We start from the raw sequence: 121,896 nt of genomic DNA, 5'->3' as shown, positions 1-121,896 counted from the left end.
GAAGACACTAGCAGGGTTTAAATCCCAGTTGTGCAGGCGGGGGCATGTTGTAACACTGCGTTACAATGTGCCCCTATTAGAAATATGCTATTATATTCTATACTTTTATTAATTTTATTGGGAAAACGTGAGAAAAAGGTGAATAAAGGTGAATGAGAGTCAATGTTCAGAAATTACTAATTATTTATTTGTTTTGAACTATGTTGTCTAGCTGTGTTTTCATGTGTTCGTAGTCAAAACTCAAAAATTAGTTTATATTTAATTATTAAAAATTGCCATTATTTTATATGAAAAAGTTTTTTAATTGTATTTTATTTAGAAAATATTTTAGTTTGTTTTGTATATTTTTTTAATTAGATCAGATAACTTTTTAAGCTGTCATATGGTCATGTTACAATGTGCCCCTGCACATGTTACAATGTACCCCACCTATGGGGCATGTTGTCACATTTCACTTCCATTCTTTCGGAGTATGTCAAGAAAAAAGTATATACTGTATTAATAAAACAAAACCACATAATTGTAGTAGACATGTGGGAAATTAATGTGGAAAAAAATAAATACTCTGAACCATAATTTACACAAACTGAGAAGGTCAAAAAGCGTTAATACTCTGAACCATAATTTACACAAACTGAGAAGGTCAAAAAGCGTTAGGTTGTGCCCCGCTCTCCCCTAGTATCAGGACATCCTGGCTAGTGTCTGTCGCACACGGCTAGGGGCGAATGGCCGGATGATGGGCCTATTTGGGAGAAAGTCCAGGGCTGTTTTTTAGCCTCAGTCCGTCCTGACCAAAGCCGGAAGTGTGAAAAAAATCAATTTTAGGAGGAGCTGCTGGATGTTTACCCGTCTCACAGTGAAGTCGAAAGCAGTCGATGACTCTAAAGACGCCATTTCGGAAGATCGAAAATCAGCACAGCATACATTTTTCATAGCTGTAATATCGATAGAGTATTTGCGTCTAAACAGACATTATGCCGAACTAAAACACAAACACATGATAAAGTTGAAAGTTACTTTCGCTACTTCACGACACGTCAACTGTAACACTCATAAAATGGCCGAAAATGGTTAAACTTGCACTTACTTTTTCCTTTAACAGGAGAATATTATTTTAATGTTGAAATCTTCGGTTGACTTTAAATACGTATTTAATTACTGTTTATAATATTGTAATGCGTATTCAGTGACGCAGTAAGACTGGGGAAATAGAGTGGCCATAGGATAAACACATAACAATAATATCATATTTGCTTAATGCGAGATACATTATACATAATACATTAATTTTGAATTGATGGAGTGAATTATTTGATAATCAGCTAAAATATCCTGAAACTTGATAGCCTACATTATTAAGTGGATAGGTCTGTGGCCATCGCAAACTGTAAATGGAATGAGAATATGAAAGCATTGAAAATGTAAACCAATGTTTGAAGTTATTTATATAGGCTACATTATAATGTAATAGGCCTACCCAAAGTCCTTTTAGGCAAGTCGTGCCACTCGGTCGCCATCTTGGCAACGCCTCCGGGCAGCTATTTCGGACTAACAAGACCATCTAAATGAATGGGCAGAGAGTCAGAACTGCACTTTCACTGGTCACCGGGACATAAAAACTGCATGTATAGAAACAGCAGTAAAATATGATAAAAATCGCTGAAAAAGTTTGATGACTTTGCCCCAAAATAAGGTTTCAAATGCCTTTTTCCCCACAGGTTATACTTTACTACGCATGCACAAGAGTTTACGACACCAACTTCATTTACGTCTCTATCCAGAATGCCGGTGTTGTGCAATAATCCATGTCAATATTGTTCTCCATTATTTAAATATAAGCAGGTTTGCACTTTATCAGTAATAACAATGTATTGTATAGATAAGTTGTTTTAACTATTCATTTACATGAATCGGTTCAAAAGAGTCATCCATCCATCCATCCATCCATCCATCTTCTACCGCTTATCCGGGGCCGGGTCGCGGGGGCAGCAGTCTAAGCAGGGATGCCCAGACTTCCCTCTCCCTAGACACTTCCTCCAGCTCTTCCGGGGGGACACCGAGGCGTTCCCAGGCCAGCCGGGAGACATAGTCTCTCCAGCGTGTCCTAGGTCTTCCCCGGGGTCTCCTCCCGGTGGGACATGCCCGGAACACCTTCCCGGGAAGGCGTCCAGGAGGCATCCGGAAAAGATGCCCGAGCCACCTCAACTGACCCCTCTCGATGTGGAGGAGCAGCGGCTCTACTCTGAGCTCCTCCCGAGTGACCGAGCTTCTCACCCTATCTCTAAGGGATCGCCCAGCCACCCTGCGGAGAAAGCTCATTTCGGCCGCTTGTATCCGGGATCTTGTCCTTTCGGTCATGACCCACAGCTCATGACCATAGGTGAGAGTAGGAACGTAGATTGACTGGTAAATCGAGAGCTTCGCCTTGCGGCTCAGCTCCTTCTTTACCACGACAGACCGGTACAGGGACCGCATTACTGCAGAAGCTGCACCGATCCGCCTGTCAATCTCCCGTTCCATCCTTCCCTCACTCGTGAACAAGACCCCAAGATACTTGAACTCCTCCACTTGAGGCAGGAGCTCTCCACCAACCTGAAGCGAGCAAGCCACCCTTTTCCGACTGAGAACCATGGCCTCGGACTTGGAGGTGCTGATTTTCATCCCAGCCGCTTCACACTCGGCTGCAAACCGTCCCAGTGCATGCTGGAGGTCCTGGTCTGATGAGGCCAACACGACAACATCATCCGCAAAGAGCAGAGATGAAATCGTGTGGTCCCCAAACCCGACCCCCTCCGGCCCCTGGCTGCGCCTAGAAATTCTGTCCATAAAAATTATGAACAGAACCGGCGACAAAGGGCAGCCCTGCCGGAGTCCAACACGCACCGGGAACAAGTCTGACTTACTGCTGGCAATACGAACCAAGCTCCTGCTCCGGTCGTACAGGGACGGGATAGCCCTTAGCAAAGGGCCCCGGACCCCATACTCCCGGAGCACCCTCCACAGGCCGCCGCGAGGGACACAGTCGAATGCCTTCTCCAAATCCACAAAGCACATGTAGATTGGTTGGGCAAACTCCCATCAGCCCTCCAGCACCCTGTAGAGGGTATGGAGCTGGTCCAGTGTTCCACGACCGGGACGAAAACCACACTGTTCCTCCTGAATCCGAGGTTCTACTATCGGCCGGATTCTCCTCTCCAGTACCCTGGCATAGACTTTCCCAGGGAGGCTGAGCATTAGTTCGCGAATTGGACTTGTCATACGGTTGTGTGATTATCCCAACAGTTAGGACATGGACATCCCACAAGGTTAGTGTCAACACAGAAAACATTACATCACTGGATAGGTTTTTTCGTTTATTTAGAGAGTAATTTTATGTCAGCTGAATGTGCGGAATGCATTTCAGAGAAGATAAGGCAACGTATTTTAGCACAAATCACACCCAGCGGTAATTCAGGAAAAAATTTGGTCTTCCGACCTTTTACCATAATGTCGTTTTATTTTGATTAATATGCGTGCGGGAGAGAGAGCAAGACAGCGCTTAATTTGGAGACGGTGAAGTCTTGTTTACACTTTTGCCTGGCTCTGAGGAGAGAGAGAGAGAGAGAGAGAGAGAGAGAGAGAGAGAGAGAGAGAGAGAGAGAGAGAGAGAGAGAGAGAGAGAGAGAGAGAGAGAGAGAGAGCGCACGCGCGACCGGGGCGCTCTCTCTCTCTCCGCTGTCGCAAAACCTCAACTGTGCGCATGCGCCAGTGAAACCAGACGATAGGCTTAAATGTTTCCTGGCTTGACTTTTAAAAGCAGATGATTGGCTTACCAGCGGGAGGGGCGGGACATGTGCATACAACCGCCATCTTTGCCGTTACGGGTTTTATTGAGGATTAAGGAAGTGGCATGTCTCTTATATAAATTGTCTCTGGCCTACCTTTAGAAATGGTAAACGCTGTGTAGAAACAAAATAGCAAAAACTACATGATATAATTTTAAACATATTTTCTCATACACAAATTTTTATATGTTGTAACTAAGTCTTTTTTAAATGTATTTCAAATATACAAAATGTATTTCAATATATTTAACAGTGCTTCACATATACAGTATGTGAATATATTAATATGCAGTTATTAGGCTATTTAAGTGCTGTTGTTTCGGTGTTTAAACTACTGTGATGTTTAATGTTTTTATGGATGCATTATAGGCATATTTAATATTTAATTGTTAACAAAATGTTTAGAAATAGGTGTAATAATATTCAGCACAAGTGTTTTCTACGAGATATAAACCACTAGGGAGCGCTTTTTGCTGGATTTATGCCATATCATGTAGGTATTGCGAACGTATGATATTAAAATAATAACCTGCAGAGAATGTTCCCAGAACGTTCTCTTTAGGTTATAATAATAACCTGCAGGAAACGTTCTGGGAAGGTTCTCTTTAGGTTATAAAATAATAACCTGCAGGGAACGTTGTTCTCTTTAGGTTGTAAAAATAAAACCTAAAAATAACCTGCAGGGAACGTTCCTATAGGATATATATACCTCGCAGTCACAGACCGCATCAACGTCAGTGAGCTATACTTATTGTATTTCGCCACAGGGTGTCACTGTGGCCTCCTCAACCCTTCGCCTTCGCTTACTCTGAGCTCGATTGCTATGTCTGAGGTAAACCACCCCCTCCTCATTACCCTACGCAGGAAGAAATAAATGAAGAAATAAATAAATGTAGAAATACATAAATGTAGAAATAAATAAATGTAAAAATAAATAAATGTATAAATGAATAAATGTATAAATGAATAAACGTATAAATAAATAAATATGGAAAAAAAATAAATATATACATAAATAAGGAAATAAATGTATAAATAATTATTTATTTTCGTTTTTTTGCTTTTCTATTTATATTTATTTATTCATTTTTAATTTTTTAATTTTTTTACATTTATTTGTATATTTATTTATGTTTTTTTATTTTTTTTATATTGGCAGCTTTGGCATTCCATAGTGCAATACGAAAAAAAATGGGAAAACCCAGACTACTTCCGGCGAATTTTAATTCTCTCTTCATTCAGTTTCAACTGAGAAGGGTCTGGTTTTAACCATAGACTGTAAAAAATAGGTTTTAACCGGCTAGCCAAAGCCGGAAGTGTGAAAAGAATCCATTCGAGGAGAAGGAGGAGCTGCTGCTGGGTGTTTACCCGTAAGTGAAACCGAAAGCAGTTGATGACTGTAAAGACGTACGCCATTTCGGAAGATAGAAAATCAGCACTCGCTTCACATGTGACAGTAAGTTCGTTAAACTTTTCATAGCTCTAATATCGATCGAGTATTTGCGTCTAAATCGACCTTATGACGAACTCAAACTCAACACATGATAAAGTTGGAAGTTGCTTTCTTATCTAGGCCTAACTTCCTTCACGACACGTCAACTGTAACACTCATAAAATGGCCGAAAATGGTTAAACTTGCACTTACTTTTTCCTTTAACAGGAGAATATTATTTTAATGTTGAAATCTTAGGTTGACTTTAAATACGTATTTTATTATTTTTCATAATATTGTAATGCGTGTTCAGTGACGCAGTAAGACTGGGGAACGGAAGTGTGGCCGTAGGATAAACGCATACCAATAACATCATGTTTGCTTAATGCGAGACGAAAAACGGATTGTGAAAAACACCTGCAAGAGTTCAGCAGTGTCATTAAACTGAAGGTGAATCCAGTGTTTAAACGCTGTGTTTGAAAGTGTGGCCGACATGTTGAGATAAGGTCTCACTGCAGAACCATACCTCATAGCAGTGTGAGCATAGATATCAGTGAGGACGACAGCGCCAGCCTGTGCCGGAAGTGGGCGAAGCAAGGCTTTGCGCTATTTCCATGTTTTGGAACGTTTCAAAGTTTAAAACAAAGTTATTATAAAGATTGTTTTAAAACGATTTAATTGAAAAGAATATATATATATATATATATATATATATATATATATGGGCCATTCTACAGAATTGGTGCAAACTGCTGTCCCTCATCCAAAAAACACATTTGAAAAGCATTTAATTATTAAAATCTTAGATGTTTACTAAGATCCTTCAATTATCTATTGAAACCCACAATAATATTTAAGATATCAGTAAGCTTTATATATATAAAATCATAATTTATGGGCTACTTTCAATTAGGAGGTGGCTGTCCCAAACCCTAACCCCTAAATTTCAACTTGTGAAAATGATATTGAAAAATTTTTTGCAAATTTTTCCATTCTTGTTTTAAAAATTTTTTTTTTTTTTTTTTTTAAATTAAGTTAAAAAAAATATTTATTTTATATTTTATTTTTAAATCATGAAACTTTATCAAAAAAAACATGTCCCGCATTTTCATGTCACTACCAAAACAGTGAATGTTGTAGTCCATTGGCTGAGACTGATTTTAACCACACTCCTACATTTTTGATCAGGAAATATTCCTGTGTCCCTCTCTCTCATGTGCTATATGGTGAGTAGATTGATCCCATCATTTTGAAGTAAATGTGTTCTAAAGTCTAAAAATCTGTGTGTAACTTTAAGGAATGTCACTACCAAACTCATTTTTTCTGCTATTGAGAATTTTTTTTGGGATGTTATTCCATAAAATTTAGTTGTTATATGTGTTCAACTGTTCTGACCAGTGATTGCTAACCATGTGCTGATTAGCATCTTCGAGCTAGGCTCAAAAGTATCTAAAATTGTCACTACCAAAACAGTCACAACCGAAACATTTTCTTGAAGTTTCGGTTGTGACATTGTTTTGGTAGTGACAAAAGGGAACACATAATCCTTTATTTGGAGGAATAAACTACATTTTAGTACAGTTATGCAAATAATTACTACTGTAGTATGTTTTAGTAGTGTTTTAGTATGCAATATTCTGTTAAAATTCTGTAATGTAATGAGGTTACAATTACTTAAGGTTGCAGTCCATGATACTACCTTAGGTGTAAGGTTGTTGTCAGTAATGTTAATTTATATGATTAACTTGACAGGGAGAATGACATAAAACACCAACATGCCTAAAAAAAATAGAAAAACTACAACAGAGAGACAGAGAGAATACAAACAAAGGTTGAGGGAAGACCCAGTGAAGTACGAGGAATACTTAAGGAAAGAAAGAGAAAGAAATAAGAAACGAAGGGAAGAAGGAAAGTTGAAGAGTATCAGTGAATTACCTGACAGGGAGCAAAGAGATGTCAGAAAAGCATGGAGGAAAAGACACAGGATGATGGTGAAAAGACAAAAAGAGGTGGAGACATTTTGCAGGGCTTCCACACCACCTAGCACTTCCAGTGAGGGTGATCAGACACCAGTACACACACACACACACACACACACACACACACACACACACACACACACACACACACACACACTTCAGTGGTTCTGGAGATTTATCTGAATGAGGAAAATTATTCTGAAATTAATGTTTTATGTACACACACACACACACACACACACACACACACACACACACACACACACACACACACACACACACACACACACACACACACACACACACACACACACACACACACACACACACACAGTTCAGTGGTTCTGGAGATTTATCTGAATGACTCATAAACAAAATGTTGAAAATGTGCAAATAAAACAAAGTGGTTCTGAGTCTACATTGTAAGTTGTTGTTTTTTTGGGAAGAAAAATCTATGAGCATACCTCTTCTCACTTGCACCTCAAGACCCAAAGTATAGAATAGCTCTAGGTGTTCTTATAAGATATTTACTGTCAGATGTGTGTCTGCTATATGTACTGACTGCATATGTGCATCATAGTTATTTATTTATATTAACATAAAATGTGGACAGTCTGATTCAGCCATGGCAAACTAAGTATTGTGGTCACTACCAAAACATTACTGTCACTACCAAAAATGTGCAGTCACTACCGTAACATGGGATGTTTTGTCAAAAATAAAGTATATTGAATTATCAACTAAGATGTTATGATAATGTTTGGTTCAATGCATATTCAAACTAATGAATCCTTAACTTTGAAATCAGTACGATAAACTTTATGCCTTCTACAAAGAAAGATTGGGTTCAAAATACAACAAATCTCATAAATCACACTTAAAATATTATTAAAATTATAATCTTTATTGATTTCACCAGTAAAAATATTTTTTAAAAATAGAAAAAATATATATTTATAAGGTAGATGTAAACAAAATCTTAATAGGTCATTATAAGCCTTCTTAATAAATTATTTAATATTGTGTTTCGGTAGTGACAAATTTGGGGAGAAGGAAAATATTCCAGCATTTTCTGAAAATACAATATGAGAATTAACTGCACAATTACTAGAAAAGCGTACCTTGGATATTATACAATTTGCATACATGCAAAATTTGTGGGAAAAAACAAAAAAAATTCAAGATGTTTCCAACTCTGACTTTGCACCAATTCTGTAGAATGGCCCATATATATATATATATATATATATATATATATATATATATATATATATATATATATATATATATATATATATATATATATATATATAATCAAATAGTATAAAAGATAAGAATTATGTTTTGTCCTATTAACAAAAGACAATATAACGTTACTAGCCTACTATTAACAAATGTTAATAGTTTTTTAAAAGTTAAAATTATACTTAAGTCAAATGATTAACAATATAATTGAACAAAGCTTAAAACAAAGAAAAAAAAAATAATACAATGAAAACAAAGCTTGAGCGTTTGAACATTTGATTTAATTGAAAATAATTTTTAAATCTCAACCAACCATTTTTTCATAGAAAATACACAACAATTATATGATGGACTGAAAAAACAAAAATGATTAATTTAAATAAAATTAGTTTTTTTTCTCTGAAATATCAAAAGAATCACACACTAGCTGTACCTGCTCCAAATAAATAATAGTAATACAAAATAGAACTAAATAATAAATAAATTATATAAAACAAAATCAAACCAAAGAAAATAAATCTTATGAAAGTTATGCAGGCACATATTTAACAATAATTCTCAAGAGAAAAATACATAAACTAAATCAAAACTTCGTACAAATGGAGTTAATCCTGAGGCGCCTTTCATCACAACACTTGCATAGAAAAACTTCCATGTCTTTAAACTGGAACCGAAACATGAAAGGCTCTTTGGCCAGTTCTAGATTATCTCTCATTTCCGCCTGATCAAGTTTAAGAAGGGCCTTTTCCTGCTCTTCCTTCTTTAAGTTCAGATACCTCGGCTCTTCCACAAAACCCCTGAATGAGTGCCAGATTTTTCCTCAGCCATCCAACTGCGCTCCTGAGGTCTTTGACTATCAGTGGTTCCTTCATGAGAGAAGAGTACAAAAAAGGAATGAAATATTTAATTAATTTAAAATAAATTATTCTCACAAGAGAAGAGATGGTTTGCACCTCATTTAGTTGTCCCTGGGGAGATTGGAAGTGTCCTCAACACTACATTGTGTTTTAATCCGGATGCATGTAAATTAATGTTTTGAAATTATGCTCTTTCATGTGCCCATTTGAGACGATAAAAACGTTGCCGATTTCAGTCTCTTGTGCTTTAGGTGGCACCTGCACATCCAACTGTAAAATAACAATACGTGATCAAGTGCCTTCGTCACAATTCTCACTTAGTCACAGTTATATTATATAGCGCTTTTTACAATACAGATTGTTTCAAAGCAGCTTTACAGGGATAATAGGAAAATAATGCAACAAAGTTTGTCTCGGCAGATCTACAACAAAATAGTGTCATAATCCATCTTAAGTAAGTCCAGTGTTTATTCATTTCTGTAAAAAAGTTATTAATTCAGTTAACGTTAATTAATCTATATAGCCATTCTGGAGAAAACCGTAATGTCATCGTCCAGCTCAGTTCAGTTCTCATATAGTGTTGTTGATTATTACAAATGGTTGGTTGAATTCTAATGTAGAATGCGGTGTGTTATTTCTTAAGTGACATGTATGCTCAATATTGTATTGAAATGATGTTCTAACCTGTGTAGTAGTAGTACTAATAAATAGCAATAAGTAATTATTGATGAATAAGTAATTATTTACATAAATGTGATGCAAGTTATCCTAGTTTCTCTCTATATACATGCAAAATAGTTAATTTTACAACATTTTAAATCACATGATTTTAAACCTAAATTTGATGGATTAATAGCATGTCGTCACCGCAAGTATTTTTTTTTTTTAAATGCGTGTATATATATATAACATTTTAAAATTAAGTCATTTTACTTTATTCAGGTCATATTTGCTGTTGAGTGGAAGCAAAAATGAGTGGAAGTAATTGTCTCTGTAATTTTAATCCTAATGGTACAATACAATAAGAAACACCAGTACACATTCAAGGGAAAATGCAAAAATAATAACAGTATCAAGAAAAGAAATCTTGTCAGATGTCAAACATAAAAAAAGTGCTTAATGATATTTTGTCTGGTAAGAGTTCCTTCTTTAATGGCTCATTTTTCCACAGTGATCTGTACATAAGGTTCCTCTTAATTTGCTGTTCAGTGTCTGCAAGACATGTACGTACATTTAAAAAACAACAACAACAACAACAACCTGAATTTAAGTTTAATATACAAACTGATCACAGCAGTCAGATCAAGCAGTTGTCACTCAAGTGGCCATTTAATATTTAACTTTATAAATAGTTGTCCTTGGGGCTATAGTGATTGCCGTCACAGATAAAGCAGTCTGCTGAGCAGTAACCTTCAAAGTCTTTGGTCGAGTAAAATGCACAAAGTATTCCTTTCCATCTCCAGTATAGCCTGGCGGGAAGTCTTTAAATAAGTCCCCACAACAAAGGCAACTGGTCTGTTTATATGGCTCTCAATACATCTCCTTGTAGTCACTGGGGAATGCACTCCAGTTGACAACACCAATCACAATCTACTAGTGCGCATGCATATATGACATCACCAAAACACACCAGCGCGCATGCGTGTAACAGCGTCCAGTACGTGTTAGATCTTATCCAGCTACGTCATCGTGCTACAGGCTGCAGCGAGGACCTCTTGGACATGTTGCTCTACAAACAAACACTATTAACTGGAGAAAAACTGTTGACGTTAAGTTAAAATTAATTAAATGCCACTTAAATAAAATGTGTCAAAATTAAATTGTGTTTTGTGCATGTTTTCTGTGTCCACATACAGGCCTTTAAATAAAGTGTCACATCAAGGAGGAAGAGGAGAAACGTACCTGTAAAATGAGTGTGTGTGAGGAGAGAGAGGAGGAGGCGTCTGTTCACACTCAGAGAGCAGCATCTCCAGTATCCAGCTGTGTGTCCATGAAGAGTAACATCTCCATGGGTAATCCCCCTGATCTCAGTGATGGACCATCTTCAGTATCCAGCTGTGTGTCCATGAAGAGTAACATCTCCATGGGTAATCCCCCTGATCTCAGTGATGGACCATCTTCAGTATCCAGCTGTGTGTCCATGAAGAGTAACATCTCCATGGGTAATCCCCCTGATCTCAGTGATGGACCATCTTCAGTATCCAGCTGTGTGTCCATGAAGAGTAACATCTCCATGGGTAATCCCCCTGATCTCAGTGATGGACCATCTTCAGTATCCAGCTGTGTGTCCATGAAGAGTAACAACTCCATGCATAATACCCCTGATCTCAGTGATGGACCATCTTCAGGATTCAGCTGTGTGTCCATGAAGAGTAACATCTCCATGCATAATACCCCTGATCTCAGTGATGGACCATCTTCAGGATTCAGCTGTGTGTCCATGAAGAGTAACAACTCCATGCATAATACCCCTGATCTCAGTGATGGACCATCTTCAGGATTCAGCTGTGTGTCCATGAAGAGCAACAACTCCATGCATAATACCCCTGATCTCAGTGATGGACCATCTTCAGTATCCAGCTGTGTGTCCATGAAGAGTAACAACTCCATGCATAATACCCCTGATCTCAGTGATGGACCATCTTCAGTATCCAGCTGTGTGTCCATGAAGAGTAACAACTCCATGCATAATACCCCTGATCTCAGTGATGGACCATCTTCAGTATCCAGCTGTGTGTCCATGAAGAGTAACAACTCCATGCATAATACCCCTGATCTCAGTGATGGACCATCTTCAGTATCCAGCTGTGTGTCCATGAAGAGTAACAACTCCATGCATAATACCCCTGATCTCAGTGATGGACCATCTTCAGTATCCAGCTGTGTGTCCATGAAGAGTAACAACTCCATGCATAATACCCCTGATCTCAGTGATGGACCATCTTCAGTATCCAGCTGTGTGTCCATGAAGAGTAACAACTCCATGCATAATACCCCTGATCTCAGTGATGGACCATCTTCAGGATTCAGCTGTGTGTCCATGAAGAGTAACAACTCCATGCATAATACCCCTGATCTCAGTAATGGACCTGCTGTGACCTCTGACCCTGTGTGAGTATCATGAAGTTCAGGGCCGGTCCAGATTCTGCTGGTGCTTATTATATTATATTATATTATATTATATTATATTATATTATATTATATTATATTATATTATATTATATTATATTATATTATATTATATTATATTATATTATTCGCCCCTAAAAACTAGGCTACTACACTGGCAATAACACACAAAAACAAGTGTGTGTATGGTTGCACAAATAATTGTTAAAATAAAGGGTAAAAAGGCTATATAAATATGTATCCAAATTTAATATATTTATAGATGATAGTCTTAGAATCCAGATAACTACATATCCAAACTTAAATGGTTGCTGATAGGGCTGCTCAATATATCGAAATATCGCAAATGTATATATCGCGATGCATATCGCAATGGCTTGCAATAACTGGGGTCATGACCAAAAGACAGAGAGAAAATCACTCGCTGCTCTTGGCTGAATAACTTTTGTAGCTTTAATAAGAATCAGTATATTTAATTCATACAGTGAAAACTAAGCAGTGTTTTATTTTAACATTTGATTATTCAGTTTCTGTTGTTTAATAAACCTAATGTAGGATAACCTGAACCCCTAAACCCCGTGGTTTACACTGATGTTAAAATAACACTTCTTATGCTACAGTAAAACACTGCTGTTCACTTTCAGAAGCTGTAGGGGGAAAAAGAATGTGAAACACATATAGGTTATATAATTTTAAATATACTTTAAGGATAATTTAAGTTTATTTTAAGCATTATCGTATCGCATATTGAATATCGCATTATTATTATTTAATGAGTTATCGCATATCGCATTTTTCTTCAATATCGTGCAGCCCTAGTTGCTGAACTTAATCTGCTGCTTCACATTGATTTATCTTTTCTATTAATATAAAACCTCTGCCTGGGCACCTAAAACTGCAAGTCAAAGCGGTAAATCCAACCAAGTTGTCTTCCAAATTTGTCTCAAACTATCAATATGCTCTGGGAGTTTTAGGCGCAGTAGCCAATATGGCCACTAGGTGACATTCAAACTCCATTTGGTGATTTAAAAACTTGTAGGATTTTAATTCATGAGTGCTTTGGACTACTGGCCTCTTTTGATAAAAGAGACATATGATTTTATTGCTGAAGTGAAAGCAAGCAACAACAGAAGTAAAAATAAAGTCTGACACTGAACTTGCATTAAATGTAAATAAAGTGAAAAAGTTTCCACTAGTGGTCCGTTCCAGTTAAAATACTCTAAAGTAACTAAAAATATCAAACAAACATCAACGACTCACACAAATAGTAGTTATGATTCTTACTTATATGAAAATATATATATAACTGACAAAAAGCAACAACATTGAAAGTCAGCTTATAACAATGAATTGACTAATTCACCGTTAATAAAATTACGTTTACACTATTTTACATTAATACATAGATTTTAATGCTCTGTTTGTAATTATGATTTAGAAATGATACTTTTGTGTGCAGAGGGTTTATAGAATGTTTCTAATTGTATTACTAGGGCTGCTTGATTATGGCAAAAATCATAATCACGATTATTTTGCTCAATATGGAAATTACGGTTATTTAACATGATTATAGGTGGGTGATATGATCAAAGTCTTATTTCATGATATGAGTCATTTTAAATGTCAGTGAAATTTCACAATTATCAATACTTCAGAAAAAACTAATACATGGTTAATTATTGCAAGTTAGTGGTTCTCAGACTGGGGGCGGGTTTTTTTTAATAATTAAATAAAAAATATGTAAATTAAATGTTTGATATTTATCTGCATTTACTGTGGAAAAAAACAACAAAACATTAATCAACTTAAATTAAAGGTGGGATGTTGGGTGACGTCACTTCTTGTTGATGTTCGAAGTATTGTCAAACAAAATGGAGGGACCCTTCCTCCTCCTCATCCCGTCCCCTTCCCCTCCCTTCCATGCTTCCTGAAACAGTCATGAAGGAGTCTAAGGCTTTTCCGGTGTAAATAGCTGGGTTTCAGTCACGTGATTATGATGACGCACGAATGCGGGGTGATTTCAGATGGAGGGCAGGAAGTAAACATGGAGAATACGTCTATGGAGGAAACCGTTGCGGAGAGTCCGTATTGTACGAATTTAGAACCAGTTTCAAGAAATAGATACAAGGATTTAGTGAACATATTTTATTCGCTTGTTTTGCCCGTAATGGAGCACGTCTCGTGGCTCCCGCCTCACAGGCTATAGCGTCGCACCTGCCACAAGATCTCTCACTGTTTACTTCTAACGTTACCAGACACTCCGATTGATGCACGAGAGCACACAGACAGTGCAATCCTGCTGCTGTTATTTATCTATTTGTCATCTTATCTTATATTTTGTTTCGCTTGTTTTGCCCGTAATTGAGCGCGACTCAACGTAACCCAAAGCGCTAGAGCATCCTAAAAAGTCCCAATGAAGTCCATATTAGACTACCGGTAACTTAATAATCATAACTAAGTAAATGAGCATTTAACGACAACCTAATGCTATATAAACACAGACACAAAAAACACGTAGGCTAGCTAACATACTTCCGACGAAGTGGTCACTGCAGACACGGGCATTAACGTTACAGACTCTGCTCCTCCCGACCGCAGACGTACGTTAAAAATCCACTTTTTACGGCGTTGCTCTGTGAGCTTTTTACATTTCTCACCTTTATGAGTGACAATTTTTCGATATTCTATAAAAACAATTTCCCTTTTCTCGATTAGAACGATTGGAGCTGCCGTAAACTACACTAAACATTGGCATTTTTCAGACGGCAGCTCCTCAGCTATTTCACTTCCTGCCCTCCATCTGAATTTCGCGTTCTCGCGATGCAGCAGCGTGACGTCACGTGAAACCAACCAATTCGGGACGTTGTGCATTCCTTGTCCTTTGCCCTCTTCTTTGCTACTTGTTCATTGGAACGTCGTCTCTTTGGTCGTGTGTCGGCCATATCAAAATTCAAGAGAATATAATTCTAACATTAGTCCTTGTTGTTGTCTAGGACAGCGGTCCCCAACCTTTTTTGCGCCACGGACCGGTTTAATATCAGACAATATTTTCACGGACCGGCCTTTAAGGTGCGGCGGATAAATACAACAAAATATAAAAAAATATATAAAAAATAATTAAATATAGGCTAATAATAAACGTGAATCCAATGTGTAGGCTTACTTGCAATTTTATTAGCAGGGTACTCGTAATATCGCGCCTAAAGACAACTGAGAAAGCCTGAACACAAACAAAAAGTCCCCCAAAAGAAAAAAATCTCCATGTTTACGGTGCTGATGCGATGTAAGGGTGGCGCTGCCAATAAAGCACCTAAAAGCTGTCACAAAGAACCGATTTTAAGAACCAAAATTAATGATTATGAATATGTAAAATATAGCAGGAGACATTTTAATTGTTTAATAATAAACAAGTGTTTTCTGTGCAAAGATGAAGTTGACAGTGCTGACTCGATCTTCGCAGTATGCCTAGTGAACGCGCCAGAGAGAAATGCACATTTCATACGAATTACATAAGCAGAGAACAGTCAGTTTTCTTTTGTTTTGAATTGTTCTGTTTAAAATTAGACATTTCAAGCTTTCTATGTCTCAGGTCTGTGAGGCAAGTAGGCTACCTTATACGCTGAATTTCGGTTAATTTATGAGATCAGCTCCAGTTCACGCGCCCGCGCCTCCGTGTCCTGATTAAATATTTTCTATTATATTTACTTCTTATTAAATCCAAGCAATTGGGTGATGAAACATTGATTAAAATTAAGATACAATTAATACAAAACGAAATACAATTTAAAGACAGGCTTTTTGCTTTCTGTCTGAGGTCTCTGTGAAAGTTTTAAAGCAGTCTTTTTGTGCCGCTTTCAGAGCGCTCACGTCCGTAAGGGTGAACTGTCCCATCCGAACAATTATTATTATTTTTTTTATTTTTATTTTTTATTTTTTGTGAAATAGGCTACATTTCTAAATTAATGCGACTTATAGTCCAGTGCGACTTAGGCTATATTATGTTTTTTCTTCTTCATGACGCATTTTTTTACTGATGCGACATATACTCCGGAGCGATTTATAGTCCGGAAAATACGTTAAGTTATATATTCTTTCTGTGAGGCCCGGTACCAAATGTCCCACGGACCGGTACCGGTCCGCGGCCCGGGGGTTGGGGACCTCTGCTCTAGGACATCTCTCCTCTAGCTAACTTCCCTCTTCATGCTTCCCTCTCCTCCACTCCGCACACCCCCCTTCATGTGCACGTGCACTAACCCCCCACCCGCAAATCATTCTTGTCGATTATTGGCTGGAAGTGAACTGAATTTGATGATCTCTGGAACATCGACAAAGATATTGAACTGACTTGAGCTGAAAACAACACTATCTTTTGCTGATCTGCTTATACTGTTGCTGAATTGAGCTCCTCATAACTGGTAAACTGCTCTGTTATTGAACAACAAACCCACTAATCTCAGAAACTATTGAACAGCATTAATGGTTTCATTCTGCTCAGCTTTTAATTAGTAAACTTTACCCAGTTATATTATTTTCATTTCTATAAGAAAACATGAAAAACTCGTTTGAGTGTGCATTTGAGGGCCATAACCAGTTAAACTTTCAAATGCCTGCTGAAAATCATCTGTATGACCTCTGACATTAAAGCTTTGGACTAGGAAGGTCAGTTCGACTAAAGGAGAAACGGCAAATGGAAAATGTTTGCAAAATGCTCCAATAATAAGTTGCCGCTCCTAAAAACCAACATCAGTGGTTCTCAAACTTCTCAGACAAATTACCGTCTACCAAATCCAAACATATTCAATGATATTTCAGCATAAAGAAAAATTACTCTTGATCCGTCACTCTTTTTCTCTGCAAAAAGCAAAATCGAGGTTACGGTGAGGCACTTTAAAATTGAAGTTTTTTTTGTTTGTTTTTTTAAGAAAAGAGTGAAGAGTATAAATGCATTTTTGTGGTAATGAACATTATCTCACAAATGTTGACTGAACTTAATTTTTACTGAACCCAGTCAGTTTATGGTTACACTTTATTTCGACGGTCCAGTTTTACACTGCATGATACGGCTCAGTACGGCCCACATTTGGGGGGTTTCCACTGTGTAAAGTTCCGAGTACCTGGTATTTTTTTTTAGTACCACCTCGTAGGGCTGCACAATTATGACAAAAATCATAATTGCCGATTATTCCCTTGAAATTGTAATTGCGATTATTAATTACAATTATCACAATCTACATTGAATATATATATAGGCATATTATAATACACAGTTACTTAAAAATTGTGAACACACACACAAGTACTGTCCCCCTTTACTTAACATACACATAAATTGTAAGAATTTGACTAATAGTAAAGACTAGTACTAATAAATAAATATTAGGCCTATGCTAAAACTATTAAATAGCAGTCCCAAACTAGTTTTTGTTAATACAATGTTGGTATGAGCCACTACAGTCATTTAAAAATATAAAAAATAACACAAAGTGAAAATAAAGTGGCATTTTGGGGTTAATTTTGAAACGACAGTTACCAAAAACTGTTAATGAAACATGGAAACTTCTCCTGGTGAATAGAACAAAAATCATCCCTGCATGCAAATCCTTCTCAGCTAACACATGACGTACCAGTAACGTGATTTATTGGTATTTTACTTTTATTTTGTGACTTACTAATTTACAACGTTGCATGCTCGTAGTTTCCTTTGCACTTTATATACAGTGAAGCGATACCCATAGATATCCCACAGATACCCAAGATTTATGTTTCTGCCGGTGTCCACACTCCATACACAAAAAGTGGTGAGGACATGTCCCACCCGCAAGTTACGCCTATGTTACCAACCAAACAAAAGCACATTCTCTCCATGAGTGTTGTCGCGAGTCGCACACTCGCTGATATCTGATGATCCATAACTGTTCACTAAAAAAATTATTCAATAAATACCTATTTACAATAAGCACTTAACTCAAAAGTAACTATTAAATAATAAAATAACTTGAGAACGGGCTGACGAAAATCAGCTTGAAAATGCTACCTCATGAAATAAAGGTGAATCCGTAATTTCTTTACAATTGAAAGGTACACGTGTTATTTCGTCAGTCAGTCGTGAAAGTCTGATGGTTGAAAGCTTCTGGCAACATTAAATCCAGGAGAGAAAACCATTCTAGAGAAAGAGCAAGTAGAGATTTTGAGTTTGAGCATGCACACGTAATATCTGAGCGAGAGCAGACAAGAGCCTGAGACTGTATATTTGAGAACGAGCGTCCAGTTCTGTGCGAGAGTGAAGGAAATCCGCCTGCGAGTTGAGAGATTTGTGCTCGCGCATTACTTGGATGAGCTCTCGACATTTGTCATTAAAATAACGCCATAGACACAGTCTCAAATAAACTATAAAAAGGTGAAGATAATCGTGTCTGAAAACTGCAATAGATTTTTTTATTGGTTAAAATCAATACAATATAGGCTATCTCATATTTTTCTGTGGGTGCTTGACCATGAGATCGGCTCCTATGATCACTTAGAAGCGGTGCTAAACTGCAGTGGAAAAGCAAACCGAGCCAAAAATAAAGAGAGCCGAGCTGAGCCCAGTCGTGCCGAGTCCACGCAGTGGAAAAGTGCCTTTAGACGTTCTACTAACTATAAGTAAATCACAACTACATGTCAACTAACTCTAATTAGACTGTTAGGAGACTGTTAGGAGACTGTTAGGAGACTGTTAGGTTAGGGTAAGGTGTTAGGGTTCGGGTTAGTAGAATAAGTTGACATGTAATTGTAAAGTTGCTTATAGTCAGTAAAATGTTGAGGATCATCAAAATTAGGGCTGCACAATATATTGAAAAATTATTGTTATCACGATAATAGTATATGCAATATGCGTATCGTAGAGAGTTGCGATAAATTACATTTATTTTATGTGCCAAGTAGGGCTGCACGTTTTCAAGTTTTTCATTAACCGTTAACCGAGGCCCTTAGCGGTTAATACTCGGTTAACCATAGTGTGCGCGCCGCAACCCCAAGATAGGCGTAATTTGCGGGTGAGACATATCCCCACGACCCCACCACTATTTTCTAAGTTCGATATTGTATTGTCCCCACCACTTTTGAAACATCTCGCGGCAGGAATACCAATACAAATAAACAAAACATCTCCAGTTAACTAGCAGAGCATTCATTTGGTTCGTTTTTTTTTTTTTTTTTTTGCGATCTAGCGCTGAAATGTTTTGTTTTTTAAATCAAGTGATCAAAGTGCTCGTTGCCGCTGCGATCGAGAAGGGTCTTGTAAAACGTGCGGAGGTATTATTAATTCGTGGCCACGAAACAATTCACCTGAATATTCACCCGTTCACACACACACACACACACACCAAAAAAAGGAATAAAAAGCTGTACGAGAATAGTCGGCCTTCACTGAAGAGCTATCTTCACAGGTAAGAAAAACAGTTTAATAATTATTATTAATTCGTGGCCACGAAATAATTCACCTGAATATTCACCAATTCACAAAAAATAGGTCTTTAGCATTCACTAATTAATAGTATCAAACTGTTTTTGGCCACGTTGTAATTCGTTAAATCAAAATGAGGGAGGGAATTTGTTCAACGTGTCCACGATTTATTAAAACGAGGGAACAAATAAGTCGTCGTAACAACTAATTATTTAGATCAGTGGACAGGGCGCATAAGAACAAACAGTGAGAGAGCCCCGGCCGTGCGCGCGCGCACTCTCACCGCCTTCAAACAACACGAGCGCTGTATTGCTCTCTCTCCCTTGCGCATATCAACACAATAGTAAAAGGTCGGAAGACCGATTGTGTTTTATAGATTAGTAGTTTGTTCAGATAAAGTGTTTGATTAGCAAGTACATGTTTAGGAAATGCATAATACAAATTGTATGGGTTAATGTAACGGTAAACGGACTCTGCGGGTAAAACTGTTGTGATGAAATTGCGCATGCTCGAGGTAAAACTGCTGGGGTAAAGCTGTGGCTCTGCGGCTCTGCAGACAGATATTATTGTGCTGCCATCAGTGGCGCGGATACTATGTTTGTTTCTGGCTCGCGCACGCTCACGCACAGCCTTAACTCTCGCACAGCCTTCACTCTCGGACGCGCGCTTTCTTTGCCCGCTTCATATTAGAAAACTGGTCTAGCGGTCTCTGGTGGTGCAAAAATGTATTACAACTAAATTCAGTGCACGCCATTGACGCCACTTAACCGAGCAAAATGTTTCACTCGGTTACGCAATTTTTAACGGTTAATCGGTTAACCATGGACACCCCTAGTGCCAAGCATTTGTGTGTTGCATGCATAGGTTGTTTATCCAAATTTGACCAATCAGATGGGGCCTTACTACCTTTATACCCGCCTCCCCAGTAGGTGCTATTATGCTATTGGCTAGACCGGGCCCAAAGGGGAACCTAGTGGCTCAGAGTAGAGAGTGGAAAATAAAAACTAATGGCGGGAGTTAGAGACAAGCGAGGAAAATGACAACAGCGAAGAACCTGTGCCTAAAAAGAATTGTACATCTGAAATGTGGCAATATTTTGGCTTCAATAGAGAAGACGTGTTACAAATGCAGGGACTGTGTAAGGGGCCGTTCACATATCGCGTCTAAAAACGCCTGGAAAGAGCGGCCGCGTCGCTTTCTCCTTCTTTCCACAAGCGATTGTGTCTGTCGTTGCTATGCAACCATTAACTGCGCTGAGCGCTTTCCATGATGACGAGGAAGTATCAGCAAAGGATTAATAGGCTCTATGCACGAACGCTGCTGACATATTTCCGGTAGAATCTCATCCAGCATCTTTACTTCCGCATCGTGCGTTCTGTAGCGAAGTGTACTAGCGGCAAAACTTTCATAAAATTCTTTTTCTCAGAAACGGGACAACGATTTTAGAAACCGATTCGCTAGTAGGATTTCGCATGATATGAAGGAATACTCACCCTCAAAATTGTCGATGTAGCTCTAAATATATAATTTAAAGCCCTTCTTTTTCTTACTCTTAGGTGTGACCGCTAACTGCCTCACAATATTGTTAACATCATTCACGTTAACCGCTGGAAGTTCTTGTAAACAGCGAGTGTAATTTACCATTATCTCCACCAAATGCAAAAACGGCTTCTGACGCAGCACCGGATGTAACTGGGCGGGCTGAGACAAAACGCGTAAGTGATCATGCATAGATCCTATTGATTTCTAGCCCTTGCATTAGCTTTACTACTAGATATATTTATGGAGATGAGAAATAAAAACCCGCCCTGTACAGCAACGATCAGCTGTTCGGCCAAGCTTTCAATATTGTTACGGAAAGGCTGAAGCTGATCATTTGGTTTTTGTCACGTTACCTGCGGTGAGCTTGCGGCATTCTGAAAAGTTGAGATGTTCTCATCTCGACGCGGCATAGGCGGGCCTGGAAAAACATGCCTCCATTATGATCATTTGAAATAACGAATTTGTAGGTACAAAAAACGCGATATGTGAACATTAGTGACAGTGTCATTAAGTCGTGCCGAAGAATTGTGGCCACGTCGAGAGGAAACTAATCTCCACAGTCATCTGGAACGCAACCTCAGGGAGCTATATGAAGACTTCAAAAAGTGTAAGCCCAAATCTACCAAAACTGCTTACGAAATGCCAAGTAACTATAACAGAGTCTCACAGACAACCATTAATCAAAATTTTGCAAGTGTGACTCCTTCTGAAAAAATTTAGATGTTCTTCTGAATATCAGAAGAATATCTATTAGCCTACCTGTTTATTTTTGTATGATCATTACATATACAAATTATGAAAAGATAAAAAAGCTTAATATAAATAGCATTTCTCTAGGGAAATGTTATATCGCAAGAAATATCGTTATCGCAATACTCAACGACAATATCGCATATTTTCCCAGTATCGTGCAGCCCTAATCAAAATAAAGTCTTAGCAGATATTAAACAGTCTACTCATACTCTAATGACTTGTAGTTCACATGTAGTTGCAAAGTTACTTCTGGTTAGTAGAATGTCTAAAGTGAACCATCGAAATAGTTGCCATAGTTTATTTGTTTAGCACTTTTTAGAATATAAACTGTTTAAAAGCAGCTTAACAGATGTATGTATCATATATCAAAACAGCGTAATTATTTTGATTAATGCCAATATTATTTGAGGTTCAGAGGAATGATGTTGCTATCAGTGAAGAGTCTGATCAGAGCAGCATCTAAAACTTCTCTAGGCCGACAGAGCTGATGATACTGATCAATCGCTGCTGTCTGAGATTATTGTTATGTTGAGGGTCTAAACACTCTCAAACTGTGGTGCAGTGAAGATGATCTCAGGTCTGCAGTTGTAGTTTTAATAATAGTATTGATCTAATATTAACTGAGTATGTTTTTCTGGCTGCCTCTGGAATCTCACTCTCTGTTCAGAGCCAATTGCTCTTTATGCATAGAATATGATTGCAGAATAAATACATGTTTTTATTGAATATTGATGGATTAATACATTTTGTCAAATATTTACACAAATCATTAAAGTGGTTTGTTTTGGTAAAAAATCTTATACATGTATGAGGCGGCAATAACCTTTAAGCCTTTTACCCCCGACTATCCAGAGTCTGGGTAAAAAAAAAAAAAGCTTATTGCCGCCTCATATAGTTATAACATTTAAAAGTCTCATCAGGATGGGGCAAAAGGCCCCCAGTATTGATACAAACACTTCAGCAGTAAAGTAATGTGTTTTGCATAATATCTAAGTTAGTACTTGTTCAAAACAATCACTTTAGTTCTGTTTATTTTAATAAATAAAGGAAATGCATTTTTGTTTAATAATATACTGTCATTTAAATTAAACTGTTCATTTTAAAAACACAGAAAAAATATTTAAAAACTAAAGATTCTGAAAGCTTTGAAGGAGATCCCATAAAAATGTATACTGGCTTTACAGTAGTAACAATAATTGTGATATTTTATTTTATTTTTTAAATATAATGGTTTCACTATAAATACCGGTATGGTGATTATTTCCAAGTTGGACGGACAACTTAATACGATATTTACCATCTGAATCAAACCATGTCATGTTAACAAATGGAAAAGTAAGCCGTTGATTATCATGTTAATTATTTTGCCTTCAGCTTCAACAGCAAACGTTACATATTCTTCAGAATAAATTATTTAAAGGAGTAGTTCACTTTAAAATGAAAATTCTGTCATCATATACTCACCCTCATGTTGTTTCAAACCTGTATGAATTTATTTCTTCTGCTGAACAGGAAGGAAGATATTTAGAAGAATGTCAGTAACCAGACAGTTTCTGGTTCCCATTGACTTCCATAGTAGGAAAAAATATACTATGGAAGTCAATGAGACCAGAAACTGTCTGGTTACTGACATTCTTCTAAATATCTTCCTTCCTGTTCAGCAGAAGAAATAAATTCATACAGGTTTGAAACAACATGAGGGTGAGTATATGATGACAGAATTTTCATTTTAAAGTAAACTACTCCTTTAAGTATCATCTGTCAGCATTTACAAGTAAATCAATTACATTTAATCATTTCACATGAAGCTTTTTCTTCATGTCTGTTTCTGTGATATTTTAAAATAATGGTTTGTTAAATCTGGTCAAGAATTGTTCTCTTTTATTCAAACATTTTGACTACTGAAATATTGATGTCTCGTTACTTTTAATATGCAGGTCATTATCTGCCCCCAAATGCCTGATGTGCATAATTAATTAACAGTTTGTTGGCAACATGGGTAAATAAAATCCGTGCAAGAACTTGCGAGGATCTCCATGTGTGATATTAGGAAGTCAGTTTCTACATGTAGTATGATTTTTATATTTATTAACAGAAGTTTTTGTCTCTGTCGTCTTAATGTGTTTTCAGTGGTGTGAGAGCTGACCAGATCAGAGATGTGTCCTGTCAGACCAGCACATCCTCCTCCTGTCAGAAACACATCAGTCATCATGACACAGAAGCAGCCCTGCAGCTCGACTCTCACCAGCCAGTGCATGATGATCTGCAGAGAGTCAAAGACCAGCACAAAACCAGCATGAAGAACAAGTATGAGAGCTTATTTGAGGGAATCAAACTACAAGAGAATCAGACCCTCCTGAACAGGATTTACACACAGCTGTACATCATAGAGGGAGAGAGTGAAGGGGTGAATGAAGAACATGAGGTGCTACAGATGGAGAAAAGTTACAAGACCCTCCAAGACACTCCAATCAACTGCAATGACATCTTTGATCCTTCACCTGAACTAGGATATGAGGAGAAGAGAAGAGAGAAGAAGGACAAAATCAAGACTGTTCTTACTAAAGGCATCGCTGGAATTGGAAAAACCGTCTCTGTGCAGAAGTTCATTCTGGACTGGGCCGAGGGAAAAGCCAATCAGGATGTAGATTTCATGTTTGTGCTTCCATTTAGAGAGCTGAACTTGATTAAAGATCATCAATACAGTCTTCACAGACTTCTGCAGGACTTTCATCCTGAACTTCAAGATCTGGGCCCAAAGATTTATGATGAATGTACAGTTGTGTTCATCTTTGATGGTCTGGATGAAAGCAGAATTACACTGATGTTTTCAGACAGTGAGAAAGTTTCTGATGTGACTGAGTCTTCATCAGTGGGTGTGTTGATGTCAAACCTCATGAAAGGAGATCTGCTTCCCTCTGCTCTCATCTGGATCACCACCAGACCAGCAGCAGCCAATCAGATCCCCTCAAACTACATCAACCGTGTGACAGAAATTCAGGGATTCAATGACCCTCAGAAGGAGGAATATTTCAGGAAGAGAATCAGTGATGAGGATCAAGCCAGCAGAATCATCTCACACATCAGAAGAGCAAAAAGCATCCACATCATGTGTCACATACCCGTCTTCTGCTGGATCTCAGCCACTGTGCTTCAAAACATCCTGAAACAAGATCTCAGTGCAGAAATCCCTCAAACTCTGACTGAAATGTACATACACTTCCTCCTCATTCAAACTAGCATGAGGAACCAGAAGTATGAAGAGAGAGATCCAGAGAAACTCCTGCAGTCCAACAGAAAAGTGATTGTGAAACTTGCTGAACTGGCTTTCAATCAGCTGATGAAGGGCAATGTGATGTTCTATGAGGAGGACCTGATTGAGAGCGGCATAGACGTCACTGACGCCTCAGTGTATTCTGGGATTTGCACTGAGATCTTTAGGGAGGAATCTGTGATTTATCACAGAAAGGTTTACAGCTTTGTACATCTCAGCATTCAGGAGTTTTTTGCAGCACTGTATGTGTTTTTCTGCTATTTACGCAAGAAAATCAAAGTTCTGAAAATGTTCCTCACAGGAAAGTCCAGAACTCAGTGTAAGAATGTTCCTCTGGATGTGTTTCTGAAGGGAGCAGTGGATATAGCCTTGAAGAGTAAAAATGGACACCTGGATCTTTTCCTTCGATTCCTTCATGGCATCTCGCTGAAGTCCAATCAGAGACTCTTAAAGGATCTGCAGATTCACACAAAGAACATAACATCCAAAAGAAAGAAAATAATCCAAAACCTTAAAAAACACGAAAACACAGAAAATCCAAAAGACAATGTCAGCCCTGAAAGATGGATGAATCTGTGTCAATGCTTGATTGAGATGAAGGATAGTTCTCTTGTTGAAGAAATGCAGGCATTTTTACAATCTGGAACAAGTAACCAAAACCTTTCTCTTGCACAATGTTCAACTTTGGCAAACATGATCTTGATGTCAGAAAAGGTGATGGATGAGTTTGACCTTAAAAACATCACATCATCACAAGAGGGTCGAAGGAGACTGTTACCTGCTCTGAGGAACTGCAGAAAAGCTCTGTGAGTGTGAAAATATGAACATAATATCAACTGATTTGAAATGTGAACATAATACCTCTCATGTAGGCTAATAGTTTAGTTAAATGCGCTGTAATGGCTTTTTCATTTACATAATTATTTTAATTTGTAATAATAATTGAGATCCATGTAATTACATTTCTGAAGTTTTAAAAGCTAAATGTTCTACAGCAATTACAGTCTTTTCAGCCAATGAATTTACATGACTTTTCCATTGTTCATAATTTACTGGATAAGGATTAAGCAATTTTAGAAAAATATATTCCTTTTCCTGGTCTAGAAATCACACTTTTAAAATGAGTCTACCTCATATATCTAGTTGCGGTGAGGATGAATTAAAATAAGAAATATCATGATTTAGGTCAGTTGCTCCCAACGCTGGTCCTGGAGTATCCCAGCACTGTAAATTTTTAATGTCTCTCTTATCTAACACACATATTAGAGGTCTTGGAGTCTTTACTAACTAGCTGATGAGTTGAATTTGAAAATGTGCAGTGCTGTGGGTACTCCAGGAAACAGGATTGAGCAGAAACGGTCTCTGAGCCTTCTAGTCCAAGCCTTAATGCTATGGTACTGTAACCTTGATAAGAGCACTGGAAATGTTATGTGACTTGGATGGCTTGAGTCCTTGTAGAGTAATTTACTACGGCTTAGAACACCATTCAGAATCAAGGTCCAGAACTATCTGTTTTATACACTGTTAACCCTTGCTGTAAAAAAAGGCCAAATTCTGACAATATCATACCATGTTCCATTAAAACAGTAATATACCTTAGAAAACAAAAATAGCCTACAGGAATATACTGTGAATTAACAGTGCCCAAAATCGACACTCAGAGGCTGTTTTCACAATCACACCCTATACCCTCATTCACTATTCCCTACATTAGTTCACTAATATAGTCCACTTTAATGAAAAGAAGTGAGTGAATTGAGAGACTGATGAACATCTGATAAGCAGAATCACTGAAGGACAGAGAAACAAGAACAGAAAAAAGAGAAACAAAAACTACAACTGACTTCCAGAGACACTGAGTGTGAAACCAGTTTACGATTATTTCATTCATACATGTACAAAAGTTCTTGTTGAGAACTAACAGAGATTTAATTAATAATAAAGTTTGTTTTTGTTTCACCATAATGGAGATCAGTATTTGCTTTAGTTGGTCTCGTGTCCCTGGACTTCTTACCATTCATCTTTCTCTGACTGCTGCAACAGTGAGTTTGTAAAGCACATTTGTTGTGGCAAGAGAAAGTCAAGAGGAAGTTGATCAGGTGTTTCTGGCGGTTGTGATGATGTCACAGTCATCCTGGACATGTCTTATTTTCGGATCTTTTCTGTATATATTCTTTGAATTTATGGGTATTCATATTTAGCATATATCTGTGAATCTACAACATGAAATCAATATTTCTGTAATCAGGTCTTCTAAAGAATGATCATATAGTGCTTTAAAACATTTTGAACTCCTGCTTGACTCAGACACACACAGACATCAACAATCAGCACATGAATCTCAACAATGGTGACAATCAAAAGTTTCATGTAGCAATGCATGCTGGGTTCCAGGATAGTATAAGGGTGCTTTCACACCTGCCTCATTTAGTTCGGTTGAATCGCAATAGAGTTCGTTTTCCCCCTTGGTGCAGTTCGTTTGGGCAGGTGTGAATGCGGCAATCGCACTCGGGTGCACACCAAAAGCGGACCAAACAAGCGTACCGAGACCTGCTGAAAGAGGTGGTCTCGGTACGCTTTGAAACGAACTCTGGAGCGGTTCGTTTGTGGTGAGAATGTGATCCAACCTCGAACAGAACCAACTGCCAAAGAACTGCGCATTTTTGGACTAAGCCAGTTGCCGTAGTCAGCTGCGCTGTGCATGATGAGGAGAAATGTTTGTTGACAGTTTGCAGCTCGTGGACAAACTTGGAGTTGTGAGGAGGTGCGGAGCCTGATAGAAATTATTATTAACATTATTTTCGAGCCGCATCCTCGCTTCTTTCTCAAATATTATTGTTTGTCTAAAGTGGTGTAGACAAACTATATAATAAAATATGACCAAGGATACAATCAGCCCACGCAGTCGTCTCTCCATAGTAAACAGCGGCGTGTTGTCTGCCGGATTTTCCACCTCTTTGTTTACTTCTGGGAGTTCTGTTGGAATTTTCTCGCACATTAATTCTGACAAAACGAAGTGCAGTTATGGAAATGCGTTCCGAGTGATGTGGAGTTTGTCAAGTGACTGCGTTTTGGTTCGTTTTATCAAATCATAAACTGATTCGGACCAGAGCGATCAGTGTGGTGTGAAAAGGAACCAAAATGCCTTAAAAATGCTACTAAGTATAATTTTTCGCCCTTGGTCCGGACCAAATGAACCGAACTACAGATATGAAAGCACCCTAAAACTCCCAGCATGCACTTCTGCATGAATAAAAAAATAAATAAAAAAATATTGCCACCATTGTTGAGATTCATGTGCTAAATTTTTATATATCTGTGTTTCTACAAGACATCGTAGCTCTGTTATTTTTGGTTATGCATGATGTGTTATAAAAAAACACAATGAGTCATTGTAATTTATTGCTGTGGTTTCACAGTGGTGGTAATTTAACACTTTTGATTGAGGACTAAACTCTGAATGACCGAGAATGAATTCATTAGTGAATGAACAGGCAAAATTATGATTTTGTCATCACAATCAATATAATCGCAGTCATTCATAAACTATGTGTGTCCACAAGTGTGACTTGCAAAAACACAGCTCAAGCAGCAAAAGAAACACTAATGTTTTAGCATCAGCATCCCAACTAAACAAACACTGATCTCTATAATGGTAACTTCAAACCAAACATTTTCAATTAAACATCTCAATAACAACTTCTGTAGATGTATGACAAAAATAAAGTCATACGGGTTAATAATAAGTGTAATAATGTGTAATGGCTGGAAGTCAGTTGTAGTTCTTGTGTTTCTATATTTTCTGTTGTTCCTCTTTCCTTCAGTGATTCTGCTTGTTAACAGCAGGTGTTCATCACTAATGCTCAACAATCACTTACATATTCACTTAATTATCTCACTGCAACACTGTGTCAATGTTACTTTTTACTCTTTGTAGTGTGGATTTTCCTGTGGGGTTGAAAGGGTTAACAGTGAAAGATAAAAAGACACACCCACAAAATGTATATTAACAGTAATAAACTGTAAGTTATAAAACAGGTTTATACTGGCAACACTGTTGCCAGTAGTTTACTCTAAAATCTTGTTTTTTTGGGTTACCATTGTGCTGAAGAGTAGAGCCTGTGCTTCAGTCCAGGAGAAGTTCTACAAACATTGATGATATGCTGCATGTTGCTGTATTTAAAAGGCAGTGAATGTGTAATTGCTGGTCCAGTGGAAATCTCTTTATTTACAAACGTTATTTTTTGTTTTTTTTGTGGTTTCAAATTAAATAAGTTCACAGTAATACTTTGCTCACGTTATTAATGCATTATAATTTTTAGTTAATACATTTAAATGACAGTTGGTCAATTTAAGGCAGTCGGTTTCTGCAAGTGAAATTAGTTAACTCAAGTTTTAGTGCATTTTTACAGTAACATACTGTAGATTACAGTAAAGAACTGTACAATTAACAGTAAATTACTGGCAACAGTGTTGGCAGTATTTTACTGTAAATAAAACCTGGTAAGGTCTAACAGTGTAACTAATTACTGACATACAAGAGTGCTTTTCACACTTGAAATTTACCTGGGGTCATTGTAAACCTTTACACTGATCATAATTTACCCGGGGTTAAAAATTAATCCTGGGTATTTATAAACTGATATTTCATGCTGTACACTCCTAAACCCTCGGTTAACATTTGTATTTGCATATTTGTGGTCTTAGATTCATTGATTGGAAGAATGCTGCATGCAACCTGTTCTCTTACGAGAGTCCTCTCGTACTGCGTTTTTGTAAAAACGCTACGGGAAAAACTCTTTTTCACGAAATACTGAAGCAAAAAAAAATTTATCCTTAATTTTCCATATATGTAAAGCGCGTTGCAGCAGTACACAGCTATGGCGAGACAGCTTGCTCGCTCATTGGCTGTTCTGCGGCAACTGCATAAGCCTATCGAGCGAGGCCTGAAGGGACGTCAGGCCAATGAGGGCGCTTCGAAGCCGCTGGCCAACGCCGCCTTCTACCGCCGTACCTGCTGCGCTTTCCGACGCCATATCCTTTCTTATTATTGTTCTTGTGTGTGTGTGTGTGTGTTCGCCTTGCAACACTCACCCCCTAAAAGAGCTGCGTCTTTCTAAAGATGCCTTCCTGCGGCTCGTGCCGAGCCCCACTCACCGAGGGAGACCGTCATGTCATCTGTGTCTCCTGTTTGGGTGAGGATCATGCAGCGCTCGCGCTCGCTGACGGCGGCTGCCCTCACTGCGAGCTTCTGCCGATGGTGACTCTGAGGACTCGCCTGGCATTTTTCTCAGAGCCTGCACTCCCCGCCGCGCTGCCGCGCCGTAAGAAGCGCCGCTCGCAGCGGGTCCCGGAACCCGCTCCAACCCGACCAAGCTCGCCGGTTCGCCCGCCTGCTTCACCGGCTTCCCCTGAATCACTTCCTGATGCTCAGCGCCCGCAGTCTGCCGCCGCTTCATCAGAGGAAGTTGTTTCCGAAGCCGCGTCGGGGGAGAAAGATTCCTGCTCTCTGCTAGCTTCAGGCAGCGAGGACTGGGCGAGCTCTGAGGATCTCGCGCCTCCTGCCCGTAGGCCTTCGGCAAGAGCTAGCATCGAGAAGGAGCTCATGCGAATACTCGCTTTGGCCGCGGCGAGCCTCGGCCTCGAGTGGTCTGCACCGGAACTCCCTTCTCGCACCCGGCTGGATGGTAGCTTCCTCCCTGGTGAGAGCACCTCTCCGGAATCAAAGCCCGCTCCTTTTCTTCCTGAGCTTCACGAAGAAGTGGCGAAGGCCTGGAACGCTCCCTACTCAGCACGAACACGTTCGTCTGTGTCGCCAGCATTTTCCTCCTTGGATAATGCCAAAGACCGAGGCTACCTTTCACTTCCGCCGGTGGAACAGGCGATAGCGACCCACCTTTGGCCGCCCTGTGCTGGACGGCGGACTAAACCGGTGTTGCCTTCCAAAGCCTGCCGCATGACGTCGACGCTGCTCGCGCGAATTTTCTCCGCCGCTGGGCAGGCTGCGTCGGCACTACACACCATGGCTACGCTGCAGATATTCCAGGGTGATCTCCTCCGTAAGCTGGACGAGATGGGGCCTGACGCTATCTGCATCGCGGATTTGAGAAGCGCTTCGGATCTCTCCCTCCGCGCTACCAAGTCTGCTGCACAAGCCATGGTACGGTGTATGGCTTCCGCCACTGTTGCTGAGAGGCACTTATGGCTGACGCTCAGGGAGATGGCTGATTCCGAGCGCACCGCGTTTCTCGACGCCCCGCTGTCTTCCGCTGGCCTCTTCGGATCTTCTCTCTCCGAGTTCGTAGAGAGATTTACCGAAGCCCAGAAAGCGTCTTAAGCCTTCAAGCACTTCCTCCCGAAGTGCTCTGGTTCTGCAGCGAGTCGCGAGAAACAGACCCCGCGGAGCTCTCAGCCTCAGCCCCCGCCTTCGGCCGCCTCTTCACAGCAGCGACAGCAGCGCAGCTCGAGGCCCCGCTCAGCGCGGGCCGCGGCCGAGGATTGCAGTGAAGCCCGGAAGCCCCGAAGAAGTCCTAGCATGGCTAGGAAAGCGCAGGTGTGTGAGTCCCGTTGCGGCCGGTCTCTTACCCAAGCGCGCCGCTGTTTCAGCCCCAAGAATTGCGACTGTTCCAGCGTTTTCTGCAAAGCGCAAGCTGCCCGCTTGCCTGCACACAAAAGGCGTTTTTACGGCTACCCAGATATATCCCGAAAAGAGTGTATTTTCTGGTGTCCCGGCCACGGCCGATGGTGCTATAAATGTAGTGTCGATGCCCACTCCTCAGTGCCCATCCCTACACACAAGCACAGCCCTACACTTAGGGCTTGCGCACATAAAATCGACTCAGGTCGATTGCGCTTCCAACATACACTCAAAAAAAAATTTGTGTCTAAAAATAAGATTTATGTATTTGAATTGCATAACAAATTCCCATGCATTTGGATTACATAGTTTTAACATAAACCAATCAATAATCTGAATGTGATTCAGATTTTTAAGTCATATCTAAATGAAACAGATAAGATTTATGTAATTGTATTAATAAACTGAATGTGATTTATATTTGTCAGTCGTATGTAAATGAAACAGGTAAGATTTATGTAATAGTACACAGAAAAACGCCCATGTTAAATTAACACTGCTCAGTGTTCATATGTGTGCACACTACAGAGGTAAAGCGGTCTTGAAGTTAATGAGATAATTAACTGATGATTGAGCATTAATTATGAACACCTGCTGTTAACAAGCAGAATCACTGAAGGAAAGAGAAACACAAGAACTACAACTGACTTGGCCACAGCTAAAAGAAGACATTAAATCTGTGAAGATCTCAGCAGAGGAGGATTAAACAACTCCACAAACAGCATTACCAGCTTCACTTATTACTAACCAGACTGACTTTATTTCATTTCCGTTTGAATGAAAACAATAGGTGTATTTTAAAGTCACCATGATGGTGGTTAGCGTTTGCTTTAGTTTGACTCTTGACCATTGACTCTTTAATATAAAAATTTCTCTGGCTGCTATAATTATGTGTTTATAAAACACGTTTGTTGCAGCAAAAAAGCCATGAGAAAATGAGATCAGGTGATGTTGGCTGTTTATTGATGATGACAAAGTCGTCATCATGTAATTGCCTGATTCGCTGATCTTGTTCAGTGTCTAATGCTTTGATTATATAGGACTTGTGTTTTTTTTTATATTGTTTTATCCATAACAGAAGCCATTTGATTTTACAGCATGAAATCTATCAAACAATATATATACTTTTTTTTTATAGTTAGTGCACAAAAACCTTTAATCTATGGCATTACTTAGACTCACACAGACATCAAGAAACAGCATATGAATCTCAACAATGGTGACAAAATCTACAAAAATCCTGATGCATAATTTATTAATGCCGCAATGCATGCTGGGAGATATGGGTGAGTTTTGATTGGTTGTACCCAGCATGCACTGCAGCATGAAGCATTTCATTGATTGTCACCATTGTTGAGAGTCATACACTGATTCTTGATGTCCAAGTAATAATGTAGAAAGTTTAATGCACTAAATGTTTTTAAAATTCTTTATATTATTTGATTGACTATTGGATCTAATGCTGTCAGGTCACACAGCTACTATAACAATTAAAACAAAATCACATAACCCCAATAATCAAAGCATTAGACACTGAAAAAGATAAGTGATTCAGGCCACAATGTGATGATTACACCTTCATCAATAAACAGCCAACATCAACTGATCTCATGTTCTCTTGGCTTTTTCACTGCAACAAATGTGTCTTATAAACACATAATTATAGCAACCAGGAAAAAATTACATTACAGAGTCAAGAGTCAAACTAAAGCAAACGCTAACCACCATCATGGTGACTTTAAAATATAACTATTGATTTCATTCAAACGGAAATGAAATAAAGTCAGTCTGGTTAGTAATAAGTGAAGCTGGTAATGCTGTTTGTGGAGTTGTTTAATCCTCCTCTGCTGAGATCTTCACAGATTTAATGTCTTCTTTTAGCTGTGGCTGAAGTCAGTTGTAGTTCTTGTGTTTCTCTTTCCTTCAGTGATTCTGCTTGTTAACAGCAGGTGTTCATAATTAATGCTCAATCATCAGTTAATTATCTCATTAACTTCAAGACCGCTTTACCTCTGTAGTGTGCACACATATGAACACTGAGCAGTGTTGATTTAACATGGGCGTTTTTCTGTGTACTATTACATAAATCTTACCTGTTTCATTTACATATGACTGACAAATATAAATCACATTCAGTTTATTAATACAATTACATAAATCTTATCTGTTTCATTTAGATATGACTTAAAAATCTGAATCACATTCAGATTATTGATTGGTTTATGTTAAAACTATGTAATCCAAATGCATGGGAATTTGTTATGCAATTCAAATACATAAATCTTATTTTTAGACACAATTTTTTTTTTGAGTGTAGTAAAAGTGCCCACTTCCCAGTGCCCACGAACACTATGTCTCACAGATCGCAGGCTCTCTGTAAAAACGGGACCTGTGCGCGCTCGCTCTGCTCAGGCAGACAGCGCGTCCAAAGCAGTGAATGTGCCCGTTTCCCGCCCGCATTTACTAGCAGACAGCATGAGTCCCACGAGACTTTCTCAGCCCTCCCTCACTCAGTTAAAGGGATAGTACACTTTGAAATTAATTTTTGATATGTTTTAGCTTACCTCAAAGGCATCCAAGATGTAGGTGTCTTTTTTTCCGGAGTAGTTTCAATTTTGATATTTTTAGGTCAAACCGTTCTTGTCTGTCAGTCATATAATGCAGGTCTATGGTCACTGTCTCAAAGCAGCATGCACAAAGTCCAAATTAAACAATTCCCCATCGTCCAAATTAAACAATTCCCCATTGTAAGTACACATTGATGGCTTAAGACACGAAACGAGCGGTTTGTGTGAGAAAACGAACAGTATTTATATAGTTTTTGTCCTTTTGTAAACACACACACCCAAATGATCAGAGGACGCGGGTGCTTCGGTCTGCGCAAGCGCCGGAAAGCGACGGAAAAGGTCAGAGGGCGCGGGCGCTTCGATCTGCGCAAGCGCCGGAAATTATCTCTTGCGCGTGTACGTCACTCATTGTTTACACAGAGATTTCGGAAGCCTTACCTTTCACTGTGAAGATCTAAACATATTTAGACGTACAGGAAATGGCAATGGAAGACGATTTCGATATATCAACAGACAACGTAGAATTTTTTACACAACCATATTTATTTGAACCAGAGTACACCGATCAAGAACTCAGAGCGATAGAAGAAGCATCCGCTGCAGCAGCACGTCTTCAAGCCTCAGAGAGACAGAGATCTCTGCAAAATTGGTGGTGTTCTTGTAGCAAGTGTTGTGAGATGCCAACAGAAGTAGAGAGCATATGTTGTCACGAATGGAACATAGCAATGCCACAGCTACAAGACGACGACGAGGACATTGACAGTACCCCGTCATACACCTGCCAACGTGCAAAACGCTGCGGCTCAACAGCGGAGAAAACTCGGGATCTTCAGTCAGGCAGGTGTATGACGGGGTACTGTCAATGTCCTCGTCGTCTTGTAGCTGTGGCATTGCTATGTTCCATTCGTGATTCGTGATTCTTGATCGGTGTACTCTGGTTCAAATAAATATGGTTGTGTAAAAAATTCAACGTTGTCTGTTGATATATCGAAATCGTCTTCCATTGCCATTTCCTGTACGTCTAAATATGTTTAGATCTTCACAGTGAAAGGTAAGGCTTCCGAAATCTCTGTGTAAACAATGAGTGACGTACACGCGCGAGAGATAATTTCCGGCGCTTGCGCAGATCGAAGCGCCCGCGCCCTCTGACCTTTTCCGTCGCTTTCCGGCGCTTGCGCAGACCGAAGCACCCGCGTCCTCTGATCATTTGGGTGTGTGTGTTTACAAGAGGACAAAAACTATATAAATACTGTTCGTTTTCTCACACAAACCGCTCGTTTCGTGTCTTAAGCCATCAATGTGTACTTACGATGGGGAATTGTTTAATTTGGACTTTGTGCATGCTGTTTTGAGACAGTGACCATAGACCTGCATTATATGACTGACAGACAAGAACGGTTTGACCTAAAAATATCAAAATTGAAACTACTCCGGAAAAAAAGACACCTATAACACAGCCATGTGGGGCCCAAATGGGTTTGACCTGGGCTATCTAACTGGGACCCAGCCAGTTTTGTCCTCGGTTTCCATGTAGGCCCCACATGGGTTTGCCCAGATGAAATGAACACTGCTTAGTGTGCACAGTACAGGCTGTTTAATGTAACACTGAATCAGTGTTGGAGGTAATGAGATAATTAAGTGATTGAATAATGATTGTGCATTAATGATGAACACCTGCTGTTAACAAGCATAATCACTGAAGGAAAGAAAAACACAAGAACTACTTCCAGCCACTGCCTTGGATGAAATCAACTGAAGATAAAATACATTAAATCTCTCAAGATCTGATTAAACAACTCCACAAACAGCATTACCAGCTTCACTTATTACTAACCAGACTGACTTTATTTATGTCAGACGTCTTCAGAAATTCTTATTGAGAATTAACAGAGGTTTAGATGTTGATTACTTATTTGAAAGTAATAGTTTGATTTGATGTTACCATTGTGGCGATCAGTGTGTGCTTTAGTCAGGCTCTTGACTTTTTAACATTAGTTTTTCTCTGGCAGCTGTGTCTGTTTGTTATGGCAAGAACAGCAAGAGAAAATGTAATCAGATGCTGTAAGCCGATTGATGATAAGAATATAGGCATTGTTATGTAGTGGTTTAACTCACTGATATTTTGTGTAAGGTTTGTACGGGTAGTATGTCATTCATTTTGTTTTATTGTTGTGATTCTACAGCAAGAGATCCAGCACAGTTTATTCAGAACATCAAATTATTTTTAAAACCCCATTTACACATGTTGGACTACTGAAAGTTGTATTCGCAAACAGACATCAAGAATCAGCATATGAATCTCAACAATGGTGACATGCTTCATGGTGCAATGCATTCTGGGTGCATCATACGAAACTTATCCATAGCTCCCAGAATGCATTGCACCATGAAGCATGTCACCATTGTTGAGATTCATATGCTGATTCTTGATGTCTGTGTGTGAGCAAGATTAGGAGGAGCCTAAAATATGTAAGTGGTGTTAAAAATCATTTGACGTTCTGATTAAATTCTATTATTCTCTTGCTGTAGAATCACAACAATAAAACAAAATGAATATCATACTACCCGTATGAACCTCACACATAATCAATGAGCTAAGCCACTACATGATGATTATATTCTTATCATCAATCAGCTTACAGCATCTGATTATATTTTCTCTTGCTGTTCTTGCCATAACAAACAGACACAGCTGCCAGAGAAAAACTAATGTTAAAAAGTCAAGAGCCTGACTAAAGCACTCACTGATCGCCACAATGGTAACATCAAATCAAACTATTACTTTCAAATAAGTAATCAACATCTAAACCTCTGTTAATTCTCAATAAGAATTTCTGAAGACGTCTGACATAAATAAAGTCAGTCTGCTTAGTAATAAGTGAAGCTGGTAATGCTGTTTGTGGAGTTGTTTAATGAGATCTTGAGAGATTTAATGTATTTTATCTTCAGTTGATTTCATCCAAGGTTGTGGCTGGAAGTAGTTCTTGTGTTTCTCTTTCCTTCAGTGATTATGCTTGTTAACAGCAGGTGTTCATCATTAATGCACTATCATTATTCAATCACTTAATTATCTCATTACCTCCAACACTGATTCAGTGTTACATTTAACAGCCTGTACTGTGCACACTAAGCAGTGTTCATTTCATCTGGGCAAACCCATGTGGGGCCTACATGGAAACCGAGGACAAAACTGGCTGGGTCCCAGTTAGATAGCCCAGGTCAAACCCATTTGGGCCCCACATGGCTGTGTTGGCTGTACATCTTGGATGCCTTTGAGGTAAGCTAAAACATACCAAAAATTTATTTCAAAGTGAACTATCCCTTTAAGCACTGTAGTAGGGTCGAGGACGAGCATTCTGCCCGCTGTATTAAGCGCGCTCCCCGCCTCGAATGTCACAGGCGTAACGCCTATGTTATTGCGCCCCGAAGCACATCTGTCGCACGGCGAACACAGCGCGCTTCGCATCCAACCCTTAGCCAGCCATGCAGAGGCATGGGCAGCGCTTCCAGGGGTTTCGGTCTGGGTGCTAGACATTATAAAGAGAGGCTTCTCGCTACAGTTTTGTCGACGCCCTCCCCGATTCACAGCGCGCGTCGAAACTACGGTGACTTTAGAAGTAGCACACCTACTTCGCGCCGAAATATCAAAACTGATGAGCAAAGGGGCGATAGAGCATGTATCCCAAGCTCAAAGCGAAGGGGGGCTATACAGCAGATACTTTCTGGTCCCCAAAAAGGACGGTGGTATCAGACCCATACTGGATCTAAGACGGCTGAACAGAGCATTAGTGAAACGCAGTTTCAAAATGCTCACGACCAGGAAAATCCTCGCGCATTTTCGCAGAGGAGACTGGTTTATGTCGATAGATCTGAAGGACGCGTATTTTCAAATACAGATAGCGTCACATCACAGGCGATACTTGAGATTCGCCTTCGAGGGTCAGACATACCAGTATTCACCTTATTCCGCCCCGCCCACTTTTACTTCTGTCCAGTACTTCCGTTGTAAACCAACTTCCGGTTTAGCGGACCCTCATTCAATTTCGATGAGAACTGCAGAGAAGTCTCACTGATAAAATGTCACATAAGATAAGCTAATTTGTGCCAAATGTGCTATGTACGTGTGAATCAACAGCACAGCAATGCACTGTTTCTCGGGGTAATTTTTAAACGACTTTTAGGTGTTTATATGACCCGTCTGCCTGTCTGATCGCAGCCCGGCCGATGTGTAGTGTTTAGCCTACATAATAGCCACAAACATCTAATGTTGTAATGGTCTCACTACAGGACACATACACATGCTATACCTTGTTTGAAAGCTATGGTCCTCTAGAATTCAGTCGCTGGATTTATTTTACAGCCATTACTTGTGTTAGAGATCAAACCATAAGAAATTGCAGCTAGCAGTTAGCTAAGCTAACGTTACCCTCTTGTTCATCTAGTTGAGGCTCTACTTTCTTTCTAACACCAGTTCGTGGCTATTTTAGCGCAATTTTCCACCGGACAAAATTGCGATGGTTAACTCATGATTTCTGTTCTGTCTGTGCGCACCAATCTTGCACTTCTATCTACTCCTCAACCAGACCACCTAGAGACTTCGGGTTTTCGGCATTATGTTATGTCCTGGAAATTCCAGAAAAAAATCCGTTTTTTGCAAATTTCTCTGCAACCATAATAGCTATCGAGTTGAAACAAATTGCAATCGATAGCTTCTAAAATTTAAAATAATATTAGAAAAAAAGAATTGATCAAAAATCTTTCCTTTATGCTACAAAAATTAATTAAAACTTTATATGAAGAGAAATAAGAAAAATATTGCCTTTTCACCTATAAAACTATTGTTGTATATTTGGAGAAATATATAATTATCATGAGTAATTATCATATGTTACTAAAATATTTCGCCAATATAGAATACAATTCCTATTCATTTTCCACTGAAAAGGAAAAGTGGAAAAGTGACATTTCTTCACCGAAACTAGTTCTAATAAATGCACAATTTAATTATGTGTGTTTTGGGTGTTATTTTCGTGCGATTTGGGGTATTTTTATATTTTCTCTTTCATTTACTATCTCTTAGTGTTGTGATCCCATGACGTGAGAAAATTGCGCTAAAACACTCACAGAGTTTTTATTACTTGTTTTCTCATCTGTTGGCTATACACTGCAAATGTATCTGGTGATTAAGCGAACAAACTGTGGAGTAATAATGTTTCAAACTTTACATGTAGTAGTGTTTGTGCACATCTTCATAACTAAGTAATAGCTATTAGAAAGACACAGCTATTAAATAATTTGATTGTGGCATTGTTTCAAAAGCTTCAAGTGAAATATACTTTAGTACGTTGCAGCAGTTGTTAATAACCATAGGCCAACGCATTTGGCTATAATATTATAGTCTATCTACATATATCAAGACAGATAATAACAGATTGGACCAGGGCAAACAAAGCGCTAAGTAGCTAAACCAGGAAGTGAGATTACGCGCATGGCGCCACCCAGTGCTACTTCCGGAATAAGGTGAATACAGTCCTGCCGTTCGGCTTGTCCCTGGCACCTCGTACATTTACGAAGTGCATGGACGCAGCGCTCGCCCCTCTCAGACTCAGAGGCATGCGAGTGCTGAACTATTTGGACGACTGGCTAATCCTAGCTCAATCATGATCACAGCTCGTGGAGCACAGAACCATTTTACTTGATCACCTCGAGAATCTTGGTATCACGGTCAATTGGACAAAGAGTTCGCTGAACCCCAGTCAAGCGATTTCGTTTCTGGGTACCATTCTGGACTCACAGTCTATGACAGCGCGGCTGTCGCCACAGCGCGTGCTGCACATTCAGCGCGCTGCGAGATCCTTCCGCTGCGGCGCGACTACCCCGCTCAAGAAGTTTCAAAGGATGCTGGGTCTCATGGCCACAGCATCGCCAGTTCTTCAGCTGGGCTTGCTCCGCATGCGCCCTCTGCAGTTCTGGTTGAGAGCGCGGGTGTCCGGCCGGTTACGTCTCAAGGTCAATCAGAGCTGTGTGGCAGCCCTGATACCTTGGATGGCGGACGACTGGTACCGATCAGGTGTAAGCCTGGGGACTTTCTCGAGAGTGAAGATGGTGTCGACAGACGCATCCACCTCGGGATGGGGAGCGCTGCTCGAGGGCAGACCGTTCTTCGGCCTGTGGTCAGAACGAGAAAAGCTCCAGCATATCAACTGCCTGGAAATGCTGGCAGTGCACAATGCGCTGACGCGTTTTTGTCCCCAAATCAAGGACCAACACGTCGTAGTCCGTTCGGACAACACGGCCGTGGTGTCCTACATAAATCGCCAGGGCGGTCTCAGATCCAGATCCCTGTACAGGCTGGCGAAACTCCTCCTAACATGGGCTCAGCACAATTTGCGCTCGCTGAGAGCAGTGCATGTGCCTGGGCTCCAGAATGTGGGCCCAGACAGACTGTCCAGGAACAACATTCCCCTGGGCGAATGGTCTCTACACCCACAAACAGTCCGGCTGCTGTGGGAGAGCTTGACGTAATTGTAATAAAAAGACAACAGTAGGTTAGCGTTAGCTACATGATAATAACTAAACCATACGAATAAAGTACCGTATCCACTATCCAGACATAATATTTTAAACTAACCATTCGCAAACGTCCTGCTGGAGCCGCTGCATTGCACCCTTAAGTAATTTACTTTACACACAAACTCAACTCATTACTTTGTGTGGCAGAAACTACTCAATTGAGTGAAAGTAACTCAGGTGAATACACATTAATGTAACATAGTAAATATAGTTTATATATTGTATATACTATATTGTAATATATTAACGCAATATATTATATCATATGTTTTTCAATATATTTAAACTAGTTAATATATTGATCATAAATGTATGAAAATATATTTTTATTCCATGAGGGTTATAACCAGAGTACTCCTTTTTTTTCAGATTAGCAGCCTGTAATCTAACTTATCAGCACTTTGAAGTTGTGGCTTCAGTTCTACAATCATCAAACTCACCCCTGAGAGAGCTGGACCTGAGTAACAATGACCTGCAGGATTCAGGAGTGAATCTGCTCTCTGATGGACTGAAGAATCCAAACTGTCAACTCAACATTTTGAGGTACTTAGAAGTTTTATGTATATAGCGCCTTTCTGTAGCTCAAGGTCGCTTTACATTGTACATTACAATACATTTACACACCCACACAGGCATTATAAACCTATAAGGATACATATAGCCACATTATCCAAAGTACATGTTAAATAGATATATTTTTTAGCTGAGTCTTGAAGATGAGATAGATGAGATGAGATATAAAGAAGTGTAAGGGGTAGTGAATTCCATAATTTAGGAGCATTAACACTAAATGAACTTCCACCTACAGTGGACAAAAAGAAAAGTTCAGCTGATCTAAGGGACCAGGCAGGTTGGTAGGAGTAAAGTAGATCAGATGGATATGGAGGTGCAAGACCATTTAATGCCTTAAATGTTAGAAGTAATATCTTAAAGTGAATACGTGATGCCACGAGTAACCAGTGATGAGCAGAGGAGTAATGTGAGCAGAATGCCTGGTCAAGGTGAGAACATACTGTAATCGATTGATGCATGAATTAAGGTGTCAGCATCAGCTAGAGAAGTTCGAAGATGATTAATATATCCCAAGAACTGAACCTTAAAGAACACCCAGTGTTAGCGGAGCAGTGACCTATAGTGATATAATACTTTCTGTTGCTGATGAAGGAAATGATCCAGGAAAGAGCTGAACCAGTGATACCGATATCACTAAGGCGAGATATGAGTATTTAATGGGAGACTGTGTCAAATGCAGCACTTGTTTATTAACCCTCTGGGGTCTAAGGTGTTTTTGGGGTCCTTGAGATGTTCTGACATGCCCTGACATTTGTGCTTTTTTCAGTTGCTTATAAACATATTAATGGAAAAGGTGTAGTTACACTCTATTTAGCACAAACAGGGCTACTATAATATGTGAGCAACATGCATGTACATGTCTGCATTTTTGAGAGAATAATGTTTATGCGTGGTTATTGAAAAAACTAAAAACTAAAGTTTCTGAAATAAGGCCATAAAACACATTCTAAATATGTGTCAATAAGACTTTTGACTAATGGATGTCATCGCCTAGTGTTTTTTCTTCAAAATGATGTGAAAATCATCCTGCCTAATCATTCACATAACACAATACATTGATTTAAATTTTGCAAAACACTTTCTGTTTGGAAAGGCAATATGTGGAGTGGGCGTCAACGATCCAACACCAATATTTAGTGGTTCGCACCTGAGGAGACAATGGGGCCCGCATACTTAATGAGCCATTCATTCAGGTGTGTCACAAGAAAGAATGCAAGAGCAACAGTTGGAAGCATCTCAATTTTTCTTTTTTTTTTCACAAATTGTGCTTGCAAATTGGCCTATAATATCCAAGGAAAACATGTCTAGTAATTGTGCAGTTAATTCTCATACTGTATTTCCAGTTTTGGAATATTTATCCTCTCCCCAAATTTGTCACTAATAAAACACAATAAAAATTATGTAAAGAAAAGGCTTATATTTACCTTTTAATAGTTTGTTTACATCTACCTTGTAAATATATTTTTTTTTATTAAAAAGGTTACAATTACAACAACAATTCAAGTGTAATCTTTCTTTGTAAAAACTAAAGTATACATTTTATCATACATATTTCAAAGTTAAGGATTTGATTGATTATTTGATTATTTTTGACAAAATATACTATATTTAACATATGAGCAAAAATTGGCAAACAAAAGCTTATTTGAGGTGGCAGATATTTTACAGTAAAAATGTATAATCTCTCCAAAACTAATCAACAAAGTGTTGTCTTTCATATAATAATAATAATACATTTTATTTATAGGCGCCTTACATGACACTCAAGGACACCTTACAAACACAATAAAACAATCAATAATAATCAAATACCAGTATTAAAATATAAAAATATTCACATAAAAGCCTGCCGGAAAAGATGGGTCTTAAGGCGAGATTTAAAAACATGAAGACTTTCACTGTTTCGCACATCCTGTGGCAGCAGGTTCCATAAATAAGGAGCTGCATGACTAAAAGCTCGGGACCCCATAGAAGTAGTGTGAGTTCTAGGGAGAACAAGTGTGAGTGAAGAAGACAATCTTAAAGTCCGAGAGGGAGTATAGATATGAAGATGGTCTAATAAGTATGAAGGGGCAAGGTTATTGAGTGCTTTGTAAGTAAGAAGAAGAATTTTAAAATTAGTACGATATTTTACCAGGAGCCAGTGCAAGTGTTGTAGTACGGGAGTAATATGTTCAGCTAGGGGAGTTCTGCTGATGATTCGGGCAGCCGAGTTCTGTACTAGTTGGAGTTTGTTGAGTACCTTTGAAGGCAATCCAAAAAAAAGACTGTTGCGAAAATCAATACGGGACGTAACTAGAGCATGGACTAGAATTGCCGTGCTCTTTACTGAGAGAGCCGGACGAAGTCGATTGATATTGCGTATATGAAAATAAGCAGAGCGAATGACACTGTTTATATGTGCTTCAAATGAGAGAGTACTGTCCAAAATGACCCCCAAACTTTTAACTTGTTTCGATATAGAGACTGGTAAATTGTAAATTTTCAGAGATGAACATGTAGATTTCGACAAATTATTTTTTAAGCCAACTAGAAGAATTTCTGTTTTACTGGTGTTAAGTTTAAGAAAATTTGAAGTAAACCATTCTTTAATCTCTGCCAAACAATCTGAGAGGACAGATGGAGGAAAATTAGCGGAAGGTTTAGAGGACAGATAAAGTTGGGTGTCATCAGCATATAGGTGGAATTGAATGCCAAACTTCCTAAAAATATTACCAAGGGGTAAAAGATAAATGATAAATAAAAGAGGACCCAATACTGAGCCCTGCGGGACACCTGTATTGACATATGAAGTCTTTGAGCAGAACTGCTTCAACTGTACAATTTGAGTACGGCCCGTAAAGTATGATTGAAACCAAGTCAAAGGGGTACCAATAATTCCAATAGACTCCAATCTGTGCAACATAATGCTGTGTGATATAGTATCAAATGCTGCACTTAGATCAAGCAGAATTAGTATAGATAAAAGTCCAGAGTCAGCAGCTAACAATAAGTCATTGGAGATCTTAACTAGTGCAGTCTCAACACTATGGTAAGGACGAAACCCAGATTGAAATTGCTCGTACAAACCATTATGAGACAGATGATTCTGGACTTGAGCTGCAACATACAGTACCAGTCAAAAGTTTGGAAATGTTACTATTTTTAATGTTTTTGAAAGAAGTCTCTTATGCTCATCAAGCCTGCAGTTAAAAAAAACAAAAAAAAACAGTAATATTATGAAATATTATTACAATTTAAAATAATGGTTCTCTTTTTTAATATACTTTAAAATGTAATTTATTTTTGTGATGCAAAGCTGAATTTTCATCAGCAAGTACTCCAGTCTTTGGTGTCTTATGATCCTTCAGAAATCATTCTAATATGATGATTTATGATCAATGTTGGAAACAGTTGTGCTGCTTAATATTTTTTTTATAACCTGAGATACTTTTTTCAGGATTATTTGATGAATAAAAAGTTAAAAAGAACTGTATTTATTTAGAATAGAAATCTTTTGTAACAATATACACTACCGTTCAAAAGTTTAGGAACAATAACTATTTTTTTTTTAAGAAATTAGTACTTTAATTCAACAAGGATGCGTTAAATTGATAAAAGGTGATGGTAATGATTTATATTGTTAGAAATGTTTTTATTTTGAATAAATGCTGTTTTTATGAATAAATGCTGTTAACGTTTTACTCATCAATGAATCCTGAAAAAAGTATTCCAAAAAATATATATTAAACAGCACAACTGTTTCCATCATTGATAATAACTGAGTATCAAATCATCATATTAGAATGATTTCCGAAGGATCATAAGACACCAAAGACTGGAGTACTTGCTGATGAAAATTCAGCTTTGCATCACAAAAATAAATTACATTTTAAAATATATTAAAAAAGAGAACCATTATTTTAAATTGTAATAATATTTCATAATATTACTGTTTTTTTGTTTTTTTTGTTTTTTTAACTGCAGGCTTGATGAGCATAAGAGACTTCTTTCAAAAACATTAAAAATAGTTCTGTCAGGTCCATTAAGTCAAGAACACACAGACAATAAAAATAATTTAAGAATTTTTATTGAATAGATTGCAAACAAGTTGATGTTCCTGAATTGAAATTTGGCGGTATGGCTCTGTTCAGGGAGTCCTCTGACCTTTCATGAGCACCATGAAATAGCAGAGAGTCAGAGGACAGCAGCAGCATAGGGAACGCTCACAGTTTAGGACTGTGAGAGCTAAAATATCCCCCTGTGAACAGAGCAGGCAACATGACATAAAGCAAATGCCACGTTATGCATAAGGAGGAGCTGGGGAGGTGGCGGGCAGCAGAAGCGAGCAGCAAGCATCAGGGTTCTCAAGTCTCACGCATTGGCCGTGAGACACACGCAATTCAACCAGTTCACACGCTCACACGCCACACCGTGTATTTCTCACGCTGAAAAGGCAATGCCAACCAAGTTGTCCTGCAAGCTTTATATATAACGTTGTATACGACGCGCGGGCACACAAAGTGAAGTTTCCTGCCGCCAGCACGTATCTCGGCCAGATTGCGTTCGTTACTAGAAAACAGATGCGCGAACACACGGAAGTTGACGGAACATTCTCGGCCACCGTACGTTCGTTACTAGGTAACCAACAACATCGCGCGAACACACGTCGTGATGGAGAAGGTAAGTTGGAAGAAAGCTCGTCTAACATTTTTAGGCTAGAACATTTAATATATAGCCCATCGTATACAGGTGCTGGTCATATAATTAGAATATCATCAAAAAGGTGATTTATTTCAGTAATTCCGTAAAAAAAATGAAACTTGTATATTATATAGACTCATTACATGCAAAGTGAGATATCTCAAGCCTTTATTTGTTATAATTTTGATGATTATGGCTTACAGCTTGTGAAAACCACAAAATCAAAATCTCAGAAAATTAGAATATTACATGAAATCACACAGTAATTACACAGTAATCCCATGGTCATTGAACCAGGTTTTGGTTATTTTGGCAGTGTGGGCAGGTGCAAATCCTGCTGGAAAATGAAGGAAGCATGAAGTGCTCTGAAAATGTCCTGGTAGACGGCTGCGTTGACTCTGGATTTAATAAAGCACAGTGGACCAAAGTCCTCTTTTCTGATGAGAGCAAATTTTGCATCTCATTTGGAAACCAAGGTCCCAGAGTCTGGAGGAAGAATGGAGAGGCACACAATCCAAGATGCTTGAAGTCCAGTGTGAAGTTTCCACAGTCTGTGTTGGTTTGGGGAGCCATGTCATCGGCTGGTGTTGGTCCACTGTGCTGTCCACTCAACGCAGCCGTCTACCAGGACATTTCCAGAGCACTTCATGCTTCCTTCAGCAGACAAGCTTTATGGAGATGCTTCCTTCATTTTCCAGCAGGATTTGCACCTGCCCACACTGCCAAAAGAACCAACATCTGGTTCAATGACCATGGGATTACTGTGTAATTACTGTGTGATTTCATGTAATATTCTAATTTTCTGAGATTTTGATTTTGTGGTTTTCACAAGCTGTAAGCAATAATCATCAAAATTATAACAAATAAAGGCTTGAAATATCTCACTTTGCATGTAATGAGTCTATATAATATACAAGTTTCACTTTTTGAATGGAATAACTGAAATAAATCAACTTTTTGATGATATTCTAATTATATGACCAGCACCTGTACATTATTATTGATGCAGTCAAAAACTCTACAACTACTTTGCAACCAGGCCAGAAGCTTTGGCTCAGTTTGGCTAGCTTACGTTATCTGAAACTAAGGGAAATGTTAGTGGGTATGGGAAGGAATGAAGATGTATTTCTTCATTTTATTTTAAATGATATATTATACTGTATTAATAGTCTTTCTAGTTACATTAAGGAGCCACAGTGCTTCAAGTGGGAGCCACCTACCCCTGTTATCAAGGCATCAAAATGTGCAACAAACACACCACATGTCCCACCACACAATAAATCATTATACCATTTCGACTAGACACATTCAAAACGCAAAAAGATTTGTATTTCCAAACTGTTTGGAGCAATTTGTTATATTTTTGTAATTTTTGTATATTTGTAATTTTGAAATATAACATTAAAGAGTATATTTAATGTTATGCATTGCTCTGTCATTTATCAGATATTACAATTGTTATAATTTCAGTTTGTGCTGGTTAATTGTGAACAATGGGTAAAATTGGGGGGCGGGGACAGGCGGGGCGGGGCTCCATTAGGGCTCCTCCCCTAACCGCATGTGATCTCACTCCAAGCTTTTGATAAAACTTGAGAACCCTGAAGCATGTATGATCAAACTGAATGTGCTTTAAATAGGGCGCCTTGTTTGAGCTTGGCCATTGAGCAGCGAGGGGAGTTAACGAGCTAATGCAGCTCAGCTGGAGCAGATCAGCTGACAGGACAGTGTTGTTAACAAATAGCATTAGCAGCATCTTGACTACCTGGCCTGCCAGAACTGACGCTGATGCTCAATTTCTGTCAGGTCCATTAAGTCAAGAACACACAGACAATAAAAATAATTTAAGAATTTTTATTGAATAGATTGCAAACAAGTTGATGTTCCTGAATTGAAATTTGGCAGTATGGCTCTGTTCAGGGAGTCCTCTGACCTTTCATGAGCAGCAGCAGCATAGGGAACGCTCACAGTTTAGGACTGTGAGAGCTAAAATATCCCCCCAAACAAAACCACACCCGGCAATCCTCTGAGATACAGAGGATGATTTTATTTTAACAATTTATATGCTTAGTAATCTACAAATATATACAGATAATTTGCAATATGTTCTGATCAGATGAGTCCTGACCATTCATGAGTTAGCAGAAGTCAGGGGACAGCAGCAGTATGAGGAGATAGCAGCCGCATATAGGGACAGCATTATCAGCATGAGGGGAAGCAGCAGCAGCAAGCTCACGTTATTTGACTAGATGAGCTATCCCCCCCAAAACAGAAATTGAGTGTCTCGAACGGTGTCGTCTGAGCCACCCTAATTTAGCAATTTATATTATGGTAAAAATGAATAATTAATTACTGAAATGACTATTTAAGACTGCAATTGCTAAAACATGCTGTTACCTAGAATTATCTGTCTTTGAACTGTTTTGACAGTCTACAGTGTAAGCGCTATGAAGAGATGACTAAGCCACCTTCTGAGAAACAAGCTAGATGAAGGAATTAAACAGCTTTTTACCAGCGTACAGATCAGCAGAAGCGAGCAGCAAGCATGTATGATCAAACTGAATGTGCTTTAAATAGGGCGCCTTGTTTGAGCTTGGCCATTGAGCAGCGAGGGGAGTTAACGAGCTAATGCAGCTCAGCTGGAGCAGATCAGCTGACAGGACAGTGTTGTTCGCAAACAGCATTAGCAGCATCTTGACTACCTGGCCTGCCAGAACTGACGCTGACGCTCAATTAATGTTTCCAAACTTTTGACTGGTACTGTACCTTTCCAAAATTTTAGAAAGGAAAGGAAGAGTTGAGATGGGACGAAAATTATCAAAGTTACTTGAATCAGCTCCCGGTTTTTTAAGTAAAGGAATTATCACAGCAGTTTTCAATTGAGATGGAACAGTTCCAGAAGTAAGTGAAGAGTGTATGATTTCTGTAATTAAAGAAGATAGAGAAGACAAGCAGGCTTTTACCAAGTACGTTGGAATAGGGTCCAACTGACATGTGGTAGATTTACTCTTATTAATAGTATTGATTACTTCCTCAATGGTTGGAAGTTCAAAAGAGGAAAGCATAGAATTAAGAGGTTGATCAGAACAAGGGTTAAATTGACAGCTATCAAGCTTTGTCACAGACATTTGTTGATGAATGTTTTCAATTTTCATTATGAAAAAAGACAAAAAACTTTCACAGAGATCAGCAGAGTATAGATGTGAAGGAAAAGAATCAGGTGGTTTTAAAATATTATTTACCACAGAAAAAAGGGTTCTTGTGTTCCCTTCACCAGAACTAATCACACTGGCAAAGTAATCAGTTTTAGCTGTAGTAAGGGCAACCTTATAGTTTTTCATATGCTCAGAATACAGTTCTTTATGCACCACAAGTCCAGTCTTGACATATAATCGCTCCAGGCGTCGACCTTTAAAGAGCATCTTGCAGGTAAAAAAAAAATCTAAATGAATATATAACCGTGTATGAAAATACCATATAAAAAGATAATGCAGGATTTAAAATGTTTTAAAACGACATAAGGACACCAATTTAGTAGATAAAAGTTGACTGCTCGTACAAACCGCTTTTTTTCAACATCGCGTCATTTTACGTCACACGAGGGAGACGTGTGCTGTGCTGCCGCAGCTCAGTGCAGAATAGGCTGGTATTCAGTAAGAGCGGTCGTGAGTCAGTGTGTTTTCACTAGTTTTTGTATTTCAATTTATCATCGTCATGGTAAATTTATGTGTTTGTGGAGCTTGCAAAAACTCCAGCCTGTCAGGACATCGAGTACACCGGTTTCCTAACAAGAAAAAGGACGGTGATATCTTTCGTGCCTGGGTGCAGTTTGTGCAGGTGAAGAGACGGGATTTCTCTTCCGCGTCGGCTTCGGAAAACGCGGTCGTGTGTAGCGTTCACTTCAGATCGGAGGATTAGGCTATTGTCCCAGCGATATGATGGAGTTCAACATGGGATACCGAAGTAAGAACCGGGTGAGACTCAGAGCTGGTGCGGTTCCTTCAGTGCACGCATCTTCGGGTTCTCCCGCCGGATGTAGGCGCGAGCACAACATCAACTGGCAAACGCAATGTAAGCGGAACGAAACTGAGCTACTCGTTATTGTGTTTGTGTGGACCGTTTATCAGTTTGGACCAGTGCAGCGCGAGCCTGATCAAGCAACACTGTAACTGCGAGATCCAGTAAATAAAGCATTTGAATTCGCCACATTAGTAATAACATCGCTGCGAGATCTAGTGAGAAATATTCACATTTCTCCGTTATTAACGGATCAAACAGCGCTGACGTGGAAACCAGGAATAAACATGAACATGCAATGAATGAACAAACTATCCAGTGTCCACAGATCAGCAACATTCACCATGTCTTTACTGTAGTAACACTAACTGCAACCATGGAAGTTTGGCATTTTCCACTAAGGCCCAGTATGCATCCACTTCCCTGCAACACTGACTTTCCTCAGCTGTAAACATTGCCTCGCATTTCCCACACAAGCACCTATGGAACAAAAAATGTATCAGGAATAAATATCTCTCTGTCTCTCGATGAGAAACCGCTAAGTTATATCACCTAACGTTAGTCTGGGCGGATATTAATGAGCATGACAAACGCCTTATCAAAGCTTAGTTTCTGTTATTGTAAGTTCCAATACGTTCTGTCTAACATTAATACTGGCCTGTCCCTGCTCTCTTGGCAGCCCAGCAGGCTCATAATTGTATGGCTGTGGTCCATCAACAATTTCCTCAGCGTCCGAAATGTCATTGCGATCCACTTTTCCCTGTTGTTTGAATCGACCGCTCTCCCTCGTGCTACGTCACGCCCGTCACGCCCATTTTCAGATGCGGAAGTAAAATTTTCTCACAAAAACGACTCCAGAAGCCACTGTAGCGCATTTATAATTTTTTTTTAAAGAAAATCTAGTTCCTACATTATTTTTCTATACATTGACTTGTTGGGTCTTCTAACCTGCAAGATGCTCTTTAACTTTTAACATGCGTAGTTCTGGAGTAAACCAAGGAGCAGAGTTGACAAATGAAACCGACCTGGTTTTTAATGGAGCACAGACATCTAAAATCGTTTGCAATCCAGTATTGTAATGTAAAACCAGGTCGTCTGGGGTGGAATATTGAACATTGCTACAAAGGTTGGAAAATCCTTCAGCAAAAAACGCAACATCAATGTTTTTTATGTTCCGGAATGAGATAGAACGATGTAGATTATGCTTAAAAACAGGTAACTGAACATTAAACGACACCAGCATATGATCTGAAATGGACAGATCAGAAGTAGTACAATTATGAGGAGTTACACCTGAACAACACACAAGATTCAGTGTATGACCTTTTACATAGGTAGGTGAATTAATAAATTGTTGTAAGCCAAAGCCATCAAGACATGATAAAAAATCCCTTGTAGATACACTACCAGTATTATCAATATGAATATTAAAGTCCCCAAGCAGAATCACATTAGGAGACAATGAAGAAAGAAAGGTTAAAAATGCAGAAAGTTCATGTAGAAAAGCAGAGTTGGTCTTAGGAGGGCGATAAAGAGTAGCGAGAATCATAGGAATTGACCCAGTAATTTGCAATGTAGTAGATTCAAATGAGGTGTATTCTGGCATATATATTTCTGAAACTTTCCATTTATCATCATGTAATATTGCTAACCCCCCACCACGGCCCGATGCACGGGGTTTGCAGATGTAAACATAGCCCGGGGGAGTAGAATGATTGAGTTGGAAGAAGTCATTACTTTGTTGCCAAGTCTCAGTCAGACAGAGAAAGTCAAACTTACGATCCGAGAGCAAATCATACACAACAGGACCTTTGTTTGACAGCGATCGAATATTCCATAATCCTAAAGTAAGATCATTCTTACCGGCTTTAGTGTCAGCTGATCTGGGTAGCTTTGCTAACACACTGTGGTCCGTGGCCCGTGGATATTTCTTTGAGGGATGAGGGTTGGAAGACCAGAGAGATGGTATTGCTCTTGAAGTATCAGATATGTAACCTCGTCGGGACCCCCGATGTATGTATTTACGTCGTGGTTGATATGCAATGTCCCGATGAAAGTGTAGAGCAGGATGTGGCTCGCAGAGACGAAAGCGCAGTTGAAACAGTTCATCCGCCGTGTATTGATGAATTAAAATCACAGGGCGAAAGCCAGAAGAAATGATAAACCAGACGAATGCGATCCAGGAAAACAATTTAGTGATCTTCATATTCCCACTCTGCGACACAGCTCTGTCTGTGCGACAAACTGAGCCAACAGTCAAACAGCTCCAGAAACAACGTTTCCGATGTGGGCAAACTCTGGTTATTATTGCAACTTTGACAATAAAACAATAAAACAGCCGCTACAGCTGAGTAAAAGCGTAAAACAGCAATATCAGTAGCCTGCGTTCACTCCGTTGAATTGTTGAATAGTGGCGTCTTGGGAGACGTCCGTAACATAGGTCTTTCATTTTTATTATAAGAAATATAAATGTTAATTTGCAGTTTAATACGTTGCTTATACAACATTTCAACATATTTCAGTCGATTTTTACTCAGTATAGCAATACAGTTTGCTAAAAGCAAAACATTCATTCACACAGAAACGCGATTCAAATTTAAACCGTCTTTTGCAAGTTGTGATAAACAGCGTGCATCTCTGCCGTTCATTCATTCATTCATTCACAGAAACGCGATTCACTTGAGAATGAAAAAAAAAAACTTACTACAGGGAACTACACTAACCTTTTCCACTGGTGGCACTTGCGCTACTAACTTTTTCAGTTACTGGCGCAAAACATGATTTGGTCGCACAAATTATTTATAGTAAGCCGCTCTGGAAAATAATGAACAATAACGAAACTGTATTGCATACAGATGTGCTTTTTATTTTACTTGCCATCTTTTAAACCACATGCCTTCTTGTTTTTGTTTTCTTTAACATTGGTTGGGATAGATTTTCTGCATTAGAAAATACAGTACACAATAAAGTGCAAAATGGATTTCAACATGCTATGGTTGGCACAGATGGGCAGACTCCTGAACACTTAAGTAGTGATGCACCGATGTGAAAATTGTGGTCGATACCAATAATAACCGATATTAATATTGCTGTTATGGCATAAAACAGTAAAAAAAAAAAAAAAAAAAAAACAGGAACATTGTGTACAATTAAGATAGGCTACTTAATTTATTATTCCAATTAGGGGTGGGCGATATGGCAAAAATATCATATCACGATTCTTTTCAGGAAAATCACGATTCACGATTTTATCACGATTCTTTTTTATGTTGGTTTTACTATTTTGTGACTAAGCATTACAGCCAAACTAATGTCCATATTTTAAAAACAAAGCCATATGTAACAAAAAAAAAAAGGCAGACAGGCGAAGATAAAAATATTTGTCATTATTTTCTTTGTTATTAAATATTAAGATCAAAGATACACATTACATAATATACAAATTAAATAAACAGTGCTTTATGTTTTCAGCTACAGTAAGTGTTTAACAGTAGCATTAAAGAAAGTAATTAAATGAACAAATATGAAAATAAAACAAAACAGACTTCACTGTATAAATTATACGTTGATACTTATTAAAGCTACTATTAAAGTTATCAGTCAAGAGCAGTGAGTGATTTTCTCATGGCATTGTGTTGTTTTATTAACATTAAAGGAATAGTTCTCCTAAAAATTCAAATTATTATAATTTACTCTCTCAAGTTGTTTTAAACTCGAATAAGTTTCTTTCTTCTGTTGAAAATAAAAGTTATTTGGAAGAATGTGGGTAACCAAACAGTTGATGTACCCCATTGACTTAGTATATTTTCTCCTATGGAAGTCAATGGGGACCAGCTACTGTTTGGATAGCCACATTCTTCAAAATATTAATATTAGAAAAATATTAGAAAATATTAGAAGGAAATTAATACAGGTTTGGAACAACATTAGAGTGCGTAAATGATGAGAGAATTTTTATTTTTGTGTTTACTATTGCTACTGTCTCTTTAAGAGTTGCGCACGACGCGTCTAATATACACGCATTTGACAAGCAGATTTACTCAAGTTTGCATTCACTTTAGACATAACCGACTTTGTTTATCTAAACCTTGTGTGTATTTAACAGTATAAGCACAATAAGACTCGAAAGATCGAACTTAGTCCAGTATCCAGGCGCTTGTAGACAGGCTTTTAGTGCATGTGAGCTTCACATACACGCTGAGGAGCGCACACGTTAGAACACGTTAAAATATTAAACGTTAAATATTAAATGTTAAACTATAGCCCGTCAATTTTCTCAAAATTCTCTCTGTGTGCGCGCGTCCGTGTTTGTGTGAGAGAGAGAGAGCTCGCGCAGCACTGATACAATGGTAGGCTACGTTTTAATCTAAGTAACAGTTAACGATCGCGGGGCTGAAGCCAACTTGATGTTTTGAATGCTCAGAGCACGTTATAAAACGTATTCTTAAAATACACATTTCTGTTTTAATAAATGCACATAGTAAATCATAGCATATTGCCTAAAACATAGGTACAAAAATTCAGTGATACATTTGCGACCCATTAAAAATTACGGTCGCAATGGCATTTCAAAAGGTCGCATATGCGACCATTTTGGTCGCAGTGTAGTTCCCTGTACTACAGTATTCCATAGCTCAGGATCTGTTGCTCCTTGAAATACCAGCACTTCTGAGGTACATTTTCCATTATAGTATTATTCCTCACAGCGCTGCAAGACTTTTCTCGAGCTGATGTGGGCGTTCACAGTTTGCAGGATTGCCTCAGTCATTTGCGTTTGAATAGCGCGCGCTCTCCGTGGGCGGGGTCACATTAAAAATAATTAGCTGAGATGAGAACGACTGACATCTCGCTCTTTTCATACAGATTGCATAAACTGAGAATATTTGTTTTTTATAAAAAATACTTAATTTAAAAGAAGAGAATTCAAGCTTCATGCCAGTGTGTCTGTATGCCTGTTTGACTGAGTATTCTCCGAGTTATGGTTCATTTTCGGACGTGTTTCAGAATGGACTTAACTGACAGAGAGAAGGCAGAACTCGCTTCGTGTTTATTTTTCTTTATTTGGCAAAAAGCACAACACTTTGTTTTTATTGTGAGTATACACAAAAAAAATACACACTTAACAGGATCGATTGATGTATGAAACTCCTATGGAAAATCAAAGTCAACAGAGTATTTTTGAGTCTCTTTTACACTGATTAAAAAAAAAGCGAGCTGGTATCGCCGGCGATACCGCCGACCCCAGGGGGTTAACCCTGAATCCATGGACAGAAGAATGTCATTAACCACCAGTGGTGGAAAGAGTACTGAAAAAACATACTCAATTAAAAGTACCATTACATTCCAAAAAATGTAGTGTGAGTAGAGTAAGAAGTACTTGTCCAAAAAACTATTTGAGTAAGAGTAAAAAAGTAGCTAATTTAAAAGTACTCATGAGTAGTGAGTACTGAGCTGCGGAATCTATCCCCTTATAATAAACACTGTGCACTACAATTCATAAAGTAAAAAAGCATTGTACATACTGTAATTCACATTATAAAGATTGAAGAATATATACAGTATCATTCATCTTTTTCAAATGCATCAAAACAGTACACTCATCACCATTTAAATCATATTGTTTAAAAAAAACAAACATAAAAAGTAAGGCCACTGAGCCTGAGCATGCTTGTTGCACATAAAATATCAATGTTCATAACTGTGCAAAGAATTAAAAAAAAAACTTTAGAAACTCATACAATATTTAAGCATCACATACCATGAGATGGGTTAAATAGAGAGATTAAAAAATACCCAATTTCTCTCCAAAACGGTACCAGTTATTGTGTTTTTATAAAGAAATGAAAATCAGTAATATTATCAGTTTACCTCACTCAATAAACTGAAAAAGCCTAAGATTGTGAACTAACACTAATTACACTGTAATTCCATGCCATTAAATACGTTACAATTTAAACGTAAATGCACATTGTTCTAGAAGGGTGGCATCATCCCTTAAATTGTACACAGCTATATTTACTCAAATTGTAATGCTGCTAATATAATTTGTAAGGAAAATTATGCATTAAATAGGGAAGTAGCCTATATCCGGGGAAACTTTTACAAAAGAAACAAACACACAGGCAAATGCATCTCTTTGTAGTCTTGGCGAAGCTGTTTTATCAGCAGCATCCACAACAACAACAAATGTTTTTGCGCAAGTGCACTTGCTAAATGAAGGTGAATTGTTGAAATGGATCAATTAAAAAACCTTGTTTATTAACGAGCTGTAGTCACGCACTGACAGAAACGCCATGGTTCATAATGTGCATTGCATACTGAATCTGGTCCTCCAATTTCACCAAAAGGTGTTTTTCCACAGTTTTAGAGTGTCCCCAACACACCTTCACAGCGCGCACCACGCGCAATGAGCTGCTGACTTCTCCAAGTGACTCCTGCATGTCGAGCGCGAGGGAGAGACAGCAGTGCACAGATTGCGACGCGCATCTCTATAATATATTAAATAAATGGGAGCGGGAATTCACCGAATTATGAACTCGGCACTTGAGTTAGTTTACACTGTACGCAATACCCCCAACCTCACATCAAATGTCAGTCCCTGTAGATAAGCCAACCTATATAAATATAATAATAAGCAGAAATGTGAAATGTACCTTAGCATATTAGAGGAAGACGCTGATATCTCTATTGAATTGATGCTTGGAGAATGCACTTCCACAGCAGCCACGAGTAACAGCAGATAGGCTAGCTAGCGGTTAAAGTTTTCTATGCAGAATTTGATTTGACGACAGACACGAGACTCGATCCAATCACGTTGATGGATAAAAATACAATTCTAAAACAAGCATGAAAAATTATATATATAATAAACTTACACAATTTTTTTTTTTTTTTAAACAAACTGACTTTATTTTGTGTTTAGCTCTCGTGAAGGTTGTGTCCTTGACGCTGTTGGTTTTATTTATTTATTTATTTATTTATTTATTTATTTATTTTTTATTAGATTTTACATTTTTGACAATAAACATGCCAAAAAGAAACACAACAAACAACAACCCATCTACCAATCCCCCACCCCACCCCGCGGCCTCTTTATAATGGGGTACAAAATGGACAGATAAGTCAACCGAAAAACAGTCACAGGAATGATAAAACATTTATAAAAAATTCAAATTAAAAATAAAGAAATGGAATAAAGTGTTGTGTTCAAACTGAGTCCTGAACATTGCTTTGCGCAATATACTTGGAGACCTTATCAGCAGCTGTTGTCCATATTTTTAATGTTGAGATTTGAGCCAAGTTCACCCGAGCTGTGGATATTTCTAACATTATAATGTCCCGAAGTTGAAACAACCACTTGAATATATCCAAGGTATGTGGTGGGAGCCAGCGTTGAGTTGAGTTTTTTTGCAGACGTTAAACCGGCCAGGTAGATATTTTTTTGCAGCTTAGAGAAGTCAAACTGAGAATCATCATTCAGTAATAATACAGAGGGAATCACCGGAATCGGATATTCAATGATTTTCGATAAGATAACACATACCTCAGTCCAAAAATGTTTAACCTTTTCACATTCCCATATCATATGGAAAAAGGAACCAAGTTGTTGGTCAGGACATTTATCGCAAAAAGGACTGAAGGAGTCAATACAATGTCTTTTGAGTTGGGTCCAATAAGTTCTGTGACAGAAGTTATAGTGAATCAGTTGGTGATTAGGATTTCGAGATGAAGTAAAAATGTTCTGCCATACTCTTCCCCAGTCGGTGGCATCCTCCTGTTGTTCACAATCTCTTTCACATGCACGCTTTATAGCTAGGCGATTTGCTGAAGCCTCTAAGGCCTTCCCGTACATCCATGAAGTAAAGTGACTAGAAGAAGGCAACTCAAACCAAGCAATGATCGGATGTATAGGAAGTGTTTCCCCCCAGGGCACCCCGTAGGCCTTCATGGCTGACCTTAGGCGCAGATATAAAAACAAAGAAGAGGGTTCTGTTCCATACCTCTCACACAGTTCTTGAAAGCTTAACAAGCGTTTAGGACCAGCAATATCTTTCAATGTATAAATGCCCTTCTGCATCCAGTCTCTAGAGAAAAATGGTGTACCTCCCGAACGGATATTATCATTATACCAAATAGGTGTATGGGTGTGCCAAATATGTGAAAAATTAATACATTTTTCCATAGACTTGAAATTGACTACTGTGTAGGCCATGATTGGACCAAAAGCTTGCAACATTGCTTGTTGTTTAGCCCAGAAAACAGTATATCTTTTAACCTGTATTTGCCAGCTAAGCTCTCCTCTATCGCTCTCCAAGGAACCCTAGAGAGCAGGTCTAGCCAATCCTTAATGAATTTGATTTGATACAATTAGAAATTTGGAAGCGCTAATCCTCCATTATGTTTTGCACGCTGCAGTGTTTCAAATTTCAATCTGGGTTGCTTGCCATTCCAGATGAATTTACGAATTTTAGAATTGAGTTTGTGCCAAAACATTTTAGGTGCAGGTAACGGAATCATGGAGCTAACAAAATTGATTCGTGGCAAAATGTTCATTTTAACACTCGCTATTCTGGCATGTAATGATAATGGCAACGAGGTCCATTTTTGGAGATCTTGTTCAACCTTAGTTAGAATTTGTAGATAATTGGCATCAGGTATGCCATGGAGGGAAGAGTGAACAACAATGCCTAAGTAACTTAGTGAAGATTGTATGGAGATATTACAAGGTAGTCTAACTTTCTTAGCCATGCTATTAAGTGGAAGCAAAGAGGATTTATCCCAATTAATTCTGTACCCAGAGAGCCCACTGAACTTTTCAAATACCTTCAGTATCTGGGGAAATGAAACTTGTAGATCCGAGATAAACAGTAAAATATCATCGGCATAGAGTGATATATGTTGCTTATGAGAGTTAACTGAGATTGAACAGACATTTTCCTGTCTTATCAGTTTGGCTAGGGGCTCGAGTGACATTGCAAATAGCATAGGGGATAATGGGCACCCTTGTCTTGTGCCTCGTTGTAAATTAAAGGGTAAAGAATGTACTCCATTAGTCATAACAGATGCCGTGGGGTTACTATATAAAACTCTTGTTTATGAAGCCTTTACCCAGACCGAACACCTCCAAAACAGACCAGAGGTAGTCCCACTCCAGCCTGTCAAACGCCTTCTCTGCGTCCAACGAAAGAACCGCAGCTGGAGTGGGACAACCCTGGGATTCATTAATGACATGCAATAGTCTCTGAATGTTGTCCGCCGCTGATCTATTAGGCATGAAGCCAGACTGGTCAGGATGGACTAAAAAAATCACATATCGCTGTAGTCGCAAGGCAAGAATTCTGGCATACGTTTTTATATCAGTGTTTAGCAAACTAATGGGTCTGTAGTTTGCACAATCTGAATGATCTTTCCCTTTTTTGGGTATCAGCGATATAAGTGCCGTATTCATCTGCAGGTGAAAAGCGCCAACCTCTACTGCCGTGTGGATGGCAGTCAGGAAGACAGGTCCGAGAAGATCAAAATATTTAAGAAATAATTCTGCAGGGATCCCATCTAAGCCTGGCGCCTTGCCTTTCTTAGCACCTTGTAACGCCCCTTTAAGTTCCTCCAAAGTAACTGGTTGTCCTAAAGATTCAGCTTCCTCATGACTAAGTCGAGGTAGAGTAAGAGATTGCAAAAAGGCAGTACAACTTGAACTTGAGGGATTAGATTCAGACGTATTGAGTTTGGAAAAGAAATCGGAAAATGAGGAATTCATTTCTTTGCTATTCCCAACCAGTCCTTTAGAAGGGTGCTTATTTTTTCAATGTAGGCTTTTGCCTGATTTTGCTTCATTCTTAAGGCTAAAAGTTTGCTCGGTCTGGCACCACTGAAGTAATAGGACTGTCTGGTTCTGTGAATCACAAATTCTGCTTTCCTTCTCAAAAGATCGTTCAATTCCGCTTTAAGGGTCTGAAGCATCTTATAATTTGAATTAGAAAAAGAAGATTTTAGTGACAAATCAAGTTTTTGACATTCTTTTTTTAAATGGTCAATTCTCTGATTATGTGCCTTTTTTATGTTAGTAGCAAAGGCTATAGAAAAATCTTTGATAAAACCTTTCGTAGCTTCCTAGACAAAAATAGGGTCTTCAACCGAACCAATATTAAATGAAAGAAATTCGGACAGACCGGCTTTGAAGTCTTCATCGAACTGATTGTTCTGTAAAAGAGAGATATTAAAACGCCACCGCGGAGATCTTTCAACAAATGGAGCACATTCAAATTCTACCATTAAAGAATTGTGATCTGTAAGAATAGCTGGTAGTATAATTGTCTGGTCAAAGGAGTTCAAAAGTTCCTTGGAGCATAGATGATAATCTATTTTGGAAAAAGAGAGATGTCGTGCCGAGAAAAAGGTATAATTTCTACTCGAGGGGTTCCCCGATCTCCAAACGTCAACCAAATTCAGCGTTTTTACGAAATCATTAAGCGCAGCCGAGGAATTAAACTGAACTTGACTGCAGGAAGAAGATCTGTCCAATACAGGGTCAATCACCGCATTCATATCCCCTCCGATAATCAGAGAATAGTCTATCAATGAAATTAAATGATTAGTTACATGTGGGAAAAAATTTGTCTCAAATATTGTTGGAGCGTAGATTGATACAAAAGCTATTTTCCTCCCCTTAATGTTTGTACAAAAACATGCAAGCCTGCCAGATTGATCTTGACTTTCTCTGTCAATCTTGAGGTTACAGTTACGCGCAATCAAAATAACTGTACCTTTAGTTTTAGTGTTATCAGTAGAAAAGGCTACAACTTTATAAAATTTATTCTGTAATCTCTGAACATCTGCTCTCTTTAGATGAGATTCCTGAATTAGAGCGATATAAATCGCTTTCCTGCGCAAGTAGATCAAGAATTTAGCTCGCTTATTTGGACTGTTAAGACCTCTAATATTAAGTGATATAATTTTTTGTTTATCCATAATCTAATGAAACAAAGGTACGAATTTTAATACGATTTGCAAAACCAAAATGTATCTGTTTAACCTGTGACAAAACTAAAACATTGTAAGAGATAAATAGAAGTGACATGAACAAAAAAAAAACCATTAGAGACCGCAAATTTCCCCATCATTATAAGGGCCCGTGACAACATCCACCGTCGTTCAACAGAACGTCAAACACTCTCTTCCATTGAACATGAAGTATGTAGTATATAACAATGAAGTATACATAGTATAAACAGTAGTGACAGCCGTATTGTTGATTACCACCAAAGCTGACACGAAGAGTGGCGGGGTATATGAGGAAGTTCGGAATTCCCAGAATGTGCAATTCCTTTTGAATACTTCTGAAGGCCTGTCGTCTACAGGAGGTAAACCCACTGTAGTCAGCGAAAAAACGCAGTATGGACTCTTGGTCACGAATTGGTTCGGTTTTCGTCACTTCCCTGGCTCCCTGAAGAATCGCCTGCCGATCCTGGTACCGTAGCACGCGAAAAATCAAAGTGCGGGATTTACCGGAGCCATAGAATCTGTGCACGCGGTCTATTTCGATCGATCCCTTCCTCTTCAGCGCGGGTATCCATATAGGGAGCATCTTTTGAAGGAAGCCAGTTGGATCATCCCCTTCCCGGCCCTGCGGCAGCCCGAACCAAACGTAAATTATTACGGCGAGACCTGTCTTCTAACTCCGCAATTTTCAAGGTGAGGTTTTGCTGCTCTGTTGTGCACGTTTAAATCCTTCTTCATCTGTCGCGTCTCCCCTTGAATCTTGTCTACCTTCGAACCCAAGTCTCGTACCGTGTTGGTTTGGGATTGCACTTCTTGGCGGAGCTCGATCAAAGAGGATTTCACGTCCTCCATAGCCATCCGAATTGCATTTTGAATCGTAGTTTCAAGCGCGACTTGTTGTTTTGAAAGCGCCTCTGCAATGGCGTCTGTCAGATTAGCCTCAGTGCTCGCTAGCTTCATCTTTTTCTTCCCGGAGGGAGTTGTGGACGGCGAGGAGTCCTGTTTTTTGTTTCCATACATTATACTGACACTATACAGAGTAAAAAAAAAGCTGTCTGTCAGTTCTATATATTTTTATTTAGAAAAAGGAAGGAGGTTTGGACGGAGCATCAGAGTCCTTCGACCATTGCGTGCATGGGTCACGTGACCTCTCAAATTACACAATTTTTAAACTACTCAAAAAAGTACAATTTCTGAAAAAAAAACTACTTGATTACAGTAACGTGAGTATTTGTAATTCGTTACTTCACACCACTGTTAACCACCCCAAGAAGAGCCGTTTCAGTGCTATGAGATGGGCGAAATCCTGACTGAAAAGGTTCAAAAAGACCATTAGGATCTAAGTATGATCTCAGTTGTGAAGCCACAACTTTTTCAAGTATTTTGCTTAAGAATGGTAAATTAGATATTAGATACAAGCTGGCAGGATGTGGAATTAGACTTCATAATTAGATCACTTATGGCAGTAGAGGTTGTCAGAGTGAAAGCAGAGAGAGTTTGTTGAATGAGCTGAATCAGCTTACATCAAATTAACATTTGAGTCACTTTGGTGTCTTTGGTAATGGATTCAATTGACTTCAATTTGTCTGAAAATAATTGAGAAAAGCTATTCACAAGCATTGCAGAGCCACACTGTAAAAAATAAAATCGCAAAAAAACAGTCATTGACTGTCAGCTACGGCTGCCAAACAAAAACCGTAAAAATAAAGTAAAATATCCTAATTTAAATTAAGTGCAAAAAACTTTTACAGAAATTTTCCTTAAATGTTTTACGGAAAAACAGTGTTTTTTTTACAGCTATTTCCTGAATTATTACGATCAAACACCTTCATTGTAAAAAAATCCCATAAAAAACAGTCAAATGACTGTCAGCAATGGCTACCATACAAAAACCGTAAAATTAATGTAAAATATCCTAATTTAAATAAGTGGAAAATACTTTTACAGAAATCTTCATTAATCTTTTTTAACAGAAATACACAGTTAATTCACATTTTTTCTGATTTTTTACTGAAAAACATGCAGTTAATTACATGCATGATTTGCTGTGACTATACGTCACTGCATCAGCAACTACACAGTTACTGTCTGTTAAATAAAGCAACATGCAGCATTTCATCATGGTGTCTGTGCTCATCCTGGACTGAAGCTCAGGCTCTACTCTTCAACACAATGGTGACACACGAAACACACCATACAGAAACACTTTAAACCCAAACAGAACATTAAACACTATCAGGATCTCAGCATCTTCACTTATTACAATCCAGACTTTATTTCTTTCATACTAACATTCTCATTGAGAATTAACAGAGGTTTAGAAGTTGAAGCTTTATTGAAAAGAATAAAGTTTGATGTCACCATGATGGAGATTAGTGTTTGTTTTAGTTGGGCTCTTGACCTTTTAGTGTTTAACTTAAGTTTTTCTCTGGCTGCTTTAACTATGTGTCTTTGATGCATATTAGTTATGGTAGGAATCCAAGAGAAACTCAGATAAGATGATGTTGGTCTCTTTTTAGTGATAATAGTCATCATGTAGTGTCCTGCTTTATTGCTACCACCTGAAGTGTAAATTTGATTAAGTAATTAAATATTAGTTGTTAATTTTTGCATGATAAAACTGCTATAGAAGATCCTGCAGTGCTGTGATACTCAGATTTTATGATGTCATTATACAGAAAATGTTTTGACAGGATTATATAGACTCACTCAGACATCAATAATCAGCGTATGAATCACAACAATGGTGACAACGAAAAAAAATCTGAACTACTATAAAGTCACAAAAAGGCTTTGTTGGTTGTCACCATTGTTGAGATTCATATGTTGATTCTTGATGTCTATACTACAAAAAAAAATTAACCAGCTCAAAACTTTTTCCATATAATACATATCTTTTTAAATTTCAGATTATTACAATATTGTTGCCAAGGATCATGTGAGAAATTATGACATTATTGAATTTAGCTTTATACAAAGTCTATCTACATATTATGTAATCTAAACTAATATATTCAGAGATTTGGCTGTCATATCAGTGAATCAGATCATCACGATGACTGTAACATCACTGATGAATGATCAAGATCATCTGATATTTCTCCTGCATTTATGCTATAACAAATGTGTATTAAATACACAGTTAAAGCAGCCAGAGAAAACTAATGTTAAAAACTCACGGGTCATGAGCCCAACTAAAGCAGACACTGATCTCAATCATGGTGATATCAAATTTATTTTAAAGCTGTCAGCTGCAGCTGTCAAACAAAAACCGTAAAAATAAAGTAAAATATCCTATTTTAGAAGTGCAAAAAACTTTTACAGAAATTTTCCTTAAATGTTTTACAGAAAAACACTGTTATTTTACAGCTATTTCCTGAATTATTACGATTTTAAAAAATTATATGCATGTGAGAAATTATGACATTATAGACTTTGTATAAAGCTAAATTCCATCTACATGTAATCTAAGCTAATATATTCATATTTTTGACTGTCATATCAGAGAATCAAGCCATCATATGATGACATCATCAGAGAATGACCAAAGTCATCTGAAATTTTCTCCAGCATTTATTGCTATAACAAATGTGCATGAAATACACAGTTAAAGCAACCAAAGAAAAACGTAAGTTAAAAATTGAAGTCATGAGCCCAACTAAAGCAGACACTGATCTCAATCATGGTGACATCAAATTTATTTTAAAGTTTTTTACAATTTATTTAAATTAGCATATTTTACTTTAATTTTAGGGTTTTTGTTTGGCAGCCGCAGCTGCCAGTCATTTGACCCTTTTTTTACGATTTTTTTACAATGAAGGTGTTTGATCATAATAATGCAGGAAATACCTGTGAAATAACAGTGCTTTTTCGGTTTATTTAAATTACCATATTTGACTTTAATTTTAAGGTTTTTGTTTGGCAGCCGCAGCTGCCAGTCATTTGACCCTTTTTTTACGTTTTTTTTTACAATGAAGGTTTTTGATCGTGATTATTCAGGAAATACCTGTAAAATAACAGTGTTTTTCAGTTTATTTAATTTAGGATGTTTTACAGTTTTTTGGGGAGCTGACAGTCATTTGACCATTTTATCATTTAACCGTTTTCTTTCTGTTAAATTACAGATTATATTTGTAATTTTACATACATTTTTATGTAATTTAAGAAAACAGAAAAAATACTGTATGAAAAATACAATACATTTTCTGTATAAAAAGTGTGAATTACTGTAATTTGTCATTAATGTCACAATACCTAAAATAACAGCTGAATTTTTATTTTACAGATATTATTTGTAATTTTACAGTGTTTTGAGTACAATTTAAAATGAAAGAAAATGATCGTAAAAAAATCACAGTTATTTTCTGTAAAATTAGGATTTTTTTTACAGTGCAGAAATAACATGTTGTGGTGGATTAGTGAGATTGTTAACTATAGCAAAGAGTGATTTGGGCATGCACATGGAGTTCTTAAAAGTACAGTTGCTACTCAACCAGAATAAAACGCCATTCCCGTGGTGGTAAAATTGGGGATGTGCATCTCTCTCTTTTGGCTCTCAACGAAGGCGGTCGCATTTTCTTCCCCTCCTCTCCCTTATCTCCCCTGCTTTGCTCCTCTCATCTCGTCTAGTCTATTTGATCAACTGGTCTCTCAACGCAATTGACACCATCTTCTCGCCGAGAAGCTTGGGTTCGGGGGAACCTGACTGCCCTGCCGGAACGTTCGCAGCTGGCTACACGATGGACGCATGGGAGAGGTGGCGGGTCGTGTGTCTGGCGGCTCTTTCCGTGGAGGACATTGAAGATATCTACCTATTCGGAACCATGATAACAGGTCTTCTGCTGTTTGGATTAGGCATTGCCCTGGTTTATCGAGGAATTAAGAAGACGGTGACAGCTGTCCAAAGCCCCACAAGGCTGCCCGTCATGATTGAAGCAGTGGGCAGAGCTGTCAGCACTCAGACTGTGACTATGAACCACAATATGGATAACATCATGGAGAAGCTTACAGCTTTGCAAAGGCAAATGGATCGTTTCGGAGACAAAAATGGACCAGGAGTTGTGTAAATTGGAATGCGGCTACTCGTCCCAAGACCAAACAATCCCTATCTTATCTGCTTTCGGCCCCCCTCTACCAGCACTGGCCTTGGCCGAGGCTGCTGTTGGAACAACAACTCCCTAGGAAGAGCACTGCAGCGAGACACTCTTGCGTCCCTTCCCCCACTCCCCACTGACACCTGTTGATTGTTGACTCTGTCTGGGACCTGATCAAGGTTGACTCCATGGCAACTGCTGTATATCGCTATGACATCCTGCGGACTGAGGCACCTAGATTATGATGCCAGGCGTAGCGACTCTCCAGGCCTACACATACACAAACTCTTACATATATACAGATATGCAGTCACCCTCCCCCACCCCCCACCCCTCGCCTTCGACGCTTTGTACCCCCAGTCTGACAGGCGGGTCTGACCAGCGCTGAGAATGGCTGCAGGACCGGATGGCTGCTTGCCTGTGCTGGGTTACCTCCATCCCCCACTCCCCTGTTGCAAGTCTTGTGTGTTCATGTTGTAGAGTGTACTGATTATGTGCTTATGTTGCTGAGGTGTTTTTTTTACTGTTCCCAAACTGTATTCCTTACAGGAGCATAGTCTGGGGGTTGCCTTTTTTTCTCCTCACCTCTCCTCATGTCATGCTGTATTTTTCTCCTCAAACGAATTTCCCCATTGTGGGATAAATAAAGGTTTTCTTCTTCTTCTTCTTCTTCTTCTTCTTCTTCTTCTTCTTCTTCTTCTTCTTTGCTGCCTTATAAAATATGCATTCAATTTACATATTAAACCTAGTGTATTAAATGGCAAATGTAAATTATATAATTTCATTTTCATTTTGCACCAAATGTTACACAGATGTAATGGAAAATGTAAATTTATATACAGAAATGCATTGCCATTTTACATATTGCATTGTCATTTTGCACGTTTCAAATTGAATATTGCTACTGATATGCTTCCATACAATACAGGAGCAGAAGCTCTGGTTCTGATTTTATCAGATCTGAGGGGGGGTTACGATAACGTTTTTGTCAAAGACCACATCCAGTTCGATTTCAGAACAATGATCAAAACACAGATGGAGTAGATCGAGTCCATCAACACCCCTAATGCTTGTATGGGCCTATAGCTCATCCTGAATCAACATTTAATTCAGTAACATTAGGCAGTTTTGATTTATATGCTGTTTAATGTTGGTGATCGCGTTATTTCACATATGCATATGATTACATATGAGATCCATTGTTTCTGAATCTTCTTTGTATTTTGTTCAGGAGATTCAGAACTTTCAGAAGATAAGTAATGGTGTGGAAAGAGTTAATAATAAGTCATAATTTAATCACTCTGGTGTTCTTCTAATGCAGTGTCCTTTTTTTTCGGACCACAGAAGGAGACTTAAAATAAAATATCCCGCTCATGCTCATCCACATAATGGGAGTGAATAGCGAACAGAATCAAGCTTAAAGGGGTCATATAATGCAATTTTTGTACAAGTTAATATGATTCTTTAGAGTCTAAATGAAAAGTTTGTAATATACTTTAATTAAACATTCTCATTAGTATTTTAAGAAAAATGCCAGATACACCTGCCAGATACACAGTTCAGTTCAGTATCAGTTCAGGTGCAGAGATGCAGAGATGATCAGTTCAGGTGCAGAGATGCACAGATGCAGAGATCAGTTCAGGTGCAGAGATGCACAGATACAGAGATGATCAGTTCAGATGCAGAGATGCACAGATACAGAGATGATCAGTTCAGGTGCAGAGATGCGCAGATGCAGAGATCAGTTCAGGTGCAGAGATGCACAGATACAGAGATGATCAGTTCAGGTGCAGAGATGCGCAGATGCAGAGATCAGTTCAGGTGCAGAGATGCACAGATGCAGAGATCAGTTCAGGTGCAGAGATGCACAGATGCAGAGATCAGTTCAGGTGCAGAGATGCACAGATGCAGAGATCAGTTCAGGTGCAGAGATGTACAAATACAGAGATGATCAGTTCAGGTGCAGAGATGCATAGATACAGAGATGATCTGTACAGGTGCAGAGATGCACAGATACAGAGATGATCAGTTCAGGAGCAGAGATGCACAGATACACAGATGATTAGTTCAGGTGCAGAGATGCAGAGATGATCAGTCCAGGTGCAGAGATGCACAGATACAGAGGTGATCAGTTCAGGAGCAGAGATGCACAGATACAGAGGTGATCAGTTCAGGAGCAGAGATGCACAGATACACAGATGATCAGTTCAGGTGCAGAGATGCACAGATGCAGAGATGATCAGTTCAGGTGCAGAGATGCACAGATGCAGAGATGATCAGTTCAGGAGCAGAGATGCACAGATACAGAGATGATCAGTTCAGGTGTAGAGATGCACAGATACAGAGATGATCAGTTCAGGTGCGCTCCGTGTTTCCACTTAAACAGATATGCGGCTATAGCGATCTGTCATATGCATTAAAGAGTGTCAAAATGTTTAATTTGAAAGTTAAGACCTTGTTCTTATCAAAATAACAAAGCTCATAGCAATTATTTGATAGGAGTAAGTAAAATTAAAATTAAAAGTAAAAGTTAAAAGTAAAATTGTAAAATTATTACCTTTATCTGGGTGTGGATGGTGATGATCCCTCAGGTGCTGTACATATTAGATGTGTTCGCTGCTTTTGCTGACACTTTTCATCTGAATGTTTTGCATATTGCATACCTGTATTCAACTACTCCTGAATCATGTTTAGAGAGCCATAATGCCCCAATAGCTTATTTAATTTGCTTCTTCGGCAAGTACAAGAGATTGCATTGTTCCACCATGTTTTCAGTTTGAGAGTTTCACATGCGCTGAAAGTTGATTTGCATGCCTTACCTAGACAATCACCTAGTGAACTCAGCTACTATAGTAACAGCCTCACAGAGTATCCAGACAGAGGGCACGCCACACACACGTCTGAAAGACTAATTTTGTAAAAAAAAAAATTTTTACATAGCTTCCAAATTCTTACTGTTTAATAACGTGACCGTTGTAATCACTGTCAATTTTGAAATTGGGTAATCTCAACATCACTAATTGTAATCAATCAGAGGTCCTTGTAAAGATAATCGATGGGTTGAAGAGTCGTGTTGTTCATTGTAGTGTATATTCTCTAAAAATAAAGCATGAACACTTACTGTTGTTGTAGATTATCTCAGTGTTTGGTGACAGAAGAAGGTTGTGCTGCTCTGGCATCAGCTCTGAGTTCAAACCCTTCACACCTGAGAGAGCTGGATCTGAGCTACAATCACCCAGGAGAATCAGGAGTGAAGCTGCTCTCTGATACAATGAACCATCCAGACTGCACACTGGACAAACTCAAGTAAGTGGATCAGTAGGAATTATCCTGGCTGGTGTGTATGTGTGAGAGACTGAGAGTTTTTAATAGTTTTTGAACACTGAAGGGGTCCCAGTGTGTTAAAAAGTGACACCAAGCAGTCCTGACAAAGCATCCAGACGAGTTGTTAGTGAGAATGTGTTGAGAAAATAATGTATAGACTCTGAAGCACAAGCTATGCCATTTTTAGACTTTTATGCAATATAATAATATCTGACCTTTGTTCGCAATGTACCACACACTACATTGTCAAATTTAAAACGTTTATTAACAACATAATGTAACAATAACTTATATCTTAAGTCAATTGGAAACTTAAACAATATAACCTATTACCTACTATAGTCCCGGGGCTCCCTGGACTCCTCAGAGCAGTCACAGGCGAATAGCACGGTGTTTTAAATTGGGTTCCCACAGCGTTTGCATCGCAGTACGAGAGAACGTTCTCGTGAAGGAACGTAGAGATAAGGGAACGAGTACTGCGTTGCCTTGCCGTGCTATTTCGCTCATATCAGGTACTTCGCTTGAGTCGATTTAAACCTAAAGTCCTTTGGCGAGTTTTCTCTGAATGTATAGCAGCTACACTTCAGCCGCGTCCAAATTGGCGCGCTCGAGGTTGGCAGGGCGCCAAGCGCTCCCGTTGGACCGCACGCCACTACTAACTCGCCATAGGTTCGTGCAGTTGCCGCAGCACAGGCAAACAGCTCGCTCAGACGAGCTATGATGCTCTCGCTGTGCAGCTGCAATGCGTTTTAAAATAAAGGCTTCAATATTCTTGAGAAAAGGAGTTTTACCTATTACAGGCAAGCCGAGCTGACGTGACATATGGGGCGTGGCAGCATCGACGATTCCATTTTTTGATTCGATGATCGAGATTGAGCATTAACTTCGATCGATTTCGATTTAAAATCGAAATCGTGACACCCTTAACTCTGATACTATAGAAGCTGTAGAAACCTCACAAAGACATAGTACTGGAACTTCCTCCTTCATTTCCCAACATACTCTTTAAGAGACCTCCATCTTACACTGATTATCCAAACAGATAACTTTCTCGAACATGTCTGTGAACCCATTTATTACACAGCGCGTGTGTGAGAGAGGTTATTTTATATATGTTTAAAACTTTATTTCACAGTCAATTTACAAATAAATAAAATACAAAAATTAAATCCCCCATAAAAGTACAGAGAAAATGTTATTATAACTGCACTGCATTTCAAAAGACGTCATATTGTTCATTACTATAATGTTAAAGATCAACAACAATCCTAGACATAAACGCATGAACAGCCACAAATGTTGTTTTCGAAAGCAATTTTCAGACTTTTTTTTTTCACCCATCCAAGCATTTGCCTTCAGACAGTATCACTTATCACATTTATTAAAAACTGTGACAAAGCATTTTTAATCATGTATGTTATAACCAATCGCACATGTTTCTGTTGAGTTTGAGTGTGATGGCCAATCAGTGGCACTCAGATTAGTCATCGCTGAAACAAAGTGCTCGCTTTCTCTGACTGAATTCTGACTGAAACTCGAGAATTATCCCATCATAAACAACAAAGTTGTCAGGGTTCTGTCACTTCTGTCTAGTTCAATTATTGGTTTTGTGACAGAGCTCTGACACTCTGTTTTGTCTCGTCTTTGTCTGAGCGCACGGTTATGAGCGTGCTCGAGCCGTGCACTATGGCAAGCCAAAGTATTCATAAACGCCTGGTCAGGGGTCTGATTGCACACTGACACGTCAAAAGCGTGCGTTTCAACAGCAAAACGCGTATTTTTCCATAAAAGCGCGTTCTTAATGTGTGCTTTGTGGTCACGGAAAACACGCGTCGGAAACGTATTATCTGCTATTTAAAACGCACGTTCTCGACGTGTGCTTTGGGGTCACCGAAAACGCACGTTTTTGACGCGCGTTTATCTTAACAAAAATGGGTGTCGAAAACGTGTGTTTTGAGTAGGACAAAACGCACGTTATGAGTGTGTAAACAGGTAAACCAAACAGGCAGTGCAAACGTGTGTGAAGTGTCCAAACAGGCGAAAAGAATGTGCTCGTTCCCTATAGTCTTCTCGAAATTGCACGTCGAAGGCGTCATTGCTCGAGTCTATCATGCTTTTATCCCTGTATGTGGTTTAGGACTCTTGTTTTATCATTAAACCCAAGCAGAACAGCATGGAATAATCGATGGCAGATTCTGTGTTCAAATTCAGTATTCTGTGTGAACAAAAGCCGTAATAATGTCGTGTCGTAGTGATGACGCTGAAGCCGGGATCGTTTTCCAGCTGTAAAACAGTACGTATTGCGCAAGTTTATGATCGAGTCAGAGGCAAAAAATGCACAAGCGTGGTCTCATAAGCAAACTTAAGACGCTGCTGAGACATTACAAGTCACATCGATGTCACATGTCTTTATGGGATTTTTACTGGTTGTGGGTCCCGGGTTACTTTATCCGTGTATTTTCCCTAATCTCTGTGTGAAAGGGGCTTCTGAGAGGATGTTCACTCGCAGAACTCAAGCTTCTGAACAGAGAGAGAGAGAGAGAGAGAGAGTGTGTGTGTGTGTGTGTGTGTGTGTGTGTGTGTGTGTGTGATTCTGTGTGTCTCTGAGAGGATGTTCACTCGCAGAACTCAAGCTTCTGAAGAGAGAGAGAGAGTGTGTGTGTGTGTGTGATTCTGTGTGTCTCTGAGATGATGTTCACTTGCACAACTCAAGCTTCTGAAGAGAGAGAGAGAGTGTGTGTGTGTGTGTGTGTGTGTGTGTGTGTGTGTGTGTGTGTGTGTGTGTGTGTGTGTGTGTGTGTGTGTGTGTGAGTGAAAATAGATTCTTGATTTTGAATAATATTTTGATTCGCTAGAGATTATAAGATTTTATTCTAAAGTTGTTTTTGTATTTTAATAAGTTTATTAAATTAAACTGTAATTCAAGTTTTGTTGAATTATAATTTTTCAGTCTCATGTTTCTGTTTTACTTCATCAGTCAATTTATAATATCTAAATATTTTATTATTGAAATGTCTTTCAAAGGCTTTACAGTCTTAATTATACATTATTTAAAATATTGATATAGGAACTGTTGTTGTCTAGTAAGATTCGTGTGTGTGTGTGATTCTGTGTGTCTCTGAGAGGATGTTCACTCGCAGAACTCAAGCTTCTGAAGAGAGAGAGAGAGAGTGTGTGTGTGTGTGTGTGTGTGTATGTGTGTGTGTGTGTGTGATTCTGTGTGTCTCTGAGAGGATGTTCACTCGCAGAACTCAAGCTTCTGAAGAGAGAGAGAGAGAGAGAGTGTGTGTGTGTGTGTGTGATTCTGTGTGTCTCTGAGATGATGTTCACTCGCACAACTCAAGCTTCTGAAGAGAGAGTGTGTGTGTGTGTGTGTGTGTGTGTGTGTGTGTGTGTGTGTGTGTGTGTGTGTGTGTGTGTGTGTGTGTGAGAGTGAAAATAGATTCTTGATTTTGAATAATATTTTGATTCGCTATAGATTATAAGATTTTATTCTAAAGTTGTTTTGTATTTTAATAAGTTTATTAAATTAAACTTTAATTCAAGTTTTGTTGAATTATAATTTTTCAGTCTCATGTTTCTGTTTTACTTCATCAGTCAATTTATAATATCTAAATATTTTATTATTGAAATGTCTTTCACAGGCTTTACAGTCTTAATTATACATTATTTAAAATATTGATATAGGAACTGTTGTTGTCTAGTAAGATTCGTGTGTGTGTGTGTGTGTGTGTGTGTGTGTGTGTGTGTGTGTGTGTGTGTGTGTGTGATTCTTATGGAATTAATTTTGTTCCAATAATAATGAACGTAACTTTTCAAGAAACTAATTAAAATATAAATTGAAACTGAATAAAATATCTTTGAAACTGAAAAAGAATAAATCGCAGGCAAATTTTTTTACTTCGTTTTTAATACACTGCATGTTTTGCTAACTATTTCTCATATTGCGTTCGCTGATCTGAACTTACAAATGCGCTTCCAGAGTTTTCATTTACGCTTTTGAAGTTTTCGCTTACGCTTCTGAAGTTTTCGTTTACGCTCCCAGAGTTTTCGTTTGCTGTTCTGACACATTTCTCTCGTGGGGGCGGGGCTAGTAGCAGTGCGTTCTCATTGGCTACTGAGGTTTTTATTGACAGCTTCTTGACCAGGAAGTGAAGTCGTCAGTGCTGTGTTTATGTGTGGATTTGAGCGTCTGTAAGCACAGCTTTCTATTTCATTTTAATGATATTAAGTTAGGTTTGTTTTTTAATTTTATCTGTATTTACCTGCTGCTACTACTTTGTCGACAGAAGCTTTTAGGAGCACAAGAGATCTATTCAGTCTATTCATGTGTAATTGTACATTAAAGTACTGTATATAATACTTAAAATATTGTATAGTGTCCAATGTTTTCGGAGAATATTTGTTTATTCCTGATGATTCTTTTGCATGTTAGGCTCTGATTAGGTTCAGCTGTTACAATTTAAAGAGAATACTAGCAAACGTGTGTGATATATTCAGCCGTCAAGAAAGTCAAACTTCAACCAGGTAATCAAGGTTGGCAACCATGGCCATCACACTACTCATTGTTAGCATGATATACGTTTACACCATCAAAATGAATGATCACTTAAATAAGAGGAAAATTTAAACAATATGAAAATTACAATCGTGGCCTGCTGATACAAACCTCAAAGGGCATTTCATTACATATGTCACAGAAAGAATGTTCTTGTTGCCTTTTTTTTTTTAATTGATAATTGTATTTAGTTATTTCATTTAATTAATACTATCTTCTAAGATTTAAAATTGTAAATATATTTTAACAATCATCAACCATTTCAATTGTGACTTATACAACCAGTTAAATTAATGTAATTTAAAATATGAATTCAATTAAATTTACATTCTTTATTGTCACTAAAGCATTCACACAAGTATCGAAGTGAAGGTCTTGGATGCAATTATGTTGTGACAGGAAAGACCAGAATTCACAAAACATTAACTGCATAATATACATGTAATGCACAGTATTCTCATGATACATTACTATACAAAATGAAAAATTACAAATACAGAATACATTTTCAAAATTCATATACATTTTAAATGTTGCAATGATTCTTTGAGCAGTTCCTGTTGCAGTACAAGTAACAAAGCAGTGACTGGACACAAGCAGTACAAGGATAGTCCACCCAAAACATGAGGATTCTCTCATCATTTACTCTCCTTCATGCCATCCCAGATGTATATGACTTTCTTCTTCACATAAACATAGACAAAGATTTTAAAGGAAATAATCCATCTCTGTGAGTCCATAATGCAAGTGGATTGTAACCCATGTACGTAAGACAGTTGGTCGGAAGTGATTTTTCGCATGGATTACCATCACGCTCACTGTGTGTGGTTTTTAAAGCGTCTTTAGGACTCGCAGAGATGGATTACTTTCCTTACAATCTTGATTCGTGTTTATCTGTAGAAAGAAAGTAAAATGCATCTGGGACAGCATGAGGGTGAGTAAAATAAGAGAGAATTTTATTTTTGGGTGAACTATCCCCTTAACATTAATTTGCTGTTGGTATGCTAATCCAAGATCAGCATAGACTAATAAGAATAAAGTGCAACCTCTTGTGAACTGTGTTTGTTTTAATCTAGAGGAAATTAAAATATTTGCTAGTTTATATTAAAATAAAATAAATCAGGTGTCTGAAGATCAAGATCCCAGTCATTCAAAGGTGATGTGTCTGAACAAAGTAAGATTATTTTCTGACAGGGACAGTGGATCTCTGGTACTATCACTCCATCCTCTGTGTCAGCATCAGAATTTTGTTTATGGAAAAGTTGCTCCACTCCCTGGAAAATGAGAGAGGAAATGTATTATAATCTAACAATACAAACTACTTTGAACTCCTACATACAGTAACAAGTTGCAGATTTAAAATATTTTTTCCAAACAAATTATATAAATGTTTTAAGGGATTTTACAGTACTAGCTTAAATATTTACCTCGGGAGTCATGAAGCATTTATCATCTGTAATACTGTTGTGTAACCAGTAGATGGCTGTATAGCCCTATATATAAACATATATCCATGGCTGTGTATTCCCCAGTTGCTGGATGTTTTCAGTCATAATTACTTGCATGTATTAAGGTTTTAATTTGGACATATATTTATTATTAAAGACTATTAAAGATTAAGCATTTTTCTCAGAAATGTTCATTTGAAGTGCAATTTTTGGCATTATTATTAGTCAAATATGGACACAGAAAAAGCATTTACTCATACTAGCTACATATAATAGCTTTATCTATCAGTCATCTTTATCACACAAAAGTAATCAGAATAAATAATTTCTAAATAATTAAATAATTTTCAAGATTCAAAATAATTGAGTGTTTACATGTTATGAACAGAGACGTGTTCTGTGGTCAAGTCGTGTCTCTCCTCTTTCAAAAACTCTGCATCGCAAATTAATCAGCAATTGAGAAATTCTGGTTTAAATAGCTTTATTGGCATGGTAAAAAAAAGGCTTTACATTGCCAAAGTTGAATCAGGCAGTGATTGACAGCGCTCTGGTCCTTTGGCATCGGTCATTGACTGATACAGTACTTTTTGTACTGTAGGCTACAGTACAGATACTGTACATTACTCTAGCCCAATGTTGTTTGGGGTGGCTGGGGGGAAATATGATCTAATCGAAGACTGTAACCGAATGTAGATAAACAAGTCATGTAATGATTGGGCTAACAGTTAAATCAAGACAACACAGCTCAGCTGTATAATGTTATGGGCTCTCACTGAGCTCTAAAATGCCTCTCCACCTGAAAAAAGCCAGTACTGTATTATAAATAGTATTAGTATAGTAGCCTATTGATTAAAAATAAATAAATCTGACTTACCACGAGTAGGCTATCCAGTATCCTGATAGCGACGATGGCTAATGATAATGATAATGATTCGTCTGTAGGCTACTATTCCTTCTATAAGAAATCATCTCAACAATATAGTGTAGCAGCAAAAAAATACAGATATAAACTTAATATCATTAAAATGAAATAGAAAGCTGTGCTTACAGACGCTCACATCCACACATAAACACAGCACTGACGTCTTCACTTCCAGGTGAAGAAGCTGTCAATCAAAAACTCAGTAGCCAATAAGAGCACACTGCTACTAGCCCCGCCCCCACGAGAGAAATGTGTCAGAACAGCAAACGAAAACTCTGAGAGCGTAAACGAAAACGTACTCGGTTACTAACGTAACCTCGGTTCTCTCTAGAAGAGGGAACGAGTACTGCGTCTTAGCTAAGACGCTGCGGGAAAAGTCTCTTTTCACGAAATACTGAAGCAAAAAATTATCCTTAATTTTGTAATATTGTAAAGCGCATTTGCAGCAGCATACAGCCATAGGCGAGACAGCTCGCTCGCTCATTGGCTGCTCTGCGGCAACTGCATAAGCCTATCGAGCGAGGGCTGATGCAACATCAGACCAATGAGGGCGCTTCGCGCCCTCCTTGCCACTTCCCGCCGAAACGGGTGTGGCCTAGCCCTATAAAGGTAGCTCGAAAAGGCTGACTCACTTGATTTATTTCATCGCCGAAGCGAACCAGAGTGAATCGTACGCACGGCAAGGAACGCAGTACTCGTTCCCTCTTCTAGAGAGAACCGAGGTTACGTTAGTAACCGAGTACGTTCTCTTACGAGAGTTCTCTCGTACTGCGTCTTAGCTAAGACGCTGCGGGAACCCAATGTAAAACGCTGTGCGTGCAGGGATCAAACACCAATAAACCTGGAAGCGAAGCCCAGGATTTACAGTGCACAATCACTAGAGGGACTCACAGAGAGTCCTAGAACAGGAGGGGGAACCCTCCGTCCCCATATATAGCAGCGTCCGCAGACGCAATAATATGACATCACATAGTCAAGGCAAGAGCCTGACTAATGTGGAATGTGGGTCTTGCGCAATACTGCCCATATGACAGTTGGCAGCGCGCTGCGCTTGCGATCTCAGTGTTCCAATCAGACTACTGATTCAGCTACACCGACAACAGCTTAGCCTGTAAGGCGGGAACCTCTAGGTTATAAAACCTGATAAATGTAGACGGCGAGGCCCAACCTGCCGCCATACATATATCCTGTTAGGATATCCCACTAGACCAGGCCCACGACGAGGCGACGCCTCTCGTGGAGTGCGCTCTGACACCCAGTGGGCACTGAAGACCCCTGGAAGTGTAAGCTAACGCTATGGCGTCAACTATCCATCTGGATAGGCTTTGTTTCGAAACAGCCATTCCCTTGGAACGTCCACTGAACGAGACAAACAGCTGCTCAGTCTGTCTGAAGACAGCAGAGCGAGACACATAAGCTCTTAAAGCCCTAACAGGGCAAAGAGAACTTAAGTCTCCTTCCTCTTCCGACACTGGCAGGGCAGACAGGGAAATAACCTGAGCCCGAAAACGGTGCGTTGAGGGATTTTGGCACATAACCGTGCCTAGGTTTGAGTATGACTCTTGAGTCATTAGGCCCAAACTCCAAGCACGTCGGGCTCACCGAGAGCGTGTGCAGGTCACCTATGCGCTTCACTGAAGCGAGAGCCAGCAAGAACACTGTCTTAAATGACAGATGTTTGAGGCTAATCGTCTGGATGGGCTCGAAAGGGGAACCTTTCATGGCCTCCAAAACCGTAGAGAGGTCCCATACAGGGACTGAGGGAGGTCTGGAAGCATTCAGCCTCCTAGCTCCCCTGAAGAAGCGGATGACCAAATCATTCCTTCCTATTGACTGACCGAGCGTTGTTTCAGAGAACGCTGCGATAGCCGCCACATAAACTTTGAGCGTGGAGGGGGCTCTGCCCTTATCCAACAGCTATGTAGGACACCACAGACATGTTGTCCGAACGGACTAAGACGTGATGGTCCTTGATTCGGGGACGAAAGCGCGTCAGCGCGTTTTCCACTGCCAGCATTTCCGACAGTTGATATGTCGGAGCTTTTCTCGTTCTGACCACAGGCCAAAGAACGGTCTGCCCTCGAGCAGCGCTCCCCATCCCGAGGTGGAGGCGTCCGTCGACACCACTTTCACTCTCGAGGAAGTCCCCAGGCTTACACCTGATTGGTACCAGTCGTTCGCTGTCCAAGGTTTTAGAGCTGTAACACAGCTCTGATTGACCTTGAGACGCAGCCGACCGGATATCCACGCTCTGCGCGGTACCCGCGCTTTCAGCCAGAACTGCAAGGGGCGCATGCGGAGCAGGCCCAACTGAAGAACTGGTGATGCTGAGGCCATGAGACCTAGCATCTTCTGAAATTCCCTGAGCGGGAAGTTCGCGCCGCAGCGGAGAGAGCTCGCTGCGCGCTGAATGTCCAGCGCGCACTGTGGCGACAGCCGCGCCGTCATAAACTGTGAGTCCAGAACTATACCCAAAAACGGGATCGTTTGACTGGGGTTCAGTGAACTCTTCGTCCAGTTGACTCTGAGACCAAGTTTTTCGAGGTGATCGAGTAAAATGGCCCTGTGCTCCACGAGCTCTGATCGTGATTGAGCCAGAATCAACCAGTCATCCAAATAGTTCAGCACTCGCATGCCTCTGAGTCTGAGAGGAGCGAGCGCTGCGTCCATGCACCTCGTAAATGTACGAGGCGCCAGGGACAGGCCGAACGGCAGGACTGTTATACTGGTATGTCTGGCCCTCGAAGGCGAATCTCAAGTATTGCCTGTGACATGACGCTATCTGTATTTGAAAATACGCATCCTACAGATCTATTGACATGAACCAGCCTCCTCTGCGAATATGCGCAAGGATTTTCCTGGTTGTAAGCATTCTGAAACTGCGTTTCGCTAATGCTTCGTTCAGCTGTCTTAGATCCAGTATGGGTCTGAAACCCCCGTCTTTCTTGCCAGACAGTATCTGCTGTATAGCCCCCCTTCGCTTTGAGCTTGAGATACAGGCTCTATAGCCCCTTTGCTCATCAGTTTTGATATTTCGGCACGAAGTAGGTGTGCTACTTCTGAATTCACCATAGTTTTGACGCGCGCTGTGAAGCGGGGAGGGCGTCGACAAAACTGTAGCAAGTTGCCTCTCTTTATAATGTCTAGCACCCATTCCGAAACCTCTGGGCGACAGAGGTGCTTCGGCGTGCTGTAACGTAGGCGTTATGCCTGTGACATTCGAGGCGAGGAGCCCGCTGATCACAGCAGGCAGAGCGCTCGTCCTCGACCCCACTACGGTGCTTAACCGAGAGAGGGAGGGCTGAGCAGGTCTCATGGGACTCATGTTGTCTGTGAGTAAGTGTGGGCGGGAAGCGGGCACATTTACTGCTTTTGACGCGCTGTCTGCCTGAGCAGAGCGAGCGTGCACAGGTTTCGTTTTACAGAAACCACGTGACACGTGTGACATAGTGTTTGTGGCACTGGGGAATGTGCACATTTACTATGTTGGGTGCGCGATCGACCTGAGTCGAATTTATGGGCGCGAGCCCCATGTGAGGGGCTGTGCTTGTGTGTAGCGATGGACACTGGGCAGTGGGCATCAGCACTACATTTATAGCACCATCGGCCGTGGCCGGGACACCAGAAAATACATCCCTATGGGATATTTCTGGGTAGCCGTAAAACGGCTTTTGTGTGCAGGCAAACAGGCACGGGTTGTACCACGTGGTCGTCGGCTGCAAAATACATATCTGCAGTCGCCTCTCAGGGCACTGGCAGAACAATTTGTATTTGGCGGCATAAAAACTTTTTGCCGTCAGACCTGGGAATCGAACCCGGGTCGCCTGCACGAAAGCCTTAGAATCTACCACTGGACCACAGTGGAAGACACATTGACTTTCAGTTAACGCAAGTATTTGTTTGCCAGCATGCGGGTAGCATAACATGCAATATCGACATTTTCAGACGGACTCGACCTCGCCGCGGTGTTTAACCGAGTGAGGGAGGGCTGGGCGAGTCCCGTAGGACATGTAATGTCTGTGAGTGAATGTGGGCTCGGAAGAGTGGACACATTTACTGCATTGAGCGCACTGTCTGCCTGAGCAGAGCGAATGCGGACAGGCTTCTTTTATAGAAAAACCATGAGGAATGCAGAACATAGTGTTTGTGGGCACCAGCAGCGGGCACGTTACTATGTTGTGACCGCGATCGACCTGAGTCGATTCTATGAGCGCGGGCCCTGTATGAAGGGCTGTGCTTGTGTGTAGGGATGGGCACTAGACAGAGGCATCTTCTCTACACATATAGCACCATCGGCAGTGGCCGGAACACCAGAAATACATCCCAATGGGATTTTACTAGGTAGCCGTAGAACGGCTTTCGTGTGCAGACAAGCGGGCACGGGTTGTACCACGTGCTCGTCGGCTGCAAAAATTCACATCTGCAGTCGCCTTTCAGGGGACTGATAGAGCGAACTGTATGTGACGGCATAAATTTTTCTGCCGTCGGACCTGGGAATCGAACCCGGGTCGACTGCGCGAAAGGCTATGAATCTACCACTGGACCACAGAGGAAGACACATAGGCTTTCAGTTACCGCGAGTATTAACCACACTAGCGTTTGTTGCAGTGTAGCACAACATGCAATACTGACATTTTCAGACGCCTGGAAAGTGTCAGAATGTGAGAAGAGTGGATATCGCCCGGTTTCAGCGGGGCTAAAACACTCCATTCTCTTTTCGCCAGTGACGCACGGGAACCGTAGAAACGGTGTTCGGTTGCAGGCAAGCGGGTACTACGCACTTGCTTGGCTGCAAAAATGCACCTCTGCAGTCGCCCCCGGGGGACTGACAGAGCGGAGCATTGGCGGCATAAATATATGCCGCAAGACCGGGAAACGAACTCCGGTCTCCCATGCAAAAAACCTATCATTCCACCACTGAGCCACAGGGGGATACAGGCTTTTGGTAAGCATTGAGCGTCAACATGTATTCTTCGCCGTTTGCTGGCAGGCGTGCGCTTGCTGCAAATGACATTTCCAGTCGCCGACAGGGAACTGGGAAATGTAAGAGAAAAGAGGCCAGTAACTACGAACACACTTTTCTCCTTTTGCCGGTGAATGACACGCAGAGGCAGGGTAGTTTTTCTTGTAACGTAAAGAAAAACTAACCCCGACCGTCCGCTTCCAGGAGGAGCAGCCTCGGAGAAGGATGCCAGGTGAGTCCTCAGAGTCACCATAGGCAATCGGCTCGGAGTGAGGGCGGTCGCCGTCAGCGAGCGCGAGAGCTGCGAGAGCTGCGAGATCCTCTAGGAAAGGGGGGCGTCTTGAAAAAGACGCCCGGCTCTTTTAGTGTAAAAGGTACATACAATACACATTATACACAGAATATATAAGGATATAGGCGCCGGAATGCGCAGCAGGTACGGCAGTGGAAGGCGGCGCTGGCCAGCGGCTTCAAGTGGCTCGTCCCGCTGAAGTGCTTCTCAGACGACGCGTTGCTTCTCTCGTGATCCAACGATGCGTGAGCTTCGCTGAAGAGATGAAATAAATCAAGTGAGTCAGCCTTTTCGAGCTACCTTTATAGGGCTAGGCCACACCCGTTTCGGCGGGAAGTGGCAAGGAGGGCGCGAAGCGCCCTCATTGGTCTGATGTTGCATCAGCCCTCGCTCGATAGGCTTATGCAGTTGCCGCAGAGCAGCCAATGAGCGAGCGAGCCGTCTCGCCTATGGCTGTATGCTGCTGCAAATGCGCTTTACAATATTACAAAATTAAGGATAATTTTTTGCTTCAGTATTTTGTGAAAAGAGACTTTTCCCGCAGCGTCTTAGCTAAGACGCAGTACGAGAGAACTCTCGTAAGAGAACTTCAGAAGCGTAAGCGAAAACTCTGGAAGCGCATTTGTAAGTTCAGATCAGCGAACGCAATATGAGAAATAGTTAGCAAAACATGCAGTGTATTAAAAACGAAGTAAAAAAATTTGCCTGCGATTTATTCTTTTTCAGTTTCAAAGATGTTTTATTCAGTTTCAATTTATATTTTAATTAGTTTCTTGAAAAGTTACGTTCATTATTATTGGAACAAAATTAATTCCATAGATTCTGTGTGTCTCTGAGAGGATGTTCACTCGCAGAACTCAAGCTTCTGAAGAGAGAGAGAGAGAGAGAGAGTGTGTGTGTGTGTGTGTGTGTGTGATTCTGTGTGTCTCTGAGAGGATGTTCACTCGCAGAACTCAAGCTTCTGAAGAGAGAGAGAGAGAGAGAGTGTGTGTGTGTCTCTGAGATGATGTTCACTCGCACAACTCAAGCTTCTGAAGAGAGAGTGTGTGTGTGTGTGTGTGTGTGTGTGTGTGTGTGTGTGTGTGTGTGTGTGTGTGTGTGAGAGTGAAAATAGATTCTTGATTTTGAATAATATTTTGATTCGCTATAGATTATAAGATTTTATTCTAAAGTTGTTTTGTATTTTAATAAGTTTATTAAATTAAACTTTAATTCAAGTTTTGTTGAATTATAATTTTTCAGTCTCATGTTTCTGTTTTACTTCATCAGTCAATTTATAATATCTAAATTTTTTATTATTGAAATGTCTTTCACAGGCTTTACAGTCTTAATTATACATTATTTAAAATATTGATATAGGAACTGTTGTTGTCTATTAAGATTTGTGTGTGTGTGTGTGTGTGTGTGTGTGTGTGTGTGTGTGTGTGTGTGTGTGTGTGTGTGTGTGTTTTCTAGTGTGGATCACGGTTCAGAAGTTAAAGAGTTCATGATGACATCAAGACTACACAGATGTAAGTCCTCAAACACAGTTTTAGTGTGTGTTGTTGTAAATGTTGCTGTTGTAATGTGTGTGTTCTTGTGTTCAGATGCCGTTGATCTCACACTGGATCCAAACACAGCACACGCTCATCTCGCTCTGTCTGAGGAGAAAAGAAAGGTGACATGGGTGGAAGAGAGTCAGTCGTATCCTGATCATCCAGAGAGATTTGATCATTATCATCAGGTTCTGTGTGGAGAGAGTCTGACTGGACGCTGTTACTGGGAGGCTGAATGGAGTGGAGATTATACTCATATATCAGTGTCATATAAAGGAATCAAGAGGAAAGGAGAGAGTTATGACTGTGAGTTTGGATGTAATGAGAAGTCCTGGAGTCTGAGACGCTCTAATCACGGACTCTCTGTCTGGCACAATAGTAACTCCACTGCTGTTTCTGCTGGTTCAGGATCCTGTAAGAGAGTAGGAGTGTTTGTGGACGTGTCGGCCGGCACTCTGTCCTTCTACAGCGTCTCTGACACACACACACTCACACGCTTACACACATTCACACACACATTCACTGAACCCCTCTGTGCTGGATTTAGACTTTATTATGTTAACTCTTCAGTGTCTCTTTGTCACATTAAACACACACACACTGACTGACACACACCTTTACACACTTACACACACACACTGTAAAAAAAGAGAAAATGCAGTACCATTTAACAATTTCTCATTTTTTATCAGAAGTGTGATATTACATCAATGCACACACACACTAAATTGACATTTTTCCAGTTATGTGTGTTACTGCATTATCACCGTTATTGATATTCACACACTTTATTTGTGCACAATGTGTTATTAAAATCTATATAATCATAGAGATAACTGTAAAATGAACATTAATCTACTGTCACCTCCAGTATTTCACTGTTAATTCACATGTTTTATTACAGTTTAATCATGTTATTGTAGTTTATGGTCAATAAACGCTTGTTCCTGTTTCAGTCTGAACATGTTTCTTCAGTTGTTGATCTTTGACTGTTATTTTCATTCATGATAAACGTTTGTCACCCTGAGTTTCACTGTTTTTACACGTTTGCTTTTTAATGTCCAGTTTTGACTGAATCACTTTATGAATCTTCATCAAAAGAGAGTTTGGACTGAATCTAATACAGAAGAACTGTTGAACAGGAAAGTAAATGAGTCTGGGACAAATAATCAAAGTCAAAGTAAAAAAACACTTTATTTTAATGTGTAATTATATATTTAAGTACTGAGTAATATTAAAGGTGTCATATAATGCCATTTTTGTACAAGTTAATATGATTCTTTAGGGTCTAAATCAGAAAAAACTAACACAGGGGTGCCCAATCCTGCTCCTGCCGATCGACTGTCCTGCACAGTTCATCTCCAACCCTAATCAAACACACCTGCCTTTAATTTTCAAGTGATCCTGAAGACCTTAACTGGTTGCTTCAGGTGTGTTTGATAAGGGTCTGCTGGACAGTCGATCGGCAGGAGCAGGATCGGGCACCCCTGGTCTAAATTAAAAGTTTGTAATATACTTTAATTAAAAATTTTCATGAGTATTGTAAGAAAACACCCATTTTACCTGGTCAAAAACAGCTCTGTTTTCAGCACGCCGTTTAAGTGCATGTGTCTTTAAATGATAATGAGCTTTGCTCACCCCGCCCCTCTATTCTGTGCGTACACCATTTGTAATATTATAACACAGTAACCATAACGCGTTGTTCATTATAAACTTGGGATTATGAACTATATTGAGAACGTTGTACATAGAAAACATGCCGTAATGTACCCTGAGTGTAAACCATAGCCGCATTCATCGTGAAGCGTCCAAGCGATTTGTAAAGATTAATATAAAGGTTAATAAAACGTTACACTCACTTCTTCTTCTGGAGGTTCAGCAGGAACACGAATAGTTAGTACCGATCCTTTTTTCAGCAGCAGCTTCTTAGCAAAACCAGCTTTACTGACCCTCGTTTATAAAGCAGTCTGGTGTGTGAAATGATTCTGTTGATCGCGGGGAATATTCCCTTCAAAACCAAAACTCAGCCACTGCGTCTTCAGCGGTTCAGATTTAGGAACATCAAAATGACAGCTGTTTTCCTTATTGCACCCAAGAACAGAACACCACAATCGCTTAGACGCCATTCTGCTCCAGCGTATCAACAATGGCGGACTATGATTGACAGCTCGCTCACGAGCGAGGGCGGGTCTGTGTTGAAACGCTGATGTCAATCAACAATCGTGGGAGGGGCGTCCGACCGTGTGACGTCACACGGTCAGACGGCTCGATTTGAGACAGGGAAAAACATACAAGAAGATTAAAAAAAAAAAAAAAAACTGGATGGATTTTTATCATTTTATGATGGTTGTGTACAGGCACTGCCAACACACATTTCAGTACAATCACCTTGTAAAACGGCATTCGTTGGAACCGTCTATGATTGGAACGAATGCCGTAGCCAAGGCGACATCTATAGTGTATACAGGTCCTTCTCAATAAATTAGCATATTGTGATAAAGTTCATTATTTTCCATAATGTAATGATAAAAATTAAACTTTCATATATTTTAGATTCATTGAACACCAACTGAAATATTTCAGGTCTTTTATTGTTTTAATACTGATGATTTTGGCATACAGCTCATGGAAACCCAAAATTCCTGTCTCAATAAATTAGCATATTTCATCCGACCAATAAAAGAAAAGTGTTTTTAATACAAAAACAGTCAACCTTCAAATAATTATGTTCAGTTTTGCACTCAATACTTGGTCGGGAATCCTTTTGCAGAAATGACTGCTTCAATGCGGCGTGGCATGGAGGCAATCAGCCTGTGGCACTGCTGAGGTGTTATGGAGGCCCAGGATGCTTCGATAGCGGCCTTAAGCTCATCCAGAGTGTTGGGTCTTGCGTCTCTCAACTTTCTCTTCACAATATCCCACAGATCCTCTATGGGGTTCAGGTCAGGAGAGTTGGCAGGCCAATTGAGCACAGTAATACCATGGTCAGTAAACCATTTACCAGTGGTTTTGGCACTGTGAGCAGGTGCCAGGTCGTGCTGAAGAATGAAATCTTCATCTCCATAAAGCTTTTCAGCAGATGGAAGCATGAAGTGCTCCAAAATCTCCTGATAGCTAGCTGCATTGACCCTGCCCTTGATAAAACACAGTGGACCAACACCAGCAGCTGACATGGCACCCCAGACCATCACTGACTGTGGGTACTTGACACTGGACTTCAGTCATTTTGGCATTTCCTTCTCCCCAGTCTTCCTCCAGACTCTGGCACCTTGATTTCCGAATGACATGCAAAATTTGTCCAAAAGTCCAGTGCTGCTTCTCTGTAGCCCAGGTCAGGCGCTTCTGCCGCTGTTTCTGGTTCAAAAGTGGCTTGACCTGGGGAATGCGGCACCTGTAGCCCATTTCCTGCACACGCCTGTGCACGGTGGCTCTGGATGTTTCTACTCCAGACTCAGTCCACTGCTTCCGCAGGTCCCCCAAGGTCTGGAATCGGTCCTTCTCCACAATCTTCCTCAGGGTCCGGTCACCTCTTCTCGTTGTGCAGCGTTTTTTGCCACACTTTTTCCTTTCCACAGACTTCCCACTGAGGTGCCTTGATACAGCACTCTGGGAACAGCCTATTCGTTCAGAAATTTCTTTCTGTGTCTTACCCTCTTGCTTGAGGGTGTCAATGATGGCCTTCTGGTCAGCAGTCTTACCCATGATTGCGGTTTTGAGTAATGAACCAGGCTGGGAGTTTTTAAAAGCCTCTGGAATCTTTTGCAGGTGTTTAGAGTTAATTAGTTGATTCAGATGATTAGGTTAATAGCTCGTTTAGAGAACCTTTTCTTGATATGCTAATTTTTTGAGACAGGAATTTTGGGTTTTCATGAGCTGTATGCCAAAATCATTAGTATTAAAACAATAAAAGACCTGAAATATTTCAGTTGGTGTGCAATGAATCTAAAATATATGAAAGTTTAATTTTTATCATTACATTATGGAAAATAATGAACTTTATCACAATATGCTAATTTATTGAGAAGGACCTGTATATCTATGCACCAGTCTGCGCACACGTCACACACCAGAAAGCGCGCGCGCCCTCAGATCACTTGGATGTGGTTGTGTACAAGAGGTAAAAACGATATAAATACTGTTCGTTTTCTCACACAAACCGCTAGTTTCGTGTCTTAGGCCATCAATGTGTACTTACAATGGGGAATTGTTTTAATTTGGATGCTGTGCATGTTCTTTGAGACAGTGACCACAGACCTGCATTATATGACTGACATACAAGAACGGTTTGACCTAAAAATATCAAAATTAAAACTACTGCGGAAAAAAAGACACCTACATCTTGGATGCCCTTGAGAAAAGCTAAAACATACCAACATTTAATTTCAAAGTGAATTATCCCTTTAATTCAGAAGGTGAGATGCTTGGAGTGATATATATATCAGTCAATGTACATGTACAGTGACTTCCATTCAAACTCGTTTCTCTTCACATTTCTTGGGTGGAAAGTTTGGCTCGTGTTTGACCAGAGCAAACAAAGCTTAAATGCCACAGCCGACGTTGTAGAAGAGGTCAAGAGATACGAACATTCAAAATGCTGGAGATCCACTAGAATACTGGAAAATACAGGAACACGTGTCCCACATCTGGATACTTTGGCATTGCAGTTTCTTTGTACACCGGCCTCCTCTGTACCATGTGAAAGATTGTCCAGACAGGGGAAGAACTGTAAAAGAGGAGAAATAGACCCAATCGCCCAAATCACTGTCAAACAGCTCTTATTTCTCCATACAAATCACTCCAAACTTCATCACCTTTCTGTCGTTCCCACAGTCACACAAGCACTGTCACTGCCAAGTCTCATAAGCAGATTTAATAACCAGATGATCACATCACACAATGTCTTTATTCACATTTTAGTCCCACACCTAATCTTGTCCGTCAAATTATTAAGTGTGCTTGCTGAAAGCAGCACACTTATTGTTCTTCTTAAGTTTTCTTATTATTATTATTAAGTGTGCTTGCTGAAAGCAGCACACTTACTGTTCTTCTTAAGTTTTCTTATTATTATTATTATTAAGTGTGCTTGCTGAAAGCAGCACACTTACTGTTCTTCTTAAGTTTTCTTCTTCTTCTTCTTCTTCTTCTTATTATTATTATTATTCCCGGGAGAAAAATTTTGGCCAGCTCCTGCGCCTAGGCCCTTTGAGACAGAGACACCGTTCCAACTTTAAAACGTACGGTCAGCACCGGTTTAAGTTGCTCGCGAAGATGACATCACGAGTCCATGTCGTTTGTCCGCCACACTGGATTGAACAGAAAGCGAAACTAAATTTTCACAGGTCACAAATTTAGTCCGAACTTCACAAAACTGGACGTCCATGATCCTTGGACCAAGCCTCACAAAAGTTACTAGAAGGATTTTTGATTTTCGGAAGCGAAATCGTCACAGCCAAACGAAATCAGCGGCGTAGTCGCCAAAACAGGAAGTAGTTCATATTTCAGGAACTCTATCACGTATCGAAACCAAACTTTGTACATGAACTCGGGACTCCAATGTGAGGATGTACAAGATAATTTTTTTTTTAAAAAATCCAAAATTTTACATAATTTGGCAACCCCCCCCCCAGCTATTTGGTCAGCTCCTGCGCCTAGGCCCTTTGAGACAGAGACACCGTTCCAACTTTAAAACGTCCGGTCAGTACCGGTGTAAGTTGCTCGCGAAGATTACACTCAAAAAAAAAATTGTGTCTAAAAATAAGATTTATGTATTTGAATTGCATAACAAATTCCCATGCATTTGGATTACATAGTTTTAACATAAACCAATCAATAATCTGAATGTGATTCAGATTTTTAAGTCATATCTAAATGAAACAGATAAGATTTATGTAATTGTATTAATAAACTGAATGTGATTTATATTTGTCAGTCATATGTAAATGAAACAGGTAAGATTTATGTAATAGTACACAGAAAAACGCCCATGTTAAATCAACACTGCTCAGTGTTCATATGTGTGCACACTACAGAGGTAAAGCGGTCTTGAAGTTAATGAGATAATTAACTGATGATTGAGCATTAATTATGAACACCTGCTGTTAACAAGCAGAATCACTGAAGGAAAGAGAAACACAAGAACTACAACTGACTTGGCCACAGCTAAAAGAAGACATTAAATCTGTGAAGATCTCAGCAGAGGAGGATTAAACAACTCCACAAACAGCATTACCAGCTTCACTTATTACTAACCAGACTGACTTTATTTCATTTCCGTTTGAATGAAATCAATAGTTATATTTTAAAGTCACCATGATGGTGGTTAGCGTTTGCTTTAGTTTGACTCTTGACTCTGTAATGTAATTTTTTCCTGGTTGCTATAATTATGTGTTTATAAGACACATTTGTTGCAGTGAAAAAGCCAAGAGAACATGAGATCAGTTGATGTTGGCTGTTTATTGATGAAGGTGTAATCATCACATTGTGGCCTGAATCACTTATCTTTTTCAGTGTCTAATGCTTTGATTATTGGGGTTATGTGATTTTGTTTTAATTGTTATAGTAGCTGCGTGACCTGACAGCATTAGATCCAATAGTTAATCAAATAATATAAAGAATTTTAAAAACATTTAGTGCATTAAACTTTCTACATTATTACTTGGACATCAAGAATCAGTGTGACTCTCAACAATGGTGACAATCAATGAAATGCTTCATGCTGCAGTGCATGCTGGGTACAACCAATCAAAACTCACCCATATCTCCCAGCATGCATTGCGGCATTAATAAATTATGCATCAGGATTTTTGTAGATTTTGTCACCATTGTTGAGATTCATATGCTGTTTCTTGATGTCTGTGTGAGTCTAAGTAATGCCATAGATTAAAGGTTTTTGTGCACTAACTATAAAAAAAAAGTATATATATTGTTTGATAGATTTCATGCTGTAAAATCAAATGGCTTCTGTTATGGATAAAACAATATAAAAAAAAACACAAGTCCTATATAATCAAAGCATTAGACACTGAACAAGATCAGCGAATCAGGCAATTACATGATGATGACTTTGTCATCATCAATAAACAGCCAACATCACCTGATCTCATTTTCTCATGGCTTTTTTGCTGCAACAAACGTGTTTTATAAACACATAATTATAGCAGCCAGAGGAATTTTTAAATTAAAGAGTCAATGGTCAAGAGTCAAACTAAAGCAAACGCTAACCACCATCATGGTGACTTTAAAATACACCTATTGTTTTCATTCAAACGGAAATGAAATAAAGTCAGTCTGGTTAGTAATAAGTGAAGCTGGTAATGCTGTTTGTGGAGTTGTTTAATCCTCCTCTGCTGAGATCTTCACAGATTTAATGTCTTCTTTTAGCTGTGGCTGAAGTCAGTTGTAGTTCTTGTGTTTCTCTTTCCTTCAGTGATTCTGCTTGTTAACAGCAGGTGTTCATAATTAATGCTCAATCATCAGTTAATTATCTCATTAACTTCAAGACCGCTTTACCTCTGTAGTGTGCACACATATGAACACTGAGCAGTGTTAATTTAACATGGGCGTTTTTCTGTGTACTATTACATAAATCTTACCTGTTTCATTTACATACGACTGACAAATATAAATCACATTCAGTTTATTAATACAATTACATAAATCTTATCTGTTTCATTTAGATATGACTTAAAAATCTGAATCACATTCAGATTATTGATTGGTTTATGTTAAAACTATGTAATCCAAATGCATGGGAATTTGTTATGCAATTCAAATACATAAATCTTATTTTTAGACACAAATTTTTTTTTGAGTGTACATCATGAGTCCATGTCGTTTGTCCGCAATATTGGATTGAACAGAAAGCTAAACTAAAGTTTCACAGGTCACCAATTTGGTCCGAACTTCACGAAACTGGACGTACATGATCCTTGGACCAAGCCTCACAAAAGTTACTAGAAGGATTTTTGATTTTCGGAAGCGTTTGCCCGTCACAGCCAAACGAAATCAGCGGCGTAGTCGCCAAACAGGAAGTCGTCCATATCTCAGGAACTCTGTCACGTATCGAAACCAAACTTTATACATGAACTCGGGACTCCAATGTGAGGAAGCACAAGATCTGAATTTTTTTTATTTATTTTTTATTTCAGGCTAATAGACAAACCCATTTACCTATGTCTATGCAAGAGTTTCACCTTTTAATGTTAATGCATTTAGACAGTAGGTGGCACTGTTGTATTACATTTCACAGAGCAGCCAAGTCAGTGTATAGACTGCATTCGTTTTTATCAGGTTTGTCTTAATAAATGCAGGCATGAATTTCGTTTTTTGCATTGGTCTATTTTAATCATCTTCATTTATTAATATATACAGATTTGTATGCATGAATTGTGCATTTCCAATCCTCAAAGCAGTTAATAAAAAATAAAAAATAAAAAAAAAACTTTATACAAAATACATCATGCTCTTCTTCGATAACCGAACAAACAATTCATTGTCTGTGGCTGTGTTTGTGCGTACGGGAAATATGCTGCTCATAACAATAGAAAACAAGGAGAAACGCACAGTCACATGCTCAAACAATCAACAACGTCGCTCTAGAGGTGCGTTGTGGACTGTGAAGTGGACTTCACAGGGTTTTCCGCCATCTTAAGAGTCTAATCCGAAGGGAGCGAACATGTTCAGTTCGAAGGGCACTGCGCACGGCATAGGGAATAAGGGAACATCGATACATCACTTCACAGGAAGTGGAGAGCGATGATCACACACCCAACTGTCATTTCGCGCACCACGTCATCACCAGTCAGAACGGTCATAACGATGGAGGAGTTTACGTATGTGTGCAAGTAATACATTTCGCCATTGTTATACAAATGACAGTATTTTTAACGGTTATTGTTGTGAATATTACATACTATTTTTGATGATTATAATTTACCTCAGTGAATGCAGGCAGCTTAGCTAGTTTGTGAAGTAAAGTGATTTTATTTTAGGTAGTTGTAAAATAGTGCAATATAATTGTAAATATATAATATAATAATAAAAATTGAAATATGAATGTAGTCCTATATATATTTATGTTATATCATAATCTGCGTGACCCCGTCGTTGACTTTCTTTGATGACGTTTGCAGGGCGTTTCAAATGAGCGGTTATTGTCAGTGAAGTCCACTTCAAGTTCAACTGATATACCGTGCTCAGGGAGTAGGGGAGCAGTGAACACTGCGTATGGACCCTGTCGAATGGAACGCACCTTAGATGTGTAAAAACAAGTGGAAAGCGCGGGCGCGCCGCTGTCTCCTTTCGCGCTTGCTCTCCCGTGGCGTCTGTCGTTGCTATGCAACCATGAACTGCGCTCTCCATGATGACAAGGAAGTATCAGCAAAAGATTAATTGATTTCTAGCCCTTGCATTAGCTTTACTACTAGATATATTTATGGAATTAAATTAGAAAATAAAAGACAGTTTGACATATTTTTTCTCGCATCTCGCATTCTCGCATTTTTTCTCGCATCTCTCATCTATCCACTACCTGCTAACGTTAGTGCACTGCACCCGAGCAAGCACACTTTGCAGTTCCTCCGGAAATGCATTTTTCTAGTTATTATTAAGTGTGCTTGCTGAAAGCAGCACACTTATTGTTCTTCTTAAGTTTTCTTCTTCTTCTTATTATTATTATTATTATTATTCCCGGGAGAAAAATTTTGGCCAGCTCCTGCGCCTAGACCCTTTGAGACAGAGACACCGTTCCAACTTTAAAACGTTCGGTCAGTACCGGTGTAAGTTTCTTGCGAAGATGACATCACGAGTCCATGTCGTTTGTCCGCCATAGTGGATTGAACAGAAAACGAAACTAAAGTTTCACAGGTCACAAATTTGGTCCGAACTTCACGAAACTAGACGTACATGATCCTTGGACCAAGCCTCACAAAAGTTACTAGAAGGATTTTTGATTTTCGGAAGCGTTTGCCCGTCACAGCCAAACGAAATCAGCGGCGTAGTCGCCAAAACAGGAAGTAGTTCATATCTCAGGAACGCTGTCACGTATCGAAACCAAACTTTGTACATTAACTCGAGACTCCAATGTGAGGATGTACAAGATAAAAAAATAAATAAAAATTAATAAATTTTACATTATTTGCCCCCCCCCCCCCCCAGTGCATTTTCAGTTCTCAAAGCAGTTAATAACAAAAAAAACTTTATACAAAATACATCATGCTCTTCTTCTCTAACCGAACAAACAATTTATTGTCTGTGGCTGTGTTTGTGCGCACGGGAAATATGCTGCACATAACAATAGAAAACAAGGAGAAACGCGCAGTCACATGCTCAAACAATCAACAGGTGCGTTCCATTTGACCATAAGTGGACTGCGAAGTGGACTTCACAGGGTTTTCCGCCATCTTAAGTTAGATTCTAATCCGAAGGGAGCGAACATGTTCAGTTCGAAGGGCACTGCGCACGGCATAGGGAATAAGGGAACATCGATACATCACTTCACAGGAAGTGGAGAGCGATGATCACCCAACCAGAGAATGTCTAATAGGAAGAGAATTGGCACTCTCTGCTTACTTCCGGGTTCTGGATTGGTTGCAGTAACACGTCTCTATCCATGCGGGGGCGCTCGCTCGCGAGTGCAGAATGAATGGAGGTCTATGGCGAAAAACCCACAAAATCCACTTTTCTCAGGATATAATTTTTTGTCTAGTAATTTGAATGTTGTATTTGAAAGGAGATGCAAAGAAATTATACATCAGACCTGCAAACTCCTCAGACTAAAAAAGGTGACAGTGTCGGGGGGGGGGGGGGGGGGGGGTTTGCTACATGCCATGGGATTAATCAATGCATGCTGATGAACAATGTATAATAATAATAATAATAATTAATCTGCATACCCTAGTTTTGCACTGATGTAAAAAGACTGACAGTGACACAATAAGACCTCATGTTAGCAAAATGTTTTAATCTTTTAACTCTTGAAAAAAAAAAAAAAACTCTTAAAAAAAACATGTTCTTTAATGTTTGATTATAATTTTACGGTCTTCACATAGGGATGGGAATTGATAAGATTTTATCAATAATAATGCCACTGACGATTCTGATTATCGATCCAATTCTTTATCGATTCTCTTATCGATTCTTGATAGCACTGTGTGGAAAAATGTAGTCATATGCTTTTTTTTTTTTTAAACAAGTGGTTTTCTTTATTTTGAAGTTTAAGCTTGAGTTAGCAAACTGTACTTTTTTATATAATTTATGTAATAAATATAACCTTATTGTAAAGTGTTACTGATTAGTTACACCGATTCAGACGTCACCTGAGTTCACTGTTGGAAAGATTAGTTGTTTTAACCATTCATTAAAATGAATCGGTTCAAAGGAGTCATTAGTTCGCGAATTGGACGTGTCGTGCGCGTTGTGTGATTATGCCAGCAGTTAGGACACTGACATCCAAGATTTGTGTCAACATAAAAACATTTCATCACTGTATAGTTTTATTTCGTTTAATTAAAGTGTTGTTTAAGTCAGCTGAATGTCCAGAACGCTTTTCAGAGAAGATAAGGAAACTTATTTAGCAAAATTCACACCCAGCAGTAATTCAGAAAAAAAAAGGTCTTTCGACCTTTTACCACCGTGTCGATTTATTTTTGATTAATATGTGCGTGCGAGGGAGAGAGAGCAACACAGCGCCTAGTTTGAAGACGGTGAAGTCGTTTACACAGAGTGCGCGCGCGCGACCGGCTCTCTCTCTCTCTCTCTCTGCTCGTTCTTTCAGTTAAACATACACCCTGTCACAAACGCAGCCGTTCATCTACATTACTCACCGATCAAATAAGACTTTGGCGGGACAAAAAATCATTTTGGTGGGCGCTAAAATGCAGGAAAATTCATGCGCGAGTTTCCATTAGACTCGCACGGTAGCCAGGCGTCTCATCAAATGGCGAGCTCAGCTCAGTTGACGCTGTGTGCTTCAAGATTCGGACGCAAGTCCTAAGATTCCAATTGGCCAAGAGAAAAAGTGCTAAGATTCCGATTGGCCCAGAGAAATGTCAATTATAAGAATTATCCAATAATGTTTCGCAATTCTAGCCTGCATGGCAGTTACTGAAACAATATACCCCCCCCCCCCCCCCCTCGAAAAAAAACTCTCCGGTTCTACGCGATTCACGTAAATGACCCAATTGACCAAGAAAACGGCGATTGTCGCCGAAAAGCGACAAGTTTGCAGGTATGATACATTGCTGGGTGTTAGATTTTTTAGAGTCACTTATTTGGTTTAAAAAGTCTTTTAAAATGTCAATGACGTCAGAATGCTGACGTCATTAGCAGAATGCTAGCGTGTTATGGGCAACAACAACTCAACCTGTAAGAAATCGAAAAGAAATAAGTACTCGTTCATTCAACTTTCGACCTATAACCCATGTTGAACTTGCAAAACCTACAATAAAATCTGAGATTTCTCAACGGCAATCGGGTGAAAGAGACACATTTAGCCGTATAGCCCCATTGACTCCCATTCAGTCTGAACTCGCTCGCGATCACCCCCAGTGGAATTCTAATGGAACTGCAACCAAAATCAATACAATGGGGCTGAATAGGGAGTGCCAAGGCTCTCCGTAGACGGGCTCTGACCCAACTGTCTTTTCACGCACCACGTCATCACCAGTCAGAACGGTCATAACTAACGATGGAGGAGTTTACGTATGTGTGTAAGTATTCATTCATTTCGCCATTGTTATACAAATGACAGTATTTTTAATGGTTATTGTTGTGAATATCACATATACTATTTTTGATGATTATAATTTACCTCAGTGAATGCAGCCAGCTTAGCTAGTTTGTGAAGTAAAGTGATTTTATTTTAGGTAGTTGTAAAATAGTGCAATATAATTGTAAATATATAATATAATAATAAAAATTGAAATATGAATGTAGTCCTATATATATTTATGTTATATCATAATCTGCGCGACTCCGTCGTTGACTTTCTTTGATGACATTTGCAGGGTGTTTCAAATGACCGGTAATTGTCAGTGAAGTCCACTTCAACTCATATACTGTGCTCATGGAGTAGGGGAGCAGTCAGTGAACACTGCATATGGACCCTGTCGAATGGAACGCACATTAGATGTGTAAAAACAAGTGGAAAACGCGAGCGCGCCGCTGTCTCCTTTCCACAAGCGCTTGTTCTCCTGTGGCGTCTGTCGTTGCTATGCAACCATGAACTGCACTCTCCATGATGACAAGAGCTGTGTCTGAAATCGCTCCCTATCCACTATATAGTGCACTATTTAGGGTGTCGGCCATTTTGTAGAGGTGTCCGAATTCTGAGTGAACGACATCATTCCCTCCATTCTTCACTACTTTTACCCAATCCTCTCTGAATTCGAGTGTACATACGATGTACACTTGCTGAGACACTATTTCCCACAATCCAACACAATAAGGCGATAGAGCGCGAATTGAAAAATAAACAAAAATGTCACCATGGCAACGGTGCACGAGAGTTAGAAAACAATCATTTATAAGACCAGACGCCTGGTTATTTATTTATATATACCGTTATATCTATATTTGAATAAACAAATGTGTTGTGTAGTGTTTTGTTCTCTTTTATTTTCACATATAAATGTAAAAAGTAAATAAATATGACAAGCAAGTGTTTTTATTATCTTTTCTTTTAATCAAATAACGCAATAAACGTGAAAAATACATACATACAATTGTTACATACAATTCATACAGCCAAAAAAAGGAAATATTAAAGATGGGTAGGTAATGTTTATGACAAATTGTCTGAGCTCTCTGGCGCGTGATAATTATGTCAGCGTCCGAATTCTTTGCTGATGTAGTGCACTCAACTGCCATTCACTATACGGGATTAGTGAACGAGTGAGCGGTTTCAGACACAGCTAAGGAAGTATCAGCAAAAGATTAATAGATTTCTAGCCCTTGCATTAGCTTTACTACTAGATATATTTATGGAGATGAAAAATAATAAGGCGCCCTGTACAGCTATGATCAGCTGTTCGGCCGAGCATTCAATGTTGTTACGCTGCAAGCTGATGGTTTGTTGCTGCCGCGCTCTATCACGCGCACACCATAAAGAGCAAATTGTTTTTTAATGTTTCAATTTCGTGATTAAAATGACATAATTTGGAAGCGGACAATTTCTTCACAAACAGCTCATTATGACTCAATGTTAGAATGCTGCACCTACACTCGATAGTGTGAATAAGATCAGCGCAACGCAGACCACTGCATTGACAGGGTAAAACATATGATCTGTCTACGGCCAGGGCTCAGCGGAAGACAGAAAATGCCGGTCCAGCGCTGATTGAGGAATTAAATTAGAAAATAAAAGACAGTTTGACATCGTTTTTTTTCTCGCATCTCGCATCTATCCACTACCTGCTAACGTTAGTGCACTGCACCCGAGCAAGCACACTTTGCAGTTCCTCCGGAAATGCATTTTTCTAGTTAATTTATGATATATAAAAATGATTAATCAATGATTTTCATTCATTAAAATGTATTCAATTGCATTTTCAATACCCAGTCATACTAGTAATATGAGGAAGTATATGTGTATTTCCTATGTGTAGCTTTTAGCTGCTTTATTTTTTACTGTTTACTGTTCATTCATGTTCTTTCTTCAGTCTTTTTTTGTGAGTAAGTGAAATATGTGTGGTTTTATCTGTTTCTTATACTGTAAATGTTAGTGGCGCCCTTTGATTCATCAGAAAAATACAATATTACACTTCACTCCTTGCAGTGGCGGATCACACCACAATCGGGCCACCCTTCACAGAGAGCGGCCAAGCTTAACACAAGTCATGCACAATTCTTAAATCAATGAGGTTTTCATTCATTTTCCTGATTTTCTTTGCTGCTGGCTCTACCGCTTTGTTCATTCACTGTTATTTATTAAACTACTACAATAACAGCTTAAATATTTCCATGTTTATTTTTTTTTCTTCATTAAGAATAACACGCATAATAAAATATAAAACAACATTTGAAGAAAAAATAAAGCTTCTGTTCAAATTTGCAGTTCTGTTTTTGTTCTGTTTCTGTTTTGGGTTCCAACAAGAATATTCATAAGCATACGATAAAATAAAATAACTACAGCTTAATGTTGATCTGATCATGTTATTTTGTTTAGAGGAGACTAAAATGCGAATAATAGTTACTCATTTTACTGAAACATGCAGTTTTTTTTCTTTTCTTTTTTCATTTTTACGATCTGATTAGGCTTCTTATACAGATTAAGGCAAACAATATTTTGTAGTATTCTACTGTGATAAAAGTTATTTCGATTAGCAATATAGCTGGGATTAGTTAAATAATTTACTCTAATCAAAATAGACTAGGTCGATTTTCAGATAATGTGACACCCTTGGGCATTTTTTAGTAAAAGTTGGCAAACAGACTTTTCTAAGGGTATTTTTTCTGCTGAATCCATTTTTGCTGTTTGCCAAGCTGTATCTCTTATGTGAAACTCAGTAGAGCGCAAACTTCAAGATGACCTCTAAAATGTCAGGAAATTCTATATTTATAAACTTTACATCATGCACAACATCAATTAACGAGACAGTTTATTTAGGTGGGAATTAAGATACTTGTATGTGACAATGATAATTGCATTATTTCTCATTGTAGTCATGAAAATGTTTTTCTCCTTATTTCAAATGGACAAACAGAATATCTAAAATGCGAGAGTCATTTGTTTGGAGTCACATGCATACTATTGTCTTTGGATCAAAGTGTGTGAATTGAGTTCAGAGTTATCCAAGAGGTTTTTTATTCTACTTTCTACTTTCTATTACTTTCTGCAGTTATTTCCACACATAGTATTTTTCATCAGAATTAATTTTTATATCCAAAAAGCGACATGAACCAACACAAAATATTTCCAGTTGTGGAATTGTACCCATGAAGTTAGTCAGATTATAAGATCACCAATTATGGAAGCTGTGTGTAGTTTGAAGCCTGACCGGTCAATGTCATTGGATACTTGCATTATATGCCAAGAATCCAAGAAAGATAAGCTATACAATGCGACAGAACAGGGCCTTTTGACACTAAAAGCAGCTGCACAAAGTAGAGGCAAGCTTCACGATCCTCAACACAGAGAAGCAATTGACAGAGTGCTTCTTGTCCAGAACACAGAACAGCACGTGGTCTGGCACCGCTTGTGCTATGCGTTTGCGGTATCCCCATCCAGAGCGCTGGTCTCTGCATGTGTGGATAATCAACGAATAACCATTGCTTTGCCAGAAGGGGTCGTGAACACGATCACCCAGTCTAGAGCTCCTTCTACGAGAAGACTCTACGCGTCTAAATGGTCAGTGTTCTCCAAATGGTGCGCTACAAAGAGCCTGGACCCGCGCACATGTGGGGTTTCGTGGGTGCTCTCCTTCCTTTTAGAGCTGTTGGACAAGGGCAGGTCCCCTTCCACGCTCAAAGTTTGCATTGCGGCTATTGCAGCGCTCGCAGAGTCGACGCACGGCCGCGCGATAGGAAGGAACGAGCTCATCATCCGCTTCCTTAGAGGAGCCAGGAGGATGAACCCCCCGCGACCCCCTTCGGTTCCTATTTGGGATCTTTCTTTGGTCCTAGAGGCCCTGAAAGAATTTCCCTTTGAACCGTTAGAATCCGTGGACCTAAAATACCTTTCGCTCAAAACCGTTTTTCTGATAGCTCTGTCATCAGTAAAACGAGTGGGGGATCTACACGCGCTATCCGTTAGCTCCGCGTGTCTCGAGTTTGGACCAAATGACTCTAAATTCATCCTCAAACCGAGACATGGCTATGTCCCTAAAGCGATTGGCATTCCCTTCAGAGCGCAGATCATCTCCCTATCGGCTCTGCCAGCATCCGATAGCGAGGGCGGTGAAAACCTCCTATGCCCCGTAAGGGCGCTGAGAGCTTACATCACACGCTCCGCCGCCTTCAGGCGTTCTGAGCAGCTCTTTGTTTCGTTTGGTGGGCGCACCAAGGGTCTCGCCACCTCGAAACAGAGCCTGTCCAGATGGATAGTGGACGCTCTCGCAGTAGTTTATGCGTCCAAACACCTGCAGTGCACTATGGGCATCAGGGCCCATTCCACTAGAGGCATGGCCTCGTCGTGGGCTTGGTCCAGCGGGATTTCTATTCATGACATTTGTATGGCGCCAGGCTGGGCCTCCCCCTCTACATTTGTTAAGTTTTATAACCTGGAAGTTCCCGCCTTGCAGGCTAGACTTTTATCAGTCTAAGTGGTGTGTATGTTCTGCCCAGTTTGTTCGTGTGCAGGCTACTCTCACGTGACTATTAGCTCTTCTGGTTGAGCTGTACTAAGGGCGATATTCTCTATACATAGACCGGCGGAGCCGCTCTGTATTTCCCTATGAAGTGCTTATGTACATGTGCTGGCCCGCGTTGCTGGCCGCCTGTTTCCCACATGTTTTGTGTTCCCCAGGCTTCCCTGGGACTCATGCAGTGGATGCTCGGCACGCACGGCGTTGACAAGGGGTTCCCATAGCGTAAGCAACTTACGCAATACGAGAGAACCTCTCGTAAGAGAACGTACTAGTTTACCTAACGTAACCTCGGTTAGTCAGACTACTGTTTGGAATTGATCAGCTGCAACTGCGCCTTAAGATGTATGAGTGCACGATGTAAATGTAAAAAGTCTCGTCTGCGTTGCTCTGCTGCATGCAAGTGCAAGGCAAGTGATGCAGAATGTAGCAATTGCTGCACTGAATAAGAGCACTGCTCTGTGTTGTTGTGATCATATTGGAGAATCTTGTTGTACCATTGTTTAAATAACATTACATTTCATATGCCATGCAGTTCATGTTTTAGTTATTATTCAGCCAATGTAATGTCCAACTTTATAAGGTAATTTTAGGCCAAGTTTACTGTGTTTATTTCCTATATCTGTTCAAAGCTAATGTTAGTGGTGTGACACATTACCGTGATATGTTTTGGTAATTTGTTAATTTGTCTCAATTCTTAATATTTACAACCAATCTTTCTGAGAATATCTTTTTCATAAATAAACCAAAAGAGAATTTCGTTTGGTTAAATTTAAGTCCTTAAACTTGTTTACATGGACATGTAAATGTTGAAAAGTAATAAACACTCCTAATGTAATAGGATGATGGTTTAAGATATAGGCCTTTTGCTGCCACCAGCATGATGTTGATGTTCTTACATGGACATACTCAAATACACAATAGTCAGTGTTTACCTGAAATATTGTAAGACAGAATGACTAACTTGTTCTGACTTTTCTGTTTGTTTCCTTTACTCAATAAATGCTATAGCATAATAAAAACAGTTTATCTTTGAGCCAGTGCTGAGAAATTTGCTCATTTTGACGTATGAGGCAGTCATCTTGGATTTTGCACTCTACTGAGTTTCATGTAAGAGATACAGCTTGGCAAACAGCAAAAATGGATTCAGCATAAAACATACCCCTATCTATTTGCCAACTTTTACTCAAAAATGCCTGAGGATTTTTATTTAGGCACATTTTTGTGATTTCAACCTGGTCTAAAACACCAGGGGCCGTATGTATAAAGCCACTCAGAGTAAAATTTTAGTCTCAAGTCTGTCAAAATTCTAAGAATGACGTCATTTTACTTTTATTCCTAGACTTAAGAATAAGCGTGATTCATAAAGGTTCCTAAGTGTCAAGACTAGGTCTCAGCTCCTAAATTATTTAAGAGAGCTGAAGAGGTCTCTTAACCTAGTTAGGAGTAACAAGATGGCCGCAGAGAGGAGGAGGCCACGCACTTTTCAATGAAAATATGATGTATTGGAGTTACAGTAAATGATGACAGAGTTGATTTTATAGCAATGAAATGAAAGGAAAGGAAAGTAATAATTACATTGTTGCTGACTGGAAAAAAGCAGCAGTACACCCGGTGATGACTTGAGCTCATCATTCCACAGTAAGCAGGGTCTTAATAGTACTATTGTGGCACTGACCACACCAAACACATTAGTGGCTAAAAGTGATGTGCAGAGTTTTTTTATTGTTTTTTTATGACCCTACAAGTTTGCTTAAACCATCAAAATATAAGGAAAATAAAACTTAGTGAAGATATTTATCTGACAAAATTATTTCAAGTCAAGTCACTTTTTACAGTTTTACACTTTTTACAGTTTCAAAGCAGCTTTACAGTGATAACAGGAAAATAATGCAACAAAGTTAGTTCGGCCTATACAGCAGCTCTAGAAGAAAATAGTGTCATTGTGCAGCTTAATTAGTTCAATGATGATTCATTTCCAATGTAAAAGATCATTAGTTATCTATTTAGTTCATTATACAGCCGCTCTGAGAAAACAGTGATGTCATTGTTCAGCTCAGTTCAGTTCTCAGACAATGGTGTCAATCCAGGCAGATCAATAATATTGTTGAAAAAAGGGCTAACTACAGCTACAGGTTTTTTTTTTAAAAAAACTAAAAAGCTCACAGGAGAAGAAAAAAATCATACATTGTCTGCAACATAGTCAGTTATTAATATTTCATTGTCCTCTCTTGTTCATTTGTTTGACAGCCTTGGCTAAAAATGATGACTGTACAGTTTGACATGTTTCATTGTGTTATCACAAATAAACAATTGACTCCAAGCACAACTACACAATACGCATACAAAATCTTTAACACATTTTTAATACTATTTGAATAAAGGGTGAGTGTCAATTTTCCTTGGCCTCACTTTTGGCCAATACTATATGGCAGTTCTTTGACTTTCCAATTGATCTTCAAATCTCGCAGTAAAATAAAGCCACTTTATTGAGTATTTCGGGCTTTCCTGAGTTGTTGGATCCATTGATGGAACTCATGTTTGCATAATTGCTCCAACTGTAAATGAGGAGACACGCATCAATAGAAAAGGGTTTCCACAGCATAAATACTAATTTGTGATAATTTTGCACAATGCACTGCAAAGCATTTTTTAAAATAAATTTAAATATTAAAGCTTCAGTGTCTTAATTAAATTATTTTATTATAATTAGATTAAATGATTGGTGTCATGCTGCAGTGACCTCATCCTTGCAGGCTCACTATTGGCTGATTCAGTGGTTGAGGGCGGCCATTTTGGGTTGACATCACTGTAGTCCTTAGTTCACAACACTTAAGTCCCACTTCAGTCAGCATTTAAGAATCAGTCTTATACTTTACTGCAAGTTGCTTTTAGCTGCTTTATAATAGTCTCCTACTCTTAGAAAAGTCCTACTCTTTACTAAGTATTTTCTGACACTTAAGTCAAAGCTTAAGACTATTCTTAAGAGCATTTCTTAGAAGTTTTATACATACGGGCCCTGATGTGGAGTTTACCTGTTATGAGTCTACTCTGTACTTTCTGTGCGAGAGCGCCCTCTGGCTTCGAGTATATGACTGATATGACCGAACCTGAAAGTCTAATTCGCTGCTGGTTCCTTCGAGATTTTCCTATCGGGTTTTATAATGGAGTTTTCTGATTTATGTGTAAAATAAAGCCTGTGGTAAACATAACTTCAGTATACTTTGACATGTTGTTCTACAAAGCAAATAACACACACCCATAGCGAAAATGCAAATTTTGAAACAATTATGTAAATTTTTGAAAACATACATTTTTAATAAGTAACTAGAAAAGACAGCTGGGGTGTGAGTGTGTGCAGTGTACTTTGTACAACAAAACATCAAAGTATCGTCAGTTATGTTTACCACAGGCTTTCTTTTACTCATAAATTGAAATCACAGTGTTTGAAATTTACATTTACATTTACAGTTAAATTTACATCATCCTCTTTGCGCTGCGGTGAGAGACTTCATCTGGAAGAGTGCAAAAAAACAGCGAATAGCCTAACTGAAAGAATGCAAAATACGCTTCGGAGAAGACCTGACAAAAGAAGAAAAAGGATCCCGTGCACTACTCTGGCTTTATGTACAAAAAGCACACAACAAAGGGAAAATGAGCCGCCTGAAAAAGCATTTCCCGACGGCTTTTTGGTATCAACAACTGAGTTGTATCTTGTTTTGTCTTTTCTTTTAAAATAGCGAAATAAGGATATGAGAGCGGATGAGAGATTCTCCTTTCGAGAGCTCTCCGTTCCCCTGGCTCATCTCCCATTGGTCCCGGCTCAGCTTCTCCCACCTGAGCAACCGCCCCTTCTCCCGCTGCTCTTTCTTCCAAGAGACATCCGCACATAAATATCCCAATAATATGCTAAAGTCTGGCCAATTTGTCCCCAAAATTAGCGGATGACGGAGGGTGCGGGCTAACCGCCACCTCTACCTTATGCTTTTGCCCCCGAAATTGAATAGCCACTGACACTAAGGGATAATTCACCACGTCCCCGTGCACACACCGAACCTTAACCATGCGGCTCTCATCCATTGCCTCTGGTTGAATCAGGCTTTGGTGAATGGAGGTTTGGTTACATCCTGAATCCACCAAAGCCTGATACGTACCCCCCTTGATACTCACAGGTATATGGTACAGGCCAGCTTGATCTGGGGCAGTCTGAGGCGTGTCCGGGACCCGGATCATTGTCCCCACCTCCATCACTGGACACCGATCTATAAAGTGACCTGGATCCCCACAACGCCAACAGGCCGGCCCAGGCCTCCCCGCCGCCCTAGAGGCAGGAAGTGGGTCAAGGAACTGGCGTGGAGAGAGTGGAGGTACGGGAGTTGCGGCGGTGGTGGCAGACATCAGCCTCGCCCCCCTGGTTGGAGCTCTGGGACCGGTTGTCAGCTCTGCCGCTGGCCCACTCCTCCATCGAGGTGCCGGTCAGGGTGTGAAACGCCTTCGGGACCTAGGGAGCGGGACAGGTTTAGAGGGGGAGATGTGGGGAAAGACACAAGGGAAGAGGGAGAGAGAGAGAGAGAGAGAGAGAGAGAGAGAAGCTGCTGGTAGGGGTTTGCCGACCTTGGGGCACACCACCATCTGGTCCTCCGCCAGTTGGATGGCCTGGTTCAGCGACGTCGGACGGTGGCACTGGTCTTCCTCGGAAGTCGCGCTACGAACTGCTCCAGCACCACCATGTCGATATCTTCTTCCACATTGCTTACCCCGGCCATCAGCCATTTGCACCATGAGTCCCGGAGCTGTTGCGCCATTGCGAAAGGTCGACCAGTTTCTCCAAGGTCCAGGGACCTGAACCTCTGCCGGTGTTGTTCAGGACTCTTGTGGAGAGCTTCAAAAAGACCTGCAGATCGCAGGTACTGTTGTCTCAAAGAAAACAGTAAGTAATGCACTCCACCTCCATGGCCTGTATGCACGCTCACCACGCAAGACTCCATTACTGAAGAAAAAAAGCATGTTGAAGCTTGTTTAAAGTTTGCTGCACAACATTTGGAAAAGCCAGGGAAATACTGGGAGAATATAGTGTGGTCACATGAGAGCAAAATTGAATTGTTTGGATGCCATAATACACACCATGTTTGGAGGAGAAATGGCAGTGCACATTACCCTAAAAACACCATACAACTTGGTGTTGGCTCTTGGACAACTCTTCTGATTATTCTTTTCACTCCTCTGTCAGAAATCTTGCGAGGAGCACTGGTCGAGGCAAATTTATGGTGAAATGATTGTCTTTCCACTTCCGTATTATGGCCCCAACAGTGCTCACTGGACCATTCAGAAGCTTAGAATGGCGTCTATAACCAATGCCATCATTATGTTTTGCAACAATTAGGTTGCGAAGGTCTTGAGACAGCTCTTTGCTTTTACTGAACCAGCTGTTATTAATTTCCATTGACAGGGGGCTGGATTGCTTTTTAATTACTGTAAGTTTTCAGCAGTTGTCTTGGCTTTCCATGCCTTTTTGCGCCTCCCTTTCTTCATGTGTTCAATACTTTTTCCCTGTGTCATTTCACATTATTACACATAACTTAATTTCTGAACTTATTTTTGTTTGTTTCTTTGTATGTATGGCTTACTTGGGTTGTTACCAACATCTGGTGAAAATGTCATGTCAATAGCACCTTTGCAAATATATTTACTGAGAAAAATGATGACGTGTTCAATACTTATTTCCCCCGCTGTATATGCGATTAGGAAAATTAAAATTGATGGTGCTGTCTGTGAGGATACAACTCTTATCTCATCCCATATAACAAATTTTTTTGTTAAATTGTATGAAAAGGATTCTAATGTTATTGACCCTTATCCTATTCTAAATTCTATTACTTCAATAAAAACTGTTAGTAATGATTTTAATTCTATATGTTCAAAAAATATATTAATGGAAGAAGTTAAAGAAGGGATTAATAACTTGAAAAATAACAAATCTCCAGGGAGTGATGGGTTGACTTCAGAGCTATATAAAACTTTTTGTGACCCTTTATCTAAATTTGTATTGGCATTGTATGAAGAATCATTTGTAAATGGATGCCTTCCTCCATCAATGAGAGAGGGTGTTATTACTCTATACCAAAATACCATAAAGACACTCTTTTGATTCATAACTGGCGCCCAGTCACATTATTAAATAACGACTATAAAATGTTGGCATCTGTCCTGGCAAAACGACTAAAATATGGCCTGGATGATTTGATTGATGAGTGCCAGTCAGGATTTATGAAGGGACGGCGCATTTCAAACATTGTAAGGTTAGTTCTTGATCTGATTGATTATCGTGATTTGGTTTTGGATCCTGCTCTAATTATGTTTTTAGACTTCCAAAAAGCCTTCGATACAGTTAGCCATAATTTAATTTTTAGTGTATTACATTTCTTTGACTTTAATAATTATGTTATCAATGCAGTGAGAACATTATATGTAAGAGGAAGTAGTTGTGTTAAACTTTTTTTCTGGAACAACACCTAAATTTTAGCCTAGAGATCTAGACGCACCCTAGCGGCAGCAAAATGTATTTTGCAGCCAGGGTAGTCTAACAACTCTCCATAGACCTTTTTGCTGCAAAAACCTAAATTGGGTCAGGCCAATCACGTCGTGTATAGAGTCGGTGGGGCGGGCTTAACATAATGACGACAGAGTTGCGACGGTTAGGGAACCTTGAAAACAAAGAATGGCGGCTGCTGGAGAACAGCGGTCTTTTGAATCGCTTTGGCCGTGACACTGGAGGACTTGCAGTTAAGTTTTTATTTGAGAAAAGAGCAAAGAACGGCACTTCAGTCATTTTTAAAAAAGGAAGATGTGTTCGGAGTTTTGCCGACTGGATACGGAAAAAGTTTAATATACTGATCAGAGCCATAGAGAGATTCTCTATTCATTCTCTCTATTTACTCTCTCTATTGCACTATCCTATTGCGTGCAGAGGGATTTTGAGAGACAACCGTTTATCCCACCCCTCGGATTGAGCCCTGTCTATGGAGAGTTGCCAGACCTAGGCTAACATCTTGATGTAGGTCTGGCTTGCCAGGCTACCTAAATTTCCTATTCACAGAAGAATAAAACAGGGTTGCCCTATCTCATCCTTTCTTTTTTTTGATAGTTACTCAGGTTTTAAATTGAATGGTCAACCAGAATAATATGATTAAATGTATTAGAATTCATGATAAAGAAATAAAAATTTCCCAATTCGCAGACGACACCACAGTTTTCCTAAAAGATCAATCGGAAGTTCCTAAAGCATTGGAGACCATTCAAGAATTTTCTCAGGTCTCTGGCCTCTCTCTCAACATTTCAAAATGTGAAATATTGTCTTTAAAAAATATAAAACAGCGATCTGTGGAATTATTTGGGAGTAAAAGTATCCTTGAATTAAAATATGGTTATAACAGAAATTAATTTAAACCCTATTAAAGATACCCTGGTAATCCAGAGTTCTCGCGAGAGCACAAGTTGAATTTGCTCAGCGAGTTTAATTAATCTTTTAGATTTAGGTCTGGATTTCCAGGCTATATTAAAGATGTAATTAAAAAGAAATTCAATTCTTGGTTGGCAAGAGATTTGTCTCATACTGGTCGAGTTTTGTTATCAAAGGCAGAGGGTCTATCAAGAGTTTCTTATCTCTTTTCTGTAGTGGATTGTCCCAAGTCATTATGTTCCTTATTAGATAAATCATTATATAATTTCATATGGAAAAATAAATCACACAAAATTAAAAAGGAGGTTCTAAGAAATAGGATTAGTGATGGAGGTCTTGGAGTTGTTGACTTTACCCTATTTAACCATGTGTTAAAAGTAAATTGGTTAAAAAGTTCGTTTGTTAAGAAAACAGACTCTATATGGAATGTATTTCCTAATTTTGTTTTTAAGAAAATTGGAGGTATTTAATTTGTTACAGTGCCCCTTCTCATTTGGTAAACTACCCATTAAATCAGCAAAATTTCACCAACAAGTTTTATTATCATGGTTACTGGTTTACAAACATAATTTTTCACCTCACCTTTGTTTTATTTGGAATAATCAGAATATTATTTACAGAAATAAACATAAAATAATTCATTTCCAGAATTCTCCAGAAAATTTGTTTTTGGGGCTTCGTTAAAGGAATATAATTGTATTCAATGCCATTCCTAGTGGTATAAAAACTCTCTTGAAAGGAGAGCAAACTTATAGTCCTATATCTTTGTATAACACTTCTATTTCGATTGAAGGGATTTTGTTTACTGATTGCAAATTCAATAACCATTTTGTTCGTAATCTTATGAATAGAAAATCTATTCCAGCATCATCTTTCAAGTGGATGGCGTTATACAATATTAATTGTATAGTGGTCTGGTCTCTTCCACACAAATATTTGTTAACAAACAAGATAAAAGAAGTTACACTTAAAATATTACACAGATGTTACCCCTGTAATAGTGTACTCAATAAGTATATCCAAAACATAGAAGATAAATGCACTTTCTGTGATGTTGAAGAGACAATTGTACATCTTTTTTTAGTGAATGTGTTTGTGTTAAAGCTTTTTGGAATGAGTTACTGTATGTACCTATCTCAGAAAAAACAAATGCCAAAATAGGCCCCTATGTATTAACACCTTTAGTATTATTTTTCTTTATCATAATCCAAATTCTCATATTCAGTCCATTGTTAATTTGTTTATGATTCTTGGTAAATTTTTTTATTCACAAATGCAAATTTTTGGGTAAGATCCCGCTACTGTCTATTTTTCTAGTAGACTATAATTCCTATGTTTTGTCTTTGATGGGCATTAAAAAAAAAGTCTTTGAAAAGTCAAAGATTCATTGCTTTCAATGTTTAACCTTGTATAATTTTTTTTCTTCCCTCTGTAAATTTGTTTGTATATTTTTTGTGATTTACATCGGGTTTTTTTGTGTTTTTTTTTAATTATTGTTCCTGTTGTTATGTATTTGTGTTCAAGTCATCTCGTATAGATCGTAATTACGAGTTGAACGCACTTGAACACCACCACAATGTCGTAAATACCAGTGGGGAGCCCGGGATTTTCTTTAAGTTGGGGGCGTGTCAGTGAGAAACATGGCGGAATCTATGGATGCAACGTCTGTAGTTAAAATATATCACAATACTTACAGGTATTTAGCAGTGACATTGTAAGGCTTTATAACAAAGTAAGCTCTTTGCACAAAATATGATATAGCCTACTTGTAATATAACAATAATATAATAATTATATAATGATACAGTTAATTTACATTGGCTTCATAAGTTAATTAAAAACATAAAAAGAAAAACACACCTGATGCGCATTCTTTGTTCTTCATTTTTTTAAGCAGAGTTAACAAACCTTGCTGTATTTTCATGTTATTCATTAAAAGAAGGTACACCGCCATCTTGCTCCGACGAAACGCACCTCACGTCGTCAACACGACTTCCCACCTCGTACGTACGAACTTCCCAGGAGGACTTGAACGCACCATTTTTCCTTTTTGGCATAAAAAAAAGACGTACATACGTGACATGATTACGTGACGTCACCACGCTACAGTCTGCAGCGAGCATGGCAGCGAGGAGTACGACATTGTGGTGGCGTTAATATGCGCTCAACTGGTATATACCATCTTTACGAGATGACTTGAACGCACCATTATTTACTCGTTCCAAACCCGGAAGTGTGAAAAGAATCCATTCGAGGAGCTGCTGGATGTTTAACTTACTCGTCTCACGGTGAAACCGAAAGCAGCCGATGACTGTAAAGACGCCATTTCGGAAGATAGAAAATCAGCACTCGCTTCACATGTGGCAGTAAGTTCGTTAAACTTTTCATAGCTGTAATTATCGATAGAGTATTTGCTAGTGATGTGACATTTGAACCGAGGCGGAGCTTGGCTGCGTTCCAAACCGCATACTCAATGAGTAGGTACTTAATTTCAATGAGTACTTACTTAACGAGCGCTAAAAGAGTAGGTACTTTATAGCCAAATCTCGTTGAGTATGAATGAGAACCGGACATCTGCCATGTTGACGTTATCATGTGACCTAGGCCTACTACGCGTTATCACAAGCGCAACAACTTAAAAGATTCGAACGGACACGTTTAATTCATCTATCCGTAAATCTTGATATTGATTAAACTTGCTCATTTTGTGGTCTTTCTGAAGAAACTGCTGCCCATTTATTTTGTGAATACATTTAGGGTTGATTAAAGTTCTTATATTTAATCCTTAACGATGTTATTTATTTTTATTACGAAATCCCAAAATTGCCATCTCTTGAATATGTTGTTAATTTTTTATATCCAAATATTTTCATCCACAAGCAAAAGTGGCTAACTGCTTTATTTTTTTCCTCTTTTTCCTGTTGAATTTAACTGTCGTTTCATCTCTCAGGCCTATAAATAACAAAAAATGATTTTTTAAAAAATGTATTATAATGAATTATTTAAGAAAATATATATTAAGATATTCAACCAGGTTCTTTTTTCCTGTGTAAAAAATCTCATATTATGTATGCAAACCCATTATATATATATATATATATATATATATATATATATATATATATATATATATATATATATATATATATATATATATATATATATATCAAGGCCGTAACCAGGGTTTGAAAATTAGTGAGGTCCGAGGTGAGGTGCAGGGCCGGATTAAGAATTCAGAGGCCCCTGGGCACAATCAATGTCTTGTAGGCCCCCCCTTAGGCAGGCCTAATGTATAGTTTGTCCAAGGACATTTTAATTTTGCATTAAGAGTTTTAGTTTACTGACTTAAAAGGAACTTTGTTGTACTATGCTGGAGTAAAGTTCATAAATGATAGATCTTTCCCATATAGGATTTTGTAAAACTATGTTGGGTAAACCTCTGTCCCTCTAGGGGGGTTCGGGGGCATGCTCCCCCGCAAGAAAATTTTGTACATTTTAAGGTTAAATGCATCAATCTGGTGCTCTTTGAGAGCTCAAAATTAAGAGCTTCAACGGGCTTCAACCCATGAACTGTGCACAAATAAAAAACATTGACTTGTACCTGGACATTAAAGGGGGCTCAAACATATTTTTTAGTTATGATATGGAGTTTCAGTCTACATTATAACTGGTGTTTTAGTATGCCAAACAATTAGTATAATAATATAATAATGATTTCTATAATTATTCCTATGACATAAAATCCATATAGCCTAATAAATGAAAATGAATATTTCAAAAGTATATTTTACATTACACTATAGGAAAATTACAATACTTTTGTCCTAATGTCTTCACTTGCAAGAAATAAACCCTTTGATCGCGTGAGCAAAGTGCGCACTTTTCTTTAAATCACGCAGCACAAACATAATGCCTATATAGGATACTTAAAGTCTTGTGCTGTTTTATAAAGCACAAAACCATATCACGGTTTCGATATTAGTTCGTTGGCAAAATATAACGCTAGAGACCTTTATGTTAGGCTATACATTTTACATCTCATGTGTATTGGGAAAAGGGAGAAGAGGGAGAAGAGCGAGTTCGGCAAAAGGCGGATTCGAACTCGAGTCGAACGCGTCAAAAGCTACTTAGTTTCAAGCACCTCACGCACGCCCAACGACCCGTGCAACTGTAGCTATTTAGTTGTGGATGCCTTTTTTGCTAAAAAGACAGGCACTTAGTGCAAATTATACGCGCCATTATCGGAAATGTAAAAGAAAAAAAAGTTTATTGGCACTTTTTGGTCATTTCATGACTTTCAAATTGACATCAACTACGATGCTGTTGCATCATGCTTGTAGTTTCTTTTGCGCTTTATTTATAAATTATAATAAAGTGACATAAAGCGCTCTGCCGCATTTTTTACAGTCTATGCTCACAACACGCTCTCAAGCCCCGTTCACTGATCTACCTTCTCGCAGCGACATAAATTGCAAACACACATATGACGCGGTTTAAAAGGCTAATTAATCATTCAGAGAGCTTGAAATTTTATTTTTGAATATAAAAAAATGACCGAGGTCCGGACCTCGGTGACCTCATAGCTGGCTACGGCCATGATATATATATATTATGGGCTTACATACATGATGAGATTTTTTACAGATCTCATAACATCAGTAACTCGACAGCCCTACCTAGAACGGGTTTCCTCAGCGTTTGTAATGTCTGCACAAAGGGCAGCTTATGTGTGAAGATTCGCCTTTGGAGAAAACTGTTGATTTTATACTCGAAAAATGTAAGTATCATTAATATTAAAAATTAATATTACCTCAGAATGAATTGCATTTCTATCCCACCCCAAAATATACAATAATAACAACGATAAATGCTGATCAATACTTAATTATATGACTTTTTACTGAAAATTATATAATTCAATAAAACAAACAAATTGTAATGTATGTCATATGACAGAGCTATGCATGATTGAATACACTCTAGATGTGTATATAATGAACATATCTACATTTTCTTTCAAACAATTAAATAAAACATTAATTAAATAATTATATTTTATTTACTGACAACAATGAGAAATATTAATAAATTAGTAAAAGAATGAATTAAAGTCACCATCACACAATAAACAAATGCACAAGTCAACACATGAAACAAAGCTTTATTCAAACTACAATCATGTATGTAGGCTACAGGCGCTGAACCCCACATCCTTCTGCCATCTCAACACAGCAGTTCCCATTCTGCAGCTTTATTCTGATGAATCAGCTGACCGTCAGAGCTGAGCCGTGCCTGAGGTTGTTGTGTGATGTGTTGTGCTTCACAATCTGAGGCAAGTGGAGTGATGTAGGGACCATCTCTAGGATTCAGCTCTGGGCTCTTCATCCTCAGCACTCACACCAGCCTGCTGACATTTCAGATCCTACAAAATACACAAACATAACACAAAAGCAGTAATTTTAACCACACAATGTCATTTGATTTCAGTATTATTTAGAAGACAAAAACGCTTTTTTTTCACAAATGCCGCCATCATCTTTCTTTGCAGGTCCTGCTCCACAAAAGCTCTGCAGCAAATGCACAGAAATCAAGAATCAGAAAAGCGCTGTAATTGTTCTGTTTGAAATTACAATAATTAAAATAAACTACAACTTAATATTGAAATAGTTGTTATTCATTTCTGTAGTATACTCACTCAAAGCCTTCATGAGCAACTCTCCACCGGATAAACACACATCTGTTCATCTGACCCTGTAACATCCAGACAAGATCCACGTTACCTCTGTGATTTATGAACTCAACACTACATTTACATGTTGAGGTTGTTTTAACTTTTTATCCAACATAAATGTTCCTCAATTTATCAACAGTAATGGACAAATAAAATAGATAACTTATGTTTAACGTTAGTTACTTTATAGATTTGTTCTACATAATAGCACACATTTCACTCAGATGTCTATTTCATGTTGTGATATTTCAAGATTTTCCTGTCAGATGTAAATAGAGTTAATAGACATTTAAAATAAGCGTCTTTGATGTATGGTTTGTTTATGTAAATCCACTTTAGAGACGTAACTTACGTGTCCTTACTGGAGCTCCCCTGTTAGCTAACGTTATACATAATAAAACGTGTTTTTACAGCAAAATCACAACTATACTATACTGTGTAACGTCTTTACACCTTCAACAATTCAACAGTTTACTCTACAGTAGTTCAACACATGCAATTTTAACAAAAGGAACCGTGTTTACTCACATTTGAAAGCACCCGCGTCGCTGATCTCTGCGATGTTTTATAATGACGTATCCTTTCGCGTGGCCTCCTGGGATAGAAGAGTATCCATCGGTCGAGCACTCGAAAATCTGGCCGAAAGCAGTAAGCCATCCGGGAACTTCTCGCCTACTCTTTCATGAATACTGATGTTTCGAACGTACTGCTTCCTTCACGTACTGTTTTCGCCTACTATATAGTAGGAAAGTAGGCATATTGGAACGCACTTAAGTCCGAATCTCGCGATAATTCGTACGTCACCCAGGTAATTCTCGCCTACTCTTTTGGATTCGTACATACTTTTTCGCTCGCCTACTCTTTTTCCCATACTAAATAGTAGGGAAGTATGCGGTTTGGAACGCAGCACTTGTGTCGAGAAAAAATGGGCGTGCCAGATGAAGCCCCGGTTCGGAGTAGCTATCGCTACTCGATCCGTACCGGAAACACGATCTGTTCTGCGCATGTGCGAGAACGCGGCCGTTTCTCAATACCAAGTACGCAAACTTCGGACTTGAGTCCTTTTCGACTTGACAAGTTCGACTCAGGAGAACGAACTCCCGAGGACGGGAGGACGCAAGTCTGATAGGCTAATTCTGCAAATAGAACAGCAACGTACTTGATAGCGTCACTCAGCACTCTCTGGCAACTCCGGTTATCTCTTTATGTATATTTAGGCTACAATAAAACAAAATATGTTATAAAACACCACTCTGCCTCTTTATATTTTCATTACATTTACATTTTCAATTAAAAAAATCTTAAACATATTAATGGACACACAAATGTGGTTCAAACAACGCAATTGATTATCTTCACTTCATATTTATAACAACATGAAATATAAAACACAACCCTGACTCTTTTTGTTTTCATTTTAAAAATATATACATAAAAAAATTTATAATATTAATAATTGAAACTGACATTTAGCAAAAAGAGACAGTGTTGTGTCATTTTATTTTATTATATACATACAGTGAAGAGAATGTAGGCGGGTCAATGACGTGACGCCCACATTTTCTGTCCGATTGCATTTTTTCAGGCAAAAATGGGTTTAAATGCCTAAAAAGATACTGTATATTTATAGTACCTCTCCCATGTATGTACTCACTTTAACTTTTAAAAAACCTTTACTTATTTGTTATTTTTTTTGTTATTTAAAGTGTCAAAACATCATGTGGTGCGACCGTCCGGCCATAACTTCTGTTTTGAAAACATCTTTGAAATTACTCTGAATTTATTCAAATTTATTTTCTGCACTATTTGGCATGATTTCCAAAATGTTTTGTAATCCTTTTAAAAAATTCTAAGCATTTGTATTTATATTTCCATCATAATATACAAACAAACTTTGTCCGATGATGTCCATTTTATGAAATATCATGTGGTGCGACCATCAAGGAACTACCATTTTGGGACTTTAATGTTGAAAACTATTCAAACACAGGAAGTTACATCATAAACCAATTTACCAAGGACCCATGGAAGCAGCAAGCAGGTTTGTAATTCTCTCAAATTGGAAAAAAAATAAACCTTTGTAATGGTTGGTATGTAGTTGCCACATTTGGATGTCATGTGGTATGACCTCAAAAAAATAATAATATTAAAGTTATTTCTACAAATATATATTTTTATTATAAATTTCATAGTGACCTTTTTTGGCAAGCTAGCTTGTTTTGTTTAGGTGGCCAATTCTGTGCCTGTAAATTATGACTGAATGTGAAAATGTCATGTGGTGCGACCAAATATCATGTGGTGCGACCACTGCAGACTGTTTTCCATGATAGATATATGTCCTAGATTGGCAGTTTTATGCTTTTATATTCAATTGACGGTTTATATAAAAAAAGTACTTTACTTTAGTATCATTTGGAATAGATTTTTATGCAATTTGGGATCTTTTTTATAGATTTCAGACAGTTTGTGTTTACTCTTTGTACAATATGAGAAAAATGCGAAAAAGAGCATGTAATTTCAGTTTAGTAATAATGCATTTATTAGTAGTGTATTTATTATTGCCTATTTATTTATTTAAAACTATTTTAATCTATTTTACCAGATGCCACTGCCAAGCGAAAAAATTCTAACCCTGCAGCAAGAGCAGAGTACCTTGATAGGAGAAGAGTGAAATATTATTACAGTTTAAAATATCTGTTTTCTATGTGAATAGTAAACTGTAATTTATTCCTATGATCAAAGCTGAATTTTCAGCATTGTTACTCCAGTTTTCAGTGTCACATGATCCTTCAGAAATAATTCTAATATGTAACCCTAGACCACAAAACCACTCAATGGGTCAATGTCACATGGGTAAATTTTTTGACATCGAGATGTACACATCATATGAAAGCTGAATAAATAAGCTTTCCATTGAACAATATTTGGCCGATACAACTGAAAATCTGGAATCTGAGGGTACTACAAAATCGAAACATTGAGAAAATCGCCATTAAAGTTGTCCATTTATGTTTGCAATATTGCTATATTCACTCACAAAAATAAATGTTTAGAAATTTATGGTAGGACATTTACAAAATATAAAACATGATCTTTTTAATATCCTAATGATTTTTTGGAATAAAAGAAAAATCGATAATTTTGACCCATGCAATGTATTGTTGGCTATTGCCACAAATACCCTGTGCGACTTGTGACTGGTTTTGTGATCCAGGGTCACTAATGATTTGCTGCTCAAGAAACATTTCTGATTATTATCAATGTTCATATTTTTTTTGGAAACTGATACATTTTTCATACATGTCAGGATTATTTGATGAATATAAAGTTCAAAAGAACAGCATTTATTTGAAATAGAATCTTTCGTAACATTATAGCCTGCTCCTGAATGTGACACTGAATGTGTCCTTGATTAATAAAGTATGAATTACTTTAAAAAAACTATTGACCCCAAATGTTACCTGTATACAATACTTTTATGAAATAATTTATATCTATAACATTATTATTTGTTAGAAAGAAATTCTAAGTCAAGTTAAATTAAATGGTGCACTTGTGTTTGTGAAGTGATTTTTTTTTTTAATAAAAGTGAGTTTATAAAATGTTTATGTTCAGGAAAATTCTGTGAAATTTGTATAAAATCTGGTTTAAACAAAAATTTTTTTATAAAATGTATTGTTCATTGATCTCTTTAAATAGATTTTTAACTATATAAGGTTTTCGTGTCATTTGGAGCGACCCCTTATCATGTGGTGCGACCAATAAAAGCTATCACTGTATTAAATTTAAAATAAAATATCTTATTTCTGTGGCTGAAATATGAATCACTGATACAGTATGCTTTAGTAAATTATATTTTTAAAACATTTCTATCAGTTTTATGCGATTTACAGGAAAAATAAGTCTGTTAACTGCATTTTAGAAGGCGACTGAAATTGCAGAACAAAAATATGAGATCATTATATACAAAAACTCAAAAGAAATTAAAATACTGTTTTCAAACACTTTAATTACTGAGAACATGTAAAAAAAAAAAAACATTTATGTTAAGGAAATTAATTAATTTTAAGATAAATCACGGTCGCCCCACATGACATTTTTTAAGCCTATGGACAATTCATCTAGATGAAAAAACACTAAAATCACTTAATTTAAATTTTTTCTTTGAATTTTTATGTACACAACATTCTTAATGATTGAACAATTGATATTGTTAATTTTCGTATTTTAAAATTGGCCTGTTGAAAATCCTTATACGTCATTGACCCAGGCAACACAATAAAATATTTTATGTTTTAAATATATAAAATAAAATGACATACCTTTTTTGTTAAATGTCGGTTTTAATGATCAATAATAGCCATTATAAAAGTATAAGTAGCCTAAAAGGTATAATAGGATACAATGATAAAGCAAACGATTCAGTCAAACATACAAGTCAGCTCTCTAGGCTACAACATTAAAGTTAAATAGACTAATATAGCTATGAAACTTCACTTTGCCCTCAGCCAAAACGTTTTTCCAGGGAACAAATTATAGATTGAGACAAATAAAACAAATAAATAAATCGCCCGTTAGATATACACAAGACGATTTATATCTCATGTTAAACCACTAGACTAGAGACATTCGAGCCAGCGGCAAACGTCAGAAGGACTAGCCGAGGAAAGGCTGTTCTCGGCGGGGTACATGAGCGCCAAGCGTCCAGTGATTGCCTGGATCTCACAACTCCGAAAACGTCAGATCAAATTTTCAAATATGCGCTATCTTTATAAATAAACCAAAGATTTGAGCTTTAAACAACTACATTCTCGCCTGAAAAACTAGGGGTGCAACGGATCAAAAAACTCACGGTTCGGATCGTTTCTCGGATCAGAGTCACGGATCGGATCATTTTTCGGATCAGCAAAAAAAATAAATAAGGGACAAGACAAATAAACACAAGTTTTGTCTTTTTGTTTATTAACACTTTTAAAATATTAAATTATAATATATAAAATCAACAGTGGGTGCGCGACGGGTTCATTCCATGAAGCGTGACTATAAACACAACACTGATAGCGTTTGTGATGGCTTTAGCCCGGTCTGATTGTGCAACGTTGAGCAGCCTTCGTTTTCACTCCTGTCAGTGAAACACCGGGGTGATGTCGCTTCAAATGCGTGGCCATGCTTGATGTGTTTCCACGGATGTCCCGATACCACTTTTTCACTTCCGATACGATACCGATGCCGCAGCTTTGGCTATTTGCCGATACCGATATCAATCCGATATTTTTATTTTATTCTTGAACTAATACTACTAATAATATAAATATATGGAAGCACTTTGCTCAATTAGCCACATAAAAACATCTCACTCAAATGGAGAACAAATACTTCTCCAGTATATAGTCCACAACAACAGTTGATAATGAAAGACTGCCACCCTTTATTCAAAAGACCTTGAGATATGTTTGGTAATTGTAGGCTACCTGAATGAATTTAAAATTAATTTGCTATATTTCAGATCAATATATTTGTTTCCTTTTAATTAACTTTAACGTTATTCTCATCTGAATTATACATAATTTATTTCTGTATAAAATGATAGCCTACTACCATTGAAAACACATTTGATTTTCTTTTTTAATCAATGTAGAATGTGTAACTTCAACAGATTACTCTGTTTGAGGACAAGAAATGAAAACCAATGCAATATGATGAATGTCCAAAAGATGAGATAATTTTTGCTTTTAAACAGCATGTGTGTGTGTGTGTGTGTGTGTGTGTGTGTGTGTGTGATTGTTCGATCGCGCCCGTGCCTCTCTCTCTCTCTCTCTCTCTGACACACACATACACATTCCAGCATACATCGCAGCCTGTTCATTTTGCTGCGTTCACACCATACGCGAATAGAGCGTCAAATTCGCGTCTAGTTCGATGCTTGAACAGTTTGAATCCTTTCGCGCGTCCAAAGCGTTTGAAGCGAAATAGACGCGTGTTCCAGGGAAGCCAAAATGCTCCCATACAGGGGATTTAAATGACGCGGGGCGTTCAAGCTCCTCCGTTCCTCCGCTCGCCATGACCACGCTGTGTGTGGACTGAACATGCGCACAATTTTTTTTTTTCATAAATCAATCCGCGGATCATGTTTGCGCCGAACCGAAGATATTGATCCGAACGGATCACGGATCAATGATGATCCGTTGCACCACTATGAAAAACTCTTAAAACTACATTTTGTGACACAATAACAGTAGTATTTTTAAATTACGCGGGGTTTCTCCTCTGCTATTGACGCTTGCTGGTTGGTGTGGGATGCATTCTGGGATACCTGGCTGTCTCAAGTCCGCACAAGTGTGTAGGGTATAAACCAAGGGGCAACATTCTAATCTGAAAAATGAAGCCTACCCGGAAGTGCGAAAAACTGCAATACATTGAAAATCCGCTAGGGGCAGGTCCCAAAAGGGAGCAAATGTCCATATACCCCATGTTAAAATGTCCCGTTTTCACAGCATAAATTCATGTTTTTACAGGTTGGTCCCATGGACTTTTATTGTATTTTTCGATAGGTTCCGAGTGCCTGACAACTGTGAGGGGGGTGAATTTTTTTCTAACTCGTTAGTTTAGATCGTATTTAGATATAAAATATATGACAAATAAGGGTGTGGTTAACTTTGATTGACAGCTTGATTGACAGCTGAGCATAGGCTGCGCCGAGTGGAATTCCTGAAATTTGATGTCTCGGCCATGATCTGACACAACACATCATACCACCTCTGTATGCTTCCTGAACAATTATATTGAAATATTGTACATAAAATGGGTTGCTCTGCTATAAACTGCACTAACCGACACTGTAGGAGGACTTCGCTGTAGTTTTTCCGGTAAGTGACAATCCACTATTATTTCACGTAACTAGTGAGCACTATTTAGCATCAATGTTTGTGGGCAGTGGCACTGCAACAGTTAGCATGTATTTTAACTTATATGTTTCATATATTAGTATTTAACCGAAGCTATAGTTTGTGAAATTAAACATTTCTCGTTGTTAGTGTGTTTTTTAGTAAGCTTAGACAGCCATTATGAAAGTATAAGTAGCCTAAAAGGTATAAGAAGCCATAAAACGATTTGCCAGGGGAACAAATTATAAATTAATGAGATCAAAGAGAGATATAGCCTACACAAGACGAATTATATCCCATGTTTAAACACTCCACTAGACTAGAGACATCAACCAGTCAGATGTCAGCAGCACTAGCTGAGGTAAGGCTGTTCCAGGCGGGATACATAGCGCTGAGCGCCCGGTGATCGCTTGGATCTCACAACTCCGCAAACGTCAGATCAAAATTTTAAATAGGCGCTCTCTGTATAAACAAACAACATATTTGAGATTAAAACAACTACATTCTCGACTGAAAAACTCTTAAAACTACATTTCGTGACACAATAACAGTAGTATTTTTAAATTTTGCGGTCTTTCTCCTCTGCTATTGATGCAACTTGAGATTATAGCAGTGGGATTTAGCATTCTACATAATGCTACCACATAATAACACAAAAACAGCTCACGTTAGCCCGGACCAAAGCCATAGAGAGAAATTATCTCCATGGCTCTGGCCCGGACTCATCACACCAGCTCAGTCTCACACAAAGCCCGCCCTTTTACCCATATATGGATTGGCCAGAAGGTGGGCGGGGTTAGGATTTCCCAAGATTTTCCAAGATGGCGCCGCCCATACCCCCCATAAACGGCCTCAAAACAGTT

The 121,896-nt window shown here is 38.8% G+C and overlaps 1 protein-coding gene across 2 annotated transcripts; it reads left to right on the top strand.

The window, feature by feature from the left end:
* The first annotated feature begins 5,197 nt into the window (after window positions 1-5,197).
* LOC308687953 (protein NLRC3-like) lies at window positions 5,198-84,621 on the top strand. 2 transcript variants are annotated; one of them, XM_081360771.1, is made up of 7 exons: window positions 5,198-5,280; window positions 11,194-12,448; window positions 24,336-26,285; window positions 41,626-41,799; window positions 69,750-69,923; window positions 83,580-83,635; window positions 83,711-84,621. In XM_081360771.1, the coding sequence occupies exons 2-7, from the start codon at window positions 11,247-11,249 to the stop codon at window positions 84,265-84,267; spliced, it is 4,113 nt and encodes a 1,370-aa protein (XP_081216897.1). In that variant the 5' UTR covers window positions 5,198-5,280; window positions 11,194-11,246; the 3' UTR covers window positions 84,268-84,621. The 2 variants fall into 2 exon arrangements, with proteins under 2 accessions (XP_081216897.1, XP_081216898.1); XM_081360772.1 differs by lacking the exons at window positions 69,750-69,923; window positions 83,580-83,635; window positions 83,711-84,621 and adding an exon at window positions 66,154-67,371.
* Window positions 84,622-121,896: the final 37,275 nt, after the last annotated feature.

The sequence above is a fragment of the Scardinius erythrophthalmus genome (genome assembly GCF_964197995.2).
Source record: "Scardinius erythrophthalmus genome assembly, chromosome: 1".
In the NCBI taxonomy this organism is placed as follows: Eukaryota; Metazoa; Chordata; class Actinopteri; order Cypriniformes; family Leuciscidae; genus Scardinius; species Scardinius erythrophthalmus.
Note: the sequence above shows the minus strand (reverse complement) of the source record. Positions and strands in the feature narration are given on the sequence as shown.

Excerpts from the sequence above, each read along its gene's own strand:
- LOC308687953 (XM_081360771.1), top strand. The coding sequence starts at position 11,247 with ATGAGTGTGTGTGAGGAGAGAGAGGAGGAGGCGTCTGTTCACACTCAG. Across the intron at positions 41,800-69,749 it reads TGTCAACTCAACATTTTGAG|ATTATCTCAGTGTTTGGTGA; the intron begins GTACTTAGAAGT and ends CTGTTGTTGTAG. Across the intron at positions 83,636-83,710 it reads GACATCAAGACTACACAGAT|ATGCCGTTGATCTCACACTG; the intron begins GTAAGTCCTCAA and ends TCTTGTGTTCAG.